The sequence below is a fragment of the Ranitomeya variabilis genome, chromosome 8, assembly GCF_051348905.1.
Source record: "Ranitomeya variabilis isolate aRanVar5 chromosome 8, aRanVar5.hap1, whole genome shotgun sequence".
In the NCBI taxonomy this organism is placed as follows: Eukaryota; Metazoa; Chordata; class Amphibia; order Anura; family Dendrobatidae; genus Ranitomeya; species Ranitomeya variabilis.
In genome coordinates, this window is record NC_135239.1 from 67,142,012 (window position 1) to 67,286,190 (window position 144,179).

Genomic DNA, 144,179 nt, shown 5'->3' on the forward strand with positions numbered 1-144,179 from the left:
CAGAGGAGGGGGAGTGTGATGGGGTTTTTTTTGGAATAGAAAGCATGCATACCAGGATGGGGGGGGGGGAGTCATGTATACAATGATGGTACAACAGGGGGAAGCCACGCATACCAGGACAGGACGGGGTGAGCCACGCATACCGGGACAGGACGGGGGTGAGCCACACATAGCACGACAGGGATAAGGGGACAATGCATACCCGGCTTGTACTCGAGTCAATAAGCTTACCCAGTTTTCTATGGCAAAATTAGGTGCCTCGGCTTAGACTCAAATATATACGGTACATAGTTTTTAAATTTTACAAAAAATAAAATATTCTTGTGACGCCATTTTCCAATAATATTGTCAACAATTGGGATATGGAGCAAAATAAGGGCATGTTGTTTGGGGCCCAAAACCAATGTTTTTATTGATACTATTTTGGAGGTAAAGATGATACTTTTATCGCCTCTTACATTTTTTTTTTGTGATGTTGAGGCATCCAAAAAGGCAATTCTGAGGTTTTAATTTTTCTTCTCATTACAACATTTACAGAGCAGATTAATTTTATATTTAAATAAAACAGACATTTACGAATGGAATGCAGTGATAAAGTGTATTTTTAACACTTATTACTTAACATGTTAAATGGAAGAAAAGGGGAGCAAATTGAACATTTTATTTTTTCATACTTACATTTTTGTAACTGTTCTTTCTTTGATAGTCCCATCAGGGGATTTTAACTTAAAATTCATCTGATCACCTTCACTATACTCAGCAATACCATAATATTGCCATGTATAGTAAAAATCATTGTCTCTATGAACATCAGCTTTCTCAGGAATAGCATCATCACAGGCACAGGGGTCTTCAGTATACTCCAATCTGCCATTGCAACCCATCAGCGCTCTTCGATCACATCACAGGTATGCAGAACTGCATGCTGCCCTACTGATCTGCTGTGGCACCCGAGGAGTTCAGGTACCACAGTAGTGCTGTCTTCCTCACAGGGAGGATAGTGCCATGTCTGGAGACAAGTGAGATTTGCTTTGGTAGGTTTACACACACACACACACACACCCCTTCCACTTCCAGGGCAGGAGGGGGAGCTCCAAGCCCTTTTTTTAGGGCAGCTTCCCTGAATAAAGATCTTGGTTTGGAGGCAGAGAGAGCTCAGTTTGTAGCAGGAGTCTGTGTGCGAGGACAGACAGGAGTACAGAGGAGAGTGAAAGCGCTAAGGGGCCACAAGCAGGCCTCTGAAGAGTATCAGCGCAAGAATCCAGGTACCGGGAGCCCGAGGCTTTTGTGGATTATAAAACACAGAGCAGAACCGGAGGGTATTGTTCTACAAGGACTTTGCCCATAATTACCTGTGGCACAGCAGCACCTAGGAGCCTGGAGTCACCAAGAACAGACCCCAGTTCACACAGCCTGAGCTGCCAACTATACAGGTACCTGTCCTAGGACAGCAGAACGATTAAAGACCTTGTTGAGACACTCAGTGGCATCAGGGACTTAGAGACAGTAAGCGCAGAGTGGTAGGCTCCCATCTGACTTACCCAGGGGAACACGCTTGTCTCTGGACTACCCGGACTTCTCTGCCTGCCATCTGATCTGGTGCTCTGGACTGTGGATGCTGAAGTCTTGAGTAAAGGTAAAGAGACTGCAACCCTGTGTCCTCGTTCTTCTCTGCGCCACTCACCATCTATACAGCGGGAAGCCCTGGGGATATACTTCACCTGTGGGAAGGTATACCATCTAGCTGCCATAACATCACCCCAGCGGACCCTTAACCCCTTTACCCCCAAGGGTGGTTTGCACGTTAATGACCAGGCCAAATTTTACAATTCTGACTACTGTCCCTTTATGAGGTTATAACTCTGAAATGCTTCCACGGATCCCGGTGATTCTGACATTGTTTTCTTGTGACCTATTGGGCTTCATGACAGTGGTAAAATTTCTTTGATATTACCTGCGTTTATTTGTGGAAAAAAAAATGGAAATTTGGCAAAAATTTTGAAAATTTCACAATTTTCCAACTTTGAATTTTTATGCCCTTAAATCACAGAGATATGTCACACAAAATACTTAATAAGCAACATTTCCCACATGTCTACTTTACATCAGCTCAATTTTGGAACCAAAATTTGTTTTTGTTAGGGAGTTATAAGGGTTAAAAGTTGACCAGCAATTTTTCATTTTTACAACACCATTTTTTTTTTAGGGACCACATCACATTTGAAGTCATTTTGAGGGGTTTATATGATAAATAACCAAGTGTGACACCATTCTAAAAACTGAACCCCTCAAGGTGCTCAAAACCGCATTCAAGAAGTTTATTAACCCTTCAGGTGTTTCACAGGAATTTTTGGAATGTTTAAATAAAAATGAACATTTAACTTTTTTTCACAAAAAATTTACTTCAGCTCCAATTTGTTTTATTTTACCAAGGGTAACAGGAGAAACTGGACCTCAAAAGTTGTTGTACAATTTGACCTGAGTACGCCGATACCCGATATGTGGGGGTAAACCACTGTTTGGGCGCATGGCAGAGCTTGGAAGGGAAGGCGCGCCATTTGACTTTTCAATGCAAAATTGACTGGAATTGAGATGGGACGCCATGTTGCGTTTGGAGAGCCCCTGATGTACCTAAACATTGAAACCCCCCACAAGTGACACCATTTTGGAAAGTAGATCCCCAAGGAACTTATCTAGATGTGTGGTGAGCACTTTGACCCATTAAGTGATTTACAGAAGTTTATAATGCAGAGCTGTAAAAATAAAAAATCATTTTTTCACAAAAATGATTTTTTCGCACCCAGTTTTGTAATTTCACAAGGGTAACAAGAGAAATTGGACCCCAAAAGTTGTTTTCCAATTTGTCCCAAGTACGCTGATACCCCATATGTGGGGGTAAACCACTGTTTGGGCGCAAAGGAGAGCTCGGAAAGGAGGGAGCACCGTTTGACTTTTCAATGCAAAATTGACAGGAATTGAGATGGGACGCCATGTTGCGTTTGGAGAGCCACTGAAGTGCCTAAACATTGATACCCCCCACAAGTGACACCATTTTGGAAAGTAGACCCCCTAACGAACTTATCTAGATGTGTGTTGAGCACTTTGACCCACCAAGTACTTCACAGAAGTTTATAATGTAGAGCCGTAAAAATAAACATTTTTCCCACAAAAATTATTTTTTAGCCCCCATTTTTGCATTTTCCCAAGGGTAACAGGAGAAATTGGACCCCAAAACTTGTCCAATTTGTCCTGAGTACGCCGATACCCCATATGTGGGGGGAACCACCGTTTGGGCGCATGGGAGAGCTCGGAAGGGAAGGAGCGCCATTTGGAATGCAGACTGAGATGGATTGGTCTGCAGGCGTCACGTTGCATTTGCAGAGTCCCTGATGCAACTAAACAGTAGAGACCCCCCACAAGTGACCCCATATTGGAAACTAGACCCCCCAAGGAACTTATCTAGATGTGTTGTGAGAACTTTGAACCCCCATGTGTTTCACTACAGTTTATAACGCAGAGCCGTGAAAATAAAAACTAAAAAAATTTTCCACAAAAATTATTTTTTAGCCCCCAGTTTTGTATTTTCTCCAAGGGTAACAGGAGAAATTGGACCCCAAAACATGTTGTCCAATGTGTCCTGAGTACGCTGATACCCCATATGTGGGGGTAAACCCCTGTTTGGGCACACGGGAGAGCTCGGAAGGGAAGGAGCACTGTTTTACTTTTTCAACGCAGAATTGGCTGGAATTAAGATCGGACGCCATGTCGCGTTTGTAGAGCCCCTGATGTGCCTAAACAGTGGAAACCCCCAATTATACCTGAAACCCTAATCCAAACCCACCCCCTAACCCCAGTCTCAACGGTAACCTTAACTACACCCCTAACCCTGACACACCCCTAACCCTAATCCCAACCGTAAATGTTATCCTAACTTTAGCCCCAACCCTAACTGTAGCCCTAACCATAGCAGGAAAATGGAAATAAGTAATTTTTTTTAGTTTTTTAATTTTTCCCTAACTAAGGGGGTGATGAAGGGGGGTTGGATTTACTTTTATAGCGGGTTTTTTAGCGGATTTTTATGATTGGGAGCCTTCACACACTAAAAGACGCTTTTTATTGCAAAAAAATATTTTTTGCGTTACCACATTTTGAGAGCTATAATTTTTCTATATTTTGGTCTACAGAGTCATGTGAGGTCTTGTTTTTTGCGGGACGAGGTGACATTTTTATTGGTAACATTTTCGGGCACGTGACATTTTTTAATCGCTTTTTATTCCGATTTTTGTGAGGCAGAATTACCAAAAAACAGCTATTCAAGAATTTCTTTTTTTTTTTTTGGGGGGGGGGCATTTATACCGTTCCGCATTTGGTAAAATGGATAAAGCAGTTTTATTCTTTGGGTCAGTAAGATTACAGTGATACCTCATTTATATCATTTTTTTTATATTTTGGCGCTTTTATACGATAAAAACTTTTATAGAAAAAAAGAATAATTTTTGCATTGCTTTATTCTGAGGACTATAACTTTTTTATGATGATTGCTGTATGGCGGCTCAATTTTTGCAGGACAAGACATTTTCAGCGGTACCATGGTTAATTATATCTGTCTTTTTGATCGCGTGTTATTCCACTTTTTGTTCGGCGGTATGATAATATAGCGTTGTATTTTTTCCTTTTTTTTTTTTTTTAAACGCTGTTCACTGAAGGGGTTAACTAGTGGAGAAGTTTTATAAGTCGGATCGTTACGGACACGGTGATACTAAATGTGTACTTTTTTTTTTATTTAGATAAAGGAATGTATTTATGGGAACAATTTATTATTATTATTATTATTATTATTTATTTAGGAATTTTTTTTTTCCCCACACGTTTTTTTTTTTTTTTTTACTTTTTTACTTTGCCCCAGGGGGGGCATCACAGTAAAGTGACAGATCGCTGATCTGACACTTTGCTGTGCACTGTGTCAGATCAGCGATCTGACATGCACAGCAGGGAGGCTTCCCGGCGCCTGCTCTGAGCAGGCGCTGGTAAGCCACCTCCATGCAGGACCCGGATGCAGCCCCGCGGCCATTTTGGATCCGGGGACTGCAGGGAGGAGACGCTCGGTACAAGGTGAGCACATCGCCTTGTACCGATCGTCTCAGGGAAGCGCGCAGGGAGGGGGCTCCCTGCGCGCTTCCCTGAGACGATCGGTACAAGATGCTTCCCTATACCGCCGGAACACTGCGATCATGTTTGATTGCAGTGTGCCAGGGGTTAACGTGCCGGTGGCAGTCCGTGATGTCAGCTGCGATAGTCAGCTGACACCCAGCCGCGATTGGCCACGCTCCCCCCGTGAGCTCGGCCGATCGCTCTGGACGTATTATTCCGTCCTTGGGAAGTAAGGCCCACACCACATGGATGGAATAGTACGTCCAATGGCAGAAAGGGGTTAAAGCAGTGTCTGTCATCCTGACCGAATACCACAGGTGGTGTCACGAACAAACTCTATCCCTTTAAAGACCTTTCCCTTTTATAAGGACGTCTTAGGGCCATGGACCGGGTCAGCCACCATGACATCCCCCTGTGAACTGCAGGACCCGGTACAGAGTACCCCCTTGCCCTGACGGAGCACTCCATTGCCATCACAGATTGATGGCAGCATTTGACAGGTTCACAGCAATGGGCGAAGCTCTGCTCCACCTGCAGATGTTATAGGCAGATGATGGCCGATTATTACAGCTATCTTCTGCCAGCAAGATTCGAGCTCAACTTGCATGATTGCATCAAAGGCAAGGAGGTGGAGTATGATGTATTCTCTACATCATATGTCAATAAGGGCTTAAAATTAGAATAGTGCTATATAGCAACATGCCACATCCCAATATTATCTAATATTTTCCTAGTGTGTCACATGGTCGCCTGTGCAAATTTGGTTGACTTTGGCACTGGTTACAAGCTTCATGAGACTTATTAGCGTCACTTCCATCAAAGTCGCATGTGACTTTGCTGTAAAATGCTAGATGGCAGACAGCTCACATTACTAAAATAGCCATGCAACAGAAAGCCACTGGCAAGTTACATTAGTTTTTTTGGTCGTGTCTTGTCTAAGGATTGCTGTTGTGAAAAAAAAAAAAAATGCATAGCCCATGTCTTATGGCTCAAACAGATGTCAGTCGAAATCTGACCCAGTATGGACCACTAATGCAAAGACTGGCTGTGGCTCTCCCAAACTGAGCATAACAGCCTCAGAAATATAAGAAGCAGTCACACTTGGGTGAGGAGACCGGCGGCCAGGCCGTGCTTTGTGGTCTGATCGGACTGAGATCCAAGGACATGTGAAAGAGCCATAACTCAGTCCAAGTATTCACTAGACAAAATCTGGCACATCAAAAAATAAATAAAGCTTAATTCCATCATATTGAAAATTGGTACATTATATCTATAAAAATTAGTTAATATTTTATATCTCATGAACAAAATGTGAGAAAGTCAGTATATTTTTATTAACATATAAAGTTGCTTTTGTCAATATACAAAGAAAGTGCTGCATCACATGTACAATGTCAGAGGCGACAAAAAGAAGGAATGTAGTAGTATTAGAAACTAAATGTTTCTTAAAAAGCAACCAGCATCTCTGAAAAGATTTTCGAAACTTCCAACAACTGCAGCAATTAACGCATCACATTAAAATGGGATATACAATAAGGTTATACATGATTTTAGGTCCAGTAAAGTGCCATTATGCTCAATGTGTGGATTGATAAGCTAGTAAAAGGGTGTCCTGCTGCCTGGATTGCCAGCAATTTGTGGGGAAAACCAAGTGTCCATTGTTAATTCCTTTGTTGCGCCACCACCAGGAAAATTTACAGTGCCTACTTAAATATAGACTGTCAAAGTAAAGCCTATTGTGTCCTCCCCACTTTATATCCGTTCTTTATCAAGAGAACTTTCCCCCTCCCCCCAATTTCTTCAAATTTACAAGACACTTAATATAAGAAAACTTTCGAAGAGCTATATGGCTATGTGCACATTGAATTTCTTCTCTGAAAACTCGACAAAAAACTCACGTTTTTGAGAAGGATATGGAGAGTCCATACTCCGTTTTTGCTCCAAAAACTCTTCGAAGAACTCAGTGTGCACATACCTTATAAAAGCACATTGATTACAGAAGGTTATTTTGTCCAGATAATTTTAACACTTCGTTGTTCAAATTCTGAATATAACCACAGCTACGAAAACTGCCAAGACACACAGAGCTCCAAGTACTTTGGTGATTGATAAATGATGATCATCTGTTTTTACAACACGAGTCTTTGTTGCCTTTACAATTCGATCCAATGTAGTCAAGATTATTTTCCTAGCAGGGCTCCACTTCCCTGGGCCATTCAATCTGAAGTGCGCTGGTGTACATGGGCCAAAGAGGAGCGCAAAGGCAAGCAGAGGATCGTATAGAAATAATGGAAAAATATTTGGCTTCACGCCAACAGCAGATGCCAGTTCATCCAGGTATTCCACAAAATCCACTTGCAAACGGTTCTCCCTTCTTGTTCCAAATCTGTTATGGGGAAGGAAAATAAAAACAAGAGGAATTATGTTACATAGTATACACAAACACATTACTTACTAATGGAAGAATGTTACATTTCATATTCGTTATTCTAACTTTCAATATCTACTTTATTACGTTAATGTTAAACACAGCATTTAGAACACTAGGACATACCTATACAGTGCCAGGGTTGAGCGAGCACGGGCCCATCCACAGCATAAGGCCAGAAACTCCCACTAGTCTCATGTCTCAATACCCAGCACTGCCGCCAGGTATTGAGACGTGAGACTCGTGCAAGTTTCTCGCAAGTGTGACCACGGCCTTAGCCAGCTATCGGCAATTCTAGCCAATTAGACTCGTAGGTGATGTCGTCACTAGTAATCACACCTTCTGAAAAGTGTGACAGCAGGAGATGGCTCCCTCTGAGATCTCATGCTCCCTGAATCTAGTTGGCTGCCTTTCAGTATAAAATCCTTATTTCACACATTTGTATTTTGAGCAGTGACTACAAAACACATTTCTATTAGTCTTTTGCTATAGGTTCCGCTTTTTATTTTGGTTTATAAATACTGATGTACTGCACTACTAGTAAAAATTCCACTACCAAGTGATCAAAGAATTGCATGTTTACTGTAGGTCAGGTCATTTCATAACATTCTTTAGATCACGTGAGCAATGCAACCTACCAGCGAAAGCTAATGGGCTGCAGCTAGAGATGACAGAGCATTAAAATGCTCGTTACTCAGACCAATTCTCCTAATGCTCAGGAGCTCGTTTTGAGTAACATGTATAATGGGAAATCAAAGCATTTTTCCTGTAGAACCTACAAAGAAGTCTGGGGACAGTGAAGATGTGGAAATGGATGGGAAAGTGCTGAATGGAAGGAGAACAGGATGGGTGAAAACCCCTGGAAGCATCTTTGTCTCCCAGATCGCTACTGAGAACAATGATGTCATACTTTTACTCCACTTTAAAGGACTGATAAATCATTCAAAAATCAAGAAATTGGAGTTTATGTGAAAAAAAAGGTTAAGAAAGATTATTTTCTGTATAATGACTTGTATAAAGGCAGCATTTAAAAAGGATTTTTTAAAAATTGAAGTGAAAAAAATTGACATTTTTAGTAAAAAATTGGAAATTTCAGTGTAAATTTATAAAGTATGCAAGAACTGCCAAAAATATGATGCAAGAGTGACTACATACACCCATACCCTTTACTGCATGGTTTTTAACAGACATACTTGTGGCTTCCAGCCACATGGAAAACCCGGAACGAAAATCCATGACTGCCATGCACACCTATGGACTTCATCCATCTCCATACACAACCTGAGGAGATCACACAGCAACCCCTACCTGTGACGCGAATCACTGCCTCACATATCCTCCCCCCTGTATTAGACATAAGGAAGATCTCATACACATTCTGTTCAAATTGTCATGTAGTGGTACTCCTGAACTCAAAGGCTATGCACCAAGTGCAAAGCCTTCCAAAAATTACAAGCAGGGTCATCCATACAACCTTGAAGGCAAAAACTGTTTTATCTCATTCAAAAATTGTGAGCAAAGTATAGTTGTGGCACTCCTACACTCAAAAATTATGCAGAGTGCAATGCCTTCCAAAAACTACAAGCAGGGTCATGTATACACCCTTGAAGACAACAACTGGATGGCCGAATTAAAATATTAAGCGTACACCTGTAGCAGGCCAATTTTAAATTTTTATTTCAATCCAACGAAATTTCACACAAAGCAGGTTCTACAGTGCACAAAACAATGGTCAAAATATTTTGTGAACTGTACCAGGCCAAGCGTTTTTTAAAAATGTTAACTTACTGTAATGCTGCGGTAGCACCGTAGCAGTGAAGAAGCAGTGACCCACAAAGTTGAAACACAAAAGTCTCTTTAATGTGTTACTTCACACATAAAGGTGCATAGCATTTTATAGTACACAACATCAAAGTTCAATACACACACAGTTGCATCTCATCTCAGTGCCCGTTTCATAGCACTACATATCATACGGCTTTAGATTGCAGTCCGTAAACAGGCCAGACCTCCCTTAGTCCAGTTTCCCTGGGCAACCGCATGCCATATTAAAGTACCCAAACACAGCTTTACATGTTGCAGACACTACACACGCCAGTCCTCCTCTGACTAGTTCCTGTGGGTGTCCTACATTGCTGTATCAGTCTCTCTACTCACACAGCTGTACACAGCCCAGTATATCCTCCAGATAGCAGCCAGGCACCATATCCACCTGTTTGCAATTGTTACACATGCCAGTCCTTTTTCAGGCACAGGACATCCACCTCCGGCTCACCTCCGGGCACAGGACTGTACACATCTGAGACCAGTTACCATGGACAACTTGCAGTGCCAGGCTATTCAGCTGCCATAGCTGATGGCTCCGCTGGCCTGTGCCTCCATGCACTCAGCCAGTGATCTGCAGGCCTCTGCTCTGCACACCAGCACACACCAGACTGAGGCTGCTGTCACACTAGCAGCATTTGGTCAGTATTTTACATCCGTATTTGTAAGCCAAAACCAGGAGTGGAACAATTAGACAATTAGAGGAAAAGTATAATAGAAACATATGCACCACTTCTGCATTTATCACCCACTCCTGGTTTTGGCTTGCAAATATGGATGTAAAATACGGACCAAATATTGCTAGTGTGATGGCAGCCTGACACTGACATTGCACCTGACACACCCATACCCTTTACTGCAGGGTTTTTAAGAGACAAACTTATGACTTCCAACCACATGGGAAACGAAGACTGGAAATCCGTGACTGCCATGCACACCTATGGACTTCATTCGACTCCATGCACAACCTGGGGTGAACACACAGCAACCCCCTACCTATGACACAAATCACTGCCTCGCATTAATTAGTTTTACACAAAGCCTGTTAAACTGTGTGCATAAATCCCGGAATTCCTTATAATAAAAAACTTACAAAATTTTTTAAGTTTAATATAGCAAAATGTAACAATTTTTGGAAGGCTTTTGTGAGTTTAATATACCAGTCCAGCAACATTTAACCCCATTACAGTGTATGGATGAATCCATAAATAATTGTTCATGTTTTTTTATTTTTTATATAACACCAAAATTTAACAGAAAGCAAGTAATGCTGTATGGATCAGTGTCATGTTCCCAATGGCAGGGAATTAAACACATAACATGGGCAAAAACAGGACGAGCTCTAGGGTGATGGAACCTGAGCTGACCGCGATCCTGAACCTCAACACTCAACAGCAGCCGGGGAACGTTCCTGGGGGGACTCTAGACGTCTCGCGCCAGCCGGAGATCTAGCTACCCCTATCAGAAGAATCACAGACCTATCTTGCCTCCAGAGAAATATTCCCATAGAAATAGCAGCCCCCCACATATAAATGACGGTGAAATGAGAGGAAGGCACAAACGTAGTTATGAAAACAGATTCAGCAAAATGAGGCCCGCTTAAGCTAGATAGCAGAGGATACAAAAGGTGAACTGCGCGGTCAGCTTAAAACCCTTCAAAATACCATCCTGAAATTACTTGAACTCATGTGCCAACTCATGGTACATGAGTGGTAATTTCAGCCCACTAGAGCAACCAGCAGCAGAGAATTACATATCTGCAAGCTGGACTAAAAACATGAAAGCAAACATGAAACAGGGAAATCCAGACTTAGCTTGTCTTGAAGGCCTAGGAGCAGGTAGCAAAGGTAACAGAGACACACTGATACATTGATAGCCGGCAAGGGAATGACAGGAAAGCCAGGTTAAATAGGAAACACCCAGCCTCAGATGGACAGGTGGAAACCAGAGACCGCAACCCACCAAAGTCACCCAGTACCAGCTGTAACCACCAGAGGGAGCCCAAAAACAGAATCCACAACAGATCAGTAATTGAATCCATACAGATTTCTTCTCTACTTTTAGTGTCATATCTGTCTGCACTGTTATATGTAAAAAAAAATCTACCCAAGAATATGTAAAACTATGTGCCTCTTCCTGCCTGTTTCGGTGCTGCGTATCCCTCCCCTTCAGCATGCCAGCTTTCCAGGTTGGGTCAGTTACTTCGCCATCCACCACCTCGTCTTCCACTACTGCACCCTGGTCCTCCTGACCTGGTGACTTAACAAGCTGACTTATTGGCAACTGTGTGTCATCATCTTCCATATACAAAATTTGCTTTCCACACCCGTCAACTTCTTGTTGTCTTGGCTGCTCCAAGTTTTGTGCATCACTAAACTTAGTGTTCTCTTGTCACTCTTGGAACATGCAGGGTGAGGGGCCACAATCAAGAAATTGTGTTTTAAAGAGCTCCTTGGAGTGTCCTAGTGTGGGATCACTAGTCTCCTGAGATGCAACATGGTGGGAGGAAGAAGGATCAGGGTGAGGATGATGCGATCTAGGCCTTTGGACTCGTGAGACTGGACCAGGTGGAAGACTTTGTGGTGCTGCCAATCATGCTGGAAGGATTTTCTGCTATACAAATACCCACCTGTTCGCACTGCTTTGGCTTCAGAAGTGGTGTACAGTGCCTCCGTGCAAAGTGGGACAGGAACCTGTATGTCATGGATGGGTGTGTTTCTTGTGCTCCGTCAACAGCTGTAGTTGCACCTGCCCCACATCCTAAGCGTCTGTGTGCACCATTATCAGCCATTCCAGACCCTTTACTGCATGCCTTATGCATTTTCTAATTGCTGTGTCTCTTTAAACCAGTTTCTTTTTTTTACAATATAAAACAAAAACAATTGTCACCGGCTACACTCTTGTTTTTTTTTTTTTTTGTGGCGTTTAATACCACCATTATGTACTACAGACCATGGAATACTCTATGGGTAAGTAATTTAATCCAGAAAAAAAGGTCACTTTTTTTTTTTAATGTTATGCAACACAGAAATATACCACAAAGCATATGATACTATACTAAATAGATTACACAATATTCAATTTTCTCATATACAAAAAAAACCAAAAACAAAGCCACAGCTAAATATTTTGCAAGGGATTGCACAGCCCTAATCCCCATCTGCAGACTGTATTCTGTCACTCTCCCTGCTCCTACAATCATCTCTCTCCCTCCCTACATTAAATGCAGATTTTTTTGTGATACAAACAGCAAAGCACTGGATTAGCCTTTATAAGGGCTCTTAGTATGATGGTTCAGCTTCACTACTAGTATCAACACTACAGGCCTGTGCATACACACCATCCTGGAGATCACTCTCCCTCCAAGATGAACAGTCACAGAGCTGTGCAATGATGTCAGTTTGCTAAGCCAGGCAGTGCCTGTTCATTTATAACTCCTGATGAGGTTACATGGCTAGCCATTCACAGCATTACAGTGATGCGCAGGTAATCCCTGCATGCTTATTGGCTGTGCAACAGGTGCCAAACATGTGGGGCAGGGATTCGAGTTTTGCATCGAGCACCACTCAATGCTCGCCGAGTTATGAGTATCTGAGTGCTCAGATACTCAAGTGTTATCTGAGTATCACCCAGCATGGTCAATCATGCGAAGCAGCAGCCTTCTTACTTAAAACAGACAGAACACTTTAATCTGACAGAAGCATTAAGGTCACAAAATCACCGGGTACACATTGCTCGAACAGCCCTGGTTTGGAAGGAAATTAATGGTTTTTTTTCTATTTTTTTATTGTATTATGAACATTAGTGAAACCATTGATTTTCTGAAACCTGAATACCCTCTTAAGAATGTACCACCAAGATTAGGAGCCACATACCTTTTTATAAAGATTTTGTTTTTCTTTGCCATGTCATCCATCACAATCTTTAAGGGAGGGTATGGGCACAGTCCTAAGGTGAAGAGATACAACATGTAAACATCACAATGGCTTAGTGTAAGGGTGGCGGCTTTTGCATCACAGGGTCCTGGGTTCAAGTTTGACCAAGGAAAAAGTATGCATGAAATTTTGTATGTACTCCCAGAGTTTGCCTGAGATTCTAAACATAGGGAATCTACAGGGAGGGCCATTACATGGATACACCTGGGTGGGCCATTTATAAAGTTGCATTAAAAAATGGCCGACTTCAAAATGGCCGCCATGGTCACCACCCAACTTGAAAAGTTTTCTCCCTCCCATATACTAATGTGCCACAAACAGGAAGTTGATATCACCAACCATTCCCATTTTATTTAGGTGTATCCATATACATGGCTCACCCAGGTGTTTCCACATAATTGGCCCACCCTGTAGATTGTGAGTCCAATTAGGAAAAGTGATGACCATGTCTTTTAAGTGTAGAACAGTGGTTCCCAAACTTCCTTACCTTGACACCCACATTCTGATCAGAGGGGGTCTCAAGCTACACCCAGGCCTCTCCAGCCCCCCCCCCCCCCCCCAAGCAGTCAGGCTGGTTTCAAATTTGCGGATGGAGGTGCTGCGGAGGGCTGCCTACAGCCTCTGTGAAGCTTCGCCCACTGCTGCACCTCCTCTGGTCAGCCCCGCCTATGTTGGCATGCGGCGTGCGTATCTTTACCATTAGGCCATGTCGATGTATGTGGATGCCTCTGCATGCATCGTTTTGACGGTGCGGCAACCTGCGCCGAACTCAACGAGTTGCAATTTGGTGTGGTCACCGCACCATCAAATCAACGCATGCAGAGGCATCCGCATACATCTGCATGGCCTGCGTACCTAATGGTAAAGATAGGGTATGCACGCCGCATACAGATGTAGGCGGAGCTGACCGGAGGAGGTGCGGAGCTTCATGGAGGATGTACGCAGCCCTCCTCAGCACCTCCATCCACAAATGTGAAGCCAGCCTAACATTCAGCTCGCACCCTCACCACAGCAGTGACACCAACAGCCTACGTCAATTGGCACAATGACAGCCAAACCTTCCCCACAGAAACACAGAGGTAGTATACTCGATTACAATGGTTCCCACCGTCCGGTATTCCCGCATCAAGTCTATCACCTACTCCATCATCCCATCTCCAATTTTGCATTTAACTTCGTTCTCCACCCTCAAAGCAAGTATATGAGAGCATCCAAATCTTCACTTCTGTGCAGGGCTGCTGCCAAAAATCACTATACGGACATCTGCTATTTGTAGTGGTTCGCTAGACCGTGCTAATGCACCAAGCTGACAGCCAACCGGCAACTCCACATCAATGACTCACAAGCAACATGTGGCTCCCGAGCAAAAGTTGGGGATCCTTGGTGTGAAGGAATATATTTATTTATTATTAATATATTGGCAATATAGAAAAACAATAGAAATAAACTTGAAAATTTCCAACTTCTTGAAACAGGCCCAAAGCTTTAGGGATCATGCACACATCTGAAAAGTGATCCAATATCACCCTCAATGTACTGACTTGTTCAGGGGTCTCCAGACCAAAGCTAGAAAGCCTCATACATGCTTAGGAGATGGTCACGCTTAGGTCAAGATACCCACGGACAGTCAGTACATTTCAGTCCATGCCAAGAGTTTCCCGAATATCTGCAAGAGCCCTAAAGATGTGTTCACACAGTTTCCACTCCAAAAACAGAGCAAATTACATTTCAGTGTAAATACACCTTTAGGCAGCACCTCTGCCATTTAGGGGTCTTTTGGCAGACATTGCGTTTAGGAACCCCATTATAGGTGCCATATGGCTTTCATTGTATTAGGTTGTCATCTACCCTCAAACAAAATTTGTCACAGCATGGATCCAAGGGATACTGACTGACAAAACTCCTAACAAGCATTGTGGAACTTTAAAAAAAACACATACTATTTATTTTTCTCTAAAATCGTAGGACATCTTATATGAAGTGTTACATGCTTTAACCCACTGACTGCTTCCTGCTTTGGGACAGACTATGGAAGTGATGACATCCTTTTTCTATCACCTGACTACCAAGGCATTGAATGAAGGATCCATAAGGTTAGATTAGGTCATTATGCCCGATATTAATATAACATTCCCAGTTCGTTAGAAAAAAAAAAAATTGTAGAAATCAGACATCCACTTTAATTTTTCGTTGTTCTACAGTATATGGCACTAGCGATTTATTCACTAGTCACTACACACCTCACTGGCCCCTTAATGTCACATTTAAATTTAGGTTATTTATTGGAGTGTACTAATATGATAATCTCTTAGCTGTAATTTATACTATATGACAGGTATGTTTTTGCAATATATATTTTGATTGAGCTACTATTTTGCCATTATTGAGATCAGAGAATTTATTTTTTCCTCTCCCTCTATAAAACGGTGGCAGAATTGCTTTGGAAATGATAGCTTTTAAAAATCGATTCCACATGCAGGTAGCAAGTAATTTAATGAACTGGGCACATCTAAGAGCCATGTGCCACCACTAGAAAGGTTACTCCAACCACAATTGGATTACACAAATCTGGTATAAAATTTGAGAAGCTAGCCAGAACCCACCCCATTCCATCTCTGCCCACTTTGACAAAGCTGGCAGGGACTGACGTTTAAAACTCGCTAAATTTTTGCTCAATTTCAGGTCACATCAAATTTTTTGCCACATTTCGAGGTATTTAATTCTGGCACAAACACCTTGACATGATTGGCCTATTGTTCCTTAGAATAAAAAGAAAAAAAAACAAAAAAAAACACACATTAGCTACTGCAAGTAGGTTCTACAATTCCTTCACTTTACCTTTGAAAACTCTGGTTAGCCAGCGTCCTTGTAGCTCTGATGTTGGCATGATGGCTCCAAGTGGTTGAATAAGGCCTAAAATGCCCAGTGTTGGCTTTTCAAGGGTAGGTGGAACAACATTTTTGTATAGGTGGATTGTGTTTTTCTCCATTTTAATGACAGATTCATCCAAGAATGGGAAAGAAAAGGAATATCCTGTTGCAAATATGACAACATCAATGTTGTCCTCAATAGATCCATCTTCAAATTTCGCAGCATTTTCAGTGAAGTCCAACACAGATGGTTTTACCACTACAAAACCGCACGTTATCCGGCTTGGCAGCTCATCGTTAATCAAAGGCTCTTTAAATTGGGTCCTGCAAATTGGAGAGAGTCAAAGAAAGACAAAATTGGTTTGGTTGTCTACCGAAAATAACCAAACAAACATCTACAAGAGGACATTATTGAGGGTCCTTGAACTTAAATGCTGGCAGAACTGTGAACTTTGGATTATTTTGGGAAGGACAGGAGAAGACAGGGGGTAATTTTTTTTTCTACCCACGTAAATGCTCTTTGATGTTTTGGACCCCAGAGAACAACAATGCATATTTATATACACGAAATAGTAAATCTGCAGTACATTTTTTTTTTGCCCATTTGTTGTTTTTTTTTTACCTGTTATTTACATGCTATACGATCCATTTCTATTATGGATGCTCTGCATGGCACAGCAGCATGGTGGGATTTGGGAGAGGAATGTTAAGGCACAAAATTAGGTAGGAATGTAACATCATACTGACAGCTCTGTTGACCTAAGCAAATAACTGACTATTGATATATGCAGTACTATTTAGTGTATAAAGCATAGTCGTACTATTTGTGGGTTACTAAATTGTAATCCTACCTCTGAAAATAGGAAGCCATTGTGATTAGAAGTGAGCGAATTTGTTCAGGTCCCTGCTTCTTCAGCAAGATATAGCGCTTACCGAATAAGCTGCAGAGGGACCCAACTTCCTGGATCGCTCCGGCTGATCAGCTGTTAGGCTCTGCAGCTGCATGTGTCGCAGCTGTGTGACATGAGCCTGTTTGTTGGGCTCTCCATGCAGGTGTTGTGACAGTGACACAGCCACGACACATGCTGCTGCGGAGCCGAACAGCTGACCAGCCGGAGCTATCCAGGAAGACGGGTTCCCGAAGCAGCTTATTCAGTAAGCGATATAGCTTGCTGAAGGAGCAGGGACCCGAACAAATTTGCTCAGCTCTAATTGTGATATAGTATTGTAGCCTTGCAATTAGTGTTGAGCATTCCGATACCGCAAGTATCGGGTATCGGCCGATACTTGCGGGTATCGGAATTCCGATACCGAGATCCGATACTTTTGTGGTATCGGGTATCGGTATCGAAACAACATTAATGTAAAAATGTGTAAAAGAGAGAATTAAAATAAAAAAATATTGCTATACTCACCTCTCCGACGCAGCCTGGACCTCAGCGAGGGAACCGGCAGCGTTGTTTGCTTAAAATTCGCGCTTTTCCTTCCTTACGTGAAGTCCCGGCTTGTGATTGGTCGCGTGCCGCCCATGTGGCCGCGACACGACCAATCACAGCAAGCCGTGACGTAATTTTAGGTCCTTCAGGATTTTAAAATTACGTTCTGGCTTGTGATTGGTTGCGTCGCCCATGTGACCGCGACGCGACCAATCACAAGCCGTGACGTCACGGGAGGCTGGACACGCGCGCATTTTAAAATGCGCGCTTGTCCTGCCTCCCGTGACGTCACGGCTTGTGATTGGTCGCGTCGCCCATGTGACCGCGACGCGACCAATCACAAAGCCGGAACGTAATTTTAAAATCCTGAAGGACCTGAAATTACGTCACGGCTTGCTGTGATTGGTCGCGTCGCGGCCACATGGGCGGCACGCGACCAATCACAAGCCGGGACTTCACGTAAGGAAGGAAACGCGCGAATTTTAAGCAAACAATGCTGCCGGTTCCCTCGGTAAGCTCCAGGCTGCGTCGGAGAGGTGAGTATAGCAATATTTTTTATTTTAATTCTTTTTACACATTAATATGGATCCCAGGGCCTGAAGGAGAGTTTCCTCTCCTTCAGACCCTGGGAACCATCAGGAATACCGTCCGATACTTGAGTCCCATTGACTTGTATTGGTATCGGTATCGGATTGGATCCGATACTTTGCCGGTACCGGCCGATACCGATACTTTCAAGTATCGGACGGTATCGCTCAACACTACTTGCAATACTACAAAAAGTTTAGACTTGCAAACACTGTAAAATAATCCACAAATGATTACATTTACATGTAGCTTCCACTGTACCTGAAGTCAGCACATGAGAAATGACATTGTTATGAGCGGATTGCTTTAGTCACTAACAGCATGAGCCAAGAACCTTAAAAAGAACCTTGACCTTATTTAGCACAATTTATTTAGCAATAATGCAGTTTGCATCTCATGTATTCATTGTCTGCATATATATTGGCCCTTACAGAGTGCTGCAGTGTTTTATTTTTAGAAAAAAAATAAATATATATTTATTTATTTATTGTTATATACACGCACACAAATTATTGGTAATTTTGGGCAGTTTGCCAAATCTTTACCTAATTGTCGAAGGGTGCAGAAAGAGCAAATTTTAGGATAGGATGAGAATCACTGCATATGTGTCAGCCCAGGAGTCCGGTTGCCACAGTGGCATTGCCTCCTTCACAGGGGGTGATGTCATGCCTGGAAGCACGGAGGGGTCCCCTTACCAGGTAACACCAGCATCCAACACCTGGTTTCAGGGGAGCTTCCCTATAAGTTCTGGCCTGAAGGCAGAGTTAGTGAGTCGGTAGTCTGAGTCAGAGGGGAGGGGAGAAGTCGAGGAGAACCTGGGGAGTGGAGCTGTAACCAAGCTCACCCCAGAACGGAGCGCTTACAAAATAGGACACCGGAGTCCTTGACTATGTGGGTGCTGTATGTCCCGACAGCCGAATCTGGAGGGCGGGGAACTGCAAGCTCCCTGGCCACATCGAACACCCAGAGGCACCACAGCAGATCAAGAGCCCAGGGCTGCCAGTGAAAAGGTAGTGCTCGCGATAGGCTCATGCTGTCTGCCGTACAGGTTAGAAGCAACATGCAGGAGAGGAACTTGAACAGAGCTTTATTAGGCTATGTTCACACGCTGCAGATTTTGCTGCAGATCCGCAGCTGGGGGTCCGCAGCAGTTTCCCATGCGTTTACAGTACAATGTAAACCTATGGGAAACGCAATCCGCAGTGCACATGCAGCGGAAAAAAACGCAGCGGTTTACATTCTGCAGCATGTCAATTCTTTGTGCGGAATCCGCAGCGGTTTTACATCTGCTCCATAATTGAAAACCGCAGGTGTAAAACCGCAGTGGAATCCGCACAAAAACTGCGGTAAATCCGCGATAAATCCGCAGGAAAAAAGCAGTGTTTTTGCCCTGCGGATTTATCAAATCCGCTGCGGAAAAATCCGCAGTGGACCATTCTACGTGTGCACATACCCTAAAGCAGCAAAGGCCTAACAGAACAGCGCAGAAGGAAGGCGTCCTGGTTAGGTAGATCCCAAGTTGCTTCCAATCTGCCCGGACTCCATCATCACCTGTTACCCGTGCCCCGGACTGCACCTGCAACTAACAAGTAAAGGTAATGGAAACTGCTGTCCTTCAGTCATTTCCCGCACCCTCTGTCCTGCACCCCAATGTCTACAATCCCTTACCAACTATACCGGTAGCCTTGGGGCCCCACTCCTCATGTGGGGATTAGAACCATCCCAGCTGCGTCACCATCGGCGACAGCGGTCCACTTAAGCAGCATCAGCCACTCATTGCCGAACACCACAGGTGGCGTCACAAACTTATCTCCCATAAACTTTTTTCCCCTTTCAAGTCACTTATTGGATGCCCAGGGCCTTGGACCAGGTCACTGCTGCCGTGACAATCCCCTTGAAGACCCGTCTGGCCCGAGTACCCACGGCTCTTGAGGGCACTTCATTTTGGAACAAGATATTGTAGCCTTGTACAACCGGGTCTTGTGTGCCATAAATTTTATTCAACTGTGTGTTAACTGCCAATATCACTCTGTGTGGCGTGCGAGAAGCAGAAGGGTTGTGTTGTCATGGGTGGAGCCTAAGAGAGGGCACGAAGAGAAGCCGTGCCACGCTCTCGGATGTTAGCCAGCGGGAAGCAGGAGGCCCCGACTTGGACACCCTCAGATGCTGAATCCATCCCGCCTGTGGAACAGCCGCTTACTATGATAATACTCAGAGCCTGGCTGAGGTTAACTAGGGGGGGGGGGAGGACAATGTCAAACCCGAGTGGAGATCCCGTGGTGGCCGCAGCCCCCATAATGCCACTATCAATGCTGTACATACCGGGAGCAGGCTGGTTACCACAGTACTCAGGGGAGTCGCATACCCTGAGCGATTTCAAGGAGAGACTATGTAGTTTGTTTGAAGTGTACCCCCTGTCTGAGAGTCAAAAAGTCTGCATCCTTACTGGTCAGTTAACTGGTGCTGCCCAGAGGGAGGTAAAGTCCATTAGGTAAGGTCCATTTACCCCGATACAACACCCTTGCTAAGCTGTTCACTCTCAGTAACAATGCAATACAGGCAGTAGAACCCTTGGTCCCGTTCGACCAGGCAGAGGACAAGGCTCTGCAGAACAGCTTTAGGATTGGTGTCAGAAGCTGCACATAAACTTAAACTTTATTCCCCTTTCAAAATCATTTTTATTGGACGCCCAGGACCACAAACTGGGTCACTGCTACCGTGACAATCCCCTTGAAGACCCATCCGGCCCGGCCCAAGTACCCCACAGCCCTAGGGGGCGCTTCACATGCCCAAATGCATAATTAGTTGAAAAAATAAAATTGTACCGATCAATAGGTTGGAGCCCATAGTTAGCATGACTAAACCATGTGTTCATCTTTGCCTCGGTCAAATGTGCCACAAGCGACATGGGGAGATTGTTTCTTTTGAAAGTCTCAAACCGTGTATCATAACAGTGATCCCATGGGTATCCATCATCAAACACACGGCTTAGCACCCATGCACCTCTCCTCGTACTGAGAAATACCTGCAAAGAAATGGAGAAGCAGACATAAACAGGGGCTATATACACACAAGTGCTTCTCACCAAATTAGAATATCATCAAAAAGTTAATTTCAGTTCTTCAATACAAAACGTGAAACTCATTATATAGAGTCATTACAGAGTGATCCATTTCAAGTGTTGATTTGGGGCTATTTTACTGACACCTCCAGCAAAGAAAACCACACATGGGTAAGCTTAACCCACGACACTTTCTCTAAACTGTTTCTTTTACTAGATGGGCTTTGTGCAATAGGGGTGGGTCTTGCTGTGATATGGCACTATTGCCGTTACTTTTTTACTATTTGGCTATGATCAGTTTTCAAATCCAATAACCCCCTCCGATCTAAATATAGTAGGTGCACATTGGTTTGCCCCATATATTTGAGTGTATATACTAGTGCTATTTCTGGGTTGCACCTTCACTTGTGTTAAATGTGTGTTTTTACACTGTAGTTGTCTATTATTCATCTATTGATCCTCATCGTTTATGCTATTTTTATACGGATTTTTGTACTCTTTTGTATCACATTTAATAAAGTTTAGACACTTTATATAAAATTTATGACGTTATGTGCTTTCATGGGGCATCATGCTCTTGATAGATTTATAGGATTATATACATGTGGGAGTTTGCCCCTCCCTTTTCCCCGTTGAAGTGCCATGGGCACTTTGTGTAGAAGGGATTGTTACAATAATGAACGTATCCGCCAGATCGTTTTTTGTTATAAAAGAAATGGAGAAGCAGACATAAACAGCGGCTATATACACACACAAGTGCTTCTCACCAAGTTAGAATATCATCAAAAAGTTAATTTATTTCAGTTCAATACAAAAAGTGAAACTCATTATAGAGAGTCATTACAAACAGAGTGATCTATTTCAAGTGTTGATTTCTGTTGATGTTGATGTTTACGGCTTACAGCCAATGGAAACCCAAAAGTTCAATGAAGTTCCCCGTTGAAGCCATCGGCGAAACGTGCATTGGGCAGATGCAATAGCAATGGGTTACTACACTTCCACACAATTACTTCCCATCTGTCTGTATTTATTCTCTTTTCTTGGTCACCCTCTGCCATTATATCGAATAATTTTTATTTTGGTACATACAATTGTGAATATTTACTTTTGGCCATTTGGGCCCATTAATAAGCACTTTAATACTTGTGTAATTTAGTTGCAATTTGAGCCATATATTATGTATCATGTATTTATATTGCGCACACATTGTGCTTTATTATAGTCATTCTGACATTTGGTGACCTTGACATTTAGTAACCCCTGCTAGTGCACTCTGAGGTTCATTTTACCCTTGTTCCGATTTTTCACATTACTTTGTAATTGTATATTTTAATCATGTATCTAATAAATTAATATATTGTTTTTTGTACTTCTGGCTGTGTATCATACTTGTAGGCTCTATACTTCTTATGGATAAACAGAAATGAGCTACTCTAATCTTTTCATGCTTAAACAAATTAGAAGAGATTATTCAATCAAGCAGGGTGGAGAAGCAGGGGCATACATAGAAATAATAGGGCTCCATAGCAAAAGTCTGAATGGGGCCCTCCCCCCCCCCCCAAAAAAAAAAAAAAAAAAAAAAAAAAAGATGTACCCCTCTCCAAATTGTGTGCCAGTACTTCTCTAAGAAGTGCCAACATAGCGGCAAAGGACACATAGAAAAAAATGAATAAAAACAAAATCACCGCCGGGCTCAACTCACCATCTTGCGTCTCCACACAGCCTCAGATGCTCACGCTCCACCTCCAACAGCCGGTAGTTGCCCTGACACGTGCAACTATATCCGGCCAGGCCCAGCATGCACTGCTCTCTCTGGCTGGAAAGCTACTCAGCCAGGAGGCGTGGCATCCTTATGCAAATCCAGCCAGGAGCAGTGCAGAACTAGAAAAGAAGAGTTAGGAGGAGCCAGGTACAGAGTGATGGTTCCCTGAATAAGCCCACAGGAAAATTGCCCACACGGAAAATTCCCCACACGGAAAATTCCCCACACGGAAAATTGCCAATTACAGCATCACAAAGTTTCAGATCTATGATATTTCAGGTGCAAGGTGAGGATGTTCACGTAATATGTGATCAACTTGTGATTTACGGTTGACCTAGTGCAAAACTGCAAAAATGATGATCTGTGGTTTGCAGCAGTCTGTCATCATCAGCAATAGATAGATCTAGTCTGCTCTTCTCTCACTGATTCTGCCTTACTCCTCCCACCAGCCCAGAACAGCAGCACATGCAGAACCAGCAGCAGTGTGATCCAGAGGAGCCATCACTGCTATCAGTGCTCACAAAGAATCACTGCTGCTGGCAGAGATATTTGGTCCTGGAAGCCCAGAAGGCACAGCGGAAAGGTGAGATTCTGTCACTTGTACCACTTTGTGTTCTTACTGAGAATGTATGATATGCTTTTGCAGTGGAGTCCGATGGGCCCTAGTGCAAAATTTGGACCTTCCCCCCCCACACACACGTTGGTCAGATGTATGGGCCCCTGTAGTGTTCTAAATTCTATAGAGACGTATGAATTGCCCCCTCCCCCTTCATTATGTAGTAATGTCCCCCATACTGGTATATATGCCCATCATCCTGGTGAATATGTCTGCATCCTGGTATATATGTCCTAATGCTGGTATATATGGTCCCCATCCTAGTATGTATGGTCCACATGATCTCCATCCTGGTATTTATGCCCCCTTTCTGGTATGTGTCCCTATCCTGGTTTACATGGTCCCCAATCCTAGTGTATGTGTCCCCGTTCTGACCCTAATGCATAATTAAAAACAATAACATTCTACTCACCTTTCCTCTGCTCCCACGTCGCCCAGTGTCTTTTGTAGTCACCGCACAGCCCGGCAGCTGACATCGGAGTGTGCGCCATTTCATGCACCGCTCCCTGTGGCTGCACCTCTGATGTCAGCTCACAGCCAACGCACCGGCAGCATGTATCGCAGTGCAGGGACCCCAAGAGTCTCTGCAACATGATGCATGTCATCTGGATCTGCATCTTCAGTGAAGACGCAGATCCAGCAGAAGCAGGCACCTGTACCCCCTTGACTGGTTGTGGACTTGATGCCTGCGACCACAGTCGTTACACATCTGTGTTTTTTTGTATTGATGAACCAATAGTCTTATCTATCCCCATATTTGTTAATTTATTTTCAATAAAAGTGTATTTTGAGTTCATCTAAAGTATTCTATTTCTTCTTGTATTGCTAACAATAGAGTTTTCAAAAAGCCGGAGAAACAACAAAGTTATGATTTACTTGGGGTTTGAATATCTTGCATTTTGTAATATCAACGCAGTGGTGACTTGGAGATGCCGACTGTACCGCTCTTCAAAGAGCCGTTCAATTCTCAAAACAAAAGATGGCAACGTAGTTCAAGAACCAACAGAACATTGTCATGACTCCTGCCCTCAAAAAGCAGAAGCAAACGTTGCCAGAAGCAAAATGAGAGAAGACATGAGAGCAGTAAGTGCTACTCCTCGCAACGTGATGGGAAAGGTGTTATCTGTGTTGAGTAATGATGTATTGGCCCATATGCCAAGACAATCATCTCTTGCTAGAAGCCTGGTCTATCATAGAACAGATGGTAATTTGCCTAACCCAAAAACTATACATTTTTGCATTCCGGAAAAGTATAGTCAACTGATACTTCATGATTCAGGATTCTGCAAAGCATCTCACCTATAATTCTATATTATTCTCCTGTCCTGCAGAGCATCTCACCTATAATTCTATACTATTCTCCTGCCCTGCAGAGCGTCTCACCTATAATTCTATATTCTCCTGTCCTGCAGAGCATCTCACATATACCTGCATACTATCCCCCTGCCCTGCAGAGCATTTAGCCTATAGCTCTATGCTATTCTGTCCTGCAGAGCATCTCACCTATAATTTTATGTTATTCTCCTGCCCTGCAGAGCATCTCACCTATAATTCTATATTGTTCTCCTACCCTGCAGAGCATCTCACCTATAATTCTATATTATTCTCCTGTCCTGCAGAGCATCTCACCTATAATTCTATATTATTCTCCTGTCCTGCAGAGCATCTCACCTATAATTCTATATTATTCTCCTGTCCTGCAGAGCATCTCACCTATAATTCTATATTGTTCTCCTGCCCTGCAGAGCATCTCACCTATAATTCTATATTATTCTCCTGTCCTGCGGAGCATCTCCCCTATAATTCTATATTATTCTCCTGCCCTGCAGAGCATCTCACCTATAATTCTATATTGTTCTCCTGCCCTGCAGAGCATCTCACCTATAATTCTATATTCTCCTGTCCTGAAGAGCATCTCACCTATAATTCTGTATTATTCTCCTGCCCTGCAGAGCATCTCACCTATAATTCTATATTATTCTGCTGTCCTGCAGAGCAATTCACATATACCTGCATACTATCCCCCTGTCCTGCAGAGCATTTAGCCTATAGCTCTATGCTATTCTCTGTTCTGCAGAGCATCTCACCTATAACTCTCTACTGTTTTCCTGTGGGTATTCATGTCTGTGGGCACTTTTTCACATATCATGTGAACACCTTGCACCTGAAATATCATAGATCTGAAACTTTGTGATGCTGCAATTGGTAATTGGTAATTTTCCGTGTGGGCAATTTTCCGTGTGGGCAATTTTCTGGTCACCCAGAGTGACGGCGGAGCGCACATTTAATTAACCCCGGAGCTTTTTTCGGTTTTGTGTTTTCTTTTTTCGCTTCCCTCCTTTCCAGAGCCATAACTTTTTTTATTTTTCTGTCAATATGGCCATGTGAGGGCTTATTTTTTGTGGGACGAGTTGTACTTTTGAGTTACACCATTGCTTTAGCCATGTCATGTACTAGAAAACGGGGAAAAAAAATTCCAAGGGCAGTGAAATTGTCAAGTGCAATCCCACACTTATTTTGTTTGACTTTTTTGTTAGGTTCACTAAATGCTAAGACTGACCTTCCATCGTGATTCTCCAGGCCATTACGAGTTCATAGACACCAAACATGTCTATGTTCTAAGTGGTGAAAAAAAAAAATTGAAAACTTTTGCGAAAAAAAGAAAAATTGCGCCATTTTTATATACCTGTAGTGTCTCTATTTTTCGTGATCTCGGATTGGGTAAGGGCTTATATTTGCGTGCCGAGCTGTTGTCTTTAATGATACCATTTTGATGCAGATACGTTCTTTTGATCATGGTGACCAAAAAAAAAAAAAAAATCTAATTCTGGGGTTTTTACTTTTTTTCTTGCTATGCCGTTTAGCAATCAGGATATTCTATTTTTTCTTTTTTAATTGATAGATCGGGCAATTCGGAATGCAGCAATACCAAATGTGTGTAGGTTTGTTTTTATTTTTGTTTTATTTTGAGTGGAGCAAAAGGGGGGTAGTAATTTGAACTTTTATATTTTTACTAATATATATATATATATATATATATATATATATATATATATATATATATATATATATATATATATATATATATATATATATATATATATATATATATATATATATATATATATATATTTTTATAAACTAATTTATTTTATTTTTTTACTTTTGCCATGCTTCAATAGTTCAGATCACCTCTATGTAGTAGAATTGCTGACTTGCTATGAGCGCCGAACACTGGGTGGCGCTCACAGCAATCTGGCACTGACAACCATAGAGGTCTCCAGGAGACCTCGGGTTGCCATGCTGACACATCGGTAACCCGTGATCACGTGACGCGAGTAACCAGTGTGCGTATTTCCAGCGCGATTGCCGGAAGCACCATTTAAATGCCGCTGTCTGCGTTTGACAGTGGCATTTAACTTGTTAATATCTGCGGGTGTAGAGTATATAATCACTGCACTCGTACGATGAAGATACTTGATTCATGTGAATAATTTTATTGAAAAAATGTTCAGGTGAAGCGATAAGTACAAAACGTTTCGGCCAACCCGTCGCCTTGATCACTAAATCGCTGAAACAAATAAAATAAAACATAGTAAATAACTATATACATAGTGTAGACAAAGACAATAATACATATTTACATATATACAATTCAGAAAACATGTCAGGACCGTGTGCTGAGAAAATGAAGGCCATGTAGTATCGTACCATCAATAAATGATAAGGAACAAAAATAACGGAAAAGAAAAGGTAAGACATACACCCCAGAGCCTTTTTTGTTTAAAACAGTACCCCAGTTTTTATTAATTTTTTATTTTTATTTTTCCCTAATTTTTTCATTTTTTATTTTTCTCATTTTTTCTTGTTTTCATTCATTTATTTCACTCATTTTTTCATTTTGATTCATTTCATTGATTTTCATCCTCCGTTCATTCATTTCATTTTATTTATTTCAATTTATTTATTTATTTGTTTTGTTTGGACTCCTACCATGCATCTTCACATAACCATGCAACTGTATTTTTTTGTACTGTATAAGATGTGTTATCATTTATATCTGTAGGTTTTCTCTACTATAACTTTCCACTATGTCTTTCTTATCAGCCATCCACATCTTTATACAAGTACACAAGCTCTATGTTGGGGTCATGAAGTCTTGTTCCTCCTATATACACAGCGCAAGCGTCACCAGAGTCCTCACTATACAAGCGCCTGCAGACTCAGCCCCGGCATCTCTCATCTACCTTGCTTGAGCATCTGGTGCCCTCCTAACAGTAGTGGCGGTTAGGGTTGAGCGAAACGGATCGTTCATTTTCATAAGTCGCCGACTTTTGGCAAAGTCGGCGTCTCATGAAACCGAGCCGATCCCTGTGTGGGGTCTGCCATGCGGTACGCGCTAAAAGCGCCATTTCTCAGCCAATGAAGGTGGACGCAGAGTGTGGGCAGCGTGATGACAGATCTCAGTCCCCACCATCTTAGAGAAGGGCATTGCAGTGATTGGCTTGCTTTCTGCGGCGTCACAGGGGATATAAAGGGGCGTTCCCGCCGACCGCCATCTTATTGCTGCTGATCTGAGAGTAGGGAGAGGTTGCTGCCGCTTCTTCGGAAGCAGGGATAGTGATAGGCAGGGTACATAAAGCTACAAACCGCTTGTGCTGTAGCGATTTCCACTGTCCAACACCACCTTTTGATTGCAGGGACAGTGGAAGCTACATTTTTTTTTCCTCAGCGCTGTAGCTCATTGGGCTGCACTAGAAGGCTCCCTGACCCTGATAGCTGCGTTGCTGTGCCTGTGTGTACGCCGCTGTGCAAACCAACTGCTTTTTTCAAAGCACAAATCCTGTTTTTCCTTCCTTTCTGCACAGCTATCTTGTGTGTTTATCCACACTTTTGTGTGCAGCAGTCCTTTTTATAGCTGCCTGCCATACTTTTCTGAGATAACTGCAGGGAGATAAATATTGGCAAGTCTGCCTCTGTGCCAGTGCTGTGTGTGGTATCTGTCTCTCATTGTGTGGCACCGAAAACACTGTGTAATACTTGGCCATTTTTTTTTTTTTTGGGGGGGGGTACATTCTCCCTTTTCCAAAAAAAAAAATTAGTGGGAGATAAATATTGGCAAGTCTGCCTCCGTGCCATTGCTGTGTGTGGTATCTGTCTCTCATTGTGTGCCACCGAAAACACTGTGTAATACTTGGCCATTTTTTTTTTTTGCTAAATTCTCCCTTTTCCAAAAAAAAAATTAGTGGGAGAAAAATATTGGCAAGTCTGCCTCCGTGCCATTGCTGTGTGTGGCATCTGTCTCTCATTGTGTGCCACCGAAAACCACTGTGTAATACTGGGCCTCTTTTTTTTTTTATTTTTTTTTTTTAGGGTAAATTCTCCCAGAAAAAAAAAAATAGTGGGAGATTAAGATTGGCATTTCTGCTTGAGTGCTGGTCCTGTGTGTGCCATCTGTCTCAAATTATTGGGGCACAGAAAACCTAGTGTGTAATATTGGGCCTGATTTTCCTTTCAGTGTCAGGCACCTATAAAAGGTATATATAAATCCTACAGAAGTTTGAGTTCACCTGATAAGTTGTTTTACAGTAACAAATAGCGTTACTTTGGTTACGTTTTGCAAACAATGAGGAAGTCTAGTGGAAGAGGTCGTGGCCGTGGGCGGTCATGGTCAGCTGGTAATGATGGTAGTGGTGGTGGAGCATCAGGTGGTCGTGGTAAAAGCAGTACAGCACCTAAGTCTCGAGTTGTTGAGCCAGGTTCGTTGTCTGGCTACACAAGGCCTCGAACGCTCTCTTTTCTGGGTGTAGGAAAACCACTTTTGAAGCCGGAGCAGGAGGAACAAGTATTGGCTTTCATTGCCGACTCTGCCTCTAACTCTTTCGCCTCCTCCTCGGAAAGTGCCAAATGTCAGAGCAGTGCATCGTCAGTGGATGCTCCCGGTCAGGAACAAGTCGCTTCCTTGTGTCTTTCACTAAAAACAACAGTTAAGGATGCGTCAGTCGACACAACAGGTTACTCCATGGAGCTCTTTACATATACCGTTCCTGGGTTAGACAGTGAAACAGTTAACAGGCCATGCCCATTAGAAGTTGAATCGGACATGGAGTGCACAGATGCACAGCCACAGCCAGATTACTATGCTGTTCCTTTGACTCGGACCAGAACATTGCCCTCGCAGTGTACTGAGGCAGAATCAAACCCAGTGGAGACTATGGTGCCCCGTCACGAAGGCTATACCACCGGCTTACACGGTGACACAGACGAAATTGCACACGACATAGAAGAGGAGGTCATAGATGACCCAGTTGTGGACCCCGATTGGCAGCCATTGGGGGAACAGGGTGCAGGCGGCAGTAGTTCTGAAGCGGAGGAGGAGGAGCCGCAGCAGGCATCAACATCACAACAGGTTCCATCTACCGGGCCCGTATCTGGCCAAAAACGCGTGGCAAAAACAAAACCAGTTGGAGGACAGCGTGGCCATCCGGTTAAAGAAGCTCAGTCTGCAATGCCTGAAAAGGTATCCGATAGTAGAAAGAGTGCAGTCTGGCATTTTTTTAAACAACATCCAAATGATCAGCGCAAAGTCATCTGTCAAAAATGTTCAACTACCTTAAGCAGAGGTCAGAATCTTAAAAGTCTAAATACAAGTTGCATGCATAGACATTTATCCACCATGCATTTGCAAGCCTGGACTAACTACCAAACGTCCCTAAAGGTTGCAGCACCCTCGGCCAATGAAGCTAGTCAGCAACGCTACATCCCTTCCCTCCCTGTAAGCCCACCATTTCCCGCGCCACCTGCAGTATCTGTGCAGCTTTCGTCGCCAGGCCAAAGCAGTCAGGGAATCACCAGGTTAGTAGTAGGAAACACTGCATGTAGGGCACCGACAAGAATACCATCTCCAACCCTCTCTCACTCACCCATGTCCACCGGCACCACCGCTAGTTCCACGATCTCCAGCTCTCCAGTCCAGCTCACCCTACATGAGACTCTTGTTAGGAAAAGGAAGTACTCATCCTCGCATCCGCGTACACAGGGTTTGAACGCCCACATTGCTAGACTAATCTCATTAGAGATGATGCCCTACCGGTTAGTTGAAAGCGAAGCTTTCAAAGCGCTGATGGACTACGCTGTACCGCGAACGAACTACCCAGTCAGCACTAGTGTTGAGCGATACCGTCCGATACTTGAAAGTATCGGTATCGGAAAGTATCGGCCGATACCGGCAAAGTATCGGATCCAATCCGATACCGATACCCGATACCAATACAAGTCAATGGGACTCAAGTATCGGACGGTATTCCTGATGGTTCCCAGGGTCTGAAGGAGAGGAAACTCTCCTTCAGGCCCTGGGATCCATATAAATGTGTAAAAGAAAGAATTAAAATAAAAAATATCGCTATACTCACCTGTCCGACGCAGCCTGGACCTCAGCGAGGGAACCGGTAGCGTTGTTTGTTTAAAATTCGCGCTTTTACTTGGTTACGTGAAGTCCCGGCTTGTGATTGGTCAGGGCGGCCATGTTGCCGGGACGCGGACCAATCACAGCAAGCCGTGACGAAATTACGTCACGGCTTGCTGTGATTGGTCCGCGTCCCGGCAACATGGCCGCCATTAACCAATCACAAGCCGTGACGTCACGGGAGGCTGGACACGCGCGCTTTTTAAAATGGGCGCGTGTCCAGCCTCCCGTGACGTCCCGGCTTGTGATTGGTTGACCGCGGCGCAACCAATCACAAGCCGGGAGGCTGGACACGCGCGCATTTTAAAATTTTAAAATGCGCGCGTGTCCAGCCTCCCGGCTTGTGATTGGTTGATCGCGGCGCAACCAATCACAAGCCGGGACGTCACGGGAGGCTGGACACGCGCCCATTTTAAAATGCGCGCGTGTCCAGCCTCCCGTGACGTCACGGCTTGTGATTGGTTGCGTCTCCCATGTGACTGCGACGCAACCAATCACAACGCCGGGACATAATTTTAAAATCCTTAAGGACCTGAAATTACGTCACGGCTTGCTGTGATTGGTTGCGTCGCCCATGTGACTGCGACGCAACCAATCACAACGCCGGAACGTAATTTTAAAATCCTGAAGGACCTGAAATTACGTCACGGCTTGCTGTGATTGGTTGCGTCCCGGTCACATGGGCGGCACGCAACCAATCACAAGCCGGGACTCACGTAAAGGAAAGAAAAGCGCGAATTTTAAACAAAGAACGCTGCCGCTTCCCTCGGTAAGGTGCAGGCTGCGTCGGAGAGGTGAGTATAGCAATATTTTTTATTTTAATTCTCTCTTTTACACATTTTTACATTAATGTTGTTTCGATACCGATACCCGATATCACAAAAATATCGGATCTCGGTATCGGAATTCCGATACAGCAAGTATCGGCCGATACCCGATACTTGCAGTATCGGAATGCTCAACACTAGTCAGCACTTCTTTTCTAGAAAAGCCATCCCAGCCCTCCAACAGCATGTTAAAGACCGCATCGTCCATGCACTCAGGCAGTCTGTGACTACAAAGGTGCAACTGACAACAGATGCATGGACCAGTAGGCATGGCCAGGGACGTTACGTGTCCATCACGGCACACTGGGTGAATGTGGTAGATGCAGGGTCCACAGGGGACAGCAATATTGGGACAGTTCTGCCTAGCCCACGGTCAAGGAAAGAGTTGGCTGTAGGCGTTCGCCCCCCCTCCTCCTCTTCCTCCTCCTTCTCCTGCAGAAGCGATAGCTCGTCCAGACCGCAGTCGCACATCCACTCCATCCACAGCTGCCACTGTTGCACACCAGGTGTGCCATTATGGGACAGCTAGTGGCAAGCGTCAGCAGGCTGTATGGGCAATGAAGTGTTTGGGCAACAACAGACACACCGCGGAAGTTCTGTCCGAGTTCTTGCAGAAAGAAACTCAGTCATGGCTGGGCACTGTACGTCTTGAGGCAGGCAAGGTAGTGAGTGATAACGGAAGGAATTTCATGGCAGCCATAGCCCTTTCCCAACTGAAACACATTCCTTGCCTGGCTCACACCTTAAACCTGGTGGTGCAGTGCTTCCTGAAAAGTTATCCGGGGTTACCCGACCTGCTCCTCAAAGTGCGCAGACTTTGCTCGCATATCCGCCGTTCGCCTGTACACTCCAGCCGTATGCAGAACTATCAGCGTTCTTTGAACCTTCCTCAGCATCGCCTAATCATCGACGTTGCAACAAGGTGGAACTCCACACTGCACATGCTTCAGATAGTGTGCGAACAGAGGCGTGCTGTTATGTATTTGTGGGAGGATACACGGGCAGGCAGTTGGATGGCAGACATGGAGTTGTAGCTTCGACCACTGCACACCTGACAAGACCTGTGTCAAGTCCTTCAGTGTTTTGAGGAATGCACACGGCTGGTTAGTGCAGACAACGCCATAATAAGCATGAGCATCCCCCTAATGCGTCTGCTGATGCAAAGTTTGACGCACATAAAGGAGCAGGCGTCTGCACCAGAGGAAGAGGAAAGCCTTGATGACAGTCAGCCATTGTCTGGTCAGGGCCGTGTAGAGGACGCGGTAGCGGGCGAAGAGGAGGAGGAGGACGAGGAGGATGATGAGGATGAGTACTTTTTTAATGAGGAAGCTTCTCCTGGGCCAACACAAATTAGTGGTGTTGCAAGGCCGGGTTCTGTTTTTTTAAGGGAGACAAGTGACGTAGATTTGCCTGTAACTGCCCCTCAACCCAGCACAACCGCAGATTTGACAACTGGAACTTTGGCCCACATGGCGGATTATGCCTTACGTATCCTCAAAAAGGACACACGCATTATTAAAATGATGAGCGATGACGATTACTGGTTGGCCTGCATCCTTGACCCTCGCTATAAAGGCAAATTGCAAAATATTATGCCACATGAGAACCTCGAACAAATATTAGCAACCAAACAAGCTACTCTTGTAGACCGTTTGATTCAGGCATTCCCAGCACACAGCGCCGGTGATGGTTCTCACACAAGCTGCAGGGGGCTACAGGGCAGAGGTGTTAGAGGTGCACAGATCAGAAGTGGCGTTGGTCAGAGGGGTTTTCTGACCAGGTTGTGGAGTGATTTCGCAATGACCGCAGACAGGACAGGTACTGCAGCATCTATTCAAAGTGACAGGAGACAACATTTGTCCAGTATGGTTACTAACTACTTTTCCTCCCTTATCGATGTTCTCCCTCAAGCATCATTCCCATTTGATTACTGGGCATCCAAATTAGACACCTGGCCTGAATTGGCAGAATATGCATTGCAGGAGCTTGCTTGCCCAGCAGCTAGTGTGCTATCAGAAAGAGTATTCCGTGCTGCTGGTTCAATATTAACTGAAAAAAGGACTCGTCTGGCTACCCAAAATGTGGATGATCTCACCTTCATTAAAATGAACCACTCCTGGATTTCAAATTATTTTGCCCCATCTTTCCCGGCTGACACCTAGCTTTCCTATAAAAAGGTCTTGCTTGTGGACTGGTCTTACTGAGTGTTCAAATCTCTTAATTTGCAGCAGCTGTTTGACCAGCATACGACATGTTTACACATCCCCCAATGGGAAAACTCCCCCCACGGGGCCGTTGTCTCACTCTCGACACTTGGCGCAAGCACCCGTTAGTTACAGTGCTGTTTGTCAGAAGAGGTGGGTGTGCTTGCTTTTGGTCGACGGCACTGCCACTGGGTCCCTCATAGTACAATGTAGTGTCTCTGGCGGTGGTGGTGCGCACCCAACGTCAGACACACCGTTGTAACATGAGGGGCCCTGGGGCGGTACCGCCGGCCACAAGAGAGTTCCCCCCCCAGCTCAAACTGTGCTCTACCACGTGCAAAATTATCTCGCACAGCTCCACCAATGTTTAGTCTATGCGCTGACATCATTCAATGCCTGGCACTGACAAACAATACCAATTTGTTGACATCTATGATGCTAGTTAAAGTAGTCTGGGTCAGTGTCCTATATTGACACCAGTAAATACTAATTTACTGCCAAATTACTTTGTCAAACTCTGCATATGAGCCCACCCCTGTACCTAAGCATGCCACCTTTCTTTTTTATTTATAGTTGTTTTGCGAGACATTAACATCTATTTATTTTTTGGGAGTACTAACTGTGTCAGACACTTCTTGCAATACTCCTCCACTGACCACAATGCTGCCTGCCTGTGTATCCATGTAACCGATTTAAAACTGCCATGCCTGCCTATTGTTTGTTATTTTAGGCCTTTGATAGCCTGTCTGCGGCCCCTACTTGCAATACTCCTCCACTGACCACAATGCTGCCTGGAGTGCCTGCCTGTGTATCCATGTAACCGATTTAAAACTGCCATGCCTGCCTATTGTTTGTTATTTTAGGCCTTTGTTAGCCTGTCTGCGGCCCCTACTTGCAATACTCCTCCACTGACCACACCAATGCTGCCCGTGTACCCCTGGAACCTATTTAAAAGTTCATAGAGCCTAGTTATATATTTTATTTACTATTAATAAGGCCATGATGGACTACGCTGTACCACGCTACAAGCTAACCAGTCGACACTTCTTTTGCGAGAAAAGCCATCCCAACCCTCCACCAGCATGTAAAAGACCGCATTGTCCATGCACTCTGGCAATCTGTGAGTACAAAGGTGCACCTGACAACAGACGCATGGACCTGTAGGCATGGCCACGGAAGATTACGTGTCCATTACGGCGCAATGGGTTAATGTGGTGGATGCATGGTCCACAGGGGACAGCCTACTAAGTCTGTCTGCAGTCCCTAATTCAAATTGTCCTCCACTGTCTAAATCGGAGCTTCCACCTTCTGGCTTTCGGCCTATAGTATCAGAAATTAAACTGCATTTGGCCTTCAACTTTGGTTACGGCCTACTAACGGTGTCTGCCCCTGCCTGGTGTTTTTCCTCAACTGAATAAAGCTGAGCTTCAACCTTCTGGCTCTCATTAAGTGCTGTGTTTTTAAAAATTGGTGGTTAGGGCCTACTAACGGTGTCTGCCCCTCCCTGGTGTTTGCCCTCAACTGAATAAAGCTGAGCTTCAGTCTTTAGGCTTTTGGCCTAAAGTATCAGATATTAAACTGCATTTGGCCTACTAGTGTGGTTGGGCCCTTAAAACAGTGTCTGCTGCTCCTGGGTTTGCTACTCCACTGAACAAAGCAATGCCGCCTGTTTAGTCCTGTTACCAATTTTGAACTGCATTTAGCCTACTTTATTCTTTGGCCCTATATCTGTTTCCTCCTCATCCTGCCCATTGCCCAGCCACTGCTAGATGAGTCTGCTGGTACATTGACCTAGACCACTACATTCCCCTTCCACTCTACACAGCCAGAATCTGACCCTGCTGAAAGTAAGGTTCCCCTTCCCGCATGTTATACCACCTTACACAGGGACAAAGAGGAAGGTGCAGATGAAAGTGCAAGTTCCTTCATCAGGTGGGGGGGGCATACTCGTTGGCGACGTCACTGGCACAGGGCCCCTCAGAGTACGCAAAAGTGTCGCTGCTGGTGGGAGGCGCCCCCGCCGTGCAAACACACCGCTGTACTTTGAGGGGCCCTGTGCCAGTGCCAGTGCCAATGCGAACGAGTGTGCCCCCCTGCTTGCTCAGGATCACAGCACTTGCAACGTTGAAATACTTACCTCTCCCTGCTCCACCGCCATGACATAGTCCACGATTCCTGGGCCCACTAAAACCTTGAACCAGCCCTACCCCCCACAACTTTTGCCAAATGACCCCCAAGTTCCATTGAACAACTATTATTATAAAGTTAATTAAGATTGACAAGCTTCAGAAACAAGAATGGATGTTTTTGGCATTAAAATGGGCACTGTAGGAGTTTTCCTGGCCTCCACTCACTGCCGACTATGCTTCCCCATTGACTTGCATTGGGTTTCGTGTTTCGGTCGATCCCCGACTTTTAGCGATAATCGGCCGACTGCACTCGACTCGACTCTGGACAAAGTCGGGTTTCACAAAACCCGACTCGATCTTTAAAAAAATGAAAGTCGCTCAACCCTAGTGGCGGTATTACCGCCCCCTTCCTTCTACTACGTATACACTGACACCTTCTACAGCTCCTACAGCGCAGGCTCCGACTATCTCTCGGCTATCGGCGTTTTTGGGCTCACACATACTGCGCAGGCCCAGCCAATCTACAGCTGACCGATTCGGCTACGCTTCCACTGCGCATGCGCGAACGGCCGTAATCTCCACTGCGCACGCGCCGGCGTCCCTGCACTCGCTCTGGATGTAGGATCACCTGGGACCTTAAATAAGCGCCCGTTTGACACCTACTAGCAGCGCTGCCACATGCATTGACACGGCCGGTGTCTGCATATCCCACTGAGGGTGGTTTCACACTTGCGTTTTTGTCTGCAGCGTTTTTTGCAGAAAAAACGCATGCGTTTTTTCCCTATATTTAACATTGAAAACGCATGCGTTTTTTTGTACGCGTTTGGTCGCGTTTGTAAACGCATGCGTTTTTTTTCTGCATGCGTTCATTTTCAAAAAATGCAACCTGTAGTATTTTTTTGCGCGTTTTTTTTTTGCTGCAAAAAAACGCATGCGTTTTTTCGCGGCAAAAAAATGCATTGCTGTCTATGTAAACGCATGCGTTTTTAAGCACATGCGTTTGTTTGCGTTAAAAACGCATGCGTTTTTGTAGAAAAAAAAACAGAAAACACACTGAAAAGCCACCCACCACCATCAAGGTGATAAAGGGATCCAAACCCTAACCCTAACTCTACCCATAACCTCACCCCTAACCGTTTAATGAACATTTTCTGACAGTCATAATGCCACGTATTTAAGTGCCACGTATCACGTATTTCAGTGCCACGTATTTCAGTGCCACGTACTGTAAATACTATAACTACGTGGTTATACGTGGCACTGAAATACGTGGCACTTAAATACGTGGCCACTGAAATATCGTGGCACTTATATACGTATATACACGTATTTCAGTGCCACGCATTTCAGGTTAGGGGTAGGGTTAGGGGTAGGGTTAGGGGTAGGGTTAGGGTTTTTTGTTTTTTTCTTGTTTTCTTGTGTTTTTCTATAAAAACGCATGCATCTAAAGACGCATGCGTTTTACCGCGTTTACACACATGCGTTTTTTTTAAAAACGCATGCAGATAAAAACGCAAGTGTGAAACCAGCCTGACCCACCAACGCTGGTCCCAGCCACTTCATACACGGAAATCTGAGGACGGATGTGAGCTACCACTATCAGATAAGTTATTAGTTCATGACAGCTCTAGTTGTGCCCCATTTTTACGCCATCTGTCTTTTTTTTAGCTGCACTGATTCCCTTACCTTGTGGGTCGAACTTGTCAAAATTATCACACATTGGCTCTGGCTGGCTCCATAAACAAAGAGGTAGTGATTCCTTTCTGACATGCTACATATACTTTGCCAATGGATTACAACATAGAATGTGTGTTTATATTCTCACATTATCTGTCCCCTTCCAGTCGTACAGACTCCCCCAGATTACTATATAGTGGAATGAACAAAGAGCTAGCACTCGACTGTAGATGGAAGTTGGTGGTGCAAGTGAACGAAGTCCCAAGACCCCAAGAGTTCCAGAAGAATCAAATCACTGCACTCAACATAGTTCAAGTCAAGTTTTGCTGAAGTGAATATTTTTATTGAAGGTGAAAACGAAGAAATAAGGCAACAAAGAATTTTAACGTTTCGGCCACTCGGTGGCCTTGATCACAAATGATGCCTTAGTAGGTAATTCGTATACCGTCATATGATAGTGGGGTAGAAAATTCAAAATTAAAGGTGGGCCACCTTTAATTTTGAATTTTCTACCCCACTATCATATGACGGTATACAAATTACCTACTAAGGCATCATTTGTGATCAAGGCCACAGAGTGGCCGAAACGTTAAAATTCTTTGTTGCCTTATTTCTTCGTTTTCACCTTCAATAAAAATATTCACTTCAGCAAAACTTGACTTGAACTATGTTGAGTGCAGTGATTTGATTCCCCCAGATTACTGGTCTATCTCTTTAAAAGCACCAGACATTCGCTCTGACAGGCTTCTCAAACTAACAGGTAGTTATTGCTATTTGGACCTACCACCTAGATGTTGCCAATAGACGATAATATTTAGTGTGTCTATATTTACCCCTACAGCCATTGATGCATATAGCAACCGACTCCTCACCACGGCAGCCACGGCATCAATAAGATTAAGGTGATAAACATTCCTTAAACCCTGTAAGTTTATTCATCAGTACAATAATTTAGCCTCTGGCTTGTGTACACACACATACGCCCGCCATGTCCAGGGCTTCCTACTCTTGATCTTACCTGATGTCACACCAACACCAGTATTACAGCTGTGCAACTCATTTTGTCCTATTACCCTTTTCAGGTCTGCCTACCTTTACTTTTTGGCTGATACCTTAGCAGCACCATTTACACACTCTAGAGAAAGGAACTTCTACCTAAGGGTATGCTTAAATTTCAACCTTTACCGTCTCTTGTTAACATCAATCTACTGTGCATTTCTGAAACCTTTTCTTTTCCGTTATTTTTGTTCCTTATCATTTATTGATGGTACGATACTACATGGCCTTCATTTTCTCAGCATACGGTCCTGACATGTTTTCTGAATTGTATATATGTAAATATGTATTATTGTCTTTGTCTACACTATGTATATAGTTATTTACTATGTTTTATTTTATTTGTTTCAGCGATTTAGTGATCAAGGCCACGGGTTGGCCGAAACGTTTTGTACTTATCGCTTCACCTGAACATTTTTTCAATAAAATTATTCACATGAATCAAGTATCTTCATCGTACGAGTGCAGTGATTATATACTCTATGACTGAGAGGACCACGTGTTCCGTTCACTTGCACCGTCACTTCCACGTTTGTCGAGTGCTAGCCTTCTATACTCTCAATATCTGCGGGTGGATGGAGATTCCACCCGGGGCTATTGAGGGCACACGTCAGCTGTTCAAAACAGCTGACATGTTCCGGGAAACCGCTGGAGCCTACATCAAAGGGAGGGATACCGACATCTGTGTACTATTACGCCCTATGTCAGTAAGGGGTAGGCATATGGCACAGCACAGCCATTGAGGTCCGCTTCCTGCGGGCACCCTCACTAGTGATGAGTAGTGATGAGAGTATACTCGTTGCTCAGGTTTTCCCGAGCACACTCGGGTGGTCTCCAAGTATTTGTTAGTGCTCGGAGATTCAGTTTTCATCACCTCAGCTGCATAATTTAAGGCTGCTGGACAGCCTGAATACATGTGGGAATTCCCTAACAAACAGGCATTCCTCACATGTATTCAGCCTGTCTAGCAGCCATAAATCATGCAGCTACGGTGACTAAAACAAAATCTCCGAGCACTGAAATACTCGGAGACCACCCGAGCATGCTCAGGAAAATCCGAGCAATGAGTATACTCGCTCATCACTACCCCTCACCCCTCAGGGCCCCATAGCAGTCGCGTGACCTGCCACCATTGGCGGTACGCCACTGTAGCCAAGACATTACCCAGAACACGCTTCTTGCAATTTCTCTGAAATGCTGCAGTATACATTGCAATGAGGAAACCTTTTGTTTGACTTTAGATATGCGAGTATTAAACTTACAATTGAAGGAAACTCATGTTGCAGCTAGACTAGGGATGAGGGAACCCCATGGGTGTTTGGCCCAAGTTAGAGTTGAGTGTTCAGTTTGTTATCTGAATGGGGACCTGAACATTGGTGCTTTAAAATGGCTGTAAAATGGTCATAGTAAGGCTGCCGTCACCCTAGCAGTATTTGGTCAGTATTTTACCACAGTATTTGTAAGCCAAAACCAGGAGTGGAACAAATACAGGAAAAGTATAACAGAAACATCTGCACCACTTCTGCATTTATCACCCACTCCTGGTTTTGGCTTACACATACTGATGTAAAATACTGACCAAATAATGCTAGTGTGACGGCAGCCTTAGGGTTAGGTGGCTGCAAAAGGAAGCCAAATGGGGGCAAGAGCAGGACAATTGCACTGCAAACTGGAGGGAAAAGACTTAAAATAACAGAATGAAAAAAATTATAATCTTGATCCAGGAAGCAGAGGTCCAAGTGGAGGAGGAGGTGGAAGAGGCATAGGAGGTTGCTAACATTTATATTTTTATTGTTTTTTGGGGGGCACTCTGAAAACAGACTGTGTAATTATCTTCTGGCCACTTTCTGTATAGAGGCAGTGTAATACTCTGTACTTTTTCTGGGTGAAAACACTGAGGAGAGCATCCTATAGGGCACATGGCCATGTTGCAGTTGGCTGTATAGCTGCTGCAGGGTGAGAAAGGCCGTGGTAGATCTGTGCCTGCCATATGCCTAAATGAAACACCTTCCTCTGTTGCACGCATGCGACAGGACGTTCTGTGTAAGTTCGTAGGCCAAACTACTGCTGGATGAATGGCGAGGCCAGTACAAGTAGAGGCGGTTTCAGATTGGTTGGCTGAGAGTGCCTTCAGTTCCTTCGCTTTGTCTTCCATCTGTTTCCCTGCTGAAAGTGCAGATTTTACACCTGCAGCCGATGGGCATCTGTCTTCCACCTCAACCCCCGGGGCTCAGATTGCTTGCCTGAATTTCAAGTCATGCAGCAGTAGGTTTGGGTGTTGCAGCAGCTCTGGTGTTGGAGAGATTACTTGTGGGAAATCTTGGGAGAGTAGTTGACAGATGTATGTATGTATGTATGTATGTATGTATGCATGTATGTATGTATGCATGTATGTATGTATGTATGCATGCATGTATGTATGTATGCATGTATGTATGCATGTATGTATGTATGCATGCATGTATGTATGTATGCATGCATGTCAGTGTTAGTAGCTTGAAGTGAAGTGGATATGTTGCGGAATTGGGAGACAATGAAGGGATGTGCAGTCTGCTACTGATTTTTTTGATTCATGTTAAATATTAATCTAAATAGTATCAAATTAAAAGATAAAGGAGGAGGAATGACAGACATTTTCTTTTCTTAGACGTTCCCTTAGGTTACATTCAAACAATGAGCTTTTGATGATGCAGATGTTCTGCACCCATTAAGTAAAATAGATTATTTGCTTTTTTCATGGTCTTTGGGTGCTTTAAATTGTATTTTTGGTATGTCATGTTTTAGGCTATGTCTCCACGGTCCGTCTGGGGGCCGGTATCGGCGCAGCGGCGAAGCCGCTCGGCGATAAGCCCCGCCCCCTTAATGGGACGCGATGGTGCCGGATGTGTACAGTACACATCCGGGATCATCGCACCCCTCGCCATAGGGCCCTGTGATATGCCTTGCGGGGACGCTGCGTCCCCGCAAGGTGTACGGACATGCTGCGTTCTGAAAAGACGCGCAGCATGTCCGGAGTCGCAGGGCTGCCGCGTGCGGGTTTCCACGCATAGTGGAGACGGGATTTCATAAAATCCCCTCCACTATGCTGGAACATCTGGACGCTGCTTGTTTGACGCTGCAGCGTCAAACAAGCAGCGTTTACTGACCGTGGAAACATACCCTTAAAGAACACACTGTTTGATATTTCCTGGTATTTGACAAAACTTTGCATGTCAATCACATGCATTTTTTATGCATTTCCACAGTGGAATCGCACCTTAAACGCATGTGCATTTTACCTGTGAATTTCCGCATCTAATACAAGTGTATGGGGAAAAATTATGCACATAAATCTCAGTGTACTTGCAAGAGAAATTGACGTTGTGAATTCGAAACTCGCATCGAAGGACAGTTTAAACCTAGTAAAAAAAAATAAATAAAAAAAAAAGCACAGAGGACAGGAGATTTCTATAAATACCATTCACTTTACTGAAACGCCAAACTGCTGTGTTTTTGACTAAGCGAAAATATGCAATGTCAAAAACTGCCCAAGAACTCATGGGCACACAGCCTCGAAGTATTGCCAGAGTGTACAATTCATTTCACATTTGTTAGACTGCAACAGGCTGATCTTTGCTTGCAAATTAGTAAATGTCTGTAGAATTTTGGATTTTCCTTACCTGGGAAGCAGTATGACTGAGCTCGACAGCAATATCAGCTGCAGAATTCCCCATTCCAACAATAACAACTCGTTTGCCTTTGTAGCCATCAGAATTCTTGTACTCCCGGCTATGGAAATATTGTCCTCTAAACTTTTTAATGCCTGTAGAACAGTTCATTTATATTATACATTGAAATATAATGTATAAGCCCCTCATTCAGCTAGGGAAGGGTAAATTACGGTATATCATTGGAATAGGTTTTTAGGATTCCATTGGATTCATGCTAATGTCACTTGGCCATTTCTGTAGTAATCACTGATTACACAGTAGATAAAAGTTTAATTTTCAGCTTTTTACTGGATAATAAATAAACAATACATTGTATTAAATGGAATTCTTACCGGGAAAGGATTCCACTGGATAGTATGGATCAGTGTGGTGACCAGAACAAACCATGACTGCATCAAAAATAGTTGTTTCCTGCTTTCCATCCTTTTCGGTGGTGACATTCCACTGGCCACTGCTTTCAAAGTCTTTACATTTTCTTACACTGACAACAACAGTCTTGAGGAGGACAAAAATGAATAATCATGAATGTGATCTTTCAATGTCCACATAACATTGGTGTAATCTATTTTCTGGTATTCTCCAATCAACCCAAGAGAGCAGGCCCAAACCACGGATCTCCGTGCTGACGATCTGGCCAATTACGTCAAAGAAAAAATTTACCACATTCGACAGGAAATCATCTTCCAATCTCTTCATACCATGCACTGTCCTCCCTCCCCCACTGCATCTAGTTCACTCTCTGACTTTGAACCAGTTACAGAAGAAGTAAGCAGGCTCCTTGCATCTTCTCGCCCGACCACTTGCACCAGTGACCCCATTCCGTCCCATCTCCTCCAGTCCCTTTCCCCGGCTGTCACCTCTCACCTAACAAAAATACTCAACCTCTCTCTCAATTCCGGTATTTTTCCCTCCTCATTTAAGCATGCCATCATACATCCATTACTTTATAATCCCTCCCTCGACCAAAACTGTGCCGCTAATTATAGACCTGTCTCTAATCTTCCCTTCATCTCTAAACTCCTCGAACGCCTGGTCCACTCCCGTCTTACCCGCTATCTCTCAGATAACTCTCTTCTCAACCCTCTTCAATCTGGCTTCCGCTCTTTACACTCTATTGAAACTGCCCTCACTAAAGTCTCTAATGACCTACTAACAGCTAAATCTAATGGTCACTACTCCATGCTAATTCTCTTGGATCTCTCCACAGAATTCGATACTGTGGATCATCAGCTCCTCCTCACTATGCTCCGCTCCATCGGCCTCAAGGACACCGTTCTCTCCTGGTTCTCCTCCTATCTCACTGACCGATCCTTCACTGTATGTTTTGCTGGTTCCTCCTCCTCTCACCTTCCTCTTACTGTTGGGGTTCCTCAAGGATCAGTCCTAGGCCCCCTCCTCTTCTCTTTGTATACTGCCCCTATTGGACAAACAATCAGTAGATTTGGTTTCCAGTACCATCTCTATGCTGACGACACCCAATTATACACTTCTCCTAATATCACGCCTGCCTTTTTAGAAAACACCAGTGATTGTCTTACCGCTGTCTCTAACATGTCCTCCCTCTATCTGAAACTGAACCTGTCAAAAACTGAACTCCTCGTGTTCTTCCCTCTACTAACCTACCTTTGCCTGACATTGCCATCTCCGTGTGCAGTTCCACCATTACTCCAAAGCAACATGCCCGCTGCATTGGGGTCATCCTTGATTCCGAGCTTTCATTCACCCCCCACATCTGATCACTGGCTCGCTCTTATCTGCATCTCAAAAACATTTCTAGAATTCGCCCTTTTCTTACTTTCGACTCTGCAAAAACTCTTACTGTTTCACTTATTCATTCTCGTCTGGACTATTGTAACTCTCTACTAATCGGCCTCCCTCTTACAAAACTCTCCCCGCTCCAATCTGTCCTGAATGCTGCAGCCAGGATCATATTCCTCACCAACCGTTACACCGATGCCTCTACCTTATGCCAATCATTACACTGGCTACCCATCCACTCCAGAATCCAGTACAAAACTACTACCCTCATCCACAAAGCACTCCATGGCTCAGCATCACCCTACATCTCCTCTCTGGTCTCAGTCTACCACCCTACCCGTGCCCTCCGCTCCGCTAATGACCTCAGGTTAGCATCCTCAATAATCAGAACCTCCCACTCCCGTCTCCAAGACTTTATACGTGCTGCGCTGATACTTTGGAATGCACTACCTAGGTTAATACGATTAATCCCCAATCCCCACAGTTTTAAGCATGCCCTAAAAACTCATTTGTTCAGATAGGTTAATGCTTTGAGGCGGTTTGCCAAACTATCCCTGTGTGGCCTTTAAAAAAAAAAAAAAAAAAAAAATCAGGTTCCTCGCATCATGTTCTCATACACTTTATTGAGTGTCTGTGTCTGTGCACTCTGTGTCTGTACTACTACATACTTAGGCAGTTAACTGGTTCATGCAGCTTTACATGAACACCCGAGCTGTACACTATGGCTGGTCCAAATAACTAAAGCAATTCTTACCATCCACCTCTCGTGTCTCCCCTTTTCCTCATAGTTTGTAAGCTTGCGAGCAGGGCCCTCACTCCTCCTGGTATCTGTTTTGAACTGTGATTTCTGTTATGTCTATTGTCTGTACAAGTCCCCTCTATAATTTGTAAAGCGCTGCGGAATAAGTTGGCGCTATATAAATAAGAATTATTATTATTATTATTATTATTGTTGAAAAAGTATTTGGACATTGGAAAGAAGTCAAATTACATTTAGAGAATCATCATTATCATCATTAGGATGAGGAAAAAGCCAATATGCTAAATGACTTTTTTTCATCAGTATTTACAAAAGAAAATCCCATGGCAGACAAAATGACTGGTGATAAAAATTCCCCATTAAATGTCACCTGCTTAACCCAGCAGGAAGTACAGCGGCGTCTAAAAATAACTAAAATTGACAAATCTCCGGGCCCGGATGGGATACACCCCCAAGTACTGCAGGAACTAAGTACAGTCATTGATAGACCATTATTTTTAATCTTTAAAGACTCCATAATAACAGGGTCTGTACCACAGGACTAGCGTATAGCAAATGTGGTGCCAATATTCAAAAAAGGGGCAAAAACTGAACTCGGTAATTATAGGCCAGTAAGCTTAACCTCTACTGTGGGTAAAATCCTGGAGGGCATTCTAAGGGATGCTATGCTGGAGTATCTGAAGAGGAATAACCTCATGACTAGTGTTGAGCGATACTTTCCGATATCGGAAAGTATCGGTATCGGAAAGTATCGGCCGATACCGTCACAGTATCGGAATCCAATCCGATACCGATACCCGATACCAATACAAGTCAATGGGACTCAAGTATCGGACGGTATTCCTGATGGTTCCCAGGGTCTGAAGGAGAGGAAACTCTCCTTCAGGCCCTGGGAACCATATAAATGTGTAAAAGAAAGAATTAAAATAAAAAATATCGCTATACTCACCTGTCCGACGCAGCCGGGACTTCAGCGAGGGAACCGGCAGCGTTGTTAGTTTAAAATTCGCGCTATTACTTGGTTACGTGAATTCCCGGCTTGTGATTGGTCAGGTCGGCCATGTTGCCGGGACGCGGACCAATCACAGCAAGCCGTGACGAAATTACGTCACGGCTTGCTGTGATTGGTCCGCGTCCCGGCAATATGGCCGCCCTGACCAATCACAAGCCGTGACGTCACGGGAGGCTGGACACGCGCTCATTTTAAAATGGGCGCGTGTCCAGCCTCCCGTGACGTCACGGCTTGTGATTGGTTGCGCCGCGATCAACCAATCACAAGCCGGGAGGCTGGACGCGCTCATTTTGAAATGGGCGCGTGTCCAGCCTCCCGGCTTGTGATTGGTTGACCGCGACGCAACCAATCACAAGCCGTGACGTCACGGGAGGCTGGACACGCGCCCTTTTTAAAATGAGCGCGTTTCCAGCCTCCCGTGACGTCACGGCTTGTGATTGGTTAATGGCGGCCATGTTGCCGGGACGCGGACCAATCACAGCAAGCCGTGACGTATTTTCGTCACGGCTTGCTGTGATTGGTCCGCGGCCCGGCAACATGGCCGCCCTGACCAATCACAAGCCGGGACTTCGCGTAACCATGTAAAAGCGGGAATTTTAAACAAACAACGCTGCCGGTTCCTGCGCTGAGGTCCCGGCTGCGTCGGACAGGTGAGTATAGCGATATTTTTTATTTTAATTCTCTATTTTACACATTTTAACATTAATGTTGTTCCGATACCCGATACCCGATACCACAAGAGTATCGGAATCCCGGTATCGGAATTCCGATACAGCAAGTATCGGCCGATACCCGATACTTGCAGCATCGGAATGCTCAACACTACTCATGACCCAGTATCAGCACGGGTTTACTAGGGACCGTTCATGTCAGACTAATTTGATCAGCTTCTATGAAGAGGTAAGTTCCGGACTGGACCAAGGGAACCCAGTGGACGTAGTGTATATGGACTTTTCCAAAGCTTTTGATACGGTGCCACACAAAAGGTTGTTACATAAAATGAGAGTAATGGGGATAGGGGAAAATATGTGTAAGTGGGTTGAGAGCTGGCTCAGGGATAGGAAACAAAGGGTGGTTATTAATGGAGCACACTCGGACTGGGTTGCGGTTAGCAGTGGGGTACCACAGGGGTCAGTATTGGGCCCTCTTCTTTTTAACATATTTATTAATGACCTTGTAGGGGGCATTCAGAGTAGAATTTCAATATTTGCAGATGACACTAAACTCTGCAGGGTAATCAATACAGGGGAGGACAATTTTATATTACAGGATGATTTATGTAAACTAGAAGCTTGGGCTGATAAATGGCAAATGAGCTTTAATGGGGATAAATGTAAGGTCATGCACTTGGGTAGAAGTAATAAGATGTATAACTATGTGCTTAATTCTAAAACTCTGGGCAAAACCGTCAATGAAAAAGACCTGGGTATATGGGTGGATGACAAACTCATATTCAGTGGCCAGTGTCAGGCAGCTGCTACAAAGGCAAATAAAATAATGGGATGTATTAAAAGAGGCATAGATGCTCATGAGGAGAACATAATTTTACCTCTATACAAGTCACTAGTTCGACCACACTTAGAATACTGTGCACAGTTCTGGTCTCCGGTGTATAAGAAAGACATAGCTGAACTGGAGCGGGTGCAGAGAAGAGCGACCAAGGTTATTAGAGGACTGGGGGGTCTGCAATACCAAGATAGGTTATTACACTTAGGGCTATTTAGTTTGGAAAAACGAAGACTAAGGGGTGATCTTATTTTAATGTATAAATATATGAGGGGACAGTACAAAGACCTTTCTGATGATCTTTTTAACCATAGACCTGAGACAGGGACAAGGGGGCATCCTCTACGTCTGGAGGAAAGAAGGTTTAAGCATAATAACAGACGCGGATTCTTTACTGTAAGAGCAGTGAGACTATGGAACTCTCTGCCGTATAATGTTGTAATGAGTGATTCATTAATTAAATTTAAGAGGGGACTGGATACCTTTCTGGAAAAGTATAATGTTACAGGGTATATACACTAGATTCCTTGATAAGGCGTTGATCCAGGGAACTAGTCTGATTGCCGTATGTGGAGTCGGGAAGGAATTTTTTTCCCCATGGTGGAGTTACTCTTTGCCACATGGGTTTTTTTTGCCTTCCTCTGGATCAACATGTTAGGGCATGTTAGGTTAGGCTATGGGTTGAACTAGATGGACTTACAGTCTTCCTTCAACCTTAATAACTATGTAATCATGTGCTAGTGCGACACCCGCTAGGGCCGTGGGGTACTCAAGGGGTGGTCATGGCAGCAACTGACCTGGTCCGTGACAGTCTATGAGGGGTTGTAGATGTTAGGGTGCAGCATTAAATGGACGACACAGGGACTGTAGTTTCTTCACCTTTAATTGCAAGTGCAATCCGGAATACTGGTGACAGGTGATCTTGCAAATCTGGGCAGCCTATAAGTGGTACAGAATCCATCTAGCCAGGTGGGGTTGGAAGCCTTCCTACTGCGCTGTTTGCTGGGTTCTTGATGCCTTAAGCTTTCCTCAAGTCCCTCTCTGTCTGTCCCTCAGGTGGAACACTACCTGCATGGCCGGCAGCTCGAGCCTTTTTCTGGTGTCCCTCTCTCGTGGTGTCTTTGGGCTCTAGTCTGCTGCTGTGCCTTCGGCTGTCAGATGTGGCCAGGAGACGTGCAATCTCCTACCCTCCGGTTCTAGTTGTGGGGCATACAGCTCGCACACAACCACGGACTCCGGTGTCTGTTTTCTTGCGCTCTATCCTGGGGTGAGCTCAATCACAGCTCCACTCACAGTTCCTCTCTTTCCGTGCTTCCTCTCCCTTCACTGTCTCACACAAACTGACCTCTAACTCCTACAAGACAGAGCTCAGAGGGAAGCTCCCCCTTAAACCGGGTTTAGTGCTCCCCCTTCTGGTCTGGAGTCAGGAAAGTGTTGTATGCCAATGTTACCTGCTAAGGGGATCCCTTCTTGCTTCCAGGCATGGCATCACCCTCCTCGGCAGGCAGGCGATACCACTGTGGCAACCGCACTCCTGGGATGCCACACTAGAACTAGCATTTGTGTTGTATATATGCTATATACCCCCTGAAGAAGCCACAAACGCTGGTGGCAATACGCATGGGGTTTGTTTGTCCTCCGTTTGACTTATTTGCTGACATGGCCCCATTTACATCGCCTTACCACCTTGATATATGCAGGTATGATTCTGGTAGCCTTCAAAAGATACATACTTTTGCATTGCTTCTCTTGTATACTGACCCATGTTGTGGCGGTCCGGTTCAATAGCGTGCGTCTGATTTTGCACATTCTTGCTTGCACTAGTTCACTTTATACTTATAAACGCATATGTTCCATGCAGTGATTTTTTTGTTCTATCTTTATGGTTTCATATATATTCTTTGTGACCCTGTGCATGGTGCTGAGAATGAATTTTTCATAGGCAACATCAGGGAGACTTAACTAGCCTTTGATTATTAATATTTGTCCTGTTTGTTGGTTATATCTAATGGTTTCCACATGCATTTATTGATTGTGTGGATAAATCACTTACATGGACTCTTTACCAAGAGTTTCCACATCAGGGGCCATTAGTCTCTCAGTGTCTATAGGAGGTTACACATTGTCATATTGTGGGCATGTCTTGTATTTCATACCATCTTTTGTTTTTTTATGTTTTTATTCTTATGTATTTTTGTATGTGTTGGTTCTCTCAATAAAATCATGTTGTCTAATTATTGGTGATCCTTTTTGTATAGTATGCATCTTTTTCTCTTGTCCTATGCAATGTACAAGCATGCTCTAGGTTGATCCCTATTTCATTTTTTTGTGGTACCCTTTTCCCAATTCAGTTCAAGAATGTAAGTGATACATTGTTGGATTCAGCTTCTCTTTGCCTACATCATGCTGCTCTCAGATGAGATAGCAAAAAACTACTACAAAATGGTTATAAAAATGTGTGGACTTTTTTTTTACCTTGAATTGGATATATTTCAGGAGATTAAAATTTTCTGCATATTTTCGTATGTACTCCAACAGCTTGGAATGATGAAGAAAGTTTGGGACATCCTCTGGATGTGGGAAATCGCTGTAACACATCATTTCTTTGCTAGTGTTGCTGACAACAGATTGATAAATGCTGGGTATGCCATTCTCTACGTTGTTCTAAGGAAGAAAAAAAAAGAGATGATTTATGTTTAAGAATTTTCATAGATTTATGTAGTGACCCAGTCCAGAGTGTGTCCTTCCCTTTAACCCCTTCATGACCCAGCCTATTTTGGCCTTAATGACCTTGCCGTTTTTTGCAATTCTGACCAGTGTCCCTTTATGAGGTAATAACTCAGGAACGCTTCAACGGATCCTAGCGATTCTGAGATTGTTTTTTCGTGACATATTGGGCTTCATGTTAGTGGTAAATTTAGGTCGATAATTTCTGAGTTTATTTGTGAAAAAAACGGAAATTTGGCGAAAATTTTGAAAATTTCGCAATTTTCACATTTTGAATTTTTATTCTGTTAAACCAGAGAGTTATGTGACACAAAATAGTTAATAAATAACATTTCCCACATGTCTACTTTACATCAGCACAATTTTGGAAACAAATTTTTTTTTTGCTAGGAAGTTATAAGGGTTAAAATTTGACCAGTGATTTCTCATTTTTACAACAAAATTTACAAAACCATTTTTTTTAGGGACCACCTCACATTTGAAGTCAGTTTGAGGGTTCTATATGGCTGAAAATACCCCAAAGTGACACCATTCTAAAAACTGCACCCCTCAAGGTGCTCAAAACCACATTCAAGAAGTTTATTAACCCTTCAGGTGTTTCACAGCAGCAGAAGCAACATGGAAGGAAAAAATGAACATTTAACTTTTTAGTCACAAAAATGATCTTTTAGCAACAATTTTTTTATTTTCCCAAGGGTAAAAGGAAAAACTGGACCACGAACGATGTTGTCCAATTTGTCCTGAGTACGCTGATACCTCATATGTGGGGGTAAACCACTGTTTGGGCATACGGCAGGGCTTGGAAGGAAAGGAGCGCCATTTGACTTTTTGAATGAAAAATTGGCTCCAATCTTTAGCGGACACCATGTCGCGTTTGGAGAGCCCCCGTGTGCCTAAACATTGGAGCTCCCCCACAAGTGACCCCATTTTGGAAACTAGACCCCCCAAGGAACTTATCTAGAAGCATAGTGAGCACTTTAAACCCCCAGGTGCTTCACAAATTGATCCGTAAAAATTAAACAGTACTTTTTTTCACAAAAAAATTATTTTAGCCTCAATTTTTTCATTTTCACATGGGCAACAGGATAAAATGGATCCTAAAATTTGTTGGGCAATTTCTGCTGAGTACACTGATACCTCACATGTGGGGGTAAACCACTGTTTGGGCACATGGTAAGGCTCGGAAGGGAAGGAGCGCCATTTGACTTTTTGAATGAAAAATGATCTCCATCGCTAGCAGAGACCATGTCACGTTTGGAGAGCCCCCGTGTGCCTAAACATTGGAGCGCTCCCACAAGTGACCCCATTTTGGAAAGTAGACCCCCCAAGGAACTTATCTAGAAGCATAGTGAGCACTTTAAACTCTCAGGTGCTTCACAAATTGATCCGTAAAAATTAAAAAGTACTTTTTTTTCACACAAAATTTCTTTTAGCCTCAATTTTTTCATTTTCACATGGGCAACAGGATAAAATGGATCCTAAAATTTGTTGGGCAATTTCTGCTGAGTATGTTGATACCTCATATGTGGGGGTAAACCACTGTTTGGGTGCACGGCAAGGCTCGGAAGGGGAGGCGTGCCATTTGACTTTTTGAATGGAAAATTAGCTCCAATCGTTAGCGAACACCATGTCGCGTTTGGAGAGCCCCTGTGTGCCTAAACATTGGAGCTCCCCTACACGTGACCCCATTTTGGAAACTAGACCCCCCAAGGAACTTATCTAGATGCATAGTGAGCACTTATAACCCCCAGGTGCTTCACAGAAGTTTATAATGCAGAGCCGTGAAAATAAAAAAATAATTTTTCTTTCCTCAAAAATGAGTTTTAGCCCAGGATTTTTTAATTTTCCAAGGGTAATGGGAGAAATTGGACCCCAAATGTTGTTGTCCAGTTTGTCCTGAGTACGATGATACCCCATATGTGGGGGTAAACCACTGTTTGGGCGCACGGCAGGGCTCGGAAGGGAAGGCACGCCATTTGGCTTTTTGAATGGAAAATTAGCTCCAATCATTAGCGGACACCATGTCACGTTTGGAGAGCCCCTGTGTGCCTAAACATTGGAGCTCCCTAACAAGTGACCCCATTTTGGAAACTAGACCTCCCAAGGAACTAGTCTAGATGTGTGGTGAGCACTTTGAACCCCCAAGTGCTTCGCAGAAGTTTATAACGCAGAGCCGTGAAAATAATAAATGTGTTTCCTTTCCTCAAAAATATTTTTTTAGCCCAGAATTTTTTATTTTTGCAAGGGTAACAGGAGAAATTGGACCCCAAAAGTTGTTGTCCAGTTTCTCCTGAGTACGGTGATACCCCATATGTGGGGGTAAACCACTGTTTGGGCACATGCCGGGGCTCGGAAGGGAAGTAGTGACGTTTTGGAATGCAGACTTTGATGGAATGCTCTGCGGGCGTCACGTTGCATTTGCAGAGCCCCTGATGTGCCTAAACAGTAGAAACCCCCCATAAGTGACCCCATTTTGGAAACTAGACCCCCCAAGGAACTTATCTAGATGTGTGATGAGCACATTCAACCCCCAAGTGCTTCACAGAAGTTTACAACGCAGAGCCGTGAAAATAAAAAATCATTTTTCTTTCCTCAAAAAAGATGTTTTAGCAAGCAATTTTTTATTTTCACAAGGGTAACAGGAGAAATTGGGCCCCAATGTTTGTTGCCCAGTTTGTTGTGAGTACAGTGATACCCCATATGTGGGGGTAAACCACTGTTTGGGCACACGTCAGGGCTCGGAAGGGAAGTAGTGACATTTGAAATGCAGACTTTGATGGAATGGTCTGCGGGCGTCACGTTGCATTTGCAGAGCCCCTGATGTGCCTAAACAGTAGAAACACCCCACAAGTGACCCCATTTTGGAAACTAGACCCCCCAAGGAACTTATCTAGATGTGTGATGAGCACATTCAACCCCCAAGTGCTTCACAGAAGTTTACAACGCAGAGCCGTGAAAATAAAAAATCATTTTTCTTTCCTCAAAAAAGATGTTTTAGCAAGCAATTTTTTATTTTCACAAGGGTAACAGGAGAAATTGGGCCCCAACGTTTGTTGCCCAGTTTGTTGTGAGTACAGTGATACCCCATATGTGGGGGTAAACCACTGTTTGGGCACACGTCAGGGCTCGGAAGGGAAGTAGTGACATTTGAAATGCAGACTTTGATGGAATGGTCTGCGGGCGTCACGTTGCATTTGCAGAGCCCCTGATGTGCCTAAACAGTAGAAACACCCCACAAGTGACCCCATTTTGGAAACTAGACCCCCCAAGGAACTTATCTAGATGTGTGATGAGCACGTTCAACCTCCAAGTGCTTCACAGAAGTTTACAACGCAGAGCCGTGAAAATAAAAAATAATTCTTCTTTCCTCAAAAATTATGTCTTAGCAAGTAATTTTTTATTTTTGCAAGGGTAACAGGAGAAATTGGACCCCAACAGTTGTTGCCCAGTTTGTCCTGAGTACGCTGGTACCCCAAATGTGGGGGTAAACCACTGTTTGGGCACACGTCGGGGCTTGGAAGGGAGGGAGCACCATTTGACTTTTTGAATGCAAGATTGGCTGGAATCAATGGTGGCGCCATGTTGCGTTTGGAGACCCCTGATGTGCCCTAACAGTGGAAACCCCTCATTTCTAACTTCAACACTAACCCCAACACACCCCTAATCCTAATCCCAACTGTAGCCATAACCCTAATCCCAACCCTAACCCCAACACACCCCTAACCACAACCCTAACCCCAACACACCCGTAACCCTAATTCCAACCCTAGCCCTAATTCCAACCCTAACCCTAAGGGTATGTGCCCACGTAGCGGATTCGTGTGAGATTTTTCCGCACGACTTTTGAAAAATCTGCAAGTAAAAGGCACTGCGTTTTACCTGCGGATTTACAGCAGATTTCCAGTGTTTTTTTGTGCGGATTTCACCTGCGGATTCCTATTGAGGAACAGGTGTAAAACGCTGCGGAATCCGCACAAAGAATTGACATGCTGTGGAAAATACAACGCAGCGTTTCTGCACGGAATTTTCCGCACCATGGGCACAGCGGATTTGGTTTTCCATAGGTGTACACGGTACTGTAAACCTGATGGAAAACTGCTACGAATTCGCAGCGGCCAATCCGCTGCGGATCCGCGGCCGATCCGCTGCGGATCCGCGGCCGATCCGCTGCGGATCCGCGGCCGATCCGCTGCGGATCCGCGGCCGATCCGCTGCGGATCCGCTGCCAAATCCGCACATGCCATAACCCTAACCCTACCCGTAACCCTAACCCTAGTTCTAACCCTAACCCTAGTTCTAACCCTAACCACAGTGGGAAAAAAAAAAATATATATTTTCTTTATTTTATTATTGTCCCTATCTATGGGGGTGATAAAGGGGGGGGTTTATTTATTATTTTTTTTATTTTGATCGCTGTGGTAGAACCTACCACAGCGATCAAAATGTACCTGTAAGGAATCTGCCGGCCGGCGGGCGTACTGAGCATGCGCCCGCCATTTTGGAAGATGGCGGCGCCCAGCAAGGAGACGGCCGGACACCGGGAGGATCGGTAAGTATGAAGGGGTGGTGGGGGGGTGGATCTGAGCACAGGGGGGGTGATCGGAGGACGGGGGGAGCGGACAGCAGGACGGGGGAGCGGGCAGGAGCACGGGGCAGCGGAGCACAGGACGGAGGGGACCGGACCCCATAACGGAGCGGTGGGGGGGCGATCGGTGGGGTGGGGGGTGGTCACTTCAGGTTTTCCAGCCATGGCCGATGATATTGCAGCATCGGCCATGGCTGGATTGTAATATTTCACCTGTTTTTTAGGTGAAATATTACAAATCGCTCTGATTGGCAGTTTCACTTTCAACAGCCAATCAGAGCGATCGTAGCCACGGGGGGGTGAAGCCACCCCCCCTGGGCTGAAGCACCACTCCCCCTCTCCCTGCAGATCGGGTAAAATAGGAGTTAACCCCTTCACCCGATCTGCAGGGACGCGATCATTCCATGACGCCACATAGGCGTCATGGGTCGGATTGGCACGGGTTTTCATGACGCCTATGTGGCGTCATGGGTCGGGAAGGGGTTAAGTAATCCTGGATTGTGAGTGGTTTCTGTACAGTACAGCTCACTCTAACTGCCCCTCTACCTTATTCCCTTCATTTGTGAGCTGTAATTCTCCATTTCTAGTCACCTCCATTTTAGATGCAATGTTTTTCTCATTTGCTGTGTTCTGGCGCCATCTAATGATGAAAGTGTACAATGACTCACAATTATTGTTTTGTAAGGATCTGAGAAGTGAATTTGGTGTTTTATTAGCCAGCTCCTAGTCACATGGTCAATAGGAGGAGCTGTTTTCAAGGCAAGTCTATAATGTTCTTTAGTCTGAGGGATGCCCTCAGGGAGAGGAGAACACACATGGTGGCTGTTTTCACTACAAGATCTGCAGGCCTAAAGGTACCGTCACACTAAACGATATCGCTAGCGATCCGTGAAGTTGCAGCGTGCTGGATAGCGATATCGTTGTGTTTGACACGCAGCAGCTATCAGGATTCTGCTGTGATATCGCTGGTCGTTGATTAAAGTTCAGAACTTTATTTGGTCGTCAGATCGCCGTGTATCGTTGTGTTTGACAGCAAAAGCAACGATACCAGCGATGTTTTACAATGGTAACCAGGGTAAATATCAGGTTACTAAGCGCAGGGCCGCGCTTAGTAACCCGATGTTTACCCTGGTTACCAGTGTAAAATGTAAAAAAACAAACAGTACATACTCACCTTCGCGTCCCTCGCCGTCCGCTTCCTGCACTGACTGAGCGCCGGCCGTAAAGTGAAAGCACAGCACAGCGGTGACGTCACCGCTCTGCTGTTAGGGCCGGCACTCAGTCAGTGCAGGAAGCGGACGCAGGGGGACGCGAAGGTGAGTATGTACTGTTTGTTTTTTTACATTTTACACTGGTAACCAGGGTAAACATCGGGTTACTAAGCCCGGCCCTGCGCTTAGCAACCCGATGTTTACCCTGGTTACCCAGGGACCTCGGCATCGTTGGTCGCTGGAGAGCGGTCTGTGTGACAGCTCTCCAGCGACCAAACAGCGACGCTGCAGCGATCGGCATCGTTGTCTGTATCGCTGCAGCGTCGCTTAGTGTGACGGTACCTTAAGAGCCTGGGGTCCCTCTAAAACCTCTACAGACATCATTCTAAAGTCTTTCTGACTGGAATCACCTCAGTTTTTACATTCACCTATAAGTACTTATGCACGTGCCGTAACACACTGTGGAGTTAACCCCGAGTACAGGTCTGTAACCTCTAATTGCTGCGTCTACCTCCTTCTGTAAACTACCAAATGACACTGCCCAGTGCTCTTAAAGCTCCAGACCCCAATCACATCTCAGCATCTAAGTGTGAACTGTAATTGCCGTGGACTACCCATGAGAAACTGTTCCTTAGTTGTTCCAAGTTATAATTCCCGTTCCTGCTGAAGTAAAAGCAACTGTTATCCCTGAGACCGGTGTGTGTCATAATTCCTTCAGCTGCGGACACCATGTGGGGGTGGATAGCAGGGAACATTCGGCCTGGTCATTTCATATCACCCATGTTATTTGTGGACTCAGTTGACAGACAACCACAAATTGGTTTCATTTATTTCACCCCTGTGATGGTATCATTAATGCATGTTCCCTGCGCCTCGTAATATACCAACAAACCACCATGTTCAGCTCTTCCTGTGACTGCTCTGGTCCCTCTCCGCCATCTTGTAACTGCAGCTTCTAACTGGCCGCAAGTTAGAGCCAAAGGTCACAATTGAAAAGTGACTTCTGGCTAATAGAGATGGGCAAACGCGTGGATGTTTGGGTCCAGCTGGGTTCGTGTACCAGTACTTTACCCAGACCCTGACCCCAGTTAAATTGAATGGAGGGCCCGAATCACAAACATCGGCCCAGAGGGGTGGGCGTGAATATTTGCATGCTCTTGACTAGCCGGCGCGAGGCAAGCAAGACAAGGGACAAGCTGCAGCAATAATTGTTACATATGCAGAAGGGGCTGCCCAAGCCCAATTTCACAATGCTACTAGTATGCTATGAAATCACCCAACAACATACCCATTTTACTTAAAAGGGAATCTGTTTTAAATAAAGCCGCTTTGTTTGTTTTTTTATACTTCCTGGTATTTGGCTTTGACAAAACTTTATCTAAATAGTCATGTGCTGACTGCATGCGTTTCTGCAGTGGAAATGCACTAAAACACATGCTTTTTTCACCTGCAAATTTTCCGCATCTAATGTAAGTCTATGAGGAAAATCTGCACAGAAAACTCAGCGTACGAGAGAAGAGAAATTGACAAGTTGCATATTTGAAACAAGCACCACTGCCTTTTTTGACATAGTAAAAATACACAAAAAACAAAGTCGCCAAAAGCTCATCGTGGGAACGTGGCCTGAGGAAAATACTCTGTTTGCTTCATTATACTTAAAGATTACCTCAGAAAACACCATTTACCTGCAGATATAGGCCCATGCTGCAGGTATATAGCATTACAATGCTGCTCGGCCGCCTTAGGCCTCCTACACACATCCATGGTTCTAGTTTGTGTGGTATTAATTTTTTTTTTTTCACAACGCACCCATTTTAATCTTTGGGCTCTTCACATATCTGTGTTTCTACACACACCGTGTGTCCATGCAACACACTTTTTAACCTGTCCATTTTTTGTTTCGGCAGCATGGATGACAGGGGCTAATAGAAGACTATGGGTTCATGAAACACACAACACATAGATGGCATCCGTGTGCGGTCTGTGTTTAACATTGTAAAGTATAGAAGTTATTTTTTTTTTTCTCCATACCGGAAGAACATAGATGACACACTGATGATAAAAATGGACAACACACGGATGGAAAACACTGATACCTTTTTTTCGCGTATGTGTTTTATACGGACACGTGAAGGAGGCTTAACTGTGAATGCTGATACTGTGAGAAAATTTACTTAAACCACTTTCTGACCTCGGACGGGATAGTACGTCCGAGGTCAGAAGCCCCGCTTTGATGCGGGCTCCGGCGGTGAGCCCGCATCAAAGCCAGGACATGTCAGCTGTTTTGAACAGCTGATATGTGCCCGTAATAGGTGCGGGCAGAATCGTGATCTGCCCACGCCTATTAACTAGTTAAATGCCGCTGTCAAAACACGTCGTGCCTGCTTCTAGCCTCCCATGGAGGCTATTGAAGCATGGCAAAAGTAAAAAAAAAAAAAAAGCAAAAAAAAAGTGAAAAAAATAAAAAAATATATAAAAGTTTAAATCACACCCCTTTCGCCCCAATCAAAATAAATCAATAAAAAAAAAAAAAAATCAAACCTACACATACTTGGTATCGCCGCGTTCAGAATCGCCCGTTCTATCAATAAAAAAAAAGCATTAACCTGATCGCTAAACGGCGTAGCGAGAAAAAAAATTAGAAAAGCCAGAATTACGGGTTTTTTTGTAGCCGCGACATTGCATTAAAATGCAATAACGGGCGATCAAAAGAACGTATCTGCACCGAAATTGTATCATTAAAAACGCCAGCTCGGCACACAAAATATAAGCCCTCAACCGACCACAGATCATGAAAAATGGCGCAATTTTTTTTTTTTTTTTTTTTTTTTTTTAGCAAAGTTTGAAATTTTTTTTTCACCACTTAGATAAAAAAATAACCTAGTCGTGTTAGGTGTCTATGAACTCGTACGGACCTGGAGAATAATGGCAGGTCAGTTTTAGCATTTAGTGAACCTAGCAAAAAAGCCAAACAAAGAACAAGCGTGGGACTGCACTGTTTTTGCAATTTCGCCTCACTTGGGAATTTTTTTCCCCTTTTCTAGTACACGACATGGTAAAACCAATGATGTCGTTCAAAAGTACAACTTGTACCGCAAAAAAATAAGCCCTCACATGGCCAAATTTATGGAAAAATAAAAAAAGTTATGGCTCTGGGAAGGAGGGGAGCGAAAAACGAACACGGAAAAACGGAAAATCCCAAGGTCATGAAGGGGTTAAAAAGGGTTTACATTTTAATCATCAGTTTAATCAATAGATCTTGGAATAGTAATATATTTCCACCTTAGCGGTGTTTAAATAAAGTGTTTATGCGCCGAGATAATCTTATGAATGCGTTCCTGCTGTGTACTGTGTAATGAAAGCCCCCTATAACAAATATAATGAGGGTCTCAATGGCACAAACCTTCACCCCCACTTTTTGTGTATTGTATTATGGTGTATGGCATGGTTTTCTTTGAGATCAAAAGTTCAACTCTCAGTCAGCTGTAATTTCACGAGTAGGTTATTGTTCCAGTTAGAACAAGTTTTTTTGGCGGTCTTTTTATTTGAATCTGATTGGTTAACTTGAAAGTCTATAAATATCCCAGATTTTCTGTCAGCTGTTCATTAAACCTGCAAAAGAGCGAACACCCGCCCACCCTCCCTATTTTGTCAACTTTACTTTATTGCCATGATGTTTATTAGTGGGGGGGGAATTAAAAAAAAAAAAAAAAAAAAAATCGCCCAGCCTGGCTCGGTGAATTTGTTCTTATGGTTATGATATAATGGTGGTTATTTATTCATTTATGGTTATTATTAAAAATGTATTAAGTTACTCTTAATAAACATCATGGCCTTTTCTCTATCCAACATTGGTGCCCTAGTGTATTTGCAGCGCCCGAGTCCTGGTCGTTGCAGTAATGTCGCTCTTCCACCAGGGGGGAGAGATATTACGTCTGATGGTACTAAAGGAGTTCACCTGACCAGGTATCACAAGACACACACTACACCTCACACTCCAGTCCACCAGGGGGAGCCTTGCTTCTATCTATTAGGGCACTCCTCACACACGGGTAAAACTGGTGGGTTGGATAGGAAGTTAGACAGAAGCTACCCGAGTTCGACCCAGAGAAGACCTGTCAGGCAGATGGGGGGAAGGGGGGGGAAAGGGGGGAACATCTGAGCTGCAGACGGAGGGTCCCTGTCAGGGGTCGGATTCTGACAGAGGCCAAGCACGAGTTAGAGTGTTACGGAGCTGCACCTGCACCCATTGCGGCAGCATCCTAAGAAAAGACACGAAGCGAAGGGTATTGTGGAGAGTGAGAAACAAAGTCACAGCACAAGGAGATAATACCGGGAGGAGTCCTGCCCCAAGATCGGCAGCCTCCTCCTGAGGCACGTAGCCGGTGGCCGGAACACCGAGGGAGTAATTGACTCTACCTATTACTTCAGAAATCGGCAGGTCAGTCAATTCCAAGTTGGCTGCCCGACCTTAATACCCAAGAAGACAAGGAGGCAAATTGTGGGAGAGGGGCGACACTAGGGTCCCTATAAAAAAGCTCCAGGCCTACCCAGTCATACGGGTTGTCCTATCCATACCATCTGGGGGACAGAGAGAGAAGATCAGAAACATCCACGAAAGTTGTGAGGACTATCCCGTGGTGCTCAGCAGGGAGGTACTACAACACACAGGCGCTAGTAGGAAGGCTACTGATTTCCACCTGAGTAAGGGAACTCTGGATGTGCCTTCGGACCGGCCAGATTCAGCCAGCCCTGTGAACGGTACTCTGGACTGTGGACGTCGAAGTCTTCAGTAAAGGTAAAGAGACTGCAACCTTTGTGTCCTCGTTATTCACTGCGCCTTACATCGTCCACCATCAACACCTACACCTCTGGGAAGTCCTAGGGACATACTTCACCTGTGGGAAGGTATACCATCTAGCTGCCATTCCATCACCCCAGCAGACCCCTAAGCAGCGTCGGTCACTCTGACCGAGTACCACAGGTGGCGTCACGAACACTGTACAAACAACTACACCTTTAATTGGACGCCCATCAAAGGGCCACGGACTGGGTCGTGCCACCATGACATCCCCAGAATCGAGAGAGATTGACTCGGTACCGAGTACCCCATTGCCCTACTATGTGGGGGCACTCCATATTCTTTACGTCGGGTATGTCTGAATGGGTTTTGTGTTACCATGGCTGTGTCTGACCGCACAGGAAAATGGTCTGATCATACCACAGCTCCTGGGTAGAGAAGGACAAATCACAGCTGATTCTCTTTCTTTCAAGTAAAACATTGCTCGACAGGCAGTCACATGTTTTACCTCCAAATAAGAATAATCTGCGATGCCCTGATGTAATATCTGTATACTCTCTTTTGCTTCCTCCCCTGCCCAGGAGCCGTAGTATGATCAGACCATGTTCCTGTACGGTCAGACACAGCCATTACACAGTACACAGCAGGGGCACATTTAGAAAATTCTCTCAGCACAGGGACATTTTATTAATAATAATTTCCACAATTGGATGTATGTTATTCAAAGAACTATTAATTAAATGAACTTTGTTTGCTGGAAAACTCCTTCAATCCCTCCTGGAGCTTTCAGTCATTAGGGAGTGCATGGTGAAGATACAGTCACAGCTCACTATATGGTGAGTGGCGGTGGTAAGTACACACCAGCACTTTCATAGCTCGCTCGGCAGACAACAAGCTGTGAAAGTGCTATGACTGAAAGCCAGAGGCTCCCAGGAGTAAATAAGTTATGTTTCTTTTTGGTGGCTGCACTTAGTGGTCAGACAGCATTGTAACACTGTTTGCCTGCAGATAAAGCCAAATCTCCAGATAAATATAACGTTTTCCAAGGTGACAGGTTCCTTTGTAATGGATCAGTTGGGGGCTCCAATTGGATCCTGTTTTTCATGCACCACATTTGCTACCGTGCAGAATGCTAAGTGAATTTCCAAGTGTTCGCCTTTTAGGACATGCCTTGTCACAGATCCGTGCTGTAAACATTTAGAATACGGTGCCTATATATTGCTATGGGTCTATGCAGCGCCCCAGAGTCCTGGTCGTTGCAGTAATGTCATTCTTCCACCAGGGGGAGTGATATTACGTCTGAGGGCAATAAAGGAGATCTCCTGTTCAGGTATCACAGCCACACCACACACACTTCACACTCCAGTCCACTAGGGGGAGCAAAGGTTCTATTAGGCCACTCCTCACAGTTAGGTAAAACTGGTGGGTTGGTTAGGAAGTGGGGAGAAGCGAGCTGGATTCCATCCAGTGAGCATCAGACGGAGTTCCTGGCTGGAGACCCAGAGAGAGAGGTCTCCAGGCCGAGCCGGCTGGAGCAAGGCCCAGCCAGATCCAGACTACGGTCTGAGGAAGAAGAGGGTCCACGGAGCTGCGCCTGCACCACATGCGGCAGCATCCAAAGAAAGACATTGAAAGGAAGCGTGTTCTAGTGAGTGAGAAACAAAGGCATAGCAACAAGTGGATACCAGAGAGGATAGTAGACGTGAGGAGCTGCATCCTTCTGGTGCGCGTTCCGGTAGCCAGAATACCGAGGGAGTAAAGTGCTCTACGCCATTACTTCAGAGACTGGCAGGACAGTCAATTCCAAGTTGGCTGCCCGACCTAAAATACCTAAGAAGACACGGTGGTAAATTGTGGGGGTCGGGGCGTCTCTAGGGTCCCTATAAACAAGCCTCAGGCCATCAGTCATACGGGTTGTGTTCTATCCGACCACGGGGAACAGAGAGAAGAGTAACAGCAGTGAGGACTTCATTAGAGCTTAAGCAAGTGAGGACCTACTGAGTTACTGTGCGCATAGGAAGGCTATTGCATTCCACCTGAATAAGGAGACTCTGGGTTTGCCTTCGGACCGGCTGGACTCGGTCTACCCTGTGATCCAGTGCCTTGGACTGTGGACACTGAAACCTTCAGTAAAAGGTAAAGAGACTGCAACCTTGTGTCCTCGTTATTTCCTGCGCCTTACAACTTCCACCATCACCATCTACACTTCTGGGAAGCCCTGGGGATACACTTCACCTGTGGGAAGGTATACCATCTGGCTGCCATAACATCACCCCAGCGGACCCCTAAGCAGTGTCGGTCACCCTGACCGAATACCACAGGTGGCGTCACGATCACCGTGCAAACTTTCCCCTTTTATTGGGTGCCCCTCAAAGGGCCACGGACCGGGTCAGGCCACCGTAACATCCCCCGAACCGAAGGACCCGGTGCCGAGTACCCCATTGCCCTTGTGCGTGGGGGCGCTCCATCTATACCGTATATATTTTATGTAAACATACACTGTGTTCCAAATTATTATGCACAAAGAGTTTAGGAGTGATAAGGTTAGAATTTTTTTGTCTGTCATTTAAACTCATTGATGGTGATGTGTGTCAGGGCTCTTTATATCACTGAAAGCAATTGCAGATACCTGTGCAAATTAGTTTGGCAGGTGTGTCCAAATAAAGGCAAGACTACTTAAGAAGGCTGTTCCACATTATTAAGCAGCCTACATTTTTTGCCAAAATGGGAGAGAAAAAGGATGTGTCGGCTGCTGAGAAGCAACAAATTGTGGAGTATTTAGGTCAAGGCATGACTACAATCAACATTGCCAAGACACTTCATGGTGATCATTGCACAATCCAGAAGTATGTAGCTGATTCCCAGCACACACGTGTGCGTGCTGATAAGGAAAAATTGAGGACTCTTTCCAACAGGCAATTGTGTAAGGTTAAAAGAGCAGCTGCAAAAATGCCTTGTCATAGCAGCAGACAAGTTTTTGAAGCTACTGGTGCCTCCAACATCCCCACAACAAGATGCAGGGTCCTTCAGAGGTGCGTAAGCCATCCTGTCGACCACCTCTATCCACTGCACACAAGCAGAAATGGCCCAGTGGGCCAACCGATACATGAAGACTGACTTCCAAACTGTTTTGTTCACCGATGAGTGCCGTGCAACGCTCGATGGTCCAGATGGATGGAGTGGAGGATGGCTGGTTGATGGACACCCCATGAAAACACGGCTAAGGCGCCAACAAGGAGGAGGTGGAGTAATGTTTTGGGCTGGAATCATGGGGAGAGAGATTGTCGGCCCCTTTGTGATCCCTGAAGGGTTAAAGATGAACTCCATAATCTATGTGGAGTTTCTAAAACAACACTTCCTGCCATGGTTCAAGAGGAAGAAACGTGCTTTCCGCAGAAAGATCATGTTCATGCATGATAATGCACCGTCTCATGCTGCAAAAAACACATCTGCATCTCTGGCTGCTATGGGCATAAAAGAGGACAAACTTATGGTGTGGCCACCATCTTCCCCTGACCTCAACCCCATTGAGAGCCTCTGGAGCATCATCAAAGGAGTGTCTATGATGGCGGGAGGCATTTCACATCTAAGCAACAGCTCTGGGAGGGGATTCTGTCCACATGCAAAACAATTGAAGCAGAAACCATCCAAAAACTGACAAATTCAATGGACGAGAGAGTTCAGAAGCTTCTTTCGAACAAGGGGTCCTATGTGCAAATGTAACATCACCTAGAATAAGGTTTTCACTTGAAAACTGTTTGAATTCATTTTGTAATAAGCTGATAATGCTTATAACTTCACAATTCACCATTTTTTGTTCAACATAAAAAAAAAAAAAAGTTGAAAACTCTGCTGTGCATAATAATTTGGAACATGCATTTTGAGTGTTTATTTTTTTTAAAAAGATACTGTTTTCATAGGCAGTTTGTTCCAAAACATTGCAATTATACTAGAATAGTAGATGACTTGAAAATAACAATGACTGCAATTCAGATAGGTAATTTAGAGAAAATATGAGGAAATATTATTTGCATAATAATTTGGAACACAGTGTATAACCCAGACCCATTACCTCACACTCGGGATGGGTGACACTCTACTCAATCTATATGAACATACTGACCAACTCTGCAATTATTAAACTGCGCGTTGAATCAAGGAGTGTTTCTTTTTTTATAAAAAGTTATAACTTTATTAATACAGACAATACACACATTTACATAAAATAATGCCTCCGAACCGTAGAAAAAAATACAATAGCAGGTAAGCGTGGAAAAAGTTTACAATAATAGCAGGTAAGCACTAAATAGCATTGAAAGCAGTTTAATTAACTATTGTTAATCATAAAGCATGCTGAGAAAATATCTCAAAACACATACTGACAATATCTCAATTAAATTAAAGCATGCTAAGAAAATACCTCAATTGGGATTCCCTAACTGGAAACATTCCAACATTTCTTAATTAATGCAAAACTTGCTGGTATCACCTGAATAATCTATAACACGTATAGAATATTACATTTATTAGCCGAAACATTTTAATGTTCTGATATGAACCATCTAATGCGCCTAGTCTAAAGAGAAAAATATGTTCAATTCATCACCAGCACTATGCTTAAATTACTTGTTAGTTGTCAATAGAGCATGCTGAGAAAAAATCTCAAACACTTTTAAAAGCGATTATAATTTCTTGTTAGTTGTCAATAGAGCATGCTGAGAAAATATCTCAACATCTCAAAAATGAACATAAAATGCAACCTTCCTAATGCCACAAACGCAATTTGTAAAGAGTGCAGAAAACTGCATCCCAAAATGTTGATCTTTAAATGCAGACAATATAAGCGCTCAATCTGCGAGGTCAAATGCGTTCAACTATAATATGCACTATATGATATTGTGCAAATGCCATAAATTCAACGTGAATAGAAATTATAATGACTCAATTTCCTTATCCGCATGCACAATAAGACCTCAACTCAGCATAGTGCGTACAAACCTATTGTGCAGACTCAATTGCCCTATTAATATGAACCATAAGACTGCAGCTCACAGCCATGCAGAGATTATACCAATTCCATTGCACAATTGGAATAAATACTAGAACCGCAACTATATTTAGTGCAACCAAAGATCATGCAGATATTCATGGATTCCAAGAGCCCAATATAACAAATTTTAGTGAGACCAGCATGCTCCAAAAATTGCTATCAACATAGATCTGCCCATATCAAATGAGTCGGCTATGAAAACTAGATATATACGTATTACCTGAGTGCGTGATGTTCCCTGCTGGCAGCCACACAAGGCACGCTAAACCTTGCCAAACCCCGACGCGCGTTTCGCGACAGCTTCCTCCGGTTCGGAGGCATTATTTTATGTAAATGTGTGTATTGTCTGTATTAATAAAGTTATAACTTTTTACAAAAAAAGAAACAACACTCCTTGATTCAACGCACAGTTTAATAATTGCATAGTTGGTCAGTATGTTTATGTATATATTTTATGTCACAAATTTACTAAAAACCCTCATTGTCAAGAAAATGCTGTCTCATACAGGCACCATATGGTGGCAAACAGTCTACAGGTCAGCAAGACTGGCTTGTTGGATCTTGTTCCACCATACAAGCTCAGCACGCACAACATAGCAGTATGTGGGATTCCTTTAGAATAACATATGTCCTAGACTGTGAAAGTTGTGTTGGATGAAATCAATTCATTACAGTTATGTGAAGCAAGAAATTACATTGAGAATATAATTTAATAACTGGGGAAAACAGATCATTTACATTACATTTGACAGTTCTAATACATTACAAATCATTAAAATATGCCTTTTGAAAAAGGCAAAAGGACTCGCTCACACGAGTGTATAAGGGCTTGTTTCCATTTGCGAGAAACACTTCCGTGTCTCGCATGTGGAAACCAAGCTGTGGCGCCGGCACTCCAGAGCGGAGCTTGCGGCCGCATAGGAACACATGGAGCTGCACAGCTCCGCTCCAAAGTGCCGGCGCCAGAGCTTGGTTTCCACAGACGTGTTTCTCGCAAGTGGAAACAAGCCCTAAATCAGACTGACCAATGTAATACTATAGGGCAAGGCACATCTGCATTTTTTTTTCTCATGCCAAATCAGTCAGAAGAAAAAAAAAAAAAAAAATCAGCATGCTGAGAGTACATCGAGAATCAGATCACATTTCAACCATACAAGTCTATGGGTGCATGTGAAACATCCACTGCTCTCAGATGCCATCCGAAAGCAGTGCAATTACCACGGACCCCGGCAATGGAGGATTTGGAGAAATTTCTCTCCTTAGCACCTGTACTACAATTCTCTCATGCAAGAAAATCAGGACAGTTTTTGTGTCATTTGCATAATTGGCCCAATTCCCTCACCTGAGAGCATAGACAACAGTGTAACCCGGCCTAAAAAGGCAGGAAGGATAACTGATCTGTAAGAAAAACTCCCACAATGTCTGGCATGCAATGGAACATTTCCCATAAAAAAAGCACATCTTCTACCAGTTGGAGGTAATAATTGTGAGTTAGACAAGATCCACAGCAAAACATCTTCTAGCCTACATAGATTTAAAGGGGTTTCTTTTCTGGAGACAGCATCTTTAATTCTTTGAAGTCATATGATCCTATTTGAATGATGTATAAATGATACAGGCACACTGCCCGATCACAGGTCAGATTGAATCTACAGGGTCACCATCTGCCATTGGGGGTTTCAACTGAACCACGTATTTCAGAGATTTACATGGAATCCCCAGTGTAAGCGCTCAGCGTAGAGCATAGGATAAATGTGAGCTGAGCCTTACTGCAATCTTTGCAAGGCAGAATGAACAAATCAACAGCAAGTGAAGAACTTGTTTTTACATTGTTCCTCGTGTGGTATAGGTTACTAGACGACTTTATTTTTCAAATCAATGCGATTACAGCGATGCGTTTTTATGTTTGGCTCCTGTCACACACTTAAAGAGGATTTTTATAGCTATAATTTTTCCATATTTCGGGCGACAATCATGTGAGGGCTTTTTTTGCAGGACAAGTTGATGTTTTATTGGTACCATTTTCGAACAAATGCAAAATTTTGTTCGCTTTTAATTCCAATTTTTGAGAGGCAGAATGAGCAAAATGAAGCAACTCGGGATTTTTTTTCTATACCATTCCACGTGCGGTTAAATTGATAAAGCAGCTTTATTCTTTGAGTCAGTAGGATTATAGTGATACCCCATTAATACAGGGTGGGCCATTTATATGGATACACCTGGGTGGGCCATGTATATGGATCCACCTAAATAAAATGGGAATGGTTGGTGATATCAACTTTCTGTTTGTGACACATTAGTATATGGGAGGGGGAAAACTTTTCAAGATGGGTGGTGACCATGGTGGCCATTTCGAAGTCGCCAACTTAATGCAACTTTATAAATAGCCCACCCAGGTGGCCAACCCTGTATTGTCTTTTTATGTTTTGGCGCTTTTACTCAAACTTGTAGAAAAAAATTTGTATCTCTATTCTGAGAGCTATAACCTTTTTCTGCTGACGGAGCTGAAAGCCAACTTGTTTTTTGCAGGACAAGATTACGTTTTCAGCTATACCATTTTATTTAAATTCAACTTTGAAATAGAGTTTTACTCCACTTTTTGTTCAGTGGTATGATGAAGCATCATTTTTTTGCCTCATTTTTTATTTATTTTTTACAGTGTTCACTGAAGGGGCAATCCAGAGAGACCGTTTCATAGGTCTGTTCGTTCCAAAAGCTGCAATACCAAATCAATGTACTTTTTTGTTTTCACATTGTGTATTTATTGGCTTAATATTTTTTCATTTTTAGTGGATTGTTTTTAACCCCTTCACCCCCAAGGGTGGTTTGCACGTTAATGACCAGGCCAATTTTTACAATTCTGACCACTGTCCCTTTATGAGGTTATAACTCTGGAACGCTTCAACGGATCTTGGCGATTCTGACATTGTTTTCTCGTGACATATTGTACTTCATGACAGTGGTAAAATTTCTTCGATATAACTTGCGTTTATTTGTTAAAAAAACGGATATTTGGTGAAAATTTCGCAATTTTCCAACTTTGAATTTTTATGCCCTTAAATCACAGACATATGTCACACAAAATACTTAATAAGTAACATTTCCCACAAGTCTACTTTACATCAGCACAATTTTGGAACCAAATTTTTTTTTTTGTTATTGAGTTATGAGGGTTAAAAATTGACCAGCAATTTCTCATTTTTACAACACCATTTTTTTTCAGGGACCACATCTCATTTGAAGTCATTTTGAGGGGTCTATATGACAGAAAATACCCAAGTGTGACACCATTATAAAAACTGCACCCCTCAAGGTGCTCAAAACCAGATTCAAGAAATGTATTAACCCTTCAGGTGTTTCACAGGAATTTTTGGAATGTTTGAAAAAAAGTTAAATGTTCATTTTTATTTACACAAAATTTATTTCAGCTCCAATTTGTTTTATTTTACCAAGGGTAACAGGAGAAAATGGACCCCAAAAGTTGTTGTACAATTTGTCCTGAGTACGCTGATACCCCATATGTGGGGGTAAACCACTGTTTGGGCGCATGGCAGAGCTCGGAAGGAAAGGAGCGCCATTTGACTTTTCAATGCAAAATTGACTGGAATTGACATGGGACGCCATGTTGCGTTTGGAGAGCCCCTGATGTGCCTAAACATTGAAACCCCCCACAACTGACACCATTTTGGAAAGTAGACCCCTTAAGGAACTTATCTAGATGTGTGTTGAGCACTTTGACCCAACAAGTGCTTCACAGAAGTTTATAATCCAGAGCCTTAAAAATAAAAAATCATATTTTTTCACAAAAATGATCTTTTTGCCCCCATTTTTTTATTTTCCCAAGGGTAAGAAAAGAAATTAGACCACAAAAGTTGTTGTGCAATTTGTCCTGAGTACGACGATACCCCATATGTGGGGGTAAACCACTGTTTGGGCGCATAGCAGAGCTCGGAAGGGAAGGAGCGCTATTTTACTTTTCAATGCAAAATTGACTGGAATTAAGATGGGACGCCATGTTGCGTTTGGAGAGCCCCTGATGTGCCTAAACATTAAAAACCCCCACAAGTGACACCATTTTGGAAAGTAGACCCCCTAAGGAACTTATCTAGATGTGTTTTGAGAGCTTTGAACCCCCAAGTGTTTCACTACAGTTTATAACGCAGAGCCGTGAAAATAAAAATTCCTCTTTTTTTTCACAGAAATGATTTTTTAGCCCCCAGCTTTGTATTTTTACAAGGGTAACAGGATAAATTGGACCCCAAAAGTTGTTGCCCAAATTGTCCTGTGTACGCTGATACCCCATATGTGGGGGTAAACCACTGTTTGGGCGCATGGCAGAGCTCGGAAAGGAAGGAGTGCCGTTTGGAATGCAGACTTAGATGGATTGGTCTGCAGGCGTCATGTCGCATTTGCAGAGCCCCTGATGTACCTAAACAGTAGAAACCCCCCACAAGTGACCCCATATTGGAAATTAGACCCCCCAAGGAACTTATCTAGATGTGTTGTGAAAACTTTGAACCCCCAAGTGTTTCACTACAGTTTACAACGCAGAGCCGTGAAAATAAAAAAAAAATTTTCCCACAAAACTTATTTTTTAGCCCCCAGTTTTGTATTTTCCCAAGGGTAACAGGAGAAATTGGACCCCAAAAGATATTGTCCAATGTGTCCCGAGTACGCCGATACCCCATATGTTGGGGTAAACCCCTGTTTGGGTACACGGGAGAGCTCTGAAGGGAAGGAGCACTGTTTTCCTTTTTCAACGCAGAATTGTCTGGAATTGAGATCGGATGCCATGTCCCGTTTGGAGAGCCCCTGATGTGCCTAAACAGTGGAAACCCCCCAATTATAACTGAAACCCTAATCCAAACACACCCCTTACCCTAATCCCAACGGTAACCCTAACCACACCCCTAACCCTGACACACCCCTAACCCTAATCCCAACCCTATTCCCAACCGTAAATGTAATCCAAACCCTAACTTTAGCCCCAACCCTAACTGTAGCCTTAACCCTAGCCCTAGCAATAACCCTAGCAATAACCCTAACCCTAGCAATAACCCTAGCCCTAACCATAGCCGTAACCATAGCCCTAACCCTAATGGAAAAATGGAAATAAATACATTTTTTTTATTTTTTTATTTTTCCCTAACTAAGGGGGTGATGAAGGGGGGTTTGATCTACTTTTATAGTGGGTTATTTAGCGGATTTTTATGATTGGCAGCCGTCACACACTGAAAGACGCTTTTTATTGCAAAAAATATTTTTTGCGTTACCACATTTTGAAAGCTATAATTTTTCCATATTTGAGTCCACAGAGTCATGTGAGGTCTTGTTTTTTACGGGACGAGTTGACGTTTTTATTGGTAACATTTTCGGGCACATTACATTTTTTGATCGCTTTTTACTCCGATTTTTGTGAGGCAGAATTATCAAAAACCAGCTATTCATGAATTTCTTTTGGGGGGGGGGGGGGCGTTTATACCGTTCCGCGTTTGGTAAAATTGATAAAGCAGTTTTATTCTTCGTGTCAGTACGATTACAGCGATACCTCATTTATATCATTTTTGGCGCTTTTATACGATAAAAGCTATTTTATAAAAAAAAATAATTATTTTGGTATCGCTTTATTCTCAGGACTATAACTTTTTTGCTGATGATGCTGTATGGCGGCTCGTTTTTTGCGGGACAAGATGACGTTTTCAGCGGTACCATGGTTATTTATATCTGAAAAAGAGAGGTTAAACACTGGCGCTGCACTGTCCAAACAAAAGGAGAAGGGGAAGGTAAAGCTGCTGGTGAGGTGACAGACTGTGCTGAACCCTGTCTAGAGTAAATAAATAAATAATGTAATAAACCGATACCTCACCTGCGCTAATGGGAAAAAGAACGCTGCGTGCACTACAGCGCTGCCTGCTGTGAGGGAAAAAAACGGGGCCAATTGTGCTCTGCTTAGCGGAGAAGGTCCGTGGTGCAGACAGTTTATGTACATGCACATACACTTACTAGATGTAGGCGTGAGGATAGTCACGGAGATCAGTAGATGTCCAAATCCCTTCTGCTGAGCCGAGCTGAGCCTTCAGGGAGATCCGGAGCCGACTGAACCCAGATAGAAGGTTGAATGCTGGGCGTCTAGCGCGGGCAGAGACCGCTCACTCCTAGCGTGCCCCGGCCGGAAGCAACGCCGGAGCAGTAGCGGTATGAAGGGGGGGGCGTGGCTAGGGTAGTGACGTCACAAGTTAGGCGGGTGCTTGTCAGGGTAACCAACCAACGCGTTTCGAAGGAGGAGCACCTCCTTCGAAACGCGTTGGTTGGTTACCCTGACAAGCACCCGCCTAACTTGTGACGTCACTACCCTAGCCACGCCCCCCCCTTCATACCGCTACTGCTCCGGCGTTGCTTCCGGCCGGGGCACGCTAGGAGTGAGCGGTCTCTGCCCGCGCTAGACGCCCAGCATTCAACCTTCTATCTGGGTTCAGTCGGCTCCTGCTCTGAGCAGGCACTCGGTAAGCCACCTCCCTCCTTGCAGGACCCGGATGCCGCGGCCATCTTGGATCCGGGACCTGCGGCGAGGAGGGAGGTAGGAGACCCTCGGAGCAACGCGATCACATCGCTAGAAAAATACCAGTGAAATCAAAATATCCAACTATTTAGAATTACTCATGCGCAAATTACATGAACAGGAGAACCAAGAGTTTACTAAATTAACTATTTATTAAATCCAAAGAATTTTACAATTTAAAAATGGATATTACATATCAAGTACATACAATGTGAACTACCCAGGTGAGTGAAATTGACCATAGGTCCACAGAGGAAAACCAGATTAAACAGGCTATTGCAACATACATATGAAAACAGCAACGACTCAGTCTTCAATGATAGAAATCACACTAACACTTCATGCTCAATGCTTATTCAATGAGCCGCCCGTCACAAAGCATTAGTAACATTGAATACAATAGCCTGTTTGCATGTCAAAATTAAAGGTGATAATTACCCACTGTTAGTTTCCAGTTCTCCTGGGGACCGCGATCACATCGCGTTGCTGCGGGGGTCTCAGGCAAGCCCGCAGGGAGCCCCCTCCCTGCGCGATGCTTCCCTATACCGCCGGTACACCGCGATCATGTTTGATCGCGGTGTGCCGGGGCTTAATGTGCCGGGGGCGGTCCGTGACCACTCCTGGCACATAGTGCCGGATGTCAGCTGCGATATGCAGCTGACACCCGGCCGCCCTCCCCCCGTGAGCGCGGCCGATCTCGTATGACGTACTATCCCGTTGGTGGTCATACGGGCCCACCCCACCTCGACGGGATAGTACGTCAGATGTCAGAAAGGGGTTAAAGTATTGTTAATTTTTTTATCCTGTTCTAGTTTAGGACATCAACTTTCCACTGACTGATTGCTGAGCCAATAAAGCATTAGATCAGCGCCTCGCACACAGAAGATGTGTCAGCTCCTGCTCCATATAGGTCACGGTCATTGGGTGACCCTGTGGCCATCTCTCGGCACGGGGTCACCATGGACAATGCAATCGTGTTGTGCTGATGGGAGCAGAGAGGGAGCTCCCTCCCTCTGCGATGCCCTTTGACGTCACTTTCACTATTGACAATAGCATCAGAAGGGTCAAATGCCCATAATCAGTGCTAGAAACAGTAAAGAGAGGTGCGCAATAGTGCAGTTACCAAAACAATTAGTTTACTGCAAGGTAAAATTGTCACCTTTATACGTTTGGAGTATGCACAACACATATAGTAAGTTAGGCTGCAGATGGCACTTGACCCGTGAAGGATCTTCAAGAAATTCTGGCATCTTGAATATCCTATCCGCAATCGTTGCTAGCACCAATCATGGGTATTGCTACAGGGTATCAGCTCTCATATAGAGCAGACACCTGCATCTAGTTGCAGCGACGCTTAGCGATCGTCGGGAAGTATATGTACATATACTGAGCATGCGGAAAGGGGTTAAAACACCACCTTTTTTTATTTTTCAATAACCAAATAGAAGCAGTAGGATTATTGTACATTGAAAAAAAAAAAAAAGCTAAAAAAGGTCCGTTTAGGCGATTTAGTCTATACTGAAAGCCTATAATCGTGAACACAATGATCTTCTATTAATCAGTAATATTCAAAGGTTCAGTAGCACAAAGCGGTTAGTAAAGGCCACGTTGGTCTGATTTTATGCCATCTGGTGCCAGTCTTCACTCCTGTTCAAAGTTTTTGTTCACGATAACTACAGTCTCATGCACAGTAGCAAGGTAACAAACCATGCTAACTGGTTTGTTTGCATAATGTAGTAACTACGTAACCTTAATCTATTTTCTATTTTTTTTCCTCCTCTTCTTCCTAGAACCACATCTTTTATTTTTCTCTCAATATAGCTGTATGAGGGCCTGTTTGTTGCTGGACAAGTTGTACTTTTGAATTACATCATTAACTCTACCACATAGTGTATTGAAAAACAAGAAAAAAAATTCCAAGTGCGGAGAAATTGTAGGTTTTATAGCGATACCCCATTTATACAGGGTGGGCCATTTATATGGATACACCTGGGTGGGCCATGTATATGGATCCACCTAAATAAAATGGGAATGGTTGGTGATATCAACTTTCTGTTTGTGGCACATTAGTATATGGGAGGGGGAAAACTTTTCAAGATGGGTGGTGACCATGGAGGCCATTTTGAAGTCGGCATTTTTTAATGCAACTTTATAAATGGTCCACCCAGGTGTATCCATATAAATGGCCCACCCTGTATTTTTTTTTATGTTTTGGCGTTTTTACGCAAACTTGTAGAAAAAATTTTGTATCTCTATTCTGAGAGATATAACCTTTTTCTGCTCATGGAGCTGTAAGCCAGCTTGCTTTTTGCAGGACAAGATTACGTTTTCAGCTATACCATTTTATTTCAATTCAACTTTGAAAGAGTTTTACTCCACTTCTTGTTCAGTGGTATGATGAAGCATCATTTTTTTGCCTCATTTTTCATTTATTTATTTTCACTGAAGAGGCTAACCAGAGAAATCGTTTCATAGGTCTGTTCGTTCCAAAAGCAGCAATACCAAATTATTCTGTCACGCGCCCCTCACGTATGGACTGTCTTATGCTCAGCCTCATGAGAACGTTGCCATGTGTGAGAAAACTGCATGCAGATATTACTCAAATCGTACCTGAATTCTTCTAGTACCTCTGTATCCACAAGACAAGGAGTCAGGGAGTAGATTACTTGACAGTTTATTTTGCCTTGAAGCAAATCACGGTCCGCTAGGTAAAAAGACAATTCCTTTGCCAGGTCAGAAAGTATGACTTCCATCAATGTTCCACAATTACAGAATGCAGACAGGAAGAAGAACTGGTTCTAACCGGGCAAGCAAGGTCTCCACCCAGGTCATTAACATATACACATATACATGTAGAACACCAAGATGACCACTGGGTGGCAGCAAATCATAACAAGTAAGAACACAATACAAACTGAATGCATTTTCAGAACAACTAGGGAAAAACAGAAAAAACAATAATGTAAATACATTTGAATCTGTCACAGAGTGGCAGCACACTCCTCGCCTAAAATCCAAGGGATTTTACTCCTTTATTAACTGCATTGGAAAATGCCCAAAGTCCATGGAATAGCTGCAAGGGAAAGGCATGAATAGATGCACTTTTAATAGACACAATATGCAAAAAGAACAGTTGTAGTCCTTGTTCATAAAAAAAAAAGGGCAAAAATGTAAAACAGGAACAAATTATAATGAAGGTGGGAGGCTGCCTCCTGGCCAAGGCCTCAAGAAAAAAGAACAGCAAACTGTAATCCAAAGTGTAACTGTAATCCACAGTGTAACTGTAATCCACAGGGTAGCAAATCCAAGAGTTCCCAGCGACCACAGGATAACTCCCGCCGTGAACTGATTAAGTTGAAAAGGGGCTATTTCTCTTGCAATAGCTCGTACAAGCCTCGTCCAGCTCGAGAAGCATTCAAAGTGCTGGCGGTCCTGTCCTGCTCTGGTTTTATAAGTCTTGACTTCTTGATGGATCTCAGGATCGCTGTTGGGATTCTGGAGACTGAAGAAGTTGTCCTGAATTGACTCTTCCTCCTTGTCCAGCAAGAATGATGGGCCTGTTAACCAGGCAGATTTCACTAGGGCACTGGCAGATATTGCCCTGGTAGCGAGATCAGCAGGATAAGTTCAGACGAAACGTAGCTCCAATGTTCAGGCTTAGAAGATTTCCTGATTCTTGTCACACGGTTATGTACATACACATAGAAGCGCTTGGTTTGATTGTAAATGTAACCAAGGACGACCTTGCTGTCTGTATAAAACTTAACATTGTCCACATTGACATCTAGCTCCTGCTGCACAAAGTCTGCCATCTCCACGGCCAGCACTGCCCCACAAAGTTCAAGTCTAGGTATTGTATGATCGGGTTTGGGGGCTAGCTTAGCCTTGCCGAACAGGAACCCAATATGGTTTTTGTCTGAAGAATCTGTAATCCTTAGATAGGCAACTGCTGCTATGGCCTCAGTGGATGCGTCAGAAAACACATGTATCTCAGTTCTTTTACTTGAGGCAAGAGGTATTGGTACATAGCGTCTTAACACATTAACCCCTTCTAAGGCTTGAAGGGACTGCTTCCAGGATTCCCATTTTTTAAGCTTACTGTCAGGCAGCGGTTCATCCCAATCTTTCACAGTCTCTGAAAGCTGCCTTAATAGGAATTTACCCCGAATGGTGATGGGGGCAACAAATCCCATGGGATCATAGAGGCTATTGACTACTGAAAGGACACCTCTTTTCGTAAATGACTTGTTGGCACAGCTGACCTGAAACCCAAAGGAGTCTGTTGACAAGTCCCATTTCAGGCCTAGGCTCATCTGCACAGGTGGCAAATCTGACCCTAGGTTTAAGTCTTTAAAACCTGGAGCATGGTCACTAGGTTGAAAGGCTTTCATGACCTCTGCGCTATTGGAGGCAATTTTGTGCAGTCTTAAACAAGCCTTGGACAGCATACTCTGGGTTCTTTTCAACAGATCAATGGCTTCCCCTTCAGTGGGCAGGGACTTCAGTGCATCATCAACATAAAAGTCTCTCTCCACAAAGCGCTGAGCATCTGCCCCGTATTCTGCCCCTCCTTCAGATGCAGTCCTGCGCAACCCATAGGTAGCTACGGCAGGTGAAGGGCTGTTACCAAACACATGTACTCTCATACGGTACTCGATTACCTCCTTACTGGTGTCATTGTCACGATGCCACAGAAACCTGAGGAAGTTCCTATGATCCTCTTGCACAATAAAGCAATGAAACATTTGTTCAATGTCAGCAGTGATGGCTACACGCTCTTTTCTGAACCTCAATAGCACCCCCACTAGGTTATTGGTGAGGTTGGGACCTGTAAGGAGCACGTCATTAAGGGATGTACCGTGGTGCTTTGCGCTAGAGTCAAACACTACTCTTATTTGGTTTGGCTTACGTGGGTGGTATACCCCAAAGAAAGGCAGGTACCAGCACTCCTCGTTGACTTGTAGTGGAGGGGCTGATTCGGCATGGTTGTTGCTGAATATCCTACCCATAAAGGTGACAAAGTGTTCCTTCATCTGAGGTTTGTGGCTTAAAGTGCGCTGTAAGGAGTTGAGTCTGGATAAGGCTTGTTCCCGGTTGCTTGGGAGTTTGGCCCTGTTGAGTTTAAAGGGTAAGGGTGCGACCCAATGACTGGTCTTGTCCTTGACAAACCCACTGTCCATAATATTGACAAACTCCTCGTCTTCTACTGATGAGGCTATCTTGTTGTCATCGTGAGTTGTGCGGAAAACCTGTCCCCCCAAACTGTCATCATAAGGGGTGGGAATGACATCGGGTGTCTGCACTATGTCAGAAGGCCCCTCTTTCACTTGGTAATGACAGGGACAGGGTCTGAAGCAGGTAGGACGGCCATTACTTAGAACATAAGTCTTAAAGGAACTCACACAGTCTGCGTGATGCATCCTGTCCAGGCACACATCTCCTACGATTACCCAGCCTAAATCAAGTCTCTGCGCATATGGGGCATTATCGGGACCATTGCACTGCTGGCGCACCTTGTGCATCCTAAGGACGTCTCTCCCAAGAAGGATTAGTATTTCTGCATTCATGTCCATGGGAGGGATCTCACTGGCCAGGTGCCTTAAGTGGGGATGATGATAAGCGGCCTCAGGTGTGGGTATTTCCTCTCTCTCATCTGGCATATCATTGCACTCAATCAATGCAGGTAAGGGAAAGCTCTTTGTGCCCTTAATTGGAGAGATCATGTACCCGCTGGCCCTTCTGCCCGTGGTGTCTACCAGGCCGGAACAGGTCCTGAGAGTGTAGGGAGTGGCCGGTGTCTTTATACCAAAGATGTCAAAGAACTTGGGTTTTGCTAGAGACCTGTTGCTTTGTTCATCTAACATAACGTACATGCGGACAGCCCCCTCTGGCTTCCCCTCTGGGTAAACACTGGCTAAGCATATTTTGGCACAGCATTTGGGACCGGATCCCTCCCCACAGACTTCAGTGCAAGAGGATGAGACTGTTGCTTTAGCAGCTACTGGCCCCTCACCCTCCCCGCCATGGACTGGTACAGGACTGGAGGCAGGGGTATGCTGGGCAATTCCAGGAGCTAAGGCAAGGTGCATGGTTGTTACATGTCTATTGCTACTGCACTCAGCACATTTGACTTCTACCGTACAGTCTTTGGCAATATGGTTGGTAGATGCGCAGCACCTGTAACATATTCTATGTTTCTTTAACAACTCTCTGCGCTCTCTCAGAGGCATTGCCTTAAACCCCCTACAGTGATGAAGAGAGTGAGACTTGCCATGGAGTGGGCACTCTCTATTGGGATCCCTTTCCCTCGGGGCAGGGAGAACTGATGTAGCAGGAGGGGGCATGGCAGAAGGGATGTCAGTTTTCTTGACGGATACAGTCCTTCTAATGTCTCTGCGTTTTGGTGTGGTGTTGTCATACCTCTTAGCGGCAGATGGTGGCATTGACATGTCAGGATCGGTGTAGACGAAACTGGGGTCATTTCTCACCCGCGCTTGATTCTGGACAAACCTGCAAAGGTAAGAGAAAGGGGGAAAAGACACACCATAATCTTCCTTGTACTTGAAGCCTTGTATTGTCCATCTCTCCTGTATGCCATGTGGTAGTTTCGCTACTATGGGGTTCACACCAAGAGCACTGTCGAGATATCTCAGTCCAGTTAGGCGTGGGTCAGCCTTAGCAAACTCGAGTTCCGTCAGTAAATCGCTGAGATCCTGAAGCTTGCGAGTTTCCCTCATCTGGATCCTAGGAAAGTTCTTAAGTCTGTCGAGCAAGGCACGCTCAATGACCTCCGAGCTGCCATATGACTCCTCAAGCCTTTTCCAGGCGGCAGCGAGACCCGGAGCTGGGTTATCCATGTGCACTGACCTTAGCGGTTTGATGCGATTGGTAGACTCTGGGCCAAGCCAGTTGATGAGTAGATCAAGTTCTTCCTTGGCGGTGAGGCTTAAATCTGCGATTGCAGCCTTGAAAGTTGATTTCCAGGCCCTAAAGTTCTCTGGACAGTCATCAAACTTGGAGAGGCTAACCTTGATCAGCTCCCTGCGTATCATGTACCTGGCAAAGTCAGACAGATCTGACCTCTCGTTCCTTGTTGCCGCTGAAACTTGTAGTCCCTCTTGGACGGGTAAGTCGTTTGGCGTGTAAGGCTGAGCTGTACCAGGGTGGAATGACGTAGCATAAGGGTTGAGCTGCGGTTTAACCTCTGTGGTGACTGGTGGCTGTAGCTTGAACTGTGGCGGTGCGCTGGTGTTCACCTTGTGGTCTGCTGCAGATGAGATCTGCTGGTGTGTAGGCACATTTAAAGATTGGATTGGAGGTGGCGCCAGTGTCTGCGGCACTGCGACATCCGGTTTAGGCGGTTGCATGAGATCGCTGGTAGGAGGCATGGAGGCTGATTGGTTCAGCACGTACTCAGCAGTGCGATCAGCTGTGCTAACCTCCTCTGTGGGGAGAAAACAGTCTGTATTAGTGCACTGGCCCAACGCTTGTTCCAGGACTTTTACTTTAGCGAAGGCAGCGGCCTTTTCCTTTTCTGTATGGAGGATTTTCAATAGGGCATCTGCTTTTGCCTGTTTGGCTTGGGCCTCTGCTTGTGCTTGTTTGGCTTCAGCCTCTGCTTTTGCCTGTTTGGCTTGGGCCTCTGCTTGTGCTTGTTTGGCTTCAGCCTCTGCTTCTGCTTCTTTCTTTGAGAAGGCACTCCTCACCTCTAAGTCTGCAGCGGCTATTTGCGCTTGGATGAGTTGGTCACTTAAGACTGACCTCCTGGAACTAGTAGTTCTGCATGACCGTGATGATCTGGCTGTCCTGATGGTTTGCTTGGATGCAGCAGATCGGTGTGATCTGGTCTCCTGTAAATGGGCGATGCGGAGGTCTGCTTTAACCTTGGTGTTTTCCACTGTCCCCTGCCTCTGCTGGCTCAGTTCTTCCATTTGGGCAAGGGTTAGTGAGGCATCTGGAACATTACTACTTTTCAGAAAGGTGGTATACTTGGTAAGAAGCCTCTCATAAGATTCCTGCTTGGCAGATAAACGGTTAATGAACGCTGTTAATTCTGCTGTATCATCACCGTGAGGGAAAGCTGAGATGCATTGGGAGACTCTTTCCCACAGTTCACTTAAGTTGCTTTCATATTCACTTTTTGTGCACATGTAACTTTCCACTGCCTTTGTGGATGGGTGGAGTGCCCTTTTAGGTTTTGTGGCTGCATCTGCACTCTCTGTGACTTCTGTGCACACAGGAATGTCCATCACTGTCACTGCATCGGCAGGCGAGCTTATATCAGACATTTTCCTTCACTTTGCAATAAAGATGTACTGTCACTTTAAATCTTTTTTGAGGCAGAAAGCAGGGCTTTAGATGATGCAAGAAAGGAATACAGTCTATGATTAATCAAGATCTCTTTGAGCGCGTGGCGGATGGCGCGGACTGTAGATGGCAGCAAGCTGTGATTTCAACATGTGCTCTCACAAATGGTGGATGATAAGTCACAGTCACTCATAGATAAGCAGATTGTATGACAAATCGGATCGGATTATCACTTAATTGAGGGCAGATGGGTTCGGATTGTGTCTTGAACAGTTGTGGGCACCATGCGGCTGCAGGATGAGGCACACACAGGCAGGTGTCCTATTACATATTACAGTCTCTGATTTGTGCTGGGCTGCTGAGGCTTCCGGCAGCTTATGACACACACACTATGTAGTGCTGAGGAATCTTCACACAAAGCTTTCTTCCTGAATATACTGAGCTGTCTTTTTACTATTCTGTCACGCGCCCCTCACGTATGGACTGTCTTATGCTCAGCCTCATGAGAACGTTGCCATGTGTGAGAAAACTGCATGCAGATATTACTCAAATCGTACCTGAATTCTTCTAGTACCTCTGTATCCACAAGACAAGGAGTCAGGGAGTAGATTACTTGACAGTTTATTTTGCCTTGAAGCAAATCACGGTCCGCTAGGTAAAAAGACAATTCCTTTGCCAGGTCAGAAAGTATGACTTCCATCAATGTTCCACAATTACAGAATGCAGACAGGAAGAAGAACTGGTTCTAACCGGGCAAGCAAGGTCTCCACCCAGGTCATTAACATATACACATATACATGTAGAACACCAAGATGACCACTGGGTGGCAGCAAATCATAACAAGTAAGAACACAATACAAACTGAATGCATTTTCAGAACAACTAGGGAAAAACAGAAAAAACAATAATGTAAATACATTTGAATCTGTCACAGAGTGGCAGCACACAAATCAATGTACTTTTTTTGTTTTTACATTGTGTATTTAATGGATTAATATTTTCTCATTTTTTAGTGGATTGTTTTTAAAGTATTGTTTTGGTTAGTAAAGACCACGTTGGTCTGATTTTATGCCATCTGGTGCCAGTCTTCACTCATGTTCAAAGTTTTTGTTCACGATACCTACAGTCTCATGCACAGTATCAAGGTAAGAAACCATGCTAACTGGTTTGTTTGCATAATGTAGTAACTACGCAACCTTAATCTATTTTCTATTTTTTTCCTCCCCTTTTTCCTAGAACCACATCTTTTATTTTTCTGTCAATATAGCTGTATGAGGGCCTGTTTGTTGCTGGACAAGTTGTACTTTTGAATTACATCATTAACTCTACCACACAGTGTATTGAAAAACAAGAAAAAAAATTCCAAGTGCGGTGAAGTTACACAAAGTTTGTTTGTTTTTTTTTGTACCAGGTTCACTATATTTAGCTATATGTAAGTGGTGAGAAAATGTTTTTTTTTTTGCTTTTGTTGCCATTTTCATTGTTTGGGATATGGGGCTGGATGAGAGCTAATTTTTGCGCCCTGAGTTAGCATTTTTACTTATACCATTTTCGGGTAGATACTATGTTTTGATCACCTCTTATTGCAATGTTGCAGCGGCCAAACAAAAAGTACTGCTTCAGCACCGCTATGTATAGCAGAAATCACAATCTCTTAAGAATGTCGGCCAGAAGCCAGGAGGATCATAATGATGACAGGACGTGGGTCATCAACAGACCCCCGACTGTCATGACAACCATTGGCACCCAAGATCACATGACAGAGGCTCCGATTGGCAGGATTCCGATCGGAGTGTATTAAATTCTGCTGTCAGTGATTCACAGCGTGATTTAAACTGTTAAGATCTACAGGCAGGCCACATACATCAGAAAAGCATATTGTCAGTCATTACATGTCTCATACTGGTAACTCCTCCTTTCTTTTATAATAATCTCTGGAGGCAGATTCTCAGGGAGATCTATGTCCAGCCCATAGATCTTAACAGCTGATTCACACATTAAGAAAAATATGTATTTCTCTGGAATAAGACATCGGATTTCAGATATCATGATGCCATTTTATTCAGCTTCATGTGATCTGCATGCCCATATATAAGGCTTAGGAGGGTTGATCCTACATTAAGATTCCCCCTTAAGCGCTACATATATGTTTTGCAACATTTTTCACTGATACCACATGTACCCATTATAATTTATGGTGCTATTCACAGGTCTTTTTCCACGGACCGCGTGGTCGTGCAAAACAAATTGAGACGTATCCATTTTTTTCTTCTGGCAGAAAGGATGACAATGGCCAATACAAGTCTATGGGTCCATGCAAAACACGTACAGCACACACATGTCATCTGTGTGCTCTACATATCCAACATTGCAAAAGATAGAAAAAGCTTTGCAATTTATCCATTTCTTTATCTATGCATGAAGAAACACTGACTGTAAAAATGGACACGGATGGCACACTGATCATATCACTCATTGACACCGGTACCATTTTTTTTTTACATACGTGTTTGAATGAGGCCATAGGTTGTTTTTAGGATAATTAGTTAGAAATGTAGGCATCATGCGAAAGAACTCTCCCACAGAAACTACTGTAGATTGCAGGCTGAGAGCACTTTTTTTGCATGCGTCTCTTCATTATTCCTTCTTAATACCACACTGCTGCTACAGAGAGCACGGATAACATATCACATCAACGGGGGGTACAGTTAGACAAAACAAAAAAGCAAATAAAACCTAAATAGTAGTGTAGAAGTGTTAGCAGAGATAGGGAACATACATGTATAAATTAAAAAGGTAAAAGGTCTAGGAAATCAAATTGTAAAAATTAACAGCCTATCACTACTTACAGTAAACTTCCACAGCCCCCCGATATCATCGCTCCTTTCAAAGCAGGTGGGTTCCAACCCTTCATCCAGGCAGCATTTAATGGACGGCAAGCCGCTTGCACCTGCTCCAATTACAGCAACCTTCATATTTAAGGCAACTTAAAAAGAAAAGCGCAGAACAGAAAAAAAAAAAAGTTAATAGTCATATTTATTCTTTTGAAGGAATATTGTACATAACTACAAAAAATAAATAAATAACAAACCTAGTGATAGATATGGCCATTTTTAATAAACACATTCAAGAGACAGGGGTTAAAACCAAAATATGCTTGGGTTGGAATTTTTTATTTTTTAAAAAAACAAAAAATAGGCACACCGAATAAAGGCTTCCTTTAAAATGCCAATAATGAAAAGAGGTGATAAAATGCGGAAGGGGCACAGGTGCAAAATACTGATGAACAAAGCCTTAGGGGACGTTCCCACATTCAGGATTTGCTGCGGTTTTGACTCTGCTGTAATATCTGGCTGCAGCATAAGTACGCATAGTGGATGGGATTTCTAGAAATGTCATGTCCAATGCGCGTGTATGTGCACCCGCCAAGAGGGGCATGCCGCTTGTAATTCAGATCCGCAGAATGTCAATTTCTTTTGCGGAAAAGCTAGTCTCTACAACAGAATGTATTGGACGCAGTGAAAATGTGCTGCATCCAAAACGCTGCTGGTTCCTGATAGTAGTCACATAGCCTATGGGTTTGTTTACTACTTTTTTTTCCTCAGAAAGAAGTTCTTGGAGAAAAAAATGCTCCAAAAATATCACAAACAGTTCATAATGCATGATTGTGATGATTGGAGAGTTTAATTAACTTATGGTTTCAGATTTCTTCGGGAACGTTTTTTTTTTGCAAAATATCTTCAAATCATTAAAAAAAAAAAAAATTATGGATTTTGAACTACTAGTTGTTTTTTTTGGAGACCTTATGCCCCAAAACCTCCTGAAAAAACAAACAAACAAAAACAAAACAAAACTGAGTGACCATACCCCTAGGGCTCATTCAGATATCAGTACTATCTGCGTGAGAGAAAAACAGACAATATTTTGGCCCAAGTATCAGTTTCTCTTGTTTGTGGAGATTGAAAAAAAAAAACCCCAAAAAATGTGCACAGCCCCGTAAAATATTATACAGTAGGTACAAGTGTTATCCATCAAAGCACAGACCGCACGCATGAGAAAATCAGATGTGTGAACGAGCCCATCTCGGAGTGGGTAAAATCTACAGAAGCCGTGATGGGTTTCTATTATGTTTCCTCGGATTGTTCCTCACCTGGTTTTGGCCTACAAATACTGAGGTAAATTACTGAACGTGTGTTTGTGGCCTAAAGGAGATAAAAATGTCTTGTGAACGAGCATTACCCACTCCTAGTTTTGGCTTACAAATACTGAGGTAAAAAAACTCTACATATGAATGTGGCCTTAAAAAAGGAGCATGGCAGAGATTACAAGTTGTTGGCATTACAATTTTAGTTTTTCCCGCCTTTCACCATATACTAAATATTTTTATATGTTGTTAGTTTTATGCAAACAGCAATACCAAATACACAACTTTTTATCTAATTTGTTATTTTACATGTTAAAAAATATTTGCATTTTTACAGAAGATTTGAACCCGACATTATTTATGTTGCAGTGTACTGACAAATGAACCATCTACAATGAAATACAGCCACAACCTGGGCGCCATCAGATCCCACATCACAGACACGTAGGCCATCAAAAGGCCCCAGCTGTCACGGCAACCAGTTGGCACCCCTGTGATTATGTAGCGCACGACACTGAAGGCCACCATTTTTTAAGCGTTATAAAATCTATCGTCATGCTTGCCATCAGCACTTAAAAGGTTAAACTGATGTGATAGGAGATACCTGCAGTTACGGTCTGGTTCCAGCTAAGTAACACTGAATGATGCGGGCTTAGTGCTGGAGTCCTCTCCATACAGCGAGAGCGAGTGAGAACATGCAGGTATAAGGTAACAATGCAATTTATAATATTTTATTTCTAAAGAACCAACACGTTCTCAGCACTTCACAATTCAATAAGGATACGTTAATTGCTCACAATGAGTTCTTACAGTTCCAACAAAGTGGATTAGATTTATGGAAATCTCACGCCCATTTGTTTCCCTCCTTTCCCCTCTGTGTAAACTGAACTGACAAATCCAAAACATGTCGATTTTCCTTCCACATACATTGAGCTTAAGGTGTATATTTTTCCCACAGATCAACATTAGACGCAAAAAAAAAAAAAAATGGAAATGCATCAAAAACTTGTGTAATCCGCATATGACTATCGAAAAAGGTTCATCAAAGCCAAACACCATGAAGTATCAAAAATAAAGCAGGTTTGTTTAAAACATCGCATACTAAGCCATGTTCACACTTTCAGTTTTTTACATCAGTATTTGTAAACCAAAATCGGGACAGGAACAGAGGAAAAGTATAATAGAAACACGTCACCACTTCTGTATTTATCACCCACTCCTGGTTTTGGCTGCCAAATAATGAACGAGTAAACTTGGTGCATAAGAGAAAAACAACACAGCATCAAAAAAAAAAAAAACGAAAAAAATGCAAGTATCTAAAATTTACTTAGGTGCAGATCATGTGCAACATGAAAAGCTCCCGGTGAGAACGCAGCCTAATTATACAACAGACCTTTTCAATAGATATTTCTGCTCAGATAACAGAATTTTTTTTAAAGCACAGGACATATGTTTTTGGTCTATAATCTATACAGCCTCTAAATCAGAATGACCCCAATAAGAGTATTGGTAGAAAAATTATTTGGTGAATGTATGGAGAATATATTAGCCAACTGGAAGAGGGTTTATATTATATCCCTTGCCTGGCTTATGGGTCTCTACATAGACTAGTTTACCAAGTAACCATAGAAAATTGGAAAACCTCAATATTGTTACTCACCTGTCATGATTGAATTACCTAGCAAAGTAAAATGGGGGGGAAGGGGGAAAAGAAAAAAAAAAAAACCACAGGCGAGGGCAATATATGACAGGTTGAAATCTATCTATTGGTGGATTTTTTTAATGAATAGAATGTCTTCTTTAATTACTTTGCAACAAAAAAAAAGTTAACTGAAAAGGACATAAAACACATGATAATAAATAATAGATAAAAAAAAAAAAAGGCATCCTCACCAATATGTGGATAAAATCCCTTTCTATTATAGAATGTATACAGCCTCCACCTTTTAGCACAGGAGCAAAATAATAATGAGCAACTAATTACATACCTGGGATTCAGGAGGGGTGTGGTTGCCTAACATTAGAAATGCACTCAGATAAGGGTCATTCAGGTGTCGGTGCAAATCAGTCTGAGATTGTCCTGGTTGTGACTTTCCTGACCCAAGTGTGATTGGCTCATAGAAATGCATGACGCTGTCACGGTTGGGTCTGGAGACCCGTGGCCAGTCTAAGGCTGGAGTCACACTTAGGGCTCATACTCACTTTCTAGAAAAAAAAAACGGTCCGTAATCTGGACCAAAAAAGTTGGATGAAAACTATGCGATTGTCATGCTAGTTCAATGCGATTTTTAATCGCACCATCCGCTTTACATCCGTATGACATCCTTATGCAATGCGTTTTTTTTTCTCTGCGACTATTTTTTTTACAATCATTTACAGGACCATTTACAGTGTTCTATGCCACAGAATGTTTAAGGTATCTGTAAAAAACGGACGGAAAATGTATGATCCGTATTCCGTGCGTTTTTTTATTGCACCCATTGACTTGCATTGGCGAGACTTGCAGCAAATCGCAGCATGCTGCGATTTTTTTTCTCAGAAAAAAATTGCAAATGAGTTGTCACCTATTGAATAACATTGGTCCGAGTGCAATCAATTTTTTTTTATTTTTTTTATCGGATTGCACTCGTCCGTTTTGCTCGCAAGTGAGTATGAGCCCTTAACGTATGAAAAATCAGACCGAGTCTCCCTGCCTAGAGTCGCACAAGTGTCATGCGAGTACGATCCGATTTTTCACACCTTGCATCCGATTCACATGCAGTGCGATTGCTATCAGATTGCAATACAATTTTTGACATGAGCTTTTATATAGAGCAATTTTCTATGTCATTTACACATTGTTTTCAAAAGAAATATTCTTCAAAATGACTGGCTAATAAAGGAGAAGCAAACAAAAATGAAAAAAATTATCTAAATTATTAAGGTCCATTCAGGCCTGGTCATTAAGAGGTTAATAACATCTCTTCGCCATGGATTATCAATGAAAAGATGTGATGACAATGGATAAGAGAATCTGAGCACACTGTGAACAAAATGTATTCATCTTCCCTGTTGTGTCAGCGCGCGGAAATCGGACTGCACTGGCAGTCCAATGATTTGCACACACTCATATAATTGCATGACTACATTTCATCCGAATAGTGGATCAAATTGAACATGTGCAAAGCCGCATAGAATAACATTAGTCGCATGTTTTGTTGTATGCGCACTCAGACCAAAAATATGGTCGTGTGCACCTGGCCCATGGTGGAGCTAGTTGCTGGACCCTCACTTATCTGATATTCAGGATCTAAGTAGTGACACATTAGATGAGAAACATTTTTAATAGAAAAGTTTATCAAGTATTTGTACAAATAAAATGGGAAGGTCTTTCATTTTTTTTTTTTATTACAAAACTAAAATAGAAAATATATTCTAACCTCTCATCAGTTAAACCAGTAAAATGTATTTTAGGCTTTGGCTTACAACTTACAAGCACTGATGTAAAATACTGACCAAATATTCAATGTGTGTGTGCAGCCTTAGATTCCTGCTACTTCTCTGAGCGCTCTAATTTTTTCTTTGCTTGTTTTTCTTTTCTTAAATCTATCGACTCCAGAGACATGGGTCTTTTAAGTTTAGTCCTATTTTTTGGGGGGGTCTTTCCAAGGGGGCATGGCACAAAAAAATAGAATAGACAGTGGAGCAGTAAGAATAAAATAAGAGCAGCTCCTCTTTAAATACCCATTCTTCCAATCACTGTGTGTGTATGTGTATACACACACACACACACACACACACACACTATATCAAAGTTTTTAACCTTTTAACCGTTCGTTTTTAATTATAACCACATACGGTATATATTAGTTATTTTCCAGCCAGAAGGGCTGGTGTACTGCGCCTAAAATCAATTTAAGCTACAGATTTAGATTACTTTATAAATGTTGTAATAAGTATTATATAACTTAATTAATTATTTCTAATTCCAACATTAAGGTGCACAAAATGTAGGATCAATAATAGAAACAGGACGAGGGAATTCAGAGTATACTTACTGTTTGATGCCTGAACTTTCTTTTCAGCAGACTAGTATTCTTTGCTAAACAAGAGTAATTCAAGGGGATACAATTAATCAAGAGAATGAGGGAGCAAGATGATCCTCTTAAGATATAACAGTTTGGAATGTTCCTTTAGGCAGATGTGATGAAATATTACTCCACCCAGTAAAAAAAAAATCTTTGAGTGCGGTGTAGTGAATACAAAGCAGCACCCTGTGTACAAAGCAGAGTCAAAGTCAGAGGTACTTCATTTAAAGCACCACTTCAGCATTTTTTTTTATTTGACCACTGGAGTGGTGCTTAAAATCCAAGTTCCCTGACCCCTGTCTGATACTCACCTTCCAGCATTTTCAACAGTTTTTGCACCCGCTCCATCCATCTCCTGCCATTTATGACCTGTCGGCTGCTCCAGTGTTTCATGGAGTGAGCCGGAGGTCACTAATCACTGTAAGTCTCTGAGAGCCTAATTTGTACCTCGTTCTGGCTCTCATAGACTTACGTTGAGAGCTTTTGACATAGCTTCTGAGTTCTGGCCAGTCAGAAACTGCGCTAACAAGATGGCACTGCAGGAACGGAATGGTATGGAAAACTGGGACCGGAAGAAGAGAACTAAGGTTTCAACACCACTTCAGCGTAAAAAAAAACCAGCTGGAGTGGTGCTGAAAGGGAATAAATTGCACAGAAAAACATTTAAAAAGGCATGATAAGGGGTGCACCATGATTATACGTATATGAATAATACCAAAAAGTTTTTAAAATGTGTGATCAGAATCCAGATAATAATGAATTTATTTTATACAGATGAATAACAATACATAAAATGACTTCAGATATGTAAACTATTAAGGGAAAGTGAACCATGCATAAGCTGCATGATTGAACTTTGAGGCCAAAAACCGATAATATAAAATAAAGTGCAAGTGCATGATCCATTGTTGCATTCCATCATACAGGAATGGGAAAACATGTACAGTAAATGACAACATGAAAAAATCTCAAGAGAACGCTGAATATATATAAAGTAGGTACTGACCCCTATTCAGAGACGCTGTGCCCCTCAGCATAAGACAATGGCGCACCCTGTGAACAAAGCAGAGCTCCTAAATGCGATACCTATCAGCCCTGCATTAGGACTTCTGTTTATAATGGTAAAATACCTTTCTTTAGACCTAACTTAGCAGTGGACAAAGCTTCAAGAATAGCACACCATGACAGATTAATGAAAACCTTGTGATATCTGCATCCAGGGCCGTATTTACAGTTTCTGCTGCCCTAGGCACTTTTAGTGCTGCCTCCCCCTTTGGTGAGTATGACACTATCGGCAGTGACTTTGGCAAGAATCGCTGATGTGTTAGTCGCCTTTTGCAGCAAATACGGCAGTTTTTCTGCCTTTTCACTTACGGCAACACTGCGTTCGGCCTCATTCATTCCCTGTGGGATTTGCAGCACTTGCCATGATCTGGCAAATGCAATACCATACCTCCCAACTTTTGAAGAAGGGAAGGAGGAATAAAGTTTGCGGCGGGCGTAGTGCACCGCGGCAAATTTTAGGCCACGCCTTTGACCACACCCATTTCACAACTTGTCACACCCATATCCACGTCCCAACCACAGCCATTTAGCACTGCTGATCACACTGTTTTATATACAATAATTATAAACAAAAAAAATATGGCCACAGTGCTCCATACTGTATAATGGCCACACATGATGCTGAATACTGTATAATGGCCACACATGATGCTCCATACTGTATAATAGCCACACATGATGCTCCATACTGTATAATAGCCACACATGATGCTCAATACTGTATAACGGCCACCACACATGATGCTCCATACTGTATAATGGCCACACATAGTTCTCCATACTGTATAATGGCCACACATGATGCTTGCTCAATACTGTATAATGGCCACACATGATGCTGAATACTGTATAATGGCCACACATGATGCTCCATACTGTATAATAGCCACACATGATGCTCAATACTGTATAACGGCCACCACACATGATGCTCCATACTGTATAATGGCCACACATAGTTCTCCATACTGTATAATGGCCACACATGATGCTTGCTCAATACTGTATAATGGCCACACATGATGCTCCATAATGTATAATGGCCACACATAGTGCTCCATACTGTATAATGGCCACACATAGTGCTCCATACTGTATAATGGCCACACATAGTGCTCCATACTGTATAACGGCCACACACAGTTCTCCATACTGTATAATGATCCCACATGATGCTCAATACTGTATAATGGCCACACATGATGCTCCATACTGTATAATGGCCACACCTGATGCTCCATACTGTATTATGGCCATTGGCCACACATGATGCTCCATACTTTATAACGGCCACACATGATGCTCAATACTGTATAATGGCCACACAGTTCTCCATCTATATATATAATTGTCTAAGGGTTTTTCCGTCTGTCTGTCTTTCTGTCTGTCTGTCTGTCTGTCCTGGAAATCCCGCGTCTCTGATTGGTCGAGGCCTGGCGGCCTCGACCAATCAGCGACGGGCACAGCATGGCGACGATGATGTCATAATGGAAATCCCGCGTCTCTGATTGGTCGAGGCCTGGCGGCCTCGACCAATCAGCGACGGGCACAGTATCGACGTAGATGGCCTCGACCAATCAGCGACGGGCACAGTATCGACGTAGATGTCATAATGGTTGCCATGGTGACGATGATGTCATAAAGGTTGCCTCGACCAATCAGCGACGGGCACAGTCTGCCGCGAATTCTGGAATCATCATTGTCCATATACTACGGGGACATGCATATTCTAGAATACCCGATGTGTTAGAATCGGGCCACAATCTAGTACTGTATAATGATCCCACATGATGCTCAATACTGTATAATGACCCCCCTCCTGTATGCATGGCTCATATTCCCCCCCTGTATGCATGGCTCATATTCCCCCCTCCTGTATGCATGGCTCGTATTCCCCCCCGTATGCATGGCTCATATTTCACCCCCCCGTATGCATGGCTCATATTTCCCCCCTGTATGCATGGCTCATATTCTCCCCCTGTATACATGGCTCATATTTCCCCCTCCTGTATGCATGGCTCATATCCCCCCCTGTATGCATGGCTCATCTCTCCACCCCACCCCCCACTCCCATGTTGCATGGCGCGGCTTACCGTTCTCCTTCATCCCCCCTCCCCTGTCCCCCCCGTCCCTCATACTCACCTGTTCCTCACCGCGCGGCCGCGCCGACGTCCCTCTGGCTCTGTTCCGACTCCCGGAGCTGCACCATCTTCCTGCGTGAGCGGTCATGTGATACCGCTCATTAAGGTCATGAATATGCGCATATTCATTACCTTAATGAGTGGTACCACGTGACCGCTCATTCAGGAGCGCTGCAGAAGCCGAGACCAGGCATCGCTGGAGCAAGGTGAGTATCGTCTTCAAGGAAGGTGGGTGGGAGGTGGGCGGGCGGGCAGCCAGGGGGGGCGGGGGGCGGGGTCGGTCGGGAGGTGACCCAGCTTTTATAAAAAAAAAAAACACAACAAACCTTGCTCAGGTGCCGCCCCCTGCATTGTCCCTGCCCTAGGCACGTGCCCTCACGTGACTAGTGGCAAATACGGCCCTGTCTGCATCCATAACTGTTAAATACATGAGCAATTTTAATGGTGAATTGATTACATAATTAGAAACTGCAGAACTGATTTTTGTAATCTTGCCTGAAGAAGGAGCCACTGTGCTCTGAAAGCTTGCAAACATATTATTTTCTGGTTAGCCAATAAAGGTTTCACTCCTAGAATACTTCTGTCATCATTGGGCAGAAAAGTATTCACATCGAAACTGCAGAACAACATTCTGGGTTTTGTTTCTAAAATAACAGTATCAAGGTCCCAGAGATATGTGTAAAAGGTGGACTGTAAAGAATGTGAAGGTTACTTTGAAGGTTATTTCAGGATTATTAATTGGGTGCACTCTTCATCGTACGGCTCGTGCAGATGACCATATAATTCGGAAGAGTGCTGTCTGTGGTTTTGAAGGCTATCACTTGTCCCCATGTTGTTCTATGGGGCTCTGCATATGTCTGATTTTTTTTTTCCTTGGACCGAGTGGTCCAAGAAAAAAAATCGTGGCATGCAAGATTTTACCTTCAAGATTCGGATGTCATTCATCCATTCATGTCTAGTGTGGCAAATTTTCACAGACATAATAGAGAAGGTGGAAAAACTTTTTTTTTTTTATTTCTATCTCTGAGAAAACTGTACCACACTCTGATCACTCTCTCATCAAACTCTGATCAGAGTCTAATTAGCAAAATTGGACCAATTTTTACTGTATGCTGCCCTTACAGATACAGTTGCAATCAAAATTATTTAAAGTGAACCTGACATCTGATACATGCTGCACAATCCATGGGCAGCATGTATCAGGCACTGACTTTACGTACTATGTCAGGTATGTTTGACTCTGAAATACATTCAGGCCTCTACCTACGTGCATGTATATTCAGGGACCTGTCAATCCAAGGCAGCAAGTGGAGAGAAGCCATCAGGGATTTGCCTGTCTGACTAATCTATAGTGCGGCCTCGGACCTATAAAAAGTTTTTCTCTGAAACGCCCCAGATTTTCAGAGTCTAACATACATGGCTGTGTTCAAACAGCCAAAGCCTGATACCTTTAACCCAAGGATTGGGCAGCATATATCAGATGTCAAGTTCTCTTAAGCCCCCATATTAGGTTTACAAACAAAACATACACTTTTTTTTATTTACAATAATCCAATGAAGCAAGAATACCACAACATTTTACTTTTTTTTTAAACTAATTTTATTGAAGATTACATAACACAACAAGGTTACATCATAGAACAAAAGAACAAACAGTACTTTTCAAAGCTCATTAATACTGTCTGGCAAAGTTACCGTGCCCTTAACATACCATGGCTCTAATATCTTAACCAAGAGCATAAGACACCCATGTCTTAATCGCCTGGGGACTAATGTGAGTCAAAGGGAGTAAAACCAAGGCTTCCAGACCTTATCAGATTTTTCAGCACAGTGTATATTTTTATATACCACTCTCTCATAGGAAGCTGCAATATTTACCATATTGACCCAGTGTGAAATTCATGGGAATCTTCTGTCCATTCATCTTCTGGCAATAGCCTTGAAAGCCACAAACAATGTTTCCATGAGAATAGTGCGAGGGTAGTGAGGCCAGGTCTTCTCATCAAGAATTTTTAATAAACACACCTTAGGTTAGAATGGCACACGGAACTGTATAATTGTGATGAGGATAGCTATGACCTCTTACCAAAAGTCTGCAGTATAAGGACAATACAGCATCAGGTGTAAAAATCTGCTACCTCTTCCCCACATCTATGCCAATCTGCAGTGGTGGATCTACCCATTTTATATAACCTGCTAGGAGTCAGGTAGAATTGACGGACCATATTCATTTGGACTTGCTTGTTATTATTTGCTGTTGAAACATATTATGAGGAGCATGCTTAGTAACTGGGTGTATAAAAAGGGGATCAACCCCTTGGGTCCCTAGCACTTTAGAATCCTAATCAGGGATGAGGTATCAGGGTCTAGGACAGTGCTTAGACCTTTGAATTGAAGTTTCAATTAAGATGTGGCTTGTAAGGGAGTGGCGTGAGCCTTCTTTTCTGGGAGCCCTGATACCTCATGCAACAGCTCAATTATTTTTTCCCAGCCACAGTTAGGTGGCACAAATGTCAGTTTCATGGAATACTATTGGTAGAAAAATGTAAGGATTAGTGTTGAGCGATACCGTCCGATACTTGAAAGTATCGGTATCGGATAGTATCGGCCAATACCCGAAAAGTATCGGATATCGCCGATACCGATACCCGATACCAATACAAGTCAATGGGACACCAAGTATCGGAAGGTATCCTGATGGTTCCCAGGGTCTGAAGGAGAGGAAACTCCCCTTCAGGCCCCGGGATCCATATTAATGTGTAAAATAAAGAATAAAAATAAAAAATATTGATATACTCACCCTCTGACGCGCCCTGGATGTAACCGCCAGCCTCCGTTCATAAGAATGAGCGCTTGAAAGTCCTTAGATGACGTCGCGGCCTGTGATCCCGATACCGATTCCCGACACCACAAAAGTATCGTATCTCGGTATCAGAATTCCGATACAGCAAATATCGTCTGATACCCGATACTTGCGGTATCGGAATGCTCAACACTAGTAAGGATAGTAACACAGGTAGTTAACTGATGAATTGACCCACAATAGAACACCGCCTTATATCTCCTCTCTCATCTCTGTCTATCGCCCTACACGTGCCCTCTGTTCTACAAACGACCTAAGATTAACATCCCCTGTAATCCGAACCTCACACCTCCGTCTCCAAGACTTCTCTCGTGCTGTGCCAGCTCTCTGGAATGCACTTCCCCAGACGATCAGACTGATACCTAGCCCCGACCTATTCAAGCGTGCTTTGAAAACCCATCTCTTCAAACAAGCCTACCACATCAACTACTCAGTAAACTAACTTTGCCCTGTTTCCTCCTTCCAAATATTATTCTGAATCTGCACCCTACTATTCATCTGTCTCCACACCCTCCATGCGCACGATAACTGCACTTGATACTTGACTATTGCACTTAAACACATGGGCTGATGACCGGATCATGCAGCTTTGTATGAAAATCCCTATTTATTATAATTGCCAGACCTAAAATAACAAGCACTTTTCACCTATTGTGTCCCCCCCATTTCCTTGTAGATTGTAAGCTTGCGAGCAGGGACCTCACTCCTAATGTCACTGTTTAAATTGTCTTAACTCGTACCGAATTTATTGTTTGCACATGTCCCTGCTTAATTGTAAGGTCAAAAAACAGGAGGACCAAGAGCCAAGGGTACAAATGTATAAGAAACCTTTATTGATACAAATATTTAAAACAGGACATAGGTACTAATACCAAGTATTCCACAGCACTGTATGAAGGGGGAAGACAAACAGCCCTAACCCAATCCACCCCAATGCTATGCACAGTGGGGACACTGGGAATAATGGACAATTATCCCCATATGGTAACCCCTATATAAGAGGGTCCCACACAATGGTATATAAAAAAGAACATTTGCATGGCAGAGAGTAGTAACAGCATGGAAAGTACACGGCACATAAACAAATTGACTATGTAGGAGACCAGCAAGAGACATAAGGCAAGTGCAGCAATACATATAATTAGCTGGCCCAAAGCACATCCGCAATAAATGTCAGCGCCATGCTTACCCATGCAGAGGGGGGAAGAGGACAAGGGGTCCCACCGGTGGATAGCCCCCGACGCGCGTTTCGCGACGTACACACGCCGCTTTCTTTTCCCCTTGAGGAAGCGGCGTGTGTACGTCGCGAAACGCGCGTCGGGGGCTATCCACCGGTGGGACCCCTTGTCCTCTTCCCCCCTCTGCATGGGTAAGCATGGCGCTGACATTTATTGCGGATGTGCTTTGGGCCAGCTAATTATATGTATTGCTGCACTTGCCTTATGTCTCTTGCTGGTCTCCTACATAGTCAATTTGTTTATGTGCCGTGTACTTTCCATGCTGTTACTACTCTCTGCCATGCAAATGTTCTTTTTTATATACCATTGTGTGGGACCCTCTTATATAGGGGTTACCATATGGGGATAATTGTCCATTATTCCCAGTGTCCCCACTGTGCATAGCATTGGGGTGGATTGGGTTAGGGCTGTTTGTCTTCCCCCTTCATACAGTGCTGTGGAATACTTGGTATTAGTACCTATGTCCTGTTTTAAATATTTGTATCAATAAAGGTTTCTTATACATTTGTACCCTTGGCTCTTGGTCCTCCTGTTTTTTGATATTTATGTTTTGAGCGAGGAACTTTACTATCCGGGTTATTACCTTATATAGTCACTTGTACTTTATCCCGGTTTAGTTTGCTATGTATCCGGATTTTCTGATAATATTAATTGTAAGGTGCTGCGGAATATGTTGGCGCTATATAAATAAAAATTATTATTATTATTATTATTATTTTATAGTGGCACAGAAGCAGTCAGCCATGGGCCATGCATGAGGTATCGGGGTCTGGGCCAGCATTTACAGCTTTGAAATTTGGTTGAAATTAAGATGTGGTTGAGGAACCAGTGTAAGCATGCTGTGTTGGGAGCCCTGCCAAAACAGGCAACACACATGAAGTAGACCCAACTTGGAGTACAAACATTTCCCAAAATTATTGCCACACACCACTAAAGTGTAATCAATTTCCCCAGAGTAGAAATAGTATAATTGTGAATTTTTTTTAAAAAAAAACAACAACTTCTTTTACTGTATGGTTTACTCAACTCCTTTTTTCTTTGGCAGCTGCACAGTGGTATTATTATTCTTATTTATTCTTACAGCACCATTGAAAAGGGGTATACATAATAAAAACAAGGACAATAATCTTAAACAATAGAAGTCACCGACTGGCACTGGAGGAGAGAGGACCCTGCCCTTCAGAGCTCACAGTCGACAAGGGATGGGTGAGGATACAATAGGTTAAGTGACATTGGCTTATGCAGTGGTATGGTGGAGCGATGGTTAGTGTAGGTTGTAGGTTTGTTGGAATAGGTGGTTTTTCAGGTTCCTTTTGAAGGTTCCCATGGTTCGCAAGAGTATGATATGTTGTGTCACACAGTTCCAGAGCAGAGGGGCTCTACGAGAGAAATTTAGTATGCAATTGAGGGAAGAGGAAATAAAAGAGGAATAGAGAAGGAGATCTTGTGAGGATGGGAGGTTGCATACAGGTAAGTACCGGGAGACTAGGTCACAGTTAGGCTTATGAACAAGAGTCTCCAAGCAATGGGGAGCCCGTGCAGGGATTGACCAAGAGATGAATCCGGGAATAGCGGAGTGACAGGTGTATTAGTCGGGCAGCAGAGTTTAGGATAGATTGGATGGGTGCGAGAGTGTTAGATTGGAGGCCACAGAGCAGGAGGTTGCGTTAGGTGTGGCGGGTGATGATGAGGGCATGCAGTAGTGTTTTTGCAGATTCATGGTAGAGGAATGTGCAAATCCAAAAGTTATTTTTGAGTTGGAATCGGCAGGAAGTGGAAAGGTCTTAGATCTCATAAGGAGAGGTCAGAGTCAAGCTTGCGGAACTGGGGAAAGTGGGCAGCCATTGACTTTGATGGATAGGTCAGTTGGGGTGGTTAAAACAGATGGTGGAAATATGATGAATTTGATTTGAGCCAGGTTAAGTTTTAGAAATCGTGCAGAGAAGAAATATGAAATAGAGGACAGACATTGTGGAATTTTGGTTAGTAAGGAGATAATATCAGGTCCGTAGAGGTAGATCTGTGTGTCATCAGCAAAGAGGTGATACTGAAAGCCGTGAAATTACATGAGCAGTCCCAGGCCGAAGGTGTAGATGGAGAAGAGCAAGGGTCCTAGAACTGAACCTTGGGGGACACTGACAGATAGGGCGAGGGGAGGAGGTGGTGTGTGAGTGGGAGACGCTGAATGTCCTGTCTGTTAGGTATGAGGAGATCCAAGATAGGGTCAAGTCTGTGATGCAAAGAGATGAGAGAGTCTGTAGTAATAATGAATGGTCCACTGTGTGGAAGGCAGATGACAGTTCTTCCAGGAGGAGGACAAATTAGTGTTGCTTGGATGTGGTAGTTAGTAGGTCGTTGGTGACTTTAGGGCAGTTTCAGTGGTATAATGCTGTCAAAAGCCAGATTGTAAGCTATCAAAGAGGTAGCAGGAGGAAAGGTCAGAGGAAAGTTCAAAATGGACAAGTTGCTCCAGTAGTTTTGAGGCATGGTGATATGGGGCGATAGCTATACAGAAAGGATGGGTTAAGAGAGGGCTTTTTGAGGATGGGTGTGATCGAGATATGTTTGAAGTATGGGGGAAGACAACAGTTGTTAGTGACAGGTTGAAGAGGTGGCTTAGGGTTGGGATAAAGACTGTGGTAAGCTTTGGAATGAGGTGGGACGGGATTGAGTCAAGGTCACAGGTGGTGAGATGTGAATTGGAAAGTAGAGAGGAAAGTTGATCTTCCGTGATGGTGGATAAGTTGTTTTTTGAGGAGGAGAGTTAAGTATTTATGAGGAGGGGCTGTGTGGTTTTAGGCAAAAGCTTTGCCATATGTTGTCAATCTTCTGCTCGAAGAATTAGGCAAAGTCTTCAGCTGAGATGAGTGGAGAGGGAGGGGGAGCTGGGGGAAGGAGGAGAGAACTGAAAGTACTGAATAGCTGTTTATGGTTGTGAGACAGAGATGATATTTGTAGTGCTTTTCAATGTGGTGGAGTTTGTTGGCAAATTATGTTCAGAGAAGTAGACAATGGGTTATATATTAAAAAGGACTTTGATTAGGAAACTTTATAGGCCGCCCTAAACAGATGTGTTTTTAGGGAGCGCCGAAAACTGTGTAAGTTGTGATTAGTCTTAATTTTTTGGGGAAGAAGTGAGTTATCTAGGTAGGAGATTGAACTGAGCCAGACAAGATACTAGATCAAGGGTGTTACCATCTTCATGTGTCTCAGTGGTTGAAAGCTGTGAGAGGCCAAGAGAAGTGGTTAGAGATACAAGCTGGGATGCAGTTGTGGAGTTGGGGCTGTTTTTTCGGATGTTGAAGTCTCCTAGGATGTAGCACCGCTGCCCCGGTCCGCACCTGTGTCCTTGGGGCCACCACTTCAGCGCTGTGTCCGGCAGGGACGCCGGTCTCCTGGTACTTCTGTTCCATGTCCCGTCTGCCTGCTTCTGCTGCTGTTCCTGGATGCTCTACGCGTCCCGCAGATCTCCTGGCATGCCACTAAGAGCGCGCGCACACTCCCGGTCTCTTAAAGTGACAGCGCGCCATTTTAAAAAATAGATCTCAACCAATAGCTGAGTGTCTTGTACTATTTCAGGCACCTCTGCCCTTAGGGAGGTGCCTAAGCAGCAAGTGTTTCCTATTGTTATTTCTCAGGTTCCTGGATCCTGTGTGTCATCCTCAGCTTGAACCTTGCTAATTCTGGTTTGTCTCCGTGCTTCCCTCGCCTTTAGGGACTACGCTTGCACTACCTGCTTCTCTCCGTACCAGCTGTTGCCCGCTACCCATTTCAGCTGCCTGTCTCCTGCCTGGTTCTACGCTACTTGCAGTACCTGCCTGCTTGCCAGTCCAGCTGAGTCATCTTCCACGTACCTGGGGTCAAACTGGAGGTAGCACATTGTGTCTCCCAAACTTTCCATTCTTGCCCTGTTTGAGGGATCTTACTACGGGAGTCCAGGGCTCGCTTAGTCACGCCCCCTTCAGAGCCCCCCGGGTAGTGGTCCCGTGGTTCCAATAAACGGGTGTGCACTTCACCACCTGTGCCTCCATTTCCTTTTGTTACACAGGATAAGGGTGGCAATTCTGAGTACATGAAGTGCGTCAGCCAGGCACAAAAGTTGTCAAAGAAGTGGGTGGGTGAGCCTGGGAGACGGTATGTGACCGCTAGGCTGATGGGGAGGCAATGTAAGAGACTGATGGTGAGGACCTCAAAAGAAGAATGTCGTCCAATCTGCCTGTATTTATTAAAAAAAAGAATTGGTGGAGGCAGCGAGTAGTGTGGGGTTATCATGGAGTAAGTCTACGTTCACATTAGCGTTCGGCGCCGCAGCGTCGGGCGCTGCAGCGTCGCCGCATGCGTCATGCGCCCCTATATTTAACATGGGGGCGCGTGGACATGCGTTGTGCTGCGTTTTGCGATGCATGCGGTTTTTTGGCCGCAAGCGTTGGGCGCAGAGAACGCAGCAAGTTGCATTTTTTTGCGTCCAACTTTCAGCGAAAAAGGATGCATGCGTCGCAAAACGCAGCGTTTTAGCGTGCGTTTTGTTGCGTTTGTTTGCGTTGTGCGTTGCGTCGCCGACGCAGCGGCGCACAATGCAAATGTGAACGTAGCCTTAGCAGTGATCGTACGGTGGTATTTACACATATTCCATGTGTTGTTATCCGGAGGTGTATATGCCGCTCATGCACTGTTCATTTTCCGATAACTAATTATTTGCAACAGCCAGTGGCCTCCTAATTTGATCACTCAATTGTGTAATTGTCTGGAAGATAGGGGCCAGCTGAGAGCTCCAAAGATCACAGCAGGTGGCTCTGCGTGACTCCCGGCTGGTGATTGCTGTGATAATCATATGGTCTTAATTTACTTTTTTCTACTTCTGAAAAATCCCCAATTCTAACCCCAACCTTTACTTCAACCCAACCCTAACCTTAACACAACGCTAACCCCAACCCTAATCAAATCCTAACCCAATCCTAACCCCAACCCTAACACAATCTTAACCTCAACCCTAACCCCAACTGCAAAGGATGGAAAAAATAAAAAAAAATTGTAGAATTTGTATCTAATTAAGGGGGTAACAAAGGGGGATTTGATTTACTATTTGTTTTCTTTCGATCACTGTGATATAATCTATCACAGTGATCAAAAGGAACTAATAGGAAAAATGTCCTATTGTTGCCAGGTATCGGCAGGAAGATCTCGGCCATTTTGTTTTCCAGGAAGATGATGCTGGGCCGAGAGAAGCTTGGGGGACCCCATTTTGCTCTCCTCTAACATGTATATCATGTCAGAAGAGAGAGAAATTGTTCTAACAGTGGGCACATTTTTTTGTGATCACATGTTATTCAGTGAATAACAGCGATCACGTGATCGGGGACCGGAAAATCCAAACCTGATCATGTTCTCCAGGATCTCAGCTAGCCAAGGTATCTGAGACCCTGTAAATTTTCTAACTCTGCCAGCCTTATTCCCGATCGCCGTTCTAAAACGGTGATGAGGGAATAAGTACTCTTAGCAGCCACTGTTTTAATGCATATCGGCCGTCGTTAATGGGTTAATACCTGGGGGTATATGTTTATACTGATAGAGTTGTGCAGAATTTTTGCTTTCTTGGCCTTTTCTCAGAGAATATGAATGCTAACACCAAAACTTTTTCCCCACTCATGGTTAGTGGTTGGGTGAAACCATTCATTGTCAAACTACTGTGTTTTCTCTTTTTAAATCATAATGACAACCCAAAACATCCGAATGACCCTGCTCAAAAATTTACATACCCCATTTCTTTAAACCGTGTATTGCCCCCTCTAACATCAATATAGCATGAAGTCTTTTGTGGTAGTTGTGGATGGGGATCTCCCCAGAGTGGCTCAATGATATTAAGGTCAGGAGACTGAGATGGCCACTCTCAGCAAATATTCTGCCAGGGTATGTAAACTTTTGAGCACAACTGATATAATCTTTTTGGTGCTGGAATAGTTTGACAATTGTGGCAAAGAATTCTAAAGATTCGTTTTACTTCCACAAAATCACCAACTATTACAGCATTTGTGGGATATGCTAGAAATAAAAAAATGTCCAATTCATGGATGGCTATCTCACAAATTACAGGTCCTAAATGATCTGCTGTTTATATTTACAGATATCACAGGAGAGAATTTGTGGAGTCCATGCCTTGATTTGTCAGCCCACAAGCTCACTCTGCAAATAGAGGAAATAGTCCACGAGAATCATCTCCACATATCAACAAAATTCTACAGCCAAAAACTTGATGCTGGTGTACATTTTCTGCATAAGAGGAGATTACATACTGTTATGGAGAAATTAATATAAGCACTATTGCTGTACTGTATCTTCAGTGTTTTGGTGCAACCATTGTAAATTTTTGATTCCTTGCAGACTGTTAGGAGGCGTGAGTGTGGCACCTCTGGAGTCCGGTTGCCACAGTGGCATTGCCTTCCTCAGGTGGGGTGATACCATGCCTGGCAGCAAGAGGGATCCCCTTAGCAGGTAATACAGTCAGCATGCAACACCTTTCCTGACTCCAGACCAGAAGGGGGAGCTCTAAACCCAGTTTCGGGGTAGCTTCCCTATACTTCTGTCCTGGAGGCAGGGTTAGTCAGTTTAGTCAGAGACAGTGAAGGAAGAGGAAGCAAGTGTGGAGAACCTGAAGGATTGGAGCTGTGACTGATCTCACCCCAGGACTGAGTGCCAAACACCGGACACCAGAGTCCGCGGTTGTGTGGGGACTGCAGGCACAGCAACTGAATCTGGAGGACAGGAGATTGCAGGTCTCCTGGCCACAACTGACACCCTGAGGCACAGCAGCAAACTAGAGCCCGGAGTCACCATGAGGGAGTGACACCTAGAAAAGGCTCAAGCTGCCTGCCATGCAGGGAATGTTCTAATTTTATGGACAGACAGCAATAGAGACTTGTAGAGAGCATAAGGCATCAAGCACCTAGAGAGCAGCGCAGAGGGAAGGCCTCTTAAACCACCTGGCTAGGTGGATCCTGAAATGCTTCTAGGCTGCCTGGATCTCCATCACCAGCTGTGACTTGTGCCCCAGACTGCACCTACAAATAAAGGTAAAGAAACTACAGTCCCTGTGTCCTTCAATCATTCTGCACCCCTGTCATGTCAGACACTGTTCAGACCAGGTCGTTCGACAGACAGCGGTGATTCCGCTTTTGACCACTATTTGCTCATTGGCGTCAGCTAGGTTTTGTCCAGCTGTTCCAGGGTTAATTTACCTGATCCTCGGATTGGAAGCTGGGCCATGCCCATGGCCTTTAAATAGTTCTCCGGATCATTGGGCGTCGCCGATTATAGCTTCTGTCTTGCGTTGTTATCTCGGTCTGGAGTGGAGAGCTGGTTGTTGGAGAATCGTTGCTGGTGGTGTATTTTCCTTTGTCTTATTTACTCCTTCCTATATTTGTATTTATTTTGCCCTGCACATTTATAGTGTATTCCTGAGTGACTGCGGCGTGGTGTATATTTTCCTTTATCCTTGTCTGTGCTAACTGTGGGTATTGGTGTATTACATTCACTGGGTGGAGGCGGAGGTTTTCAGCTTAGGGTTGTAACAGGAGGCAGGGTGAGGTTCGAGGCCTGGACATGCACACCATCAGTGTAAACTTCAGGTAGAGGGTCTGTCAGCATTTCCCTAGTCTGAGGGAAATTGCAGGGGCCCGGGTTATTAGCTCTCACCCACCTAGTCTGCCCGTGACAACCCCAACATCCACAACCTCTCATAGACTGTTCTGGTAGCTATGGGGCCCTGCTCCACCTGTGGGGAGCTAAACCATCTCAGCTGCAACACCACCGGCCCCAGCGGTCCCCCCTTAAGCAGCATCGGCCATCTCTAGCTGAACACCACAGGTGGCATCATGAATAATCCTCTACAAACATTCCCATCATCCCTTATATTGCGTGCCCCGGGCCACAGACCGGGTCACCGCTGCTGTGACCACCCCTTTAAGAACCTGTTCTGACTACCCCACGGCCCTAGCAGGTGTTGCATGAGATTCTGCATTGACCACCATTGTTATTTTTAGTGTGTACTGAACTTAGGCAGGGATTTCACGATTCAATTCCTAGCAGAAGAAGAAAAACTTCCTGCAATCCTACAAAGATCCCTTCAAAATTCAAGTGGAAGCAATGTGTTAAAGTGAGGAGAGAATTACTAGATGCTCTGCTTCCAGAGGTTGACACAAAGGAAAGGATGCATAAATGCATTTATAAAGGTTGATTATTGGGAAATGAACGGTCTCTAGAAAGGTATTTTCTGATAATTGGCCAGTGAAAACAGGCTATCATTCACTTGATGAACAAGTAAAATGGTCATTCATAGAGGGAAATTATTTTTAAAGGAAATCTGTCAGTAGGATCAACTCTCCTAACCCGTCTATATGGACATGTAGGTCATAGAATGATGAATAAAATGATACCTTGATATCTGAGATCCAATGTATTACTCCTGAGATACATTTTTCTTTTATGCAAAAGAGCTTTTAAGCATTATTGCCCGGACATGGATCTCTCTATGAGAATCTGCCTCCAGAGCTTATTTTAAATTAAAGGGATCATTATCAGTGTGAAATACAGTGGATACGGAAAGCATTCAGACCCTTTTAAATTTTTCACTCTTTGTTTCATTGCAGCCATTTGGTAAATCCAAAAAAGTTCATTTTTTTTTTTCTCATTAACCCCTTAACCCCAAGGGTGGTTTGCATGTTAATGACCTGTTATGATCCGGTGACTTTGGAGCCGCTTGAACTTTCTCTGGAGTAGGTGGAAACTGTACTGACCGCAAAACCTGAACTAACACCGCAACTAAAAGTAGCCGTGGGGTGTGCCTAACAAACCCTAGACACCTCGACACAGCCGGAGGACTAAATACCCCTATAGATGGAAATAGGAATACTACCTTGCCTAAGAGCAGAACCCCAAAGGATAGGCAGCCCCCCACGAATATTGACTGTGAGTAGGAGAGGAAAGACACACGCAGGCAGAAAACAGGATTCAGCAAAAGAGGCCACTCTAGCTAAATAGGGAAAGATAGGACAGAATACTAAGCGGTCAGTATTAAAACCCTTCCAAAAATATCCACAGCAGATAATACAAAAAGTTCCACAATCTAACTAAAGACATGGAATGTATATCTGCCACTCCAGAGAATCCCACAAGACTGAGAAAATACTGACACAATCTAAGCTGGACAAAAAAAAACACTGAATAGCACAGAATTATTAAGCACACAGCATTAGGGTTGAGCGAAACGGGTCGGCCATTTTCAGAAGTCGCCGACTTTTGGCAAAGACGGGTTTCATGAAACCCGACCCCTGTGTGGGGTCGGCCATGAGGTCGGCGATCTTCTGAATCTGGTATCGGAATTCTGATACCGAGTTCCGATATGTTTGCGATATCGGAAATCGGTATCGGAATCCACATTTAAGTGTAAAATAAAGAATTAAAATAAAAATATTTATATACTCACCTCTCCGATGCAGCCTGCACCTTACCGAGGGAACCGGCAGCCTTCTTTGCTTAAAATGCGCGCGTGAATGGCCTTAGATGACGTCACGGCTTCTGATTGGTTGCAGCCGCCCATGTGACCACCACGCGACCAATCACAAGCCGTGACGTAATTCTCAGGTCCTAAATTCCTAATTCTAGGAATTTAGTACCTGAGAATTACGTCACGGCTTGTGATTGGTCGCGTGGCGGTCACATGGGCGGCCGCGACCAATCAGAAGCCGTGACGTCATCTGTCATGGTTTCCAATGGCAAGGGAACGTAAGAAACATATAAGTAACGAACGAGCTCTCGGGTGATGGAAACTCGAGTTGACCGTGAGCTAAATCTACCACACAACTAACAGTAGCCAGGGAGCATACCTACGGCTTCCTATATGCCACGCGCCAGCCGGAGGACTAACTACGCCTGGTAGAGGAAGAAACAGACCTGGCTTACCTCTAGGGAAATACCCCAAAAGATGATAGCAGCCCCCAACATGTAATAACGGTGAATTAAGAGGAAAAGACATACACAGTATGAAAGTAGATTTAGCAAAGAGAGGTCCACTTACTAGATAGCAGAAGGATACAAAAGAGGACTTCACGGTCAACTGAAAACCCTTTCAAAAACCATCCTGAAATTACTTTAAGACTCCTGTGTCAACTCATGACACAGGAGTGGCAATTTCAGCCCGCAAGAGCTTCCAGCTACAGAGAATAACAAAACTGCAAACTGGACAAAAGGTACAAAACAAAAGGACAAAGTCCACTTAGCTGATCAGCAGACTAGTAGCAGGAACATGCAACCGAAGGCTCTGGTTACAATGATGACCGGCAAGGAAAAGACTGGAGAGCAAGGCTAAATAGGAAACTCCCAAACACTGATGGAAGCAGGTGAACAGAAGCAGCAAAGTGCAAACAAGTCACCAGTACCACCAGCAACCACCAGGGGAGCCCAAAAAGCGGATACACAACAGTACCCTCCCCTTAAGGAGGGGGCACCGAACCCTCACAAGAACCGCCAGGGCGATCTGGATGAGCCCTATGAAAGGCACGAACCAAATCCGAGGCATGAACATCAGAGGCAGTTACCCAAGAATTATCTTCCTGACCATAGCCTTTCCATTTAACCAGATATTGAAGTCTCTGTCTGGAAATACGGGAGTCCAAGATCTTCTCTACGACGTACTCCAATTCACCCTCCACCAGCACAGGAGCAGGAGGTTCAGTAGAAGGAACCACCGGTACCTCATATCTCCGCAACAACGACCGATGGAACACATTATGGATAGCGAAAGATGCCAGGAGGTCCAAACGAAAGGAAACAGGGTTAAGAATCTCCAAAATCCTATAAGGACCGATGAACCGAGGCTTAAATTTGGGAGAAGAAACCCTCATAGGGACAAAACGGGAAGACAACCACACCAAGTCCCCAACGCGAAGGTGGGGACCAACACGACGACGACGGTTAGCAAACTGCTGAGTCCTCTCCTGGGACAATTCCAAATTATCCACCACTTGTCCCCAAATCCGATGCAACTGATCCACCACCGCATCCACTCCAGGACAATCCGAAGATTCAACCTGACCAGATGAAAAACGCGGATGAAACCCTGAATTGCAAAAGAAAGGAGAAACCAAAGTGGCAGAACTAGCCCGATTATTAAGAGCAAACTCCGCCAACGGCAGAAAGGCAACCCAATCATCCTGATCCGCAGACACAAAACACCTCAAATAAGTCTCCAAAGTTTGATTAGTTCACTCCGTCTGGCCATTGGTCTGAGGATGGAATGCAGACGAAAAGGACAAATCAATGCCCAACCTGGCACAGACTGCCCGCCAAAATCTAGACACGAACTGGGTACCCCTGTCAGAAACGATGTTTTCCGGAATACCATGCAAGCGAACCACATTTTGAAAAAACAGAGGGACCAACTCAGATGAGGAAGGCAACTTAGGCAATGGCACCAAATGAACCATTTTTGAAAAACGGTCACACACCACCCAGATGACAGACATCTTCTGAGAAACAGGGAGATCCGAGATAAAGTCCATAGAGATGTGCGTCCAAGTCCTCTTCGGAATAGGCAAGGGCAACAACAACCCACTAGCCCTAGAACAACAAGGCTTGGCCCGAGCACACACATCGCAAGACTGCACAAAAACACGCACATCTCGAGACAGGGAAGGCCACCAGAAGGATCTAGCCACCAAATCTCTGGTGCCAAAAATTCCCGGATGACCTGCCAGAGTAGAAGAATGAACTTCCGAGATGACTCTAGTGGTCCACTCGTCAGGAACAAACAGTCTACCAGACGGACAACGATCAGGTCTATCCGCCTGAAATTCTTGCAAAGCACGTCGCAAATCTGGAGAGACAGCAGACAAAACCACTCCATCCTTAAGGACACCAGCAGGTTCAGAATTCCCAGGAGAGTCAGGCTCAAAACTCCTAGAAAGAGCATCTGCTTTCACATTCCTAGAACCCGGTAAGTACGAGACCACAAAATTAAACCGGGAAAAGAACAACGACCAACGTGCCTGTCTAGGATTCAGGCGCCTGGCAGACTCCAAATAAATTAAATTCTTGTGATCAGTCAAAACTACCACCTGATGTCTGGCACCCTCAAGCCAATGACGCCACTCCTCAAATGCCCACTTCATGGCCAAAAGCTCCCGATTACCAACATCATAGTTTCGCTCGGCGGCCGAAAATTTTCGCGAAAAGAACGCACAAGGTCTCATCACTGAGCAGTCGGAACTTTTCTGCGACAAAACCGCCCCCGCTCCGATCTCGGAAGCATCGACCTCAACCTGAAAGGGAAGAGAAACATCAGGCTGGCGCAACACAGGGGCAGACAAAAAGCGGCGCTTAAGCTTCCGAAAGGCCTCCACGGCAGCAGGGGACCAATTGGCAACATCAGCACCCTTTTTAGTCAAATCCGTCAGAGGTTTAGCAACGCCAGAAAAACCAGCTATAAATCGACGATAAAAATTAGCAAAGCCCAAGAATTTCTGGAGACTCTTCAGAGTAGTAGGCTGCGTCCAGTCGTAAATAGCCCGAACCTTGACAGGGTCCATCTCAATAGAAGAAGGGGAAAAAATATACCCCAAAAATGAAATTTTTTGAACCCCAAAAACACACTTTGAACCCTTTACACACAAAGAATTCTCCCGCAAAACCTGAAAAACCCTCCTGACCTGCTGAACATGAGACTCCCAGTCATCAGAAAAAATCAAAATATCATCCAAGTACACAATCATAAATTTATCCAAATATTCACGGAAAATATCATGCATTAAGGACTGAAAGACAGAAGGTGCATTAGAAAGGCCGAAAGGCATTACCAAATACTCAAAATGGCCCTCAGGCGTATTAAATGCGGTCTTCCACTCATCCCCCTTCTTAATTCGCACCAAATTATACGCCCCACGAAGATCAATCTTAGAGAACCACTTAGCCCCCCTTATGCGAGCAAACAAATCAGTCAGCAAAGGCAACGGATACTGATATTTGACTGTAATTTTATTCAGGAGACGATAATCAATACAAGGCCTCAGAGAGCCATCCTTTTTAGAGACAAAGAAAAAACCAGCTCCTAAAGGAGATGAAGAAGGACGAATGTGTCCCTTTTCCAGGGACTCCTTAATATACTCGCGCATAGCAGCATGTTCAGGTACAGATAGGTTAAACAAACGACCCTTTGGAAATTTACTGCCAGGAATCAGATCTATGGCGCAATCACAATCCCTGTGAGGAGGGAGTGAACCAATCTTAGGCTCTTCAAAAATATCACGATAATCAGACAAAAATGCCGGAATCTCAGATGGAATAGATGACGAAATGGACACCATAGGAGTGTCCCCATGAGCCCCCCGACATCCCCAGCTTAACACAGACATAGCCTTCCAGTCAAGGACTGGGTTATGAGACTGTAACCATGGTAATCCAAGCACCAAAACATCATGTAAATTGTACAACACAAGGAAGTGTGATAGAAATATATATATCATGTAGATCTCACTTGCATGTATACTCCTCTATAATCAAATATATACTTATATGCTCACAGCGAATATATACATTATAATCAATGGTTTAAAATGGCTGACAAACTGATATAACCCAGACAGATCATATGGGGTTTTCCATCCCTAAAGCAGAACATTGTCAGATGTTTGGTGACTGCTGATCAAGTCTCTCCACTTTGTCCTAGACACAGAACTCGAGTTCGGTTGCTTAATCAGCAGTCATATGAGCATTAATCACAATATTCCATATATGTTTAGATAACCAATGACAGAGGAGCTAGACAATATGGTAATTAACTAACCACCCCTGACAACCCCTAACCACTCCTTTCTATGTGAAAATATAAAACTATGTATGTACAATAAAGTATCAGTATTGATGGAATGTTGTTCTGTCACAGTTGTGTACAGTCCATTCTTGATGAGCGCTCAAAATACTCAGTCTAATTGGGAGCGGCCACAGCACACACAGGGATATATTTATCCAACCCTAATATTTCCATAACAGAAGCGAATCACCTCCTGATGGTCTGGAGTCATACGCATAGTCACTTGCGTCCAGAACTGTGGTTTATTACAAGCCAAAGGTGTAGAATCAATACCCTTCAGAGGTATAGGGACTTCCAGAGGCTCTAAATCAAACCCACAGCGCCTGGCAAAGGACCAGTCCATAAGACTCAGAGCAGCGCCAGAGTCCACATAGGCATCCACGGTAATAAGTGATAATGAACAAATCAAGGTTACAGACAAAATAAATTTGGACTGTAAAGTGCCAATTGAAATGGACTTGTCAACCTTCCTAGTACGCTTAGAGCATGCTGATATAACATGAGCAGAATCACCACAATAGAAGCATAACCCATTTTTACGCCTATAATTCTGCCGCTCGCTTCTGGACATAACTCTGTCACATTGCATTTTCTCTGGCGTCTCTTCAGAAGATACCGCCAAATGGTGCACGGGTTTCCGCTCCCGCAAACGCCGATCAATCTGAATTGCCATTGTCATGGACTCATTCAGACCTGTAGGCGCAGGGAACCCGACCATAACATCTTTAACGGCATCAGAAAGGCCCTCTCTGAAATTTGCCGCTAAGGCGCACTCATTCCACTGAGTAAGCACAGACCACCTACGAAATTTTTGGCAGTATATCTCCGCTTCATCTTGCCCTTGAGATAGGGCTATCAAAGCTTTTTCAGCTTGAATCTCCAAATTAGGTTCCTCATAAAGCAACCCTAAAGCCAGGAAAAACGCATCCACATTGAGCAACGCAGGATCCCCTGGTGCCAATGAAAATGCCCAATTTTGAGGGTCACCTCGCAGCAAAGAGATCACAATCTTAACCTGCTGGACAGGATCTCCTGAGGAGTGAGGTCTGAGAGAAAGGAATAATCCACAATTATACTTGAAATTCAAAAACCGAGATCTATCTCCGGAAAACACCTCTGGTGTAGGAATTTTAGGTTCAGAAATAGGAGTATGCATAACAAAATCTTGTAAATTTTGAACCTTCGTAGCAAGATTATTTAAACCTGCAGCCAAACTCTGAGGATCCATCTTTAAACAGGTGAGCTCAGAGCCATTCAAGGATTAGAAGGAGAGAAAGGCAAAGGCTGTAATTAGAGCTGAAATACAACTAATCCAACTATGGAGCAAACATAGGAAAAAAAAAAAAAATCTACAGACTTCTTTTTTCTCTCCTTTCTTCTGCCAATAAGTTTAACACAGGCCGGTCATACTGTCATGGTTCCCAATGGCAAGGGAACGTAAGAAACATATAAGTAACAAACGAGCTCTCGGGTGATGGAAACTCGAGTTGACCGTGAGCTAAATCTACCACACAACTAACAGTAGCCAGGGAGCATACCTACGGCTTCCTATATGCCACGCGCCAGCCGGAGGACTAACTACGCCTGGTAGAGGAAGAAACAGACCTGGCTTACCTCTAGGGAAATACCCCAAAAGATGATAGCAGCCCCCCACATGTAATAACGGTGAATTAAGAGGAAAAGACATACACAGTATGAAAGTAGATTTAGCAAAGAGAGGTCCACTTACTAGATAGCAGAAGGATACAAAAGAGGACTTCACGGTCAACTGAAAACCCTTTCAAAAACCATCCTGAAATTACTTTAAGACTCCTGTGTCAACTCATGACACAGGAGTGGCAATTTCAGCCCGCAAGAGCTTCCAGCTACAGAGAATAACAAAACTGCAAACTGGACAAAAGGTACAAAACAAAAGGACAAAGTCCACTTAGCTGATCAGCAGACTAGTAGCAGGAACATGCAACCGAAGGCTCTGGTTACAATGATGACCGGCAAGGAAAAGACTGGAGAGCAAGGCTAAATAGGAAACTCCCAAACACTGATGGAAGCAGGTGAACAGAAGCAGCAAAGTGCAAACAAGTCACCAGTACCACCAGCAACCACCAGGGGAGCCCAAAAAGCGGATACACAACAGTCATCTAAGGCCCTTCACGCGCTCATTCTTAAGAAGGAAGGCTGACGGAAAGAAGCAGGGCGCGTCCGAGGGTGAGTATATACCTAATAGGAATATACTCACCCTCGGCTTCTTTCCGGCAGCCTTCCTTCCTAAGAATGCGCGCGTGTATGGCCTTAGATGACGTCACGGCTTGTGATTGGTCGTGGCCGCCCATGTGACCGCCACGCGACCAATCACAAGCCGTGACGTAATTCTCAGGTACTAAATTCCTAGAATTAGGAATTTAGGACCTGAGAATTACGTCACGGCTTGTGATTGGTCGCGTGGTGGTCACATGGGTGGCCACGACCAATCACAAGCCGTGACGTCATCTAAGGCCATTCACACGCGCATTTTAAGCAAAGAAGGCTGCCGGTTCCCTCGGTAAGGTGCAGGCTGCGTCGGAGAGGTGAGTATATCAATATTTTTTATTTTAATTCTTTATTTTACACATTAATATGGATCCCAGGGCCTGAAGGAGAGTTTCCTTTCCTTCGGACCCTGGGAACCATAGTATCCCATTGCACTGCATTGGGTTTCGTGTTTCGGCCAACCCCGACTTTTTTATAGGATCGGCCGATTTCACTCGACCCGACTTTTGAGAAAGTTGGGTTTCGTGAAACCCGACCCGATCCTATAAAAATAAAAGTCGCTCAACCCTACACAGCATGTGTGCCACAGAAACCAAAACCAGACACTTATCTTTGCTGATTTGGCAGAAGGCAGAAGGAACCAAACCAGGACCAAAACCTCCCAACAACCATGGACAACGGGCAAGGACTAATGAATCCTGCACGCCTAAATACCCCAGTCAGAACTGCAATCAGCAGATACACCTGACCAGGACTGCAACTCAGGGACAACTGCATTACCACCTACAACCACCGGAGGGAGCCCAAAAGCAGAATTCACAACAGTACCCCCCCCTTGAGGAGGGGTCACCGAACCCTCGCCAGAGCCCCGAGGCCGATCAGGACAAGCCAGATGAAAAGCATGAACCAAATCAGCAGCATGGACATCAGAGGCAAAAACCCAAGAATTATCCTCCTGGCCATAACCCTTCCATTTGACAAGATACTGAAGCCTCCGCCTCGAAAAACGAGAATCCAAAATCTTCTCAACCACATACTCCAACTCCCCATCAACCAACACAGGGGCCGGAGGATCAACAGAGGGAACAACGGGCACCACATATTTCCGCAATAAAGATCTATGGAAGACATTATGGATAGCAAAAGAGGCCGGAAGTGCCAATCGAAGACACCAGATTAATAATCCCAGAAATCCTATAAGGACCAATAAACCGAGGCTTTAACTTAGGAGAAGAAACCTTCATAGGAACATGACGGGAAGACAACCAGACCAGATCCCCAACCTGAAGCTGGGAACCAACACACCGACGACGGTTAGCAAAACGTTGAGCCTCCTCCTGAGACAACACCAAATTGTCCACCACATGAGCCCAAATCTGCTGCAACCTGTCAGCCACCGAATCCACACCAGGACAGTCAGAAGGCTCAACCTGCCCAGAAGAAAAAACGAGGATGAAAACCAAAATTACAAAAAAATGGCGAAACCAAAGTAGCCGAACTAGCCCGATTATTAAGGGCAAACTCGGCCAATGGCAAAAAGGCCACCCAATCATCCTGATCAGCAGACACAAAGCATCTCAAATAAGTCTCCAAGGTCTGATTAGTTCGCTCGGTTTGGCCATTTGTCTGAGGATGAAATGCAGAGGAAAAAGATAAATCAATGCCCAGCCTAGCACAAAAGGCAAGCCAAAACCTAGAAACAAACTGGGAACCTCTGTCAGACACAATATTCTCCGGAATACCATGCAAACAAACCACATGCTGAAAAAACAACGAAACTAAATCTGAAGAGGAAGGCAATTTAGGCAAAGGCACCAAATGAACCATCTTAGAAAACCGGTCACAAACAACCCAGATAACCGACATCCTCTGGGAAACCGGAAGATCAGAAATAAAATCCATAGAAATATGCGTCCAAGGCCTCTCAGGGACCGGCAAAGGCAAAAGCAACCCACTAGCACGGGAACAACAAGGCTTGGCCCGCGCACAAGTCCCACAGGACTGCACAAAAGAACGCACATCACGTGATAAAGAAGGCCACCAAAAGGACCTACCAACCAAGTCTCTGGTACCAAAAATACCAGGATGACCAGCCAACACAGAACAGTGAACCTCAGAAATCACTCTACTAGTCCATCTGTCAGGAACAAACAGTTTCCCCACTGGACAACGATCAGGTCTGTCAGCCTGAAATTCCTGAAGAACCCGTCGTAAATCAGGGGAAATAGCAGAAAGAACCACCCCTTCTTTCAGAATGCCGACCGGTTCAAGGACCTCAGGAGAATCAGGCAAAAAACTCCTAGAAAGGGCATCAGCCTTAATATTCTTGGAACCCGGAAGATACGAGACCACAAAATCAAAACGGGAAAAAAACAAGGACCATCGAGCTTTTCTAGGATTCAGCCGCTTGGCAGACTCGAGGTAAATCAAATTCTTATGATCGGTCAAGACCACAATACGGTGCTTAGCTCCCTCAAGCCAATGTCACCACTCCTCAAATGCCCACTTCATAGCCAACAAGTCCCGATTGCCGACATCATAATTGCGTTCAGCAGGCGAAAATTTACGGGAAAAGAATGCACACGGTTTCGTCAAGGAACCAACATGATCCCTCTGGGACAAAATGGCCCCTGCGCCAATCTCAGAAGCGTCAATCTCAACCTGAAACGGAAGGGAAACATCCGGTTGGCGCAACACCGGAGCAGAAGTAAATCGACGTTTAAGCTCCTGAAAGGCAGAAACAGCCGCAGAGGACCGATTCGCCACATCCGCGCCTTTTTTCGTCAAATCGGTCAAGGGTTTAACCACGCTGGAAAAGTTAGCAATGAAACGGCGATAAAAATTTGCAAAACCCAAAAATTTCTGAAGGCTTTTTACGGACGTGGGTTGAATCCAATCATGAATGGCCTGAACCTTAACCGGATCCATCTCAATAGATGAAGGAGAAAAAATAAAACCCAAAAAAGAAACCTTCTGCACCCCAAAGAGACACTTAGACCCCTTCACAAACAAAGCATTGTCACGAAGGATCTGACATACCATCCTGACCTGTTCCACATGAGACTCCCAATCATCAGAAAAAATCAAAATATCGTCCAAATATACAATCAAGAATTTATCAATATAAGTCCGGAAGATATCATGCATGAAAGATTAAAAAACAGATGGAGCATTAGTGAGCCCGAACGGCATCTCAAGGTATTCAAAATGGCCTTCGGGCGTATTGAGCACAGTTTTCCATTCATCACCCTGCTTAATACGAACAAGATTATACGTCCCCCGAAGGTCAATCTTCGTAAACCAACTAGCCCCCTTAATCCTAGCAAACAAATCGGAAAGCAAAGGTAAAGGGTATTAAAACTTGACCGTGATCTTATTCAAGAGGCGATAATCAATACAGGGTCTCAAGGAGCCATCCTTCTTAGCAACAAAAAGAAATCCCGCTCCCATCGGTGAAGAAGATGGCCGAATATGCCCTTTCTCCAAAGACTCCTTAACATAACTCCGCATAGCGGTATGTTCCGGCACAGACAGGTTGAAGAGTCGGCCCTTAGGAAACTTACAGCCTGGAATCAAATCAATAGCACAATCACAGTCCCTGTGTGGTGGAAGAGAACTGGACTTGGTCTCATCGAATACATCCTGAAAATCAGACAAAAACTCTGGAATTTCGGAAGAGGAAGAAGAGGAGATGGACATTAACGAAACATTATTATGAACCCCCTGACAACCCCAACTAGTCACAGACATAGACTTCCAATCCAACACAGGATTATGTACCTGCAACCACGGAAAACCCAACACGATAGCATCATGTAAATTATGCAACACCAGAAATCGACAATCTTCCTGATGGGCTGGCACCATGCGCATGGTCACCTGTGTCCAAAACTGGGGCTTATTTTTAGCCAAAGGTGTAGCATCAATGCCCCTTAAAGGAATAAGGTTCTGCAAGGGCTGCAAGGGGAAACCACAACGCCTGGCAAACTCAATGTCCATTAAATTCAAAGCGTCGCCTGAATCCACAAACGCCAAGACAGAAAATGATGACAATGAGCAGATCAGGGACACCGATAACAGAAATTTAGGTTGTACAGTACTGATGGTAAATGAACTAGCGATCCTCTTTGTCCGTTTAGGGCAGACTGAAATGACATGAGAAGCATCGCCACAATAATAACACAACCTATTCTGACGTCTGAATCCTTGTCGTTCTGTCCTAGGACAGAATCCTATCACACTGCATTGGCTCAGGACTCTGCTCTAAGGAAAACGCCACAGCGCGCACAGTTCTGCGCTCCCGCAAACGCCGATCTATCTGAATGGCCAAAGACATAGAATCACTCGGACCGACGGGCGTGGGAAACCCCACCATAACATCTTTAACGGATTCAGAAAGACCCTTTCTGAAAATTGCAGCCAAAGCATCATCATTCCATTTAGTCAACACAGACCATTTTCTAAATTTCTGACAATACAATTCTGCCACCTCTTGACCCTGAGATAGGGCCAACAAGGTCTTCTCCGCTTGATCCACAGAATTAGGTTCATCATATAATAGTCCTAAAGCCTGAAAAAAGGAATCTATATTAAGCAAAGCCAGATTCCCAGATTAAAGGGAAAATGCCCAATCCTGTGGATCACCACGCAGCAGGGAAATGACGATTTTAACCTGCTGAATAGAATCCCCAGAGGATCGAGGTCTCAAAGCAAAAAACAGTTTACAGTTGTTTTTAAAACTGAAAAATTTGGACCTGTCACCAAAAAACAAATCAGGAGTAGGAATCTTCGGCTCTAAAACAGGAGTCTGAACAATATAATCAGAAATTCCCTGTACCCTAGCAGCAAGCTGGTCTACACGAGAAGCTAATTCCTGAACATCCATGCTAACACAAGACTCCTTAGCCACCCAGAGAAAAAGAGGGAAGAAAAGGCACAGCAAACTGCAGAAAAAAAAATGACAACACCTTTCTTCCCTTCTTCTGAGATGCATTTAACTCATAGTAGGCCAGTTGTACTGTTATGATCCGGTGACTTTGGAGCCGCATGAACTTTCACTGGAGTAGGTGGAAACTGTACTGACCGCAAAACCTGAACTAACACTGCAACTAAAAGTAGCCGTGGGGTGTGCCTAACAAACCCTAGACTGTTGTGAATTTACTTTTTGGCTCCCTCTAGTGGCTACTAGTGATTTGACTCTGGGTATGTCATTCATCCCTTGTATGCTCACCTGGGTCGTTAGGTCAGGGGTGTTGCTATATAAGCTCCCTGGACCTTCAGTTCAATGCCTGGCAACGTTGATATCAGAGCTAATCTGTAGTGCTCTTGTCTTCTGATCCTGGTTCCTGCATGATTAAGCTAAGTCTGCTTTTTTGCTTTTTGCAATTCGTTATTGTTTGCATTTTTTGTCCAGCTTCTATATTATCTGTATCCTGACCTTGCTGGAAGCTCTAGGGCGGCTGGTGTTCTCCCCCCGGGCCGTTAGACGGTTCGGGGGTTCTTGAATCTCCAGCGTGGATTTTTGATAGGGTTTTTGTTGACCATATAAGTTATCTTACTATATTCTGCTATTAGTAAGTGGGCCTCTCTGTGCTAAACCTAGTTCATCTCTGTGTTTGTCATTTCCTCTTACCTCACCGTTATTATTTGTGGGGGGCTTGTATCCTACTTTTGGGGTCCTTTCTCTGGAGGCAAGAGAGGTCTTTGTTTTCCTCTTCTAGGGGTAGTTAGCTCTCCGGCTGGCGCGAGACATCTAGCGACCAACGTAGGCATGTTCCCCGGCTACTTCTAGGGTTGGCGTTAGGAGTAGATATATGGTCAACCCAGTTACCACTGCCCTATGAGCTGGATTTTTGTACTTTGCAGACTTGCTGATATCTCTGAGACCCTCGCCATTGGGGTCATAACAGTTTGCCAGGCCAGTACTAAATGTTAAATGCATTGCAGAAGTGGGATTATAAGAAAGAAAGTTCTGAGTTTTTTTTTCTTTTCCCCTTTACCTTTGAGTGGCTTGTGATTGCTGCAGACATGAATGTCCAGACCTTGATTACAAGTGTGGACCAGCTTGCTGCTCGTGTGCAGGGCATACAAGATTATGTTACCAGAAATCCTATGTCAGAACCTAAGATACCGATTCCTGAACTGTTTTCCGGAGACCGATTTAAGTTTAGAAATTTCAGGAATAATTGTAAATTGTTTTTGTCCCTGAGACCCTGTTCCTCTGGAGACTCCGCTCAGCAAGTGAAAATTGTTATTTCTTTTTTACGGGGCGACCCTCAGGATTGGGCTTTCTCGCTGGCGCCAGGAGATCCGGCATTGGCTGATATTGATGCGTTTTTTCTGGCGCTCGGTTTGCTTTATGAGGAACCCAATCTTGAGATTCAGGCCGAAAAAGCCTTGCTGGCTATGTCTCAGGGCCAGGACGAGGCTGAGGTGTATTGCCAAAAATTTCGGAAATGGTCCGTGCTGACCCAGTGGAACGAGTGTGCATTGGCTGCAAATTTTAGAAATGGCCTTTCTGAAGCCATTAAGAATGTGATGGTGGGTTTTCCCATTCCCACAGGTCTGAATGATTCCATGGCCCTGGCGATTCAAATTGACCGGCGGTTGCGGGAGCGCAAAACCGCAAATTCCCTCATGGTGTTATCTGAACAGGCACCTGATTTGATGCAATGTGATAGAATCCTGACTAGAAATGAGCGGAAAATTCATAGACGCCTGAATGGCTTGTGTTACTACTGTGGTGATTCTGCACATGTTATCTCAGCATGCTCTAAGCGTCTTACTAAGGTTGTTAGTCCTGTCGCCATTGGTAATTTGCAACCTAAGTTCATTCTATCTGTAACTTTGATTTGCTCACTGTCATCGTATCCTGTCGTGGCGTTTGTAGATTCAGGTGCTGCCCTGAGTCTTATGGATCTGTCATTTGCCAAGCGTTGCGGTTTTGTTCTTGAGCCATTAGAAAATCCTATCCCTCTTAGGGGTATTGACGCTACGCCATTGGCAGAAAATAAGCCGCAGTTTTGGACACAGGTTACCATGTGCATGACTCCTGAACATCGGGAGGTGATACGTTTTCTTGTTCTGCATAAGATGCATGATTTGGTTGTTTTGGGGTTGCCATGGTTACAGACCCATAATCCAGTCTTGGACTGGAAGGCAATGTCAGTGTCAAGTTGGGGCTGTCATGGTATTCATGGAGATTCCCTGCCCGTGTCTATTGCTACTTCTACGCCTTCGGAAGTTCCGGCGTATTTGTCTGATTATCAGGATGTCTTCAGCGAGTCTAGGTCAAGTGCATTGCCTCCTCATAGGGAATGTGACTGTGCAATAGATTTGATTCCAGGCAGTAAGTTTCCTAAGGGAAGACTGTTTAATCTGTCGGTACCTGAACATACCGCGATGCGTTCATATATCAAGGAGTCTCTGGAGAAGGGGCATATCCGTCCTTCTTCTTCCCCTCTTGGTGCGGGATTCTTTTTTGTGGCTAAAAAGGACGGATCTTTGAGGCCTTGTATTGACTATCGGCTTTTGAATAAGATCACTGTCAAATTTCAGTATCCTTTGCCGTTGTTGTCAGACTTGTTTGCCCGGATTAAAGGTGCCAAGTGGTTCACCAAGATAGACCTTCGTGGTGCGTACAACCTTGTGCGCATTAAGCAAGGAGATGAATGGAAAACCGCATTCAATACGCCCGAAGGTCATTTTGAGTACTTGGTGATGCCATTTGGGCTCTCTAATGCACCTTCAGTTTTTCAGTCCTTTATGCATGACATTTTCCGGAAGTATCTGGATAAATTTTTGATTGTTTATCTGGATGATATTCTGTTTTTTTCTGATGATTGGGACTCGCATGTGGAACAGGTCAGTATGGTTTTCAAGATTTTGCGTGAAAATTCTTTGTTTGTTAAAGGCTCAAAGTGTCTCTTTGGTGTACAGAAGGTTCCCTTTTTGGGGTTCATTTTTTCCCCTTCTGCTGTGGAGATGGACCCAGTCAAGGTCCGAGCTATTCATGATTGGACTCAACCCTCGTCAGTTAAGAGTCTTCAGAAGTTCTTGGGTTTTGCTAACTTCTACCGTCGTTTTATCGCTAATTTTTCTAGCGTTGTTAAACCGTTGACGGATATGACCAAGAAAGGCACTGATGTGGCTAACTGGGCTCCTGCTGCCGTGGAGGCTTTCCAGGAGTTGAAGCGCCGGTTTACTTCAGCGCCTGTTTTGTGCCAGCCTGATGTCTCACTTCCCTTTCAGGTTGAAGTGGATGCTTCGGAGATTGGGGCAGGGGCCGTTTTGTCGCAGAGAGGCCCTGGTTGCTCTACTATGAGACCTTGTGCCTTTTTCTCTAGGAAGTTTTCGCCGGCAGAGCGAAATTATGATGTGGGCAATCGGGAGTTGTTGGCCATGAAGTGGGCATTTGAGGAGTGGCGTCATTGGCTCGAGGGTGCTAAGCATCGTGTGGTGGTCTTGACTGATCACAAAAATCTGATGTACCTCGAGTCTGCTAAACGCCTGAATCCTAGACAGGCCCGCTGGTCATTGTTTTTCTCCCGTTTTGACTTTGTGGTTTCGTATTTACCAGGTTCTAAGAATGTGAAGGCCGATGCTCTGTCTAGGAGCTTTGTGCCTGATGCTCCTGGAGTCGCTGAACCTGTGGGTATTCTTAAGGAAGGAGTTATCCTGTCAGCTATTTCTCCAGATCTGCGACGTGTGTTGCAGAGATTTCAGGCTGGTAGGCCTGACTCTTGTCCACCTGACAGATTGTTTGTGCCTGCTAAATGGACCAGCAGAGTCATTTCCGAGGTTCATTCCTCAGTGTTGGCAGGGCACCCGGGAATTTTTGGCACCAGAGATCTGGTGGCCAGGTCCTTTTGGTGGCCTTCCTTGTCAAGAGATGTGCGGTCATTTGTGCAGTCCTGTGGTACTTGTGCTCGAGCTAAGCCTTGCTGTTCTCGTGCCAGCGGGTTGCTCTTGCCCTTGCCTGTCCCGAAGAGACCTTGGACACACATCTCTATGGATTTCATTTCGGATCTTCCGGTGTCTCAGGGCATGTCTGTCATCTGGGTGATATGTGATCGTTTCTCCAAGATGGTCTATCTGGTTCCTTTGCCCAAACTGCCTTCCTCTTCTGATCTGGTTCCTGTGTTCTTCCAGAACGTGGTTCGTTTGCACGGCATTCCTGAGAATATTGTGTCGGACAGAGGATCCCAGTTTGTTTCCAGGTTCTGGCGATCCTTTTGTGGTAGGATGGGCATAGATTTGTCGTTTTCGTCCGCTTTTCATCCACAGACTAACGGACAAACGGAACGAACTAATCAGACTCTGGAGGCGTATTTGAGGTGTTTTGTCTCTTCTGATCAGGATGATTGGGTGACCTTCTTGCCGTTGGCTGAATTTGCCCTTAATAATCAGGCTAGTTCTGCCACCTTGGTTTCGCCATTTTTCTGCAACTCTGGTTTCCACCCTCGTTTTTCCTCGGGACATGTGGAGCCTTCTGACTGTCCTGGGGTGGATTCTGTGGTGGATAGGTTGCAGCGGATCTGGAATTATGTGGTGGACAACTTGAAGTTGTCACAGGAGAAGGCTCAGCGTTTTGCCAACCGCCGCCGCGGTGTGGGTCCCCGACTTCGTGTTGGGGATTTGGTATGGCTGTCTTCTCGATTTGTTCCTATGAAGGTCTCCTCTCCCAAATTTAAGCCTCGATTCATTGGTCCTTACAAGATATTGGAGATCCTTAATCCTGTATCCTTTCGCCTGGATCTTCTGGTGTCGTTTGCCATTCACAACGTATTTCATAGGTCCTTGTTGCGGCGGTACGTTGTGCCTGTGGTTCCTTCTGCTGAGCCTCCTGCTCCGGTGTTGGTTGAGGGCGAGTTGGAGTACGTGGTGGAGAAGGTCTTAGATTCTCGTCTCTCCAGGCGGAGGCTTCAGTACCTGGTCAAGTGGAAGGGCTATGGTCAGGAGGATAATTCCTGGGTGGTCGCCTCTGATGTGCATGCGGCCGATTTAGTTTGTGCCTTTCACGCCGCTCATCCTGATCGCCCTGGTGGTCTTGGTGAGGGTTCGGTGACCCCTCACTAAGGGGGGGTACTGTTGTGAATTTACTTTTTGGCTCCCTCTAGTGGCTACTAGTGATTTGACTCTGGGTTTGTCAGTCATTCCTTTTATGCTCACCTGGGTCGTTACGTCAGGAGTGTTGCTATATAAGCTCCCTGGACCTTCAGTTCAATGCCTGGCAACGTTGATATCAGAGCTAATCTGTAGTGCTCTTGTCTTCTGATCCTGGTTCCTGCATGATTAAGCTAAGTCTGCTTTTTTGCTTTTTGCAATTCGTTATTGTTTGCATTTTTTGTCCAGCTTCTATATTATCTGTATCCTGACCTTGCTGGAAGCTCTAGGGCGGCTGGTGTTCTCCCCCCGGGCCGTTAGACGGTTCGGGGGTTCTTGAATCTCCAGCGTGGATTTTTGATAGGGTTTTTGTTGACCATATAAGTTATCTTACTATATTCTTCTATTAGTAAGTGGGCCTCTCTGTGCTAAACCTAGTTCATCTCTGTGTTTGTCATTTCCTCTTACCTCACCGTTATTATTTGTGGGGGGCTTGTATCCTACTTTTGGGGTCCTTTCTCTGGAGGCAAGAGAGGTCTTTGTTTTCCTCTTCTAGGGGTAGTTAGCTCTCCGGCTGGCGCGAGACATCTAGCGACCAACGTAGGCATGTTCCCCGGCTACTTCTAGGGTTGGCGTTAGGAGTAGATATATGGTCAACCCAGTTACCACTGCCCTATGAGCTGGATTTTTGTACTTTGCAGACTTGCTGATATCTCTGAGACCCTCGCCATTGGGGTCATAACACTAGACACCTTGACACAGCCGGAGGACTAAATACCTCTATAGATGGAAATAGGAATACTACCTTGCCTCAGAGCAGAACCCCAAAGGATAGGCAGCCCCCCACGAATATTGACTGTGAGTAGGAGAGGAAAGACACACGCAGGCAGAAAACAGGATTCAGCAAAAGAGGCCACTCTAGCTAAATAGGGAAAGATAGGACAGAATACTAAGCGGTCAGTATTAAAACCCTTCCAAAAATATCCACAGCAGATAATACAAAAAGTTCCACAATCTAACTAAAGACATGGAATGTATATCTGCCACTCCAGAGAATCCAACAAGACTGAGAAAATACTGACACAATCTAAGCTGGACAAAAAAAAACACTGAATAGCACTGAATTATTAAGCACACAGCATGTGTGCCACAGAAACCAAAACCAGACACTTATCTTTGCTGATTTGGCAGAAGGCAGAAGGAACCAAACCAGGACCAAAACCTCCCAACAACCATGGACAACTGGCAAGGACTAATGAATCCTGCACGCCTAAATACCCCAGTCAGAACTGCAATCAGCAGATACACCTGACTAGGACTGCAACTCAGGGACAACTGCATTACCACCTACAACCACCGGAGGGAGCCCAAAAGCAGAATTCACAACATGACCGGGCCAATTTTTACAATTCTGACCACTGTCCCTTTATGAGGTTATAAATCTGGAACGCTTCAACGGATCCCAGTGATTTTGACAACGTTTTCTCATGACATATTGTACTTCATGATAGTTGTAAAATTTATTTGATATTACCTGTGTTTATTTGTGAAAAAAATGGAAATATGGCGAAAATTTTGAAAATTTCACAATTTTCCTAATTTGAATTTTTATGCCCTTAAATCACAGAGATATGTCACACAAAATACTTAATAAGTAACATTTTCCACATGTCTACTTTACATCAGCACAATTTTGGAACCAACTTTTTTTTGGTTAGGGAGTTATAAGGGTTAAAAGTTGACCAGTAATTTCTCATTTTTACAACACCATTTTATTTTAGGGACCACATCACATTTGAAGTCACTTTGAGGGGTCTATATGATAGAAAATACCCAAGCGTGACACCATTCTAAAAACTGCACCCCTCAAGGTGCTCAAAACCACATTCAATAAGTTTATTAACCTTTCAGGTGTTTCACAGGAATTTTTGGAATGCTTAAATAAAAATGAACATTTAATTTTTTTTCACAAAAATTTATTTAGCTCCAATTTGTTTTATTTTACCAACAGTAACAGGAGAAATTGGACCCCAAAAGTTGTTGTACAATTTGTTCTGAGTATGTTGATACCCCATATATGGGGGTAAACCACTGTTTGGGTGCATGGCAGAGCTCGGAAGGGAAGGAGCGCCGTTTGACTTTCCAATGCAAAATTGACTGGAATTGAGATGGGACGCCATGTCGCATTTGGAGAGCCCCTGATGTGCCTCAACATTGAAACCCCCCACAATTGACACCATTTTGGAAAGTAGACCCCCTAAGGAACTTATCTAGATGTGTGGTGAGCACTTTATACCCCCAAGTGCTTCACTACAGTTTATAACGCAGAGCCGTAAATTTTTTTCCACAAAAATTATTTTTTAGCCCCCAGTTTTGTATTTTCCCAAGGGTAATAGGAGAAGTTGTTGTCCAATTTGTCCTGAGTACGCTAATACCCCATATGTTGGGGTAAACCCCTGTTTTGGCGCACGAGAGAGCTCGGAAGTGATGGAGTGTGGCCCCCCCAGGGTCCTGGTCATCACAGTGGCATTGCTTTCCTCCCAGGGAGAGTGAAGCTATGTTCGGAGGATAACTGTAACCAGGTACCACAAACATGCAACACATTCACACTCCAGGCCACCAGGGGGAGCTTTTGATCCTATTTACTAGGTGACTCCCCATATAGATATAACTGGTAGTCTGTAGGGAAAGTCAGTGAGTTCCTGACAGAGCTCCAAGAGTGAGCTCCAGACAGCCATCTGAGGAAGACAGAGGGTCAACGGAGCTGTGCATGCCACAGAGCTGCAGCTCCCAGAAAGAGACATTTTGGAAGGCAGAATTGATTGCAGTGAGCATGCAGGAGAGGAAGCACAGGAGATGATACTAGAAGGGGACCAGCCCTGAGTAGGCTGCCTTCATCTGAGGCGCAGAAATCCGGTAGCTGGAACACCGAGGTTGTAAGAACCTCCACGCCTTACATCAGAGACCGGCAGGACAGCTAATTGCACGTTACCTGTCCGCACCCACACCCAGGAGGCACGGTTATTATTTTTCCCTAACTAAGGGGGTGATGAAGCGGAGTTTGATTTACTTTTATAGCGGATTTTTTAGCAGATTTTTATGATTGGCAGCTGTCACACACTAAAAGACACTTTTTTATTGCAAAAAAATAGTTTTTGCGTCTCCACATTTTGAGAGCTATAATTTTTCCATATTTTGGTCCACAGAGTCATGTGAGGACTTGTTTTTTTGCGGGACGAGTTGACGTTTTTATTGGTACCATTTTCGGGAACGTGACTTTCTTTATCGCTTTTTATTCTGATTTTTGTGAGGCAGAATGAACAAAAACCAGCAATTCATGAATTTCTTTTGGGGGGCGTTTATACCGTTCTACGTTTGATAAAATTGATGAAGCAGTTTTATTCTTCGGGTCAGTATGATTACAGCGATGCCTCATTTATATCTTTTTTATGTTTTGGCGCTTTTATACGATAAAATCTATTTTATATAAAAAATAATTATTTTTGCATCACTTTATTCTGAGGACTATAACTTTTTTATTTTTTCGCTGATGATGCTGTATGGCTGCTTGTTTTTTGTGTGACAAGATGGCGTTTTCAACGGTACCTTTTTTTTATATCCCTCTTTTTGATCGCATGTTATTCCACTTTTTGTTCGGCGGTTGATAATAAAGCGTTGTTTTGTGCCTCGGTTTTTTTTTTTTACGGTGATCACTGAAGGGGTTAACTAGTGGGACAGTTTTATAGGTTGTTTCGTTACGGACGCGGCGATACTAAATATGTGTACTTTTATTGTTTGTTTTTTTATTTAGACAAAGAAATGTATTTATTGGAATAATATATTTTTTTCTTTATTTAGGTTTTTTTTTTTTTTTACACGTGTAAATATTTTTTTTTACTTTATAACATTGTCCCGGGGGGGACATCACACTATAGCGTCAGTTCGCTGATCTGACACTTTGCAGTGCACTGTGTCAGATCAGCAATCTGACAGGCACTGCAGGGAAGCTTGCCGGCGCCTTGAGTAGGCGCTTGCAAGCCACCTCCCTGCAGGACCTGGAAGGCCCCCCCGAAGCCATTTTGGATCCGGGCCTGCAGGGAGGAGGAGGTAGGAGACCCTCGGAGCAACACGATCGCATTGCGTTGCTCCGAGGGTCTCAGGGAAGCATGCAGGGAGCCCCCTCCCTGCGCGATGCTTCCCTGTGCCGCCGTAACGCTGCGATCATGTTTGATCGCAGTGTTCCGGGGACTAATGTGCCAGGAGTGGTCCATGACCACTCCTGCCACATAGTGCCAGATGTCAGCTGTAATAATCAGCTGACACCCGGTGGCGATTGGCCGCGCTCCCCCCCATGAGCGCGGCTGATCGCCCATGACGTACTATCCCGTCCCTGAGAATTAATTCACAGGTCACCTCGTCGGGATAGTACGTCAAATGGGATTAAGGGGTTAATGTACACTCTGCACCCCATCTTGACTGAAAAAACAGATATGTAGTAATTTTTGCAAATGTATTAAAAAAAAACTGAGACATCACATGGTCATAATTATTCAGACCCTTTGCTCAGTATTGAGCAGAAGAATCCTTTTGAGCTAGTACAGCCATGAGTCTTCTTGGGAATGATGCAAGTTTTTCACACCTGGATTTGGGGATCATCTGCCATTCTTCCTTGCAGATACTCTCCAGTTCCGTCAGGTTGGATGGTAGACGCAGGTGGACAGCCATTTTCAGGTCTCTTCATAGATGCTCAATTGGGTTCAGGTCAGGGCTCTGGCTGTGCCAGTCAAGAATAGTCACATAGTTGTTCTGAAGCCACTCCTTTGTTATTTTCACTGTGTGCTTAGGGTCATTGTCTTGTTGGAAGGTGAACCTTAAGGCCCCGTCTCACTAAGCGATTTACCAACGATCACGACCAGCGATACGACCTGGCCGTGATCGTTGGTAAGTCGCTGTGTGGTCGCTGGGGAGCTGTCACACAGACAGCTCTCTCCAGCGACCAACGATCAGGGGAACGACTTCGGCATCGTTGAAACTGTCTTCAACGATGCCGAAGTCCCCCTGCAGCACCCGGGTAACCAGGGTAAACATCGGGTTACTAAGCGCAGGGCCGCGCTTAGTAACCCGATGTTTACCCTGGTTACCAAAAAAAACAAACAGTACATACTCGCCTTTCGGTGTCCAGGTCCCTTGCCGTCTGCTTCCGGCTCTGACTGAGATCCGGCCGTACAGTGAGAGCAGAGCGCAGCGGTGACGTCACCGCTGTGCTCTCACTTCTCACTGTACGGCGGCACTCAGTGAGAGCAGGAAGCAGACGGCAAGGGACCTGACGGACATCAGATGGTGAGTATGTACTGTTTGTTTTTTTTTTACATTTACGCTGGTAACCAGGGTAAACATCGGGTTACTAAGCGCGGCCCTGCGCTTAGTAACCCGATGTTTACCCTGGTTACCAGTGAAGACATCGCTGGATCGGTGTCACACACACCGATTCAGCGATGTCAGCGGGGCCTCAACGACCAAAAAAAGGTCCAGGCCATTCCGACACGACCAGCGATCTCGCAGCAGGGGCCTGATCGCTGGTACGTGTCACACATAGCGAGATCGCTATGGAGGTTGCTGTTGCGTCACAAAACTTGTGACTCAGCAGCGATCTCGCTAGCGATCTCGCTATGTGAGACGGGGCCTTTAGGCCAAGTCTGAGGTCCAGAGCATCTTGAAAGAGGTTTTCATTCAGGATATCTCTGTAATTGGTCGCATTCATGTTTCCTTCAATGACAACCAGTTGTCCTGTCCCTGCAGCTGAAAAACACCGCCATAGCATGATCCTGCAACTACCATGTTTCACTGTTGGGAATGTATTGGGCAGGTGATGAGCAGCGCCTGGTATTCTCCACACATACCGCTTAGAATTATTACCAAAAAGGTCTATCTTCGTCTCATCAGACCAGAGAATCTTATTTCTCATAGTCTGTGAGTCCTTCATGTGTTTTCTAGCAAACTCTATGTGGGCTTTCAGATGTCTTGCACTAAGGAGAGACTTCCGTCAGGCCACTCTGTCATAAAGGCCCGACTGAAGGAGGGCTGCAGTAATAGTTGACTTTGTGGAACTTTCTCTCATCTCCCTACTGCATCTCTGGAGCTCAGCCACATTGATCTTGGGGTTCTTCTTTACCTCTCTCACCAAGGCTCTTCTCCCACGAATGCTCAGTTTGGCTGGATGGCCAGGTCTAGCAAGACTTCTGGTGGTCCCAAACTTCTTCCATTTAAAGATTATGGAGGCCACTGTGCTCTTAGGAACATTGAGTACAGCAGACATTCTGTTGTAACCTTGGCCAGATCTGTGCTTTGCTACAATTCTGTCTCTGAGCTCTTTAGCCAGTTCCTTTGACCTCATGATTCTCACTTGGTCTGACATGCACTGTGAGCTGTGAGGTCTTATATAGACAGGTGTGTGCCTTTCCAAATCAAGTCCTATCAGTTTAATTAAACACAGCTGGACTCCAATGAAGGAGTAGAATCATCTCAAGGAGGATCACAAGGAAATGGACAGCATGTGACTTAAATATGAGTGACTGAGCAAAGGGTCTGAATTTATATGACCATGTGATATTTCAGTTTGTTTTTTTTAATTAAATTTGCAAAAATGTCTACAGTTCTGTTTTTTCAATCAAAATGGGGTACAGAGTGTACATTAATGTGAAAAAAATAACTTTTTTGAATTTGCCAAATGGCTGCAATGAAACAAAAAGCGAAAAATGTAAAGGGGTCTGAATACGTTCCGTACCCACTGTATACAGATCAGAAAAGCAGACTGCCAGTCATTACATGGCTCACAATGGTAACACTCCCTTTCATTTAAAATAAGTACTGGAGGCAGATTCTCAGGGAGATTCTCTATGTCCAGCCCATAGATCTTAACAGCTAATTTACATATGGACAAGAATGTGGATTTTTCTGGAATAAGACATTGGATCACAGATATCAATGTATCATTTTATTCACCTTTCTATAACCTACATACAGTCATAGACGACTTAGGAGAGTTGACTCTACTGACAAATTCTCTTTAAGCTTGCTTACAAATCTTCATTCTTGGCAGAACATCATCCTGTGCTGCTAAGAACAATTGCACACTATGAGCACAGAATTATTGTATTAACAAACATTCTATGCACATAAAGGAGCAATCGGCCTGTCTAAACAGGCTGCTAAATGACCGCCAATCAGCATGTATGCATGAGATCATTTAGTGTCAATGCACCCTTACATCAGACGTTGGTAGTATTTTTAGGACTAAAAAATGTGGCACTTTACATAAGAGATTACAAAGTATACATCATTAATTCGCATAGTCAGTGAAGTTTACTGAGAAATATCTACAAGTTATAAAAATAAACACTTACTAATCATATTAAACCAACCATTAGCATTAGTTTACTTCACATTTATTGATTCAGAATAAGTGATATATTTATAGTATAGGTAAACTACACAAAATACAGATGAGACTCAAGAAAACAGGTGATAAAGGCAACATAAATCTTATAGCAAAGCACATTATAGGAAGTTTAACAGTAGAAAATTACAAAAATTACAGAAATATATAGAAGATAAATGTTGTTCTATAGGGTGGGCCATGTATATGGATACAACTAAATAAAATGGGAATGGTTGGTGATATCAACTTCCTGTTTGTGGCACATTAGTATATGAGAGGGGTAAAACTTTTCAAGATGGGTGGTGACCATGGTGGCCATTTTGAAGTCGGCCATTTTGGATCCAACTTTATTTTTTTCAATGGGAAGAGGGTCATGTGACGCATCAAACGTTTTGAGAATTTCACAAGAAAAACAATGGTGTGCTTGGTTTTAATGTAACTTTATTCTTTCATGAGTTATTTACAAGTTTCTCTTTGTTTACAGGCATTGACATGTCTCAGGTTAACACGTGAGGAGCGGATAGAAATTGTGTTGATGTGTGGTGAAGGCAGTGTCCGAGTCATTGCAGCAGATTTCAATGCAAGACACCCTATGCAAGAAAACTGTTACCATTCCCATGTTATTTAGGTGTATCCATATAAATGGCCTACCCAAAAAAGTTTGCCTCATCACTGAACATAACGTTCTGTGTAAACTGAGGGTCCGGTTCCAACTTTTGCTTTGCCCAATCTGCAAATTCAATGCGCCGATCTGGGTCATCATTGTTGAGATGCTGCAGCAGCTGTATTTTATAAGGGTGCCATCTGGGAGTAGCTAATATCCGCCGAAGGGATGTTTGTCTAATGCCAGATCGGCACGCTGAATTTGCAGAATGGGCAAAACAAAAATTGGAACAGGACCCTCAGTTTACACTGTACTGTATTATTCACTTGCATGGAGAGGTGTTGCACTTCATTTCACAAGGGATGAATAGGAACGCTGCTGCATTACAAAAAAATCAATGCTCGGTATCAGCTGCGTTTGCAGAGGTTAACTTCACATTTATCATAATGGTTACTGGTATGTAATAACTATTGGCCATATCAGTTATCTGTAATTAATGGGATATTCTCTTGTCTCTTGAGCAGCTCAAAGCTATGCAGTCTCTTTACTTCCTGGTTGCTTGGGGGTGCTCCTCCTTGAATGGATGTTCTAGTGAATAGCTTTGTCCAACTACAACACATTAATGGTCTGTTGGTGTTTGTTCTGTTTCTACACTGTTATCACTGTATTTACATGTAGAGATGGCAGTGCATCTGAACAAGCACTTAACTCAGGAAGGTGATAGCTGTAATTAGAACTACTCTGGAAGTTGCCAGCTAGGGAAAAGAGGGGAGGAAGTTGTTATTAGACAGTAATGATAAGAGAAGCTCAGTCAGGAGCTGAGAGGGAGGGAGTTGTGCAGATAACTGCTGTATAAAAATCATGGGCTGTAGAGTGCTAAATGGGATCTTAGGAGTTAACTTCTCAACCTGGAATGCAGCTACCTGGCAAACTTGCCAAGCTCTGGTAGTGAAGTTCCTTTGAAAGACTTTATATACTATGTAAGATAAAATCTCTCACAGCAGCAAATAGAAAAAGCAAGTCAATTGAAAACTTATGTTCATTCTTTGTGACTAACTGAAGCAATTTAATAACAGGAGAATAACAATTAACGCAAACTCTGAAAACTGAAAGAAAAGCAGCAGCACCTACAAATAAAAAAATGAATAGTAGGTAAGTGTAAGGAGGTTGCTTTCCCTGCTCCTTACCTGGAACCACTTAGTCGGACAGCTGGGTTGTTAAGGGGAGGACTTTCTGCCCTGGACAGAAGGGACCATGTGACTGCTGGGGGCAGAGAGGAAGAGAGGGGGTGTGGTCAGAAAAGAGCGGGAGAGCAGAGCGCGCGAGACAAAGGGAACAGCGCACCAGAGAGAGAGCAAGCTGCAGCGCCGTGCTCTCCGAGAGAGTGCTCCCCGTGAGGGCATTGAGGCTGAGATACCAGCTGTAGTGGAGGCTGGATGTGAGAGTGTGGACTTGGAAGCCTCCATAATCAGAGAAGACGTATCCCCTGACAGTGACCTGAGCGGGAAGCCTCGGTGACCGCACTGACAAGCCAGGACCCCTGAGTGTGACAAGTAAACTGCTCAGTGTGTGTGTAGCATTGCTGCTGCAGAGAGAGACTGCCAGCCTAATATACAGAGACTCGCAGTAGAGTGGCTGTGCTACTTCCTGCTTCCAGCTTCACTGGGAGAAAAGACTGCAAAGACTTAACCCCGGAGTCTCCAGTTCCCAGGAGACAGAGGAGAGACTTCAGGATCTTCAAGCGCTGCTGGTGACTGTACCCACATGGGAATAAGGACCCTCCAGTCAGGACCTCCCTGGACTGATAAGTTACAAGAACATTCGTTAACCGTTTCGATTCCGCTTAACTGTTTACTGTTTGCTTTATCTCTATTAACCCCCTGTTTACTCCCTGTGAGGAGAATCTTACTCCTGTTAATAAATTCCCCTCAACAGTTGGTCTGTCTGTTCCATGGTGACATACTCTACCCTGCACTCTAAAACATAAGCAGTACACAACAATATCTGATCTGTATTTTTAATTCCAAAACTATGTCTTTATTACTCTATTTTATTATAACCTATTATGATTCTTAATTAGAGCATATTATAAACTAATATATATATATTAGTAAATTAGTAAATTTGTTTTGTCTGATTAAGTAAGGCCCAATTGCATTATGTGCTGAGGGTATACTCACAAGATTGGAAATGTTTTACATGCGAGCACATATATTGTATTTACATTTCTAATTTCTAGTACTATAACTACACGTGTGGTAAAACTGTAGTAAAAGCCTCATGTATTAAAGATGCTGATTTTGTAAAACATTTTTCTAAAAGTATGTGACCACTTAATCTACTATTCCAACTTTCACACATTTACCAGTTCTTGTACATAATGATAGCGAATAGATCAGCCAGAGCACACAATCCCCAAAGCCCAAATATCAAGGAAATTAAGCTATTTTCTTGTGTTTTACAACACAGGTTTTATTTGGCTTTAAAATCCGATCCCATGTGGTTATTATTTGCTTCCTCTCCGGTGGCCATTTCCCTGGACCTGTCAAGCGAAACTGTGCTGGTGTGCAGGGTCCAAATAAGAGTAAAAGTAAGAATTGGATAAGTCATGAAAAGCCCCAAAATATTGAGCTTGCAGCCTATATCTGTGTCAGCTCATCCAATCCACCAGCAGTGTGTTTTCTCTTCTTGGACCAAACCTGTGTAATATAAAAAATGGTTTATGAATACTCTGCAGTTGTCATGTTTAGGGTTGAGCGAAACGGGTCGGCCATTTTCAGAAGTCGCCGACTTTTGGCAAAGTCGGGTTTCATGAAACCCGACCCGACCCCTGTGTGGGGTCGGCCATGAGGTCGGCGATCTTCTGAATCTGGTATCGGAATTCCGATACCGAGTTCCGATATGTTTGCGATATCGGAAATCGGTATCGCAATCCACATTTAAGTGTAAAATAAAGAATTAAAATAAAAAATATTGATATACTCACCTCTCCGGAGGCCCCTGGACATCGCCGCTGGTAACCGGCAGCCTTCTTTGCTTAAAATGAGCGCGTTTACGGCCTTCCATGACGTCACAGCTTCTGATTGGTCGCGGCCGCCCATGTGACCGCCACGCGACCAATCACAAGCCGTGACGTAATTCTCAGGTCCTAAATTCCTAATTCTAGGAATTTAGGACCTGAGAATTACGTCACGGCTTGTGATTGGTCGCGTGGCGGTCACATGGGCGGCCGCGACCAATCACAAGCCGTGACGTCATCTAAGGCCCTGAACGCGCTCATTCTTAAGAAGGAAGGCTGCCGGAAAGAAGCAGGGCGCGTCCGAGGGTGAGTATATACCTAATAGGAATATACTCACCCTCGGCTTCTTTCCGGCAGCCTTCCTTCCTAAGAATGAGCGCGTTCAGGGCCTTAGATGACGTCATGGCTTGTGATTGGTCGCGGCCGCCCATGTGACCGCCACGCGACCAATCACAAGCCGTGACGTAATTCTCAGGTCCTAAATTCCTAGAATTAGGAATTTAGGACCTGAGAATTACGTCACGGCTTGTGATTGGTCACGTGGCGGTCACATGGGCGGCCGAGACCAATCAGAAGCTGTGACGTCATGGAAGGCCCTGAACGCGCTCATTTTAAGCAAAGAAGGCTGCCGGTTACCAGCGGTAAGGTCCAGGCTGCGTCGGAGAGGTGAGTATATCAATATTTTTTATTTTAATTCTTTATTTTACACATTAATATGGATCCCAGGGCCTGAAGGAGATTTTCCTCTCCTTCAGACCCTGGGAACCATAGTATCCCATTGCACTGCATTGGGTTTCATGAAACCCGACCCGATCCTATAAAAATAAAAGTCGCTCAACCCTAGTCATGTTATTTATATTTGTGCTACATCTAAACAATTAGGCTATGTGCATACAGGGTTTTTTCCGCGCAGAAATGGGCCAAAAGCAATATGGAATCCTTATGCCAGCTAATTCAATGACAATCCTGAAGTGTACTGCACATGATCAGTAATTTTCTTGGTCAAATAGCCCTTACACAGCCTGGACGTGTGTTTGGGGTCATTGTCCTGTTGAAAAATAAATGATGGTCCAACTAAATGCAAACTGGATGGAATAGCATGCCACTGCAAGATGCTGTGGTAGCCATGCTGGTTCAGTATGCCTTCAATTTTGAATAAATCCCCAACAGTGTCACCAGCAAAGTACCCCAACACCATCACACCTCCTCCTCCATGCTTCACGGTGGGAACCAGGAATGTAGAGTCCATCCGTTCACCTTTTCTGTGTCGCACAAAGACACGGTGGTTGGAACCAAAGATCTCAAATTTGGACTCATCAGACCAAAGCACAGATTTCCACTGGTCTAATGTCCATTCCTTGTGTTCTTTAGCCCAAACATGTCTCTTCTGTTTGTTGCCTGTCCTTAGCAATGGTTTCCTAGCAGCTATTATACCATGAAAGCCTGCTGCACGAAGTCTCCCCTTAACAGTTGTTGTAGAGATGTGTCTGCTGCTAGAACTCTGTGTGGCATTGACCTGGTCTCTAATGTGAGCTGCTGTTAACCTGCGATTTCTGAGGCTGGTGACTCGGATAAACTTATCCTCAGAAGCAGAGGTGACTCTTGGTCTTCCTTTCCTGGGGCAGTCCTCATGTGAGCCAGTTTCTTTGTAGCGCTTGATGGTTTTTGCAACTGCACTTGGGGTAGCTTTCAAAGTTTTCCCAATTTTTCGGACTGACTGACCTTCATTTCTTAAAGTAATGATGGCCACTCATTTTTCTTTACTTAGCTGCTTTTTTCTTGCCATAATACAAATTCTAACAGTCTATTCAGTAGGACTATCAGCTGTGTATCCCCCAGACTTCTGCTCAACACAACTGATGATCCCAACCTCATTTATAAGGCAAGAAATCCCACTTATTAAACCTGACAGGGCACACCTGTGAAGTGAAAACCATTCCTGGTGACTACCTCTTGAAGCTTATCAAGAGAATGCCAAGAGTGTGCAAAGCAGTCATCAAAGCAAAAGGTGGCTACTTTGAAAACCTAGAATATAAGACATAATTTCAGTTGTTTCACACTTTTTTGTTAAGTATATAATTCCTCATGTGTTTATTCATAGTTTTGATGCCTTAATTGTGAATGTACAATTTTCATAGTCATGAACATACAGAAAAATATTTAAATGAGAAGGTGTGTTCAAACTTTTGGTCTGTACTGTGTATGTATATATGTGTGTATATATATATATATATATATATATATATATATATATATATATATATATATATATATATATATATATATATATATATATATATATATATATTAGATTGTGGCCCGATTCTAATGCATCGGGTATCCTAGAATATGTATAGTAGTATATAGCACAGCCACATAGTATATAGCACAGCCACGTAGTATGTAGCACAGCCACGTAGCAAACAGCCACATAGTATATAGCACAGCCACGTACTATATAGCACAGCCACATAGTATATAGCAGCCACGTAGTATATAGCACAGCCACGTAGTATATAGCACAGCCACGTAGTATATAGCACAGCCACATAGTATATAGCAGCCACGTAGTATATAACAGCCCACGCAGTATATAACACAGGCCATGCAGTATATAACACTGCCCACGTAGTATATAGCAGTCAGGCAGTATATAACACAGCCCACATAATATATAGCACAGCCCACGTAGTATATAACACAGCCCACGTAGTATATAACACAGGCCACGCAGTATATAACACAGCCCACGCAGTATATAACACAGCCCACGTAGTATATAGCAGTGTGGGCACCATATCCCTGTTAAAAAAAATTTAAATAAAAAAGAGTTATATACTCACCCTCTGGCGTCCACCGAAGCTGTCCAGATGCGTGTGATGCTGCCGGCAGCTTCCGTTCCCAGTGATCCATTGCGAAATTACCCAGATGACTTAGCGGTCTCGCGAGAACGCTAAGTCATCTGAGTAATTTCGCAATGCATCACTGGGAACGGAAACTGGTGGCAGCATCGCGTGCATCGGTGGACTGCGGAAGGAGAGAATAGCACAATTTTTTATTTTTTTTAATTATTTTTAACATTATATCTTTTTACTATTGATGCTGCATAGGCATAGGCCGGCCGCGACCAATCAGCGATGCGGGACATCCGTTACAGACAGAAAGACAGACAAACAGACAGAAGTACCCCTTAGATGATTATATAGATAGATATATGTGTCTCACTGACATATATATGTATATATGTATAGACTGTATATATGTTTTCACGAATATTTGAGCCCATGGATCCATTCTATGTCCATTTTGCAAGCCGGTGAGAAAATCTCGCCGTACGGATGCCATACGGAGGTTTACATGCGCAAAATATGCAGCCACACCTTGCCAACAGATGACATACGGATCACTGTTCAGGAACTTTTCTGCGTATCTCAGCCATAAAAAGCGGACCATATTTTTATACGTTATGTCTGACCTCGGCCGTCCTGTGAATACTGGGGAATCATGACAGTGTGCACACTACATGCTGTCACAATTTTGCAGTCTGCAGTCAAATAAAGTGACTTTTGTCCCAAGCCTTTAAAATCCCCTGAAGTATTTTTCAGAAAATTTACTGAAAGGCATATAGTGTATATTTTAACCCCTTAACCCCCAGAAGTATTTTCTTTTTTGCATTTTCGTATTTTGCTCCCCTTCTTCCTAGAGCCATAACTTTTTTATTTTTTCTGTCAAGATGGCCATGTGAGGGTTTGTTTTTTGCAGGACAAGTTGTACTTTTGAAAAACACCATTGGTTTTACCATGTTACTTACTAAAAAATGGTTAAAAATTCCAAGTGTGGTGAAACTGCAAAAAAATGCAATCCCACACTTGTTTTTTGCTTGGCTTTTTTATTAGGTTTACTAAATGCTAAAACTTTCCTACCATTATGATTCTTCAGGTCATTATGATTTCATAGACACCAAACATGTCTAGTTTCTTTTTTTATCTAAGTGATGAAAACATATTCCAAACTTTGTTAAAAGAAAAAAATTGCGCCATTTTCCAATACCCGTAGAGTCTCCATTTTTCGGGATCTGGGGTTGGGTGAGGGCACATTTTTTGCATGCCGAGCTGATGTTTTTATGATACCATTTTGGTGCAGATACGAACTTTTGATCGCCCGTTATTGCATTTTAATGCAATGACGTGGCAACCAAAAAAATGTAATTCTGGCGTTTTGACTTTTTTTCTTGCTATGCCATTTAGCTATCAGGTTAATCTTTTTTTTTAATTGATAAATCGGGTGATTTTGAACGCGGCGATACCGAATATGTGTATGTTTGATTTTTTTTTTTTTTTTTATTGTTTTATTTTAAATGGAGCGAAAGGGGGGTGATTTGAACTTTTTTATATTTTTTATTTTTTTAAAAACATTTTTTTTTACTTTTGGCATGCTTCAATAGTCTTCATCGGAGACTAGAAGCTGCCATAGCCTGATCGGCTCTGCTACATATAGGCAATGATCACATCGCCTCTATGTAGTAGAATTACTCACTTGTTATGAGCGCCAACCACAGCAAGCCAGGAGACCTCCGGTTGTGATGCCAACCCACCAGTGACCCGCGCTGACGTGACGGAAGTCACCTGTGGGCGGATTTCCGGCGCGATTGCTGGAAGCACATGTTAAATGCCGCTGTCGGCATTTAACAGTCGTATTTAAAGGGTTAATAGCCGCGGGTGGATCGTGATTCCACCCGCGGATGTTCCGGGCACTTGTCAGCTGTTCAAAACAGCTGACATGTACCATGAAAGATGTGGGCTCACCGCCGGAGCCCACATCAAAGGGAGGGAGTCCAACATCTGTGTAAATGTACGCCCAATGTTGGAAAAGAGTTAATATCGTAAGTTTGCATAGCAGATATAGACTTGGACCAAAATTTGAGCCATTTTTAGGCTTTCCTCTTTGTTATCGTCACTTTTAAAATTTGGTGAGTGATGCGAAAAGTTTAAGATAGTTGCTTACATTTCTCTCCAGTCATTATTTAATTTGTTTATTTTGACAGTTTATTACAAAAACTACCGTAAACTGATACACAAATGGCGAATTTAGAGTCGCTATGGATTGTTCAATGGAAAAATACTTGTATTTTACAGCATGCAATGAACATTGGAAATTAGCTAGAAAATCAAAATCATGTGGACGTTCAATTTTTCCCCGTAGTCTACGAACAATACATTATATATTTGTTATTTTTTACCTTAAACTAAATGTATTTCATTAGACCGAACTTCTCTGCATATTTCCTGTAATACTCCAACATCTTGGAGTTGTGAAGAAAGTTTGGGAAACTTTCTGGGAAGGGAAAGTCACTATAACACATCATTTCTTTACTAGTGTTACTGACAACAGACTCATAGATGCTGGATCTGCCATTCTCCACCTCTGGCTGGAAATTAATGTAAAAGAACAGATAATACATGTGTAATATTAACGAGTAATGGTATTTTTCATATTAAAGAACTTCAATTATGCACTACATTTTACTCCCCAATCATCTAATAGATTTAGTTAGATAATAGTTTATTCTCTTAGGTCTCATAGAAACTAGAGACTTCGGCATCTAAGCAGCTAAGAAAAAGCTTCCCCGTCTGTTAACTTATTGGTACCTACACAGTAGGATGCTGATGGGTTGTCAGCCTGGCCAAGGGCCTAATGAATGTTCCCTGTATCTACCATGTAAATATTTGGAGATAACTCAAATTCATGTAAGCAGTTTGACAGAGGAGAACCCACCCAACAGCTTGACCACGGGGTCCTGATGAGTTATCATGGCAACATAGCGCATTTCACATAAAGAAAGGTGGTTTATTCAACACGTTTCAAAGTCTAAGGCTACATTCACACATCAGATTTTTGCTGTCAGGCTCAATCCGGCATATTCTGAAAAAATGGATCTGGAAAAAGTTGCCGCCGGATCCGTTTTATTCTCATAGACTTGTATTAGCGACGGATTGCAATGAATGGTCTCATGTTTCAACCGTTTTTTGCCAGATCCGTCGAAAATTGGTCTTCCAGGGGCCAGAAAAAAACAGACATAGAAATGTTTTTTGTGTCCGTCGAAAACAGTGACGGATCCGTTGCCGTCGGTCGTTTACTACAATCGAACCCTATGGCGCCGAATCCATCAAATGATGGAATCCGGCGATGGATTCTGTTTTTTTAACTGAGCATGCTCCAATTTTTTGAGACACAATTAGCTGTCTAAGCTAGTTGGATCCATCGAAAAACGGATCCGTCGCATCAGATTTTCACAATCTGCAACGGATTCATTTTTTTCAACATTCGACGGATTGTGCCTGACGGTAAAAACCTGATGTGTGAATGTGACCGAAGTGGCTTCTTCATCAGGAAATACCACACAAATATTCACTAGGTTCTGCAGGAGCAATATTATAAGGTGGCCTATGAGGGGAGAAGTAAAGGCAAGGCACCAGCAGGTGAAAAGTGAAAAGACGCTATGGCTTGTAAATTATATATCATATCACCAGCACCAGTTAATCACCATAAAAGAGGCAGGTGTGTAAAGTATTTGGCGTGTTCCAAATTCGAGTTATTCATGTACTTAATTACTTGCTGCAAGGTTGGTGCTACAAGCCTGGTGCTGTAATGCTGCGCGGTGGAAGGTGGCTGCTGCTGACGATCTCCTCACCCAATGAGCGCCATTTCGCAAGATTGCTTCTTCCGGGGGTGTGACGTCACTCCTCTCATAGGCAGCCTTATAATATTGTTCCTGCAAAACTTAGTGATTTAAAGCAACAGTCTTGTGCTCACTAAGTTCTCTCTTGGCTGGTTAATTAGTTTCACCATAGTATTTTTAGGACTACCATATAATAAGACATGGAGAGTTGAAATTCCCCCTCAGCTTCAGAAACCCTTTTTTTTTTTTTCAATTATCTCATACCTAGAAAGCTCTGCCCTTACTAAGAAATTAGTACTATTGAATGCACATGATAGTTAGAGGAGTGCAGATTGTTCACTATATAAAGTACTTTATTGCAAATTAAAACATTATTGCAAAACTTACTGTGAACCTCCAGAGTCCACCAATGTCGTCAGTCCTTTCATAACACGTTGGCTCCAGTCCCTCATCCAGGCAGCATTTAATGGATGTCAGTCCACTGTTTCCTGCACCAATCACTGCTACTCTCATGTTGCTTTACGCCTTGGAATTATGAATGTACGTTGAATTATTTTCACTTCACATCTATACGCAGTTATATACAGTGTTTCTTTTCCATAGTTTTTCTTAAATTTAACCAAAAACTACATCAAATTTTCACACATGTCCTAAAAGTAGACAAAGAGAACCAAAAATATTAGACTTTGTCATTTTTATATTGAGGAAATTGATCTGAGGTCTGAATGAAACTTTGCTTTCAGTGTCTCGTGGCTTTGTGCAGCAAAAACTGCACTTGTCACCCCAATGGGGTTGCTGTGTATTTGTATTTTTATTGGCTAACAGCATGCATATACTGGTTATTTAATATTATTGAATATTATTCTTGTCTATATGATATATGCATTAATAGATTTGACTGTGAAGTGCTTTTTTGAGTATTTAACCTGTGTTTATTTGGACCCAAATCCTCTACCCTGCTTGAGGTTTTTTTGAAAATGTTTTTAACATGTTTTCTGTGTGGTGCTTACAATAAAAAATGTTATATTTGTTATCAAAATTATTAGGGTGGTGATCCCAATTTTTGATGCATTTAATGCATCTGGAGATCCCCCTTCTTATATTAGTGGATGGTGCCCGCTCAAATAGTTTTTTGTGTTTCGTACATAAGAAAGGGGCTATGTACAGAGTTAAAGATATCATTTACAGTAAACAAATTTTATAATGACAGACTGGTACAGAGGGGAGAGGACCCTGCTCTTGTGGACTTACATTTTATAGGATAATGGGGAAGAGAAAGAAGGTCGGGGGTGCAGCAGCTCAGGTGGTGGTGACGCGGCAGCTCGGGTGGTGGTGAGGTGGCAGAATGGTTATTGCAGGCTGTAGGCTTTCTTGAAGAGATGGGTTTTCAGGTTTCGTCTAAAGGATCCGAGGGTGGTGGATAATCGGCGTGTTGCGGCGTGGAATTCCAGGGGATGGGGGATATTTGGGAGAAATCTTGGAGGCGGTTGTGTGAGGATTGGAACGAATAAGTGTGGAGGAGAGTAGGAGGTCTTGGGAGGATCGTAGATTACGTAAGGGAAGATATTGGGAGATTAGTTCAGAGATATAGGGAGGGGACAGGTTGTGGATGGCTTTGTATATCAGGGTTAGTAGTTTGAACTGGATTTGTTGGGGAATTGTGAGCCAGTGGAGGGATTTACAGAGGGGAGAAGCGGGGGAGTAGAGAGGAGAGAGGTGGATTAGCCGGGCAGCAGAGTTGAGGACAGACTGGAGTGGCGCAAGGGAGTTAGCGGGGAGGCAACAGAGGAGGGTGTTGTAGTAATCGAGGCGGGAGATGAAGAGGGCATGCACAAGAGTTTTGGTAGATTGTGGGCTGAGGAAGGGACGGATTCTGGCAATATTTTTGAGTTGAGTTGAGTTATAGATATCAGTCCACCCCTTTAAGGTCAGGATTTTGAGATGGTCTTTACAAAGTTTTAACTTTATTCTTCTCTAAACATATTTTTGTAGAACGACTTGTGTGTTTTGGGTCATTGTATTGCTGCAAATTGCTGCATGTTTTCATGAAATTCAGTTAATGGACAGATGTCCTGACATTTTCCTTTAGGATTATAATTCAGAGTACATTGCTTCATCAATTGTGGAAAACCATCCTGGCTCAGAGGCACCAAAAAGCCCTTAAATATGATCTACTACCATAGTGTTTCTCAAATGATAAGAGGTATTTATCTTGTGATGCAGTGTCTTTTTTTTCTCCAAACTTAGCATTTCTCATTTAAACCAAAAAGCCCTATTTTTGTTTCATCTGTCCACAAAACATTGTTCTAATAGCCTTCTGGCATGTCCATGTGATCTTTAGCAAAATGTGGGACGAACAACAATGTTAGTTTTGGAGAGCAGTGGCCTTCTTCATGCAATTTTTTCATGCCTCATTATTAAGTGTGTTCCTTACGGTACACTCATGAACGTTAACATTAACTAATGTAAAATGTTATGACATTTTCAGGTTCCAATGAATTTGATCATTTTGTGAGTTGATGTGCACAAATTGTTAAATTATTGTGGCTGTTTTGAATAATTCAGAAAATCGCATCAGCTACAGAAAGCTCATATGGCCTCATGTGTGACTGTGCAGGTTGCCCATAATAATTTGCAGCCATCACATCAGATGACATAAAACAGTAGGGACTATCATAGCCAATATAAAAGCTGAGTCAGAGAATTCAGAATTCATTTCATGGTGATTTAGGATAGGAAGTAGGCATGAAAGCTTACAGCTCAAAAAGAGATAGGAATTTAAAGCCTTAAACATCGGACAAATATTCCAGACAGTAGTGTGCTGTACAGCCATATCAGTGAAAATGATAAGTGTACAGTAGAAGTCTGGGAATAATACAGATATTCAATTGATAGGGGAAGTTAGATATAGGACTGGTTCCAGCAGCAGTGATTGATCAATGATATAGTATACCTGCCTGCCTGGCATTTATACTGCTGCATTTAAATTACAATTACACATTGTTTTTCTTTATTCTTGTTATGCTGTAAGAATTAGGCTGCACTCAGATGTCATCCGAGTGCAGTCCTATTGTGAGTGTGACGATTCAAAGAGGGAAAACGGAAAGTGGACCCTCTAGACCGCGACGACGAACCCCTCAAGGACGAGCTGACCAGATAGACCGCCCCCTATACAGGGAGAGTTAGGGGCAGGCCCGTGAGGGACTATCGCCACGGAAGCTGGAGGACCAGGACGGGAGAAGACCAAGAAGAGGCGGAGATAGTAGGACCACAGGATAGGTGAGTACTGCAGAGACACAGGACTGGTGGGTAAACTGCAGCAGTGCAGGGACTGGTGGAGGAACAGAGGGAACGCAGAGGCTAGCAGGATACAGGAAAGACAGGATACACCCAAAGTCAGAGGGAAAACAAACTTCACAGAGACTAAGAGCGGCCAGGAACACCTGAAGGAACAAATGATAACCAGGCACAGAGGGACGGCAGGAAGCAGTTTAAATACCTAAAGGCAGGGTAGCACTTCCGGGTAACAGACCTCCAGAACCATAGAGAGGACAATAAGGAGGACCGACTTCAAGGTACTAGTCCTCCAGGACCATAGAGGAGACGAAGAGGGGCGCCGACAGAAGATCAGAAGTGCACACGCGCAGCACTGAACCTGGTATGCACGAGAAGCAGAGGCCGGGAGCGTGCGAGAAGG

At 43.8% G+C, this 144,179-nt stretch overlaps 1 protein-coding gene across 2 annotated transcripts; it reads right to left on the reverse strand.

The window, feature by feature from the left end:
• Positions 1–6,463: 6,463 nt before the first annotated feature.
• Positions 6,464–89,348, reverse strand: LOC143788614 (dimethylaniline monooxygenase [N-oxide-forming] 2-like). Of its 2 annotated transcripts, none has more exons than XM_077278414.1 (9): positions 89,197–89,348; positions 83,865–84,001; positions 50,251–50,439; positions 43,072–43,234; positions 42,689–42,831; positions 21,058–21,257; positions 16,177–16,532; positions 13,279–13,351; positions 6,464–7,537 (listed from the first exon to the last, which is right to left on the reverse strand). In XM_077278414.1, exons 2-9 carry the CDS (start codon positions 83,988–83,990, stop codon positions 7,189–7,191), a joined length of 1,599 nt encoding a protein of 532 aa, XP_077134529.1. In that variant the 5' UTR covers positions 83,991–84,001; positions 89,197–89,348; the 3' UTR covers positions 6,464–7,188. The 2 variants fall into 2 exon arrangements, with proteins under 2 accessions (XP_077134529.1, XP_077134528.1); XM_077278413.1 differs by lacking the exon at positions 89,197–89,348 and adding an exon at positions 86,820–87,048.
• Between the last annotated feature and the right edge of the window lie 54,831 nt (positions 89,349–144,179).

Bases quoted from the DNA above. Each gene is read 5' to 3' on its own strand.
- LOC143788614 (XM_077278413.1), bottom strand. The intron at 13,352-16,176 runs GTAAAGTGAAGG...TCTTCACCTTAG, and splicing joins GCTAACCAGAGTTTTCAAAG to GACTGTGCCCATACCCTCCC. The intron at 7,538-13,278 runs GTATGTGGCTCC...TCCCCATAACAG, and splicing joins AACAAAATCTTTATAAAAAG to ATTTGGAACAAGAAGGGAGA.